The 143,269-nt window shown below is 40.3% G+C and overlaps 5 protein-coding genes and 5 non-coding genes across 15 annotated transcripts; 6 read left to right on the top strand and 4 right to left on the bottom strand.

Moving 5' to 3' along the window:
• Nucleotides 1-2,308: 2,308 nt before the first annotated feature.
• On the bottom strand, nt 2,309-22,362 carry prkcdb (protein kinase C, delta b). Its single transcript, XM_015009445.2, has 17 exons — nt 22,193-22,362; nt 10,456-10,586; nt 10,095-10,367; nt 8,259-8,424; nt 7,511-7,542; nt 7,307-7,392; nt 6,958-7,087; nt 6,752-6,852; nt 6,584-6,659; nt 6,289-6,434; nt 6,032-6,205; nt 5,206-5,297; nt 5,055-5,117; nt 4,821-4,959; nt 4,454-4,642; nt 4,234-4,362; nt 2,309-3,588 (listed from the first exon to the last, which is right to left on the bottom strand). Exons 2-17 carry the CDS (start codon nt 10,562-10,564, stop codon nt 3,430-3,432), a joined length of 2,064 nt encoding a protein of 687 aa, XP_014864931.2. The 5' UTR covers nt 10,565-10,586; nt 22,193-22,362; the 3' UTR covers nt 2,309-3,429.
• On the top strand, nt 9,765-9,836 carry trnae-cuc (transfer RNA glutamic acid (anticodon CUC)). Its single transcript has one exon. It is a non-coding gene; the product is annotated as a tRNA-Glu (tRNA).
• A 6,632-nt stretch (nt 22,363-28,994) lies between the features above and the next one.
• Nucleotides 28,995-69,162, bottom strand: fgd5a (FYVE, RhoGEF and PH domain containing 5a). Of its 2 annotated transcripts, none has more exons than XM_088005418.1 (21): nt 68,909-69,162; nt 62,502-65,241; nt 53,759-53,876; nt 50,238-50,296; nt 49,831-49,861; nt 45,706-45,857; nt 44,544-44,700; nt 40,070-40,160; nt 38,863-38,913; nt 38,678-38,736; nt 38,057-38,128; nt 37,907-37,975; nt 34,886-34,969; nt 34,704-34,783; nt 34,147-34,243; nt 33,776-33,913; nt 32,792-32,894; nt 32,578-32,714; nt 31,762-31,863; nt 31,140-31,294; nt 28,995-30,406 (listed from the first exon to the last, which is right to left on the bottom strand). In XM_088005418.1, exons 1-21 carry the CDS (start codon nt 68,916-68,918, stop codon nt 30,370-30,372), a joined length of 4,542 nt encoding a protein of 1,513 aa, XP_087861544.1. In that variant the 5' UTR covers nt 68,919-69,162; the 3' UTR covers nt 28,995-30,369. The 2 variants fall into 2 exon arrangements, with proteins under 2 accessions (XP_087861544.1, XP_087861543.1); XM_088005417.1 differs by having other exon boundaries at nt 31,735-31,863.
• Nucleotides 32,423-32,494, top strand: trnae-cuc (transfer RNA glutamic acid (anticodon CUC)). The gene has a single exon. It is a non-coding gene; the product is annotated as a tRNA-Glu (tRNA).
• Nucleotides 69,163-98,404: 29,242 nt separating the features above from the next.
• On the top strand, nt 98,405-105,081 carry uba3 (ubiquitin-like modifier activating enzyme 3). Of its 4 annotated transcripts, XM_014967302.2 has the most exons (18): nt 98,421-98,470; nt 98,582-98,620; nt 99,694-99,814; nt 99,907-99,987; nt 100,071-100,153; nt 100,236-100,316; nt 100,470-100,513; nt 101,596-101,660; nt 101,767-101,922; nt 102,019-102,121; nt 102,229-102,342; nt 102,625-102,678; nt 103,846-103,882; nt 103,966-104,047; nt 104,133-104,233; nt 104,345-104,408; nt 104,490-104,544; nt 104,646-105,081. In XM_014967302.2, the coding sequence occupies exons 1-18, from the start codon at nt 98,451-98,453 to the stop codon at nt 104,732-104,734; spliced, it is 1,389 nt and encodes a 462-aa protein (XP_014822788.1). In that variant the 5' UTR covers nt 98,421-98,450; the 3' UTR covers nt 104,735-105,081. The 4 variants fall into 4 exon arrangements, with proteins under 4 accessions (XP_014822801.1, XP_014822788.1, XP_014822809.1 ...); XM_014967315.2 differs by lacking the exon at nt 98,582-98,620 and having other exon boundaries at nt 98,405-98,470; XM_014967323.2 differs by lacking the exon at nt 98,421-98,470 and having other exon boundaries at nt 98,496-98,630.
• A 787-nt stretch (nt 105,082-105,868) lies between these two features.
• On the top strand, nt 105,869-117,420 carry tmf1 (TATA element modulatory factor 1). The gene is made up of 17 exons (XM_014967334.2): nt 105,869-106,493; nt 106,577-107,937; nt 109,238-109,341; nt 109,455-109,581; nt 109,682-109,787; nt 110,053-110,195; nt 111,259-111,425; nt 112,415-112,571; nt 113,711-113,803; nt 113,908-114,064; nt 114,163-114,355; nt 115,551-115,620; nt 115,698-115,790; nt 115,876-115,998; nt 116,105-116,263; nt 116,522-116,647; nt 116,741-117,420. Exons 1-17 carry the CDS (start codon nt 106,358-106,360, stop codon nt 116,879-116,881), a joined length of 3,456 nt encoding a protein of 1,151 aa, XP_014822820.2. The 5' UTR covers nt 105,869-106,357; the 3' UTR covers nt 116,882-117,420.
• On the top strand, nt 115,263-115,335 carry trnar-acg (transfer RNA arginine (anticodon ACG)). The gene has a single exon. It is a non-coding gene; the product is annotated as a tRNA-Arg (tRNA).
• A 256-nt stretch (nt 117,421-117,676) lies between the features above and the next one.
• eogt (EGF domain-specific O-linked N-acetylglucosamine (GlcNAc) transferase) lies at nt 117,677-137,088 on the top strand. 2 transcript variants are annotated; one of them, XM_014967349.2, is made up of 16 exons: nt 117,677-117,745; nt 119,230-119,489; nt 120,193-120,293; nt 120,431-120,539; nt 120,792-120,886; nt 120,961-121,065; nt 124,856-124,962; nt 125,210-125,313; nt 125,871-125,963; nt 128,599-128,670; nt 129,648-129,734; nt 131,832-131,900; nt 132,136-132,197; nt 133,107-133,226; nt 133,553-133,655; nt 135,158-137,088. In XM_014967349.2, exons 2-16 carry the CDS (start codon nt 119,283-119,285, stop codon nt 135,302-135,304), a joined length of 1,581 nt encoding a protein of 526 aa, XP_014822835.2. In that variant the 5' UTR covers nt 117,677-117,745; nt 119,230-119,282; the 3' UTR covers nt 135,305-137,088. The 2 variants fall into 2 exon arrangements, with proteins under 2 accessions (XP_014822835.2, XP_087861551.1); XM_088005425.1 differs by lacking the exon at nt 117,677-117,745 and having other exon boundaries at nt 118,236-119,489.
• trnae-cuc (transfer RNA glutamic acid (anticodon CUC)) lies at nt 122,970-123,041 on the bottom strand. The gene has a single exon. It is a non-coding gene; the product is annotated as a tRNA-Glu (tRNA).
• On the bottom strand, nt 123,555-123,627 carry trnar-acg (transfer RNA arginine (anticodon ACG)). Its single transcript has one exon. It is a non-coding gene; the product is annotated as a tRNA-Arg (tRNA).
• Nucleotides 137,089-143,269: the final 6,181 nt, after the last annotated feature.

Consider the following 143,269-nt stretch of genomic DNA (forward strand, 5'->3'; position numbering starts at 1 on the left):
CTGCGCATGTTCCGCCGCCTATATGCCTCTGAGCCTGGCTTCATCATCATCCCGACTTCCATCTTCACACACACATACACACACACACACAATAAAACATCTGACAAGCAGAGCGGAGACGGAAAATTATAACAAGCACACAAAATGAAAGAAAGACCCCGACATTTCCCGCTGACATTAATTTACAGTAACAGAAATGGTCGTCAGGGGGGGATTTATTTTTTTTTAATCCCCAGCGGAATCTGGACTTATAGTTGATGGTTCAGCTGAAATTAACTGCTCACATACAGGCTAATCAGCCCACTTTCGATAAGTGTCGTATTGTTCCCATCAAAAGCAACACACTTCGAGATAAAGAAGTCGACGGAATGTTGTTAAAGATGAACGAGTTGCTTTGTTTCCCTTCCTTGTTCGATTTTCTAATTGGGAGGGGGGGGGAGGGGGGAGCATGTGATATAAAGATGAGGATGAGTTAGTACTTTTAATTAAATCACATCACAGCACTACACATTGTGATACCGAACAACACGCTGCACATGGATGGCAAGTCGTATTTTGTTTTTTGTTGTTTTTTTGTTGTTTTTTTCGGAATAGAGGGCGGGAGAAACTGCTGGAAATATGCGTTGACAGTGTGAGTGCAACGCTCAAAGTCCGTCCATTTATCATTACAAACGCGCTTCCTCAACCAAATAAGTGCATTTTCTCCTCTGTGAAACCCGCTCCTGTAGAACCGCGGAGCTGAAACACATTTTGTAGCTCACTCGAACGGTTAGTAAAAAGGCTTCTGCTGAAAAATAATCCTCCACAATAGACCAACCCTTCGTGTGTTATGACAAAAGGAAGAGAAAGAAAAAAGAGAACCCAGCCGATATGAATACACTCGGGTGGAATCAACCATAAAAATAAAACAAAGTGTCTCGCGAAGATAGTGGAAGAGCAATGAATTCATCAAAGGGGAAGGAATTTATTTCCTAATTTATTTATTTATTCAACAAAAGTAAAGGTGCTGCTGCTGTTGCGAAGCATTTTGGGAAAAAGGCGACACCAAATGAGAAGCTGCGTTTTTTGAGAGTAAACACATCATGCATCTTTGTTTTTGACTGTGCCATTTCCTAATAAGGATTATCCATCACAATTGTACTTCAACTTTAACGCTAAGGAAGGTTTAAACCATATGTTTGCGGGGAGAAATGTCTTTTAAAAATGAACACTGAGGTTTATGTACGCGCAGACTTCTGGTTTTGTTGGACATCCCGCGGGAAACGGTGAGACACCGCCGGGTCCAGACTGAGAGGATGTGGACAGGTCACACACGAGGCGTGCGCGACGCGAGCACGTTTCTTCCTCGTCTCCTCACCGACCAGGGAGCTGCAGGTCAGTTTGTGACCGCTAGATGGCAGCCTCGTTTTTTGTGTGTTGAGTTGTGCTCGCAGGTTCCAAATCATCAGATTAGCGCTATGGAAAACATTTGAGCTGCGTTTGTCGAACTGCTTCTTCTTCTTCTTCTTCTTTTTTTTGTTTGTTTGAAGGAGAACAAAGAACTGAAACAGAATCAGATTGAACAGAGCGAGAAATTACAGAGAATTGTTCTTTTTTTTAATTACATTTTATCACACTGTAAAAGGTTAAACGTGATCCCATTCGTTTTATAGCATTTTCTTTAGAACTACCTTACAGCATGTAGAAACACATAGATGTTTGTCACATATTTCTAAACCTAAACCTCAACACGGGGTAAGTCCCATTTAATTTCTCTATGTAAAAATAACAAGACTAATACAATGGCTATCAAAGGTTTACAAGATAAATCATGTTTATTCTTCATGTAATATGACATGTACCCTGTACAATTCAGTTGAAAAACAAACAAAACTGTTTCTAAAACAAGTAAATACGCAATAACCTGTTTGTATAAGTTTTCTCCCCATCAAACTAAAATTTCCATCATCAAGTGAGCCGACAGATTAATTCCTAGACATTCCAAAGCTAATTTCCTTTCATAAAGTTGTGGATTTGGATGACAGCTTGGACTCCTAGGGATTATGAATGACAAAATCCCTTTTCATCTTCAACTTTTTAGCAAACGATATACTGTTTTGGGTCAAAACTGACTGGTGTGACTATCGACCTCAGTTCAAAGGAAAGCTGAATTTTACAAACTGCTTCCTCAAATACAAAATGTTTTCAGTTAAACATAAGTAAATCTCATAAGGGCAGATTTACTTTAGGCTCAGATTTCAGTGTCTCGTTTAACACACCTCACATCCAAAGCTAATCAAAGTGCAATGTGGACAGTAGACAATGAATGTTCAATTTGCAAGTATATTTATTCAGAATCATTTGTAAAAGATGGACATTTCAAAAGGACTCCATTAAAATCAAGCAGTTAACAGCTAAACACATGATTTATTTATACAGAGTTGCATCATTTCCCTGTTAAATCCCAGTATTTAAATATTGTAACATACATATGACATATCAAAGATCTGTTCTCACACAGAAATGCCACTTCTCTTATAAAACAAAATTTTTCATTGCATACAGATGTACAGGTGTAATATGAAACGCACACCGCGCGTTCTTCAACCGAGTTCCACGAGAACCCGGAGAACTTCCCTATACTCTCCTTTATTTTGATATACAGCATGGTATTTTATTTTATGCTCATTTTACATAAAGAGAGAATAAAATATTAAAAACGGAACAAAACACAAAGGAATAACAGGAAAGTAATGACAGTTCATGGCATAAACACTTCAGTTCAGATCAAATTTAAACCGTCGACACCGTTACAGTACATTTCATCCCAAATGGGTTAAACCAGCTGCATCAACAAAAACAGTAGTGGCAACCTGTAGCACCATTTTGCATCTTAAAAAAAAAAAAAAAAAAAAAAAAAAAAAAGCATCTCCATACAAAAGTCCTTATAATCTCTATCTGGGTGCAAAAAGTGCTGCAATGAATATGCTCTCCGCGTACATTCAACTCCCGTAGTTTACATGTGCAATGTCAGGTTTATACAGTGTTACAGTTTCATAAAATCAAAGTGTGAATCTTGTGCCTGCGAATTAAAGAGTTGTGATACAGTGAATGAAGAAAACACGACTTAACAAATGAAGACTAAACTCGTAATTGATTTGTATCCCTTAGTATAAACAAAACGCGACACTGGTCCACGAATCCAACTCGCATTCCTGAAGCTTCGCGCTCTGCTGGAAACCTGCGTCGACTGACGGAGGAGATGAGATAAATGCACTCTTCCAGCAAATGTTGTTTTATCTCCTGATGTATCAGAGGAACCATAAAGCTTACAAGCAGGCTCAAAAGTCACTTGACCCCTACACCACATGAAGATAAACAGAATAACATGAGAGCCTACATCCGTGTCCCGAGCTAAAACTTTAGTTTCTGTGAGTTTTTTTTTTCCTTCTATTTTCTTATCAGTTGTTCCATTTTGGGGTTGATGAAGGAAAAGCCTCTAAAAGCAGACTGGTCCATGGTTGCAAGGAGCTTTTTGTCACAGTTAGTGAGGCGGGCTTTCTCGCTGAGGAAGTCCCGATCAAAGTTGCTGTAGTCGCTGGGAGATTTCTGTGGACACAAAGGAACAAAAAGAAAAAAAGAAAAAAAAAAGAGCTCCATGAGTTTCACAACAGCCGGTAATCGGGACAGATGTAGACACAGCTGCAACACAATTAATGAAGTTCAGTAATTCAATTCAACAAGTAAAACCGTTTATGTAGATCCACTCCTACGTGGTATGTTTCAATTAAGTTTATCAAAATAAACTAAAGTAACTTGAGAGATTAAAAAGAAATTATATTGTAAGTTATTTTAATTCTAGAAATGTCTTGGTCAGTGTTCCTTAGCAATTGGCCTGTGGTGTCCAGGAAGCCTATGCTGCTTTAATTAACCCATGAACAATTGATGCTTTTCCATTTTTTTTGCTTTGATTTGTCTGCACACATTTTTTTCCTTCCAATCAACTTTTCATTAACATGCTTGCAGAATTACAGACTTCTTTAGTCATGGCCTTTTGTGGCCTACCTTTCTTTTGGAGACTCTGCTGGACAACAGTGAGAATGAACAATCTTGCCAAGATTTTGTAACCCATACCGTATCTATTTTGTATTGAAAATACTTCTTTATTGGTCTTGCTACAATATTCCAGTTTCTAAGGAACACATTTTCCCCCTATCTCCTGTTTTACTGTGTACTTCTAATATACTCCCATACCACTTTGGGCTTGTACGGCGGCTCCACTTGTCTCTTCTCCAGTGCCGACCAGTTGATTAATTGAAAGAACTTGTGGGCTCTGATGTCGCCGACCATACCCAACCTGCGACTTGGCTCTCGCACAAACAACTGAAAGAGAGACAGGAGGAAATACAGCTGTATTGCAAACGACAGGAATGTGGTGTGTGCGATCCTGCTCTTGACACTACTGATTATTCACCAGCTCAAGCAGGCTCCTTGATTCATTGGTGAGCCACTTAGGGTAGTTGGGGGTATCTATCCGGATGGACTCAAATAGCTCGTCCTCACTGTCACCGTGGAACGGCGACTGACCAATCAGCATCTCGTAGACTAGCACACCAAATGACCACCAGTCTACTGAGAAGGTGTACTTTTGTCCAACCAGGATCTATGAAAGAAGAGACAAATGGAATTGGCGTTGGGTCTCATGCAGGTGCAATACTCGTAAAGGCCACCAGGAGGCGCACACACGCATTTATTCATGTAATAATTCAAATAAAAGAACAGTAAGGTTTGACATTTAAATTAAGTCACAGAAGATATTTGATGAGGAGACTTGGACTGACCTCGGGTGCGATGTAGTCCGGCGTTCCACAGAATGTTCCGGCTTTGTTCTCTGCGGAGATGTTCTCTTTGCACATGCCAAAATCTGCTATTTTGATGTGTCCATCACTGTCCAGCATAACATTATCCAGCTTCAAATCTCTGTAGACAAAAAGAGACACATGCACATCCAATGAAACAGTTTTTCAATCTGCCACGCTGCAGGTTGATGGGAATGCATCGGAGCAGAGTCCTACCTGTAGATGATTCCTTGTCCGTGAAGGAACTGAAGCCCTACAACGATCTCAGCAGCGTAGAATCTATGGGGGAAAATTCAAACCGTTTCACGTCGATCGAGACGGCATTGCATCTGCGAACCTCTGCGTCACAGGTTGGGTGCGTACTCACGTGGCTCTGGTGAGATCGAAGCGGCCCTTCTCCTGAATGTGAAACATCAAGTCGCCTCCGTTGAGGAACTCCATTACGAAGAAGAGGTGCTCCTGTGAAAACAAGATATAACTGTCAGCTCACAAATGGGACGTGAAGAGCACAAGTGGAGGACGTGGGGGCGGACGTTCAGATAACACAGGCTGGGTTTGTGTGGCGTTATCTAACGGACAGCTGGGAACTGTCGTTCTCAGCACTGAAGCTTTGGGTTGGGTTTGGTTTTCTCAAGCAGAGAAAACCAAACAAGAACGGATGATATGAAGTTGTGTTAATCTACTTAGTACCATGTAAATAGAGGAGTAGATAGCTTAACCTGTTGAGGAAATAGAGCAAGTAGGACTGCAACAAGTGCAGAGCGGCGCGTACGCATGTGGAAAGGATCTTTTCAGTCGTACACCACAGATGATTTGCACTTGACTCACCCTGGCGTTACAACAAGCGCCAAGACGGAGCGGGAAGACGTTAAGCAAAAGCTAAAAAAAAATGGGGGAAGTTTCACTGCTTACTTAGTTGGTGGTCTAAAAACAAAAACAGTAAATTCTTAACTAAAATAATATGCTGCCTCTGGCTTTAATTAAAGTAAATTTTTAGGCCCCAACTGAACTCTAATTTATTCCTCATTAGAGTTTACTGTGATGCAAGTAGAGAAACCTGCTTTACTAACAGAGATGTGCAATGCCATGCAACAGTATCAGCCTACATGCACAAGCTTCAGGGAATTGTGTGTGTTAGACCAGAATAAAGTAGTGCAAAATTGTGAAGTGGAAGGCAGCAGGGGTGTTTTTACTTTGGTCTGGAACGTCGAGTAGAGATGAGTGAGGAAAGGATTGTTCCACGCAAGGCTCAGGACTCTTTTCTCCACCATGGTGCACTCGACGTCGTCATCCATGAGCACCACATCCTTCTTCAGGGCTTTCACGGCAAAGTACTGACCCGTCCCCTTCAGCTCTGCCAGCATCACCTGGAGGTGCGGGACGTTCAGAGGTTTAATAAATATGTTATCCCAGGATGAGGTTGTTTAAGGACGGACACAGCAGGGCATACCTTGCCAAAGCTGCCTTTCCCCAGAACCTTATGGAGTACAAAGTTGTCCAATTTGAGATGGAGGAGCTGGGAGGTCGGGGCTGGGGTTGGGTCTTGGGCCGGGGTCGTGGCAGGTGCCGGCCTCACGCTCTTGGGTTTTTCGCCAGCTAAAAATAAACATTTGGGCACTTTGAGTGCATGACTATGTATGTATGTAGATACCCATGCATATTCTGATCAAAGCATTCCAATTCAAGATTTCAAAGAATAAAACAAACAACACAAGGAAGATGAAAGTCGGTGTTTAACTCTTTACCTTTAGGATCTGCAATTGAACTCCTGTCTTCATAAATCCCAATTTCTGGCTCATCTTCTTCCTGGGTGTCGTTTTTCTGCAGTGAAATTTTTTAAAATTATTATTTTGGGTAAAGCATCAGCACGGATTTTAAAAACAATTGAGTACAAAGCTCAACTCTCCACCCACCGTGGCAAACTGGGACAGAACTTCTGCGAACAATTTCTGGTCGACTCCACACAGATTGGCCACTTTCTCCTGGCAGTAACTGTGGACGTTCATGTTGCACGCTAGACGGAGGACGAAGCGTGAGGTAGAAATGAGGATGTTAGCACCGCGGCAGAGTTTGAAGACAGATGTATGCAAATGAAAACAAGGCGTTTTGTGGTATTCACCGTCGCATTTCAGGCCTTGTCTCACGAGACCCCACAGGAGACTGCCGCAGTGGTCACAGAATGTGGGGCTCTTGTAGTTGTAGAACTTGAAGCGATGCGGCATGTTAACGTTGAAACGTTCCCTCTGGAACTGCGTGAACAGAGATCAGAACGCGTCAGATGGCTGTAGGTAAAAGGTTAAAGTTAAACGCTCGTATTTTTATTGATGTGACGAATAGTGCAGATGAAGAATTTTCAATTCATTGCTGAAACCACAACATGGAAAAAAAAGGAAAATATTGATAAGAGTCTCGCCGTCGTTACCAGATCTGATGCTGACATTTTGCTGCAAAACATTAACTCGGCTCACCATGGTCTCAACACTATTTGCTGCTGTCCCAGTGCAGTTGTAGATGATTTTCTCGAAGCACTTCTTGTGGATGGCTGCATTGCATTCTGGGACAAACGACATGTAATGTTAAAGTTAGGATGTGAAGAAAAAAAGTCTGGGTTACAAATGTCCAGAGGTTTAAAAATGTGCAAACATGAGGACATCAGCTTAGAAGCCACTTACGTTTGCACTTGTACCCCTGCTTGTTGAGACCCCTGTATGAAAGAGAAAAAAATATATATAAACATTTTAATATCTATGGACTGAAGTGCTTGAAATGACTGTCGCACTAGGATTTGTTTGACATATTGAAAAGTGTCTGTATGGAAAGGTCTCCAGATGCGACAGACCCAATAATGTGTGTGTTCGGTGGTAAAACTGAAGATAAGGGATAATAAAACTGAAAGTAGGTAAATAAAAGTCACTGTTAAAACACAGGCTGAAAAAAACAGATTTCCTGTTGCTGTTTTCTAAACGGATAGAAAATGTCTGTAGATTGGACAGATGGAGGAGGAGCTTGACTCACAGATTGGTGAAGCTCCATAAATGCAAGTTTAATATATATATATATATATATATATATATATATATATATATATATATATATATATATATATATATATATATATCCCAATCCTTAGTAATGATCCTGGTCTCCAGCTGTGCAGAATTAATAGAGAAAAAAAAAAACCCTGCATGCTACAGTTTTTCATAAATCTTTTCCCAAAAATACCAGGAAAGCATTTAGAACTTTCCCTCCACTTCATAGTTATGTGTGACTTTGTGCTGGTCGATGAAATTAAATCCCAATAAACTATACTGAGGTTTGTGAGCATGATTTGATTAAGTAAATGCATGAAGGTCAAACAATCACAGTCAGATGTTGTTGAAGTTGCAGCTGGTCTGCAACAGAGACTGGAGATGGTCTCACCAGAGGAATTCTTTGCAGACGGAGCAGAAGGTGGGCTGGCGGAAGAACGTGGCAATAAACTCATGGTTTTTGATGCCGTGAATCTTTTGTTGCTTAACGGCTCCTCTCCTTCTGTTGAGAGTCATAACGCCTTCTGCAGGAGGAGGAGTCTTAATCGATGGCTTGCCTGCCACAGATGGAAACATCAATTTATACATTAAATCCCAAGATTAACGCGTTCATTTTGTCAACCAGAACTGTTATGAATCCTTCCTTGCCCAACATCCAGAGCAGTGGTCAAGTTATTTCACCTTTCTTTAAGCTTTTACTGTCTCACGGTTGTTGCATCTTTCTAACGTGGGCATGACCTTGTAAATACTGAGCTGGGTTTGGAGGCTAAACGCAGACAAATACTCCTCTAAATGAGCTGCTCAGAGTCAGTACAGTGGGGGTCTTTCAGAGGAGACGGCGCAGAAGGTGTGGGAGAAGTAAACAAAGCAGACAAAAGCTGTGGAAGAGAAGAAGGGAAGGTGGGAGGAGGGCAGGGGCTGACATAGGAACAATCTGAAAGAGAAGCAGCCTTACAGATGTCCTCTGGAAGAACAGAGTGACAAACAGAGATATAATCTAACTTTCTCTCTGTTTGAAGAGAGAGACTGAAAAAGCAGGAAGAAAAAACCCACTGAGCTGTTTAAGTATACGTAAACAAACACCGGGCTGATTTTTGGGGCACCCAGTGGAGTGGGTGGGTGGACACTGATGGAGTGTGGGGCTCATTCCTAAAACAGGTCCAAACACTTAATTCTACTCCTACAATACAAAACCAATTTAAAGACATCTAGTTCTCAATATTTTGCATTCTTAATGCATTAATTTTTTTATTTTGGCACCATCCTTTCAACTTGATGATTTTGATTTCTATGGGAAGTTTATACACCACTGATCTACAGCATCAAAAGCTTTTAGTTAAACCATAAAATAAAGGTTACAGACGGAGATTTGATGTAGGAATGGTATAGACTTATATTTTTTTAAAATTGATGTTCTATTTAAAACTGATCAAAGAACCAGCAACCCATGTTTTCCTCTTATGTGTTATTATGCGTAGAATGACAAAAAAAAATTAATAATTTGCATTAGGAACGCCGGCCTAAAATGCAGGCAATTAAAGGTAATATAGCATAGAAAAATTACGCATCATCCACCAACTTTAAAAGGATTAATATAAGAATGTGGAAAATCAAGAGTAATATGATTTTTATTTAAGCCAACAAGAATCTAACTAAAAAAAAATCTGTTTTTTGGACATATAGCTTTATATAGCTAAATGTAAATCCCTCACAGATAATGGATTTAAGTCCCATATATCCCTGAATACCATGTGTTTTAAAAAAAAAGTGAAATAAGGCAGTCTATTTGGCAGCACTTCCCCCAGTAGAGGTCAACATACAACACAAGACACTAGTGGATCCATGACCACAGGGTTTATGGGTGGGTGTAAAGTTACTGCAGCCCTCACACAGTCAGTCCCTGGTGGTCTAGTGGTTAGGATTCGGCGCTCTCACCGCCGCGGCCCGGGTTCGATTCCCGGTCAGGGAACAGTTTCTTTTGTTGTTTTTAAACCCTGTAGCCTAAAATAAACGTCACTCGAAAATCTCTTGTATTCTCTCCTGTTTAAAATGTATTGTGACAAACTAAGAAACTTGTGTGATCTGAGCGTCTTGGGACTTTATAAGAAGCCCATGAACACAGGCATGCAGAACACAGGAAATTTTATAAACAAATCAAAAGTTACTACAAAGGTCAAATCAGGCCAATGTAGAGTTTTTTTTTTTTTTTTTTTTTTTTTTTTTTTACCTATATCCGAGTCCTCCAGGAAATGCTGCAAGGAGATCTGAACTCTCCCCGAAGGATAAAGGTCCACCCAGAATTCAGTTTGGCTTTTGTTTTTCAAAGCCTTGCAGCGCTCCATCAGAGCAGACAGTCCCAAAGTGACCTTAGCCAGAGGCTCCTCGGAGCTCTTCAAGAGGATCACTTCAATGACACGACCGTCATAGATATGAGCGTCAAAAGTGGACTTCCACTGAAGATACATGGTGGGCTTCTTTTGAACCAAGGTCTTTCCTCGCTCTGTGGAAAAACAGGAAAATCATAGGAAAGTCACACATGAGTAGAGATACTCAAAACTACAATTGCATGAACGTACATTTGGACATACCTGTACTGACAGATTCTTTAATCCTGACGGCACAAGTCGGCGTGCCGTCCATGGGGGGGAGAATGCCCATCTCATAACCCTGCAGGGTAAATCGTAGAAAGGGTGCCATGGTGACCGCTCACCCCGGACTCCTGGAGAAACAACAAACCGCCAATCAGGGCATGTCTTTATCCAACAGTGAAGCTCAAAATCATTCATACTCCAGGCAGATTTAACATTACAGTGGACCCTCAGTAAGTATCTGAAAACACTAATAGTGTCCTATTTTAATAGTTCAAACACCAAGCACACCTTAATATGCTTTAGTACACAAACTGGAAACCGTCTTGGCATTTTCGCAGAAGCTAACATCCACGGTATTCCTTATTTCTGCCAATAAGTGGCAAGAAAAATGAATGGCCACTTTGTAAACACCAGCCCATGGCATGTCAAGGGGCTTTCCGCCTAGGCAGCTTCACAAGCTGCATTTTCTCTCATTTAAATGGGCTCTTAAAAAATGTCATAAAAAAAAAATATTTCTTGGGCGTTCCAAAACTCAGGGCCCTGGGCCACTGGTCCTGAAAACTCCTTCTAAATTTGATGAAAGCTTACAAAAAGGTCAAAGCTCGCAGGTTTCATCTGAGAAAAATATATTAAATCAACGTTGTAGAACCAGTTATAGTACGAGACATGAGAAATATACTGAGACACTGTCTGTAAGGTCACATTATTTTTCTAATTAAGCCACCATTCATCCTTCATAAGATGATAATGTTCCCTTGTTTTCATGCTACATTTATCACCAATCGACTGAACCAGTACATTCTGTCATGAACGTACACGCCTCCCTCAGACTAAAAAGTAATCCAGGTGCCATTTTAAGCCCTCGGCTGAACAGAGTTCTTGTTTTGCTCCACTGAGGTGAACAAAGTATTTAGTTGAACATTTTCTTTACTGCCTTTTAAATAGCTTTGAGAGGTGATGGAAATTCCCACTTTGACAGGTTCTACTGTTAACCACAATCGTCAGTAAAAAGAAAAACTCAAATCCAGCCACAATGTACACATCTCAAGCAGCAGTGTGTCTTTTTTATAATGTGTGGTGAATGAATAATAGTAACAACAAAGACTTTGTAAAATCTAGGGCAGGTTTCTTACAGAAGCTGGCTAATTATCTGTAAGTTCAGTGAAACAACCGTGACGTGTCAACAGCGGTCTCCAAGGCGTTCATTAAGTCTTAACCTCCTCAAAAAACAAAACAAAATAAAAGGTCCAGCATTACTCAGCAGCCAAACTATGCAGTACTGCTGCACACAGGCTTTAAGCACGTGAAATATTCAGTTTATTGTTAGATAAGTAAGATGCTGATATAAAGTGGTTCAGAACTTGTCATGTCTCTTTTTGTAGGCTAGAAAATTACTTGCATACTTTCCAATTCTCCACAAACAGAAATATGCTTTCGTAGCAATTAGTGCCTTTGACACAAAATACGTGTTGTCAAAAATCATCCCCAGCCTCAGACCACTTACATCTGCATATGTGCCTTGTTTTAGGCAGAGGGAATGGAAAAACTGAGTAAATTTAATTGCAAAAAGGAGTGGGTAGAGGAAAGGCCAAACGAGAAGAAAAATAAATAAATAAACAAATCACTGGAGGGTACATTAGGGCACATAAAAAAAAATCTGTTAAGTCAGCAAAAAAGACCCTAAAGACGCACTGAAAATATGCAGCGATACTTCATAAAATTAGGTCACAGCATCTTGGAAAAATAAAACACCTGATATCATAGGTCGACAGAAAATGCTGGTAAGGGTGTCGAGATTAAAAAGAAATCTTGTCACATGAGCTTTTGAGAAGTTTCCTCAAAATAATTTGCTATGAGTAAAAGTTGTCAAAGTGAAAACAGTGGTTTTAGGGTAACAAAGATTGCTAATAGGCAATCTTTAGTATCCACATTTTCTAGATTGTTCATATGGCAACATTTTTGTTGCCCTACAGAAAAAAAAATGCTGTCAGAGAGAGAAGACAAATGTTTTTGCCCACGGTGGGAATACCATGATGAGCTAACCATTAGCTGCCACCAACTACAAGCTACTTCACTGTTTTACAGGCAATCTGAAACCTTTTGCTGTAAATCTACAATATACTTGGATCAAACCTGAACCTGATAATGCAGAAAGATTCCTTAAAACCGCGTTAATTTATGATACCTTCGTTTCATACATGAAGACATTTTGTAAGCGTTTTACAAACACCTTAAAGAAACAATTCCTATATGAAGCTGTTCTGAATTATACTACACCAATTACAGATTTACCAAAAAATCTTGTTAAAACCTCAACAATGTTTATCATCTTTGTTAGCTTGATGCGTCATTATACCTCTGGAAGAAAATAGAATAACTATAAAAATATTATTACAGAATAATTCATATATAAATTTCAAGAACTGACATTGTTTTAGCATCATTTCTTTTAAATGGGCAAAACTCAGAATGTTCTTCTTATTGGCACAGAAATCAATTAGTAACAAGGCTGTACTTTTCCATGACAGGGACCGCATTAAAGAAAACAACTGTGGAGCCAGAAGTACGTAACTGTGTACAATAGGTAGATTAAAATCAAAGTCATGCACAGAGGATGCATCATAAACAAGTCCTGTAATTCACAGGGCTTGAGTTGTTGAAAAATGACCCGTAGGAGGAAGAAGAGATCAAGCAGGTCTAACAGGCTTGGGAGCTCCCGGTGAGCTAGCACGGCATCAGCAGAGCTTATCTTCGTTTTAGAAATCAAAATAAATAGGCTGTTAAATGACCACTAGACTTGCTGATGTTTGTAAGATAAACAGTTTAGTTACACTGCATCAATCTGGCAGAATAGAGTAATTTTCCCCAGGCTGTTACATAATTGATCACCGGTATGAAAATATCTTCCAGGTGCACGCTGTGAGTCAGACAATTGCTGAAAATCATGCCGTCATCGCTTGGCTACTGGAACATTACAATTATTTTTTTTTTGTTTAATCTCTGAAGTGTGAGCTGCACCTTTAATGTTTTGACAGGATGCTCACAGGTTTTAGTGAGTCAGCGTGAGTCAGTGGGTCAGTGAAACTGTCCTACTTCAACACAGTCATTCGTAATATTGTCAATATTACCTGAACTTTTTCCTCCAACTACATGTGGAAAAACAAGATGGTTACTGCAGTTATTGAAGCTTGTTGACTCAACACAAAGGTATCTGAGCACCAACGAAAAAAAAAAAAAACAATCTACATCTTGCATGTCTTCCTTGCAGAGGTCTGACAAAGTGCATTCTGGTTTATTGTGACGGATTAATGAGCAACTAAACTGCAACAGAGCATTGATAAACACAAATGTCGAAACATACGTGTGAAAACTTGCTGTGGTTGAAGGCATGTGTTACATTTTGCATTTGATTAATTTATTTTTACTCTTTAGGTTAAAGGTGGGGGCCACACTACGCTCTGGTGGAAAATCTGCAGCAGTAGGGGCCCAAAAACGTGTCGGTGTGAGAGGAAGTGAAGAGGGGAACCGATCCGACACAAGTCGCAGTGAGACAAGTTTGAATCTTTTTTGGGCAGAGCTGGACCCAGTCGGGGAGTGTGAACTAAACTATAAATGTGCAAAGCTGACAACCAATGAAAAGGAGAGGCTGAAATGTGCCTCAGGGTCCAGCTAACTTTTTATTATTATTATTATTATTATTATTATTTGTAACCATAAGTGCACAATAGCAGTGGATATAAAACCAACAAACAGAAAGGGCAGAAATTCTCAGATGTTCAAGATAAAACCAGTAAATTAACGCCACTGTTGAAATAAATCAAACAGTTCACACATTGAATGTAAAGTTAACGGGACTTAAAACAACAAATTTAGATTTCTAATTTAAATATTTGCCATGCAGGATATTTATCATAAATCCACTGTTTTGAGTGACCCACCCAAAACATGACGTCGTTTGTTCACTGGGTTTCCCACACCAGTGTATTACAGGCCTGGTGGGCCACCAGGCTTTACTTGCCTCCCCACCAGGCTGAGTGTTGTTTATTTTGAAAAGGGTTTTTTTTTTTTTTTTTGATTGGATTAAGCTAGGTTTATAGATGACGCATTTAACTGGGCTGTCCCTGCGCCTGCATGTTGGCCTCACACAGTAATATTTCCAAATTATGATGCCTCCTCGTGTACCTCCAAATTATTGTTAAATAAAATGTATTTGGTAGTGAATTTATTTGATAGTGACAGAAAAGTGGGTAATGAGAGAAAGGGGAAGACATGCGGCAAAGGTCAACAGACCAGGAATCAAACCTGTGACAGCTGCGTCAAGGACTAAGGCAGGGGTCCCCAAACTTTTTCCTGTGAGGGCCACATAGCTGTTCCTTTCTCTGGTCAGGGGCCGGTCTCAGTTTTTGGAGAAAGAAACCTTAGAAAATTCTAAGAGGAGGCTGTTCTGTCTTTGAAACTGTCGAGCGGGGGGGGGGGGGGGGTGTGTGACTGGGACTGACTAGTATATATTCCATTGAGGGAAAGTTAGTTTCACATCTGCTCAAGCCCCCTGGTGGGTTGAAGAAAAATCCACATATAAACCGGAAAATACAATATATGAAAAAAACACTGAATGCTCTCTGGTATGAGGAGGCGGGCCGGATCTGGCATTGTTCAGGGGGCCGGACCAAATGACGTGGCGGGCCGGATCCGGCCCGCGGGCCGTAGTTTGGGGACCCCTGGACTAAGGCCTCCTTATGTGGCCTATGCTTAACCCCTGCACTGCCACAGCAACCCGAATGTTTAACTTTTTTAACACAAAATCACAGTGAGCTGCTAGTGGACTGCCCTAGCGCTGCTACCAGTTAGCAGGTCTTCTGGGGCAAAACCCTGGAATATTAAAGTCCAAACTCAAGCAACCTTGCACTCACCAATAAATGCTCTGAGCTTTCACTTTGTTTGTTAAATGCATTATATTTTATTCTGCATCTCTTTCACTTTATAGGGGAGTGGAACAAGAATAACACGTTGGAAGTCTGAGGATACCTTTTGTTATTGCCAAGCAGTTGTTCGTTTGTTCCTGTAAACTCTCTCCATCTTGAGATGAGCGTAGTTTTAAGTGTGCGTTCCAAAGTACTTTAGTTGTGAAGCAGAAACCAGCCTGTTAGTGTGAACACCTAGCTAAATCTGTGATGACTACATGTAAAACTGTTGATTTTTAAATTCTGATTCAGATAGATTATCAAGAAATGAAATTTCTCTAACAACTTCAACATGACATTTATTTCTGTGCCATAAATATACTTAAATCTCACTTTGTTTAATAAAAGTGTACTAAAACCCCACTACATTTAAAAATATGTATCACTCCTGCTGCAACCAGACAGCAGCCACTACTTCACCCTAACTGGTTTTTCTGCAGGAAAGCTGTGAAATGCAACTCTGCTGTTTTAAGAAAACTTCAAGAATATCCAAACGGCACAAACTCTAAAATGAACATCGCTTCATCAGTTGTTGCTAAAACTACATCTGACAACACATACAGCCAGAATCTTCAATAAACTGACATTTTGCTCTGTTTTATACCAACTTGTTTCAATCAACTTGCTGCATATTTGATCGTGGCTCCAGGTAATTGTGTTTTGACAAAAAAAAAAAAAAAATTTGTGTGAATTCTCCTTTGTCTGTTTTTCCTATTAAAACATGTTTTGACATGAACATATTGAAAATGTAATGAGAAGTGTCTCAGCTGTGTTGTGTGCATCCTTCTTCCCAACACCAAGAGGTGTTCACCAAGGCAAAGCAGGTCACATGACCAACCTGAAGTAACTCTCACCATCTCTTTCACTTTCAATTGTGAAAATGTTTTCAAACCATTAAACACGGCTATTATTGTGAGAGAAAACACAGTTTTGTTCTATTTTTTTAAATGTGCATATAGAGTTTTACAAGCCTTGACCACCAAAATAGGCTGTGATTGTTAAAAATTCACTCTCTGATGCACGTCTGACAAAAATCCCAGTCGACAGCCAATATCAGGACTGGGGTTTTGCCAGGGACATAGATCAGATTAAAATGTCTTGATTGGGACATCTCTTAACTTTAACATCTACCACATTTCCAGTACAAACAACTTTGCTTTTCTCCTTGTCTAACAAAGGATAAAATATGTCAGGATGTTGCAAAGATTGGACAACATTGAGAATGAAAACTGTGAAAAAAGAAACCTTTGAAGGCAATAAAAGTAAGTTATAAAGCATAAGATGTACTTTAAATAAAAACATACAATACATCAAATGTTTTTTTTGTTTTTTGTTTTAAAAGTACCTGAAACTCACTGAAAGAGGACAGCTGTAACTGAAATCGAAAACATTTTTTTAATTTCTTTTATCACATGTTTCGGATGTTGAAGATGCCAGGAAGGTTCAGCAAGTTCCCCATACGTATAGCAGGAAATATCTGAGATTCGGTAAAATGAAATGCTTTCTCTGATTGCACCTTCCCGCACAAGCAAACCCGTCTTTCCACATTGTGTTCCTTCTTCAGGCTGCCAAAAATAAATTAAAGACAGAGCAATGGTGCACACTGTTAAACAGGGTTCACGACAGAAGCAGACCAGCCTGTTTGAAGGCTGACAAGAGAACCACAGCTGAATGCATTAACCCAACGCCTCACATGAGTCAGCACAAACACTGATCATTTGGCGTCGCCAGTAGTGGCTGTTATCTGTTACTTCATCACTCAAATGAACAAGTTTTTATGCTGTATATTGATTTTATTTCCAGACAAGCTTTAAACAGGGCGATGCCATTCATGCAGAGGGGGAACGTTACAGATCACACACAGAAAGCGGGAGGAGAGTGTAAAAAATTTTACTTGTTAAATTATTTTCTGACTATTTGGTGCGCAGCAGTTACTGCTATTACTTGCAGAAAACATCAAGAGTTTTTACAATTAAATGACTTTATATGTACAAATAACGTGTCAGATGTTTGGAACGGAATAAAAAGTGGCACAATTAGGTTGACTGCTGATGTGCAGGTTTATATTTATGTGCAAATTTCTTTAAGAAAAATTGGAAATAACATTTTTTTCCAAAAGTCACAAACTTATTAATCTTTTTTTTTTTTAAGATGTCATTGCTGGGGATGAAAAAAATGATTTAATATTCTAATGTTTTCTGAGCCTGCCAGATCTACAACTAGAGGTAAACACTGAAAGTGTAATTTCTTGTCCCTAAGCTAAAACAGATTTTATTTTTTTTATTTTTTTGTAGATGTGGCCAAGAGTTCAGTACAACTGGACATAGTGTGGACACATGGACAGAGGCTGGACAGCAGAGACATTAGCCAAGCAGAGCTTAGCATAAAAGAAAAAAAAAACTTTTGCTTACAGCTGGAAGAACACACCTGCTTTGTTTTTGTTTTGTTGTTGACCGTCGCCTTGGCAACGTGCCCAAGTTTACCTGGACGTACTTGCAATGCAAGCAGGTAACCTTCTTCCGTTTATGAAGCAAACCCTCGGGTCAGCTGTGAAACCTGAAGGTCGATCTTCTGACGAATGAGCACAAACTTCATGCTTTCATGAACGTATTGGAGATCACCGCCAACAGCCAGGGAAAGATTACGTTCCCATGACGAACTGGCAGGTGGACATTAAGCTGAATTCAAATACATTTTCACACTAATAAATAAATATCTAAAGATGCAAATAAGACCAATGGCAATGAAAATAAGAGGATTTCTTGACCAAAAGCTTAACCAGGCCAAACTCAGAGAATGAGGTCACAATCTGAAAATTAATACATTTGGTCTTTAGAATAGAAACAGGGTGCATTTTTTTGTTAATTTTTTAAAATTCAAGGACTTTGAAGTGAGGATCAATTAAGAAGTTAACATTCTACCTGCTGCAAGTCACTAAATTAGATGAATTGTTCAGTCGTCTGCATGGTAGCTGGGTGGTTAGCTCCATAGAGGCAGACACTTATTTAAATATGCAGTACCAGCAGAGGGAGGGTATATTTTTTTAAGCCATTTTTGATTTACCAAACTTTCAAATCAAGCAGCAACTATTTATGTGTTTTGTTCTCAGAATTTGTTTCACACAGGAAGACCGTTTACAGCCTCCTACTCCATTTCCAATCAACAGCTTCTGTCTAAATGACCACCAATAGCAAACATGACAATGTTTTAACGTTTTATGAGACAATGTTCACATAAACCACAACAACGTCTATTAGATCAGAGTTGGTTTTGTTTGAGTTGTATCTCCTCTCAGAGTTGCCATTAGCATGAGGATTCATAATAAATGAAGATGCCAGGCTAGGTTTATACCACGAATCATAACCATTTAACAGAAACTCACTTCAAAAATTCAGAACAGTCGCTAGAAGGGATTTCTATGCTTTTCCAGTGACATGATTTTCCTTTTTTTCATTCCTGGTCATGTAAGTAAAGCCTTTTTACAAACATTTACTTCATTCTCAAATCTTTCTGAGATATTGTGTCGTATTAATGTCTGTCTTGCAAGTCTAATTATGTGCATAAACAGGAACTAAACAAAACAGTTTTTAGTTAAATTTAGTAGTGACTGGCACGAAGGCCGTCGTTTTCCCCCTAACAAAAGGTTAATATCCAAACTGCACCAGACCACACACAGATAAACAGTGATCAGGTTATATTGGGATGCAAAACATCAGATGAGGAGATGCGTCTCTTGACAAACGGGGTCAAGAGGTTGCATCTCCTCCCCGTTGCTCTCCTGCTTCTCCCACCGACTTCTGAAATCGCGTCAGACCCGCTGCACAAACGAGGAAAGGATCCTGCCTCCATGTGAGAGACTGAACATCCGCATTTGCTTTGCGTACATTAAACGGGGGGTATCCATTTCTGCCTCGCGCACAGTTCACAAAGGCTTAGTTAAGCCTGACAAAACAGCCTCTCTGAGCCAGAGGAGTCAAACAGGATGCCAGGCTGTGAGGAGGAGCGGCTGCTTGGGACAAAGAGACGAGCAGTGACAAAAGCACAAAGGCATGTGATGGGCAAAGCCATCAGCGCCAAGAACTGATTCTACAAATAATTGAAACACAAGTACGTGTTTGCCTTTGCGTGCAATTAAGAGCAGATGTCTGATTAACAAGGTTTAATAGAATATTGGCACATTGCTTAGTTCTTGTATTGTCGTTATGCTTCGAAATGCTGAATGATTTTTCTCAGGTATTAGGGAAGTGCTAGCTTTAAAATCCAAAAGTAAATGAGTTTTACACCATTATCTATGTTTAGCCTTCAAAACATGCCTCTAAGCTTTATTAGAAACACTTAAAGTTTGTGCTTTAAAAGAAATGTGATACTTTTTATTTTACATGTGTTTAATGAACGGGGGGGGGCAGATTTTTGACAACTTGTGATATTACCGATCAGATTTGATAGTGTGAAAAAACAAGTTGATCCTGACCTCTGGCTGACTCACTGATGCATGTGTACAATTATTTTAAAGAGATAAAGATCAGATGCATGACTGGAGATATCCAAGTAATTCCAGAATAAATTTTTTTTTAAATGTGACCTCTATAAATGAACATGTTTTCTTTTGCGGTTCTTTGAAAAGAACAAAACAAAAAAATGGGAAGAAATCAGAGAAAACCTCCATTTGTGCATTTCTACTTTAACAACACTAACAGCTAGATATGATGTGTAATTTTTCTCAAATGTAGCAGGACATGAGAGGAAAAAACATAATTTGTAACAGTAACAAGCAACAGAAGCGCGTTAGTGTGGCTCAGTAACACCAGTTATAGTTGAGGAGCTTGATCCCAGCCTGCATGTTGAAATGACCTTAGGCAAGATACTAAACCCCAATATGCCTCTAAGGCATTCAGAGGCTCTGCACCTGTTCTCACTGCCCATCATCAGAATGGCCTGTAAGAATAGGTCTGTGCAGGTGTAATGCAGTCCCATCTCTAATTGAGGTGATTTCATTGTATTTGTACAAATACAAAACTCAGCTTTATTTTTTAAAGACGTGACTACGCTCAGTGGTTCTTGTTAAATAGTTCAACATCCATGCGACCACAGCCTGTCCTGTTTGCATGCGCCACCATCATGTGGTCGGTACAGAAAAAGGCAGCTCCTCTCTGAGCAGATGTCTCTGCTGTACCCTCCAAGCAGACCACAATGCCCCCAAGCCCATATTGACACAGCAGTAACTGTGGGCGGATAATGTTACCTGTGCTGCAAAGCTGCGCCGCCTCGACAAAAAAAAAACAAACCCACAACTGCAGACTGGGTGACTCAAAACTTTTGCAACCAGTGGAGGGAACATTTCAAAACATGGTCATGTGCTCAGAGTCAGCGTGGGTCCGGTGAATCGGAAGATGCTGAGGTTTCAGAAGGTCAAACGAAGACGGTTCCTTTAAAGCCTCGCATTTTCACTTTACAGATGACTAAACGCGGCTTTTGTTGATGGGATGTGTGTGCCTTTAAGGCAGGCAGCTTTGATATCTCATAATTATAGACTTTAGTCTCAGCTGTGCACAACATAAACAGACCCATTCCCAGGTTGAAGCCACGGTTGTTTTTCAGGTCTAGAATAAGGTAGGATAAAAATCAACAGGATCGGGAGAAGGAAAAAAACAACATAATAATGATAGACATAATAGTCCTTGAGATGAGGCTTTCTACCCAAACTTAACTTCATTTTAAAAATAGTCGACATTTTAAAAGTTATTGAACAAGACACGGGCTGACTATCAGAGTCAAGTTTGAACTTTTAGGCTTTAAATATTTAAACACATTTAAGGGAGAAAGTATGAGGATGAGGTACAAGCAATAACTCTCACCCACCTGTTCCTGCACACTGCCCATCAGCTGACTGGAAAAAAAAAAAGACTGCTACTCGTTTCACTCCCTTGCAAGCAGAAAATAAATAAACAATTATTTGGAATACTTTCCTGCAGTGCTGGTGTGAGAAATAAAACACATCTTGACCATCCTGGTTAAATAAAAAAATATTATTATTATTATTATTATTAAGAAATGCTGTGCTTATTTTTATAGAGCAGAAAATGCATATCTGGTTTTATGTGTCATAATAATAACACAGCTCAGCAAAATATACGTAATAATAAATTATATGATTTCAGTAGTGGTGGTAATGCTACTGTTCTGTTTAAGTCCTTCCTCCATGTTATGTTTGTTTTTTGTAAATACTGATTATTTTTACCCAAATGAAAGAGGTCGAGGGTATAAACCCCTCAATCTAAAGAGTTTATATATATATATATATATATATATATATATATATATATATATATATATATATATATATATTTTTTTTTTAATCAAAATAGTCATTTTTTAAGGGACTTTATTTTATGAGTTTCTATGTTTCAACTCGAGTTTTTTATGTGAAACAGACTAAAACGGACAGCGCCACCAGGAGAAACGACATCTCGCCACAGAAATGTTTGACTTTGTGTCGATGTCACGTGATTTATTACAGTCTCCACACGAAAGTTAACGAACCAGCACAACGAGAAGAACTGAGGGAGAAATTGTGCTCTTCTTGCCACGTTTTGTTTCGCTGTGAAGCAGAGAAAAAACAAAAAACTGTCCCACATATACACAGGAAAGCTGAAACCCGCTTTACAACAAGGAAGCAAGCACAGGTGGATACTGGACTGCTGTCCCGATAATCAAAACACCGACTTTTAAGTTCTACTAAAGACGGGGAGGGGAGGAAAAGTTCAGTAACTCACCTTTCTCTTCTCGAACTGTAGACCGACTTTCTTGGTCTTGAACTTCTACCAAATTGAGACTTTTAATGAACGCTCTTCCCGAAATTCCCCGACTTATTTAGCCTGCCTATGAGGAAGTGCCTCAAGTCGCTGCTGTTCTTTCAGGATCCTTAGCGGTTCTGACTGCCAGCTCGTGCCGCGGCTCATTAGGAAGGAGCGCGCGGCGTGTGACGTCAGCCAGGTGAATTCCCGAGACTCGAGACGCGCTGGTGACCACAAGCAATGCATAGAAGGTCCGAGGCGGCGAAACAAGTTCCCAGTTCGCTTGTCCTTGACATGTGCTGGTCGTTTTCTGTCACACCTTGGTGGGTTTGAGGTACTGTATGGAGTCACCTGCCACAAGATGTTTAATGCCATTCCTGTACAACATTTTGATAACCAATAAGTTATTAGTCATCTATTCATATTCTCAAGTAAGCAAATTAAGTTGTACAACAGAAATACATTATATTTACCTTGATGAATTTCAGAGCCACAGGAAGTCACAATATTTAAATAATATTTTTAGAAAAAGGTATATTGTTTTTTACTATCTCCAAAATTAAAGCACAGTGAACCATTCCTGTTCAACTAAAATCAATTTTTCACTTATTTGCTTATTTTCTTCATCGAGCAATTCAATCATAAAAAACAAAAATAAAGCTTTGAAAGCTGACATACTTAAGCACAATATGATGTGGCACTATGGCCTGGTTACATTACAAACCAGGCACCAGGGGATGATTAGGAAGACTGTAGTGCATATTAATGCATATTATGGTACATTTGATGTCTGAGCTATTAAAACAGGCAGCTATAAGGGTTCTAGAAGGGTTCTCATGCATTTCCTGGTTTTGTCTACTTGCGGATGGTTGTGGTTCCTGACTCCCACAAACACCAGGGGTCCACTGTTAACCTTCTAATCAAAACAATCTACTAAATAGTGCTTCAGGTAAGTGGGTCCAAAATAAGTTGTTTATGAGAACAAAATGTATTTATGAGCAGGTAAAACCTTGCTCATTTTCATATAAGCCATGCAAAAACAACATGTATGCAAAGTGACACATTCTTTGTGTGTTAACAATGCGACAAATCTAAAATCACGGAAAAGCAAAACCTATTTGTCATAGCTGTATTCAGGTCATCCTGCAACATGTAGATTCATCTCTCCTCCAACACACCTGAATGCAGGAAGTATGTGACGTGTTGTTTACATACTGTAAACGTACATGCAAACGTTTAACATGCAGAGTGCAAACACTGTGTTGTTGACATGCAAAAAATAATAAAAAAAGGTAAAAAAATATCTGTTTACCCCCTCTATACAAATCCATACAAATGAAGCAATCAGTGTCTAAATGAATCAAAGCTCAATGTGAAGTATAAAAAAAAAAAAAAAAAAAAGCCCTTCTAGGACTGTATTGCTACAAAGGAAACAAAATGTTTTTATTCTCAGAATTGGATCCATTTATAACATCATGGTTTTAAGATACTTTATTGTGTCAAAGCTTGAGTTTGATACAACACAAGAACTTTGAAACCCACAACCAGATTGAGAATTTATGTTTTTATTTTTTTTATCTTTCCATTAAAAAAAAAAAAAAAAAAAAGTAGTAATTGGAGTGTGACCGGCAGGCAAAAGAAAATCCGCTGACGTCTCTTTGTCCTCAGCTTAATGAATGACTTAGTATTTCCTGATTAGTCCGTTGCACCTTAACACAAAGTGGCTCGATCACGTGTAGCTAAATGACCAGGGGCAGAAAATAGAACGGTCATCCTAAGCTCCAAAAGACCTATTTAAGGTTTCAAAAGAAGAAAAAAACAAATGACGTACCAGGTGTAGAAATGAGGGCCGAAAGATTAACACAACAAAACCCTGGCATTACTCATCAGGTCACTGCCGTCACAAACCGTTGGAAAAAAAGGGAGCTTAAAATAGCAACACATCAAATCTTTTTCAGTCAAATTTGACCCCAGGTGACTGTCTTTTTTTTTTTTTTCTTCTTCTTCTTCCTCTAATTCCTCACGGTCCTTGTGTCTGCCAAAATCCTTTGCAACTGGAAGAAGAAACCCAAAAGTAATTCAAGAGGAAGTACTTCTGCTTTCACTTCTTTGAAATGTTTCTATCTTTACCAGTGACTTCATGTTTTCGCACTGGGAGCCATAAAAAGAATATTCCATTGTGTAAAGATTATCCATCAGTGTTAATTAGTCACTTCTGCCACCACTCCCACCAGGAAAACCTGCTTCTTGCCTCCCCAATGCACATCCAGTGGATACGTCACACGCCTCCCTGTGTTCAGTCAAACCTTTCTTGCTCTTGCTCAATGTGAACTATGCTTGCTTTAGCTGAAAAAACCCCCAATAAACGTTTCGTGATTACCTGCTGAATGAAGAAATACGGGTTATGTGTAGCTTATATAACACCTGAGCATTGCTGTAAATAGAAAAAAAGAAACTATCCTTTGCATCTTGAGGGCTTAAAATAGAAACCCATTGTTGGCAGTGGGAATTCCACTCTGAGGTTGTACCTGTTGGTACACTTCAAGTGGAAAAAACTCTTGAATCGTTTTTACATCGCTTGCAAAAGTATCCATATCCCTTCAACCTCTTCGCTTTTACTCAAGTTAACCCCACAAACTTCAGTGTAGGATTTTATACAGTGCACCGTCAGAAAATACTAGATTGGTGAGTGAAAGATAAAAATCAACCCCTTCACAAATAATCAGAAAGCATGCTGGCATGCATTTGCATTCAGTCTGCTCTGAGCAAAATGCAGTGCAATCAGCTGGCTTTGGAAGTCACTTAATCAGTCAGTTTTATCCACTTGGGTGTAATTAAATACGACGGAAGTGTTTACAAATGCTAAATCCAATCATTCTAACTGAGGTTGAGCCAATTTGCAAAGAAGGAGACATGAATATTTTGAATCTCTTGTCTGTGCAGAGTTGGCACAGACACACCTAAAAAGAGCTGTAATTGCAACTATAGGTGGTTTTTATGAAGAATTGACATGGGGGTAAAATAGTTTTAATTTTTCCATAATAAATCTAGAAAAATCATGTAGAATTTCCTTGTACTTCACTAGTGAGCACTGTTTTGTGTTTGTGCTTTGTAACATAAAAAAAGAGAAAATAAAATAAAAATAAAAAGCTCCATCTGGTGACAATCATTATGTAGTTTTGGAGCAAACAACAATGAACGAGGAACAAACAGAGAGGAAGGAAGGATGAAAAACAAACCATGAAAAAGGAGGGAAATGGTGGTCTTCATCTAGACATGCCACCTATTAAATCTGTTTTTTTATGATGGCACTAAGTCGGTGATACACTCAGCCAGCTGATTTTTTGGCAATCGTGAAAATTGCCGCACTGACACAAAATCCCATATCTAGTAGCACATCCAGGGTGTTTGTGTCGTCCTCTGGAACTGGAGCGGGACTTTTTGGCCGCTCATGAGATGCCGTCACTCATATTTACAGTTGCCTGCCTCGTGTAACAAGCTCTGAAAGTCATCCTCATGTGCATGCAAATAATGTCAGAAATAAGCAGGAATCATTTCCCCTTCAGAGAGTCTCCAAAACTTTTCAGATTGTGGTATAGCATCCTGTGGGTGCGTTGCTAATTCTCCAGTGATATCACTCAGAAAGCAGAGTAGAACGGGGATTTTCCACGTGAAGCACACTTAAATAGTTATCATGCTTTCACCATTATGATAAGCGGTGAGCTCTTATAGTTCAACCTGATGATACTCAGGTTTGTTGCGTGTGCTTTTGCCTCTGTGAGAGAAATGCAGAGAGGCAGTGCAGAGAGAGACACCCGTGTTAAATTTCCGACTCACTATTAGCCTCTTGGATATGGATTAGTTTGCTTCCATCGGCACACAAGGAGACGCTGTCCTTCTGCTATTTTTAGAGGTCCTTTGCTCACAATATGCTGAGGCTATGAAACTGAAAGCTGCAGGTCTCCGGGCTACTAATGGAAAAGTTTTGTGTGTGTGTGTGTGTGTGTGTGCGTGTGTGTGTGTGTGTGTGTGTGTGTGTGTGCGTGTGTGTGTGCGTGTGTGTGCGTGTGTGTGTGTGTGTGTGTGTGTGTGTGTGTGTGTGTGCGTGCGTGTGTTTGTTTGTAATAATACCTTGTGGGGACCATTCTCCTGACACATACCATGTTGTGGGGACCCGCTGCTCCTTGTGGGGACCGAAGCCTGGTCAGTCAGAAAAGCAAACGTGTGTGTGTGTGCGAGTGTGTGTGTGTGTGCGTGCGTGCGTGCGTGCGTGTGTGTGTGTGCAAGAGACAGACAGAGAGAGAAAGAGAGAGAGAGAGAGAGAGAGAGAGAGAGAGAGAGAAACCGTGGAGTTTAAAGTAGATGAAAAGTTTTGCCTGCTGCCCCTGCCATCCCACCCTACTTTCTTTCTTTTGTTCCTTTAAGTATTGGGTCACTGACCCTCCTGGGATCATGGAGCTGAATCTTTTCTGTTCAGCCCACTGTCTCACTATCATATGTATTTATCCTCTCGTCTTGGCTAAATTCAAATCTGTGTGCGATGGCAGTGACCTCAGCTGCTTCTCTCTTATTTTCAGTCTGAGGAATGTCTCAGATGTATCGATAAGATGCTCCGAATGCTGGTTTTATTCAGTGTGCCTTCAGTAAACTTGCCAATCAGAGGCCTTTGAGGCCTTTGCACCAAATGTTTTTGTGATGTTTCCTCGTCTTTAAATATTCATGCAACGACTTCACGCTGCTGTAGAAACGACCGATTAGCATAACTGAAATAGCTTTCTTCTTCTTAATTGTGTTTTTTGGCAACATTACATCTGCATCACAGTGAACAGTCGTCATCTGTTTGCTTGTAAGACACATCAGTTCTATTTCCATAAAATTTACATGTCTTCAAGACTTAAGTAAGGCCGGTGAAAGTGAAAGTATTTCCAGCCCTGGCTGCCAAGGACCTGCAGATTTTCTAACTGAATTCATATCTGGGAAACATCTTGTTTTTCTTCTGTTGGATAGAATTACTTTAAGCTTGTTTACATTACATTTGCATTCAACTTCCAGGTCACTTAAGTCAAACAAAATCAGACTGAATATGAACTAAATATTTTTATGTGTCTTAAGTAGCTTTTTAGGGGGCCAAAAACAAGTGGCTCCTGGTGAAACATTTTGCTTTACAAACACAGTAACTTGTAAAAGTATTCACACCCCACAAACTTTTACACATTGCATCGCATTACAACCAGGAAAACTCAATCTGTTTCACTGAAAAGTTAAATGACAAACACAGTGCAAGCTAATGAGTAACCAAGAAGTAGAGGGGAAATAATACTTAAAAAAATAAATAGTGTAGGTATTCAGGTTCGTTTAATCTGATACATACAGTCTAATCAATGGCCCACATGCAAAACACCAAGAGTGGAGGGAAAACAAAGCTGCGCTTCACCCTGACTGCATTGGGAGGGTGTGTGTTTCATCCAGTGTGTGTGTACTGGATGAAACTAAATACAGAAACGTCCCGGAAGAAAACCAGGAAGATGCTGCAGAAGCCTTGAGACTGGGACGGAGAGTCACCTTTCAGCAGGACAGCAGCACTCAACATTCAGAGCAAAACTACAACGGTTTGGTTCAGATCAAAGCGTACAAACATGTAACATTCAGCCTGAGTCAAAGGTCAGATGTTAGATGTTCAACAGTGGCAATGGAAAGGATACATCACAACAAACGATGGCTCTACAAAGTATTGACTTACTTGAAGTTAGTTTACATTACATTTGTGTGCCTTCAGTAACACAAATGTAATGTAAATTGGAATTGAATCCATTCCAATTTTTTCAGTTTCATTAGCAAACATTTTTGAAACAATGTATAATTTTTGTTCACTTCATAGTAATGAAATACTTTGCATTGGTCTCTTAGATAAAATGCCACTAAAATACAACACCATTTGCAGCTGTTGTATTGTTAAGGCAATATGTAAAAAAAGCCATGAGGTACGATCACATTGCCAAGGAACTGCGCTTTATGCAGGAGAAAAGTTATGGCTTTGAATCTGTTGGGTAAAGAAAACATTAATGAAACAAATACATCCTAATATTTAACATTTGTTGTGCCAACTGTTGCTCCGCCAAAATAAGACACGCAGACTTGTTTCACGTGTGCTAAGCCCTCTGAGTTGCCGTAGTTTTAACAGTTACCCTACAAGGAAACGGGTTTGAATGTCGGCTGGGCAAGTTTGTCAGGTTATAATTTCTCCCCAGGCCATTCAAAATGTATTCGGTTTATTGGCTACTCAAAGGTACCCTTCTGTGTATTTCCATTTCCTGTGTAAAACAATAACCACTTCCTGTTAAAAAAGAATGATGGTTTGTAGGTTTATGAAGCACTGTTTGCGTTAAGTGCTGATATTCTTCAGATTGTTTTAAGGCCTGTTTGGTATTTAGCCTCTCAGATTAGCCGTTAGCTTCAGGACCAACCGATCTGAATTTATCCCTAATGAAGATGCTACAATGTTATACTGCAGGTAATGACTGCCTATGACCTGAACAAGAAACCAATTCAGATATCCATGAACGGATGATGCAAACCTGCCCCCTGCTGGTGAAAGATAAACTTACCTCACCTGTGGTTGCCTATTCAAGACTCACACCGGCATTTATTTATCATCAACGGGGTAAATGCCGCTTCTTTAAATGTGCATCCTGTTAGAGAGACGTGATGCTATTATACACAACTTCATCATATTTCACCAAAGCAACAAATCTCTTCACGCTGCATAAAACTCAACGCCGTACACCTTTAAAAGTTGTTTATTTCATAATGCTCTATGTACACAAACATTTACAATGCCCTATATGACGGAAATACAATCCATTATAAGACTATTGATGTAAGCAAATGGGTAGAAAAACTGAAAAAAACAAACATGTTTTAAAGATAAAGCTGTGAGACGGGTTGAAGTGTTACAGATAACTGCTACTAAATCCATTAATGATGAAAGATGCGAATGTCTGTGTTAGTTACAGCAGATGAAATAAATCCAGGGTTCTTTCTTCTGATGAAGGCAGATCACTTTACTCCAGCCGATAATACTTTACAAAGAAAAATGTTTCAATTTAAAAAAAAAGTCACAATACTATATTCTTGTGTGTTTGAATTTCAGTAACTGATAAAAAAAGGAAAGAAAAAAACATGTTTTCATACAGTACTGTGATAATATAAAAGATAAGGAATACATTTGATTTCAGGCACATTCAATAATAATAACAATAATAATAATAATAATTAGAGCAAATGTAACTGCATTCAACTGAGTTGGCACTTCAGAACAATCAGATTTTGTTACCATGTAGAAACTTACAAAACGAAGTTCAAAGCATAGTTCATAATAAAATTTGTTGACATACTATTGATATGGGGCATTCTGAGGGTCATGTTTTTTTTTGTTTTTTTTACAATGAATTCAGTAAAACTTCACATGAAACACAATGTTTTCATAGAGTGAGGGACAACACCTTACTCAGAGTATCATATGACATCAACTTTATACAAATAAATCCGATATTTCACTGTAATATTCGGCATATTTATATTCATAACCAGAAGTAAAATGGCGGTAAATGGTTCCTCGTTTACAAAGTGTGGATGTTGCTGTGCAGCTGCTTTTTACTTTTTGCTGGTCCAGTCTAATGCTTTTTTTTTTATTATCATAATTTTTTTTACTTTGAAATAAGCAATGTTTTCTCCTGCAGAGAGGTGAAAACCTGTGGATGTTTTTAGATATTAAAATACAAAGAAGTAATCTAAAAAAAAAAAAAAAGTTGGTAGATCTGTACAGTCAGCTTTGTTGTAAAAAGTTGAAACATAGAAGAAAATAGCTTCTGTTTCAGGCTTCTTCTTCTTTCTTCTGAAAAGAAAAAGGCTCCCATGTTTTTTTTTCCACTTTGTTTTGCCTGAAGAGTTTATAATTCATCATGCAAAAACTCATCTTCTTCACAGACTGACAAGTTCAGTTCCTTGCCACCGGGGGGCAGACTTCTCAGGAATCCAGTGATTTTGTTTTTCTTCCATTTGACGTCAGACGAGTTGAATCTTTCTTGGTCAGTAGGTAGTTTTGTTGTGCTAGCAGCTGCACACAGCAGGGTGTGTTAGTCCAAGGCAAGCAGGTGCTATAAAACTGTGGCCTCCTCGATGGCGTTGACCCATCTGAAACACACAAATTAAACATTTAGCATTTTTAAAAACAGTCTTCCTGTTAGTTTGGATTGTACTATTTGGTTTTTAAATATGTTACGTAGCCAGTTTTGGCTCTGCAGCTGAGTTTGAGAATGGGAAGGGTAAAGGTAATATTAACATGTTAAAATGGACAAGCCAGACAAGTCAGACTTGAATCTGATAGAGAACATCTGTGCAGGGAGCTAAAGATTAGGGTGATGGCAAAGAGGATTTCCCACCTCAAAGACTTCCAGCTCTTTATCAAAGATCGGTCATAAAATACCAAACGGTAAACATGCAAAAAAGCTGGTGGGTAATTACGGAGAGCTTGATAGTCGGAGTGCAAATAAAGATTTTTCGTTGGTTGTTGAGTGGGGGGGGGGTGAGTAATTATTCATTTTAAAGTTGACATTTTTAAAGAGAATGTAATTAAAATATACAAATAGCTTCTTCTTTCTTTTTTTTTTTACACATTTTTTTGTATGGTTTTGTTATCTTTTGAAAGAAGTCCGCCTCATTTCCAACCAGAAACTAAACCTTGATTATAAACAAAAACAAATATCCACATGTAAATCTGTATAACTTTAAATCAACTTTTTTCATCTAAATATTTATTTTAATCAACAAAAAAGCGACGTGGCTTCAGGGTCATGTACTTGAAACGACTGCAAGTAAATGTATCAACAGAAACGAGCCCCTCCACGCCTCAGACGGCGGCGCCGACCTGCGAGCGGTGTGCTGGTCGTCGGCTCTGAAGGTGTAGTAGAGAGTTTTCTTGTGATACAGCTGGAACACGTTGCTGCTTTCTTCTCCGTCTGGCTTCTCCGTCAGCTTGACGGTGAAGCCCTGCAGAGGTAGACTTTCCGAAGCCACTTTATCCTGAAGCAAAAAAGAAAAAAACAAGGAAAAACACAGTTAAAAACCATCAGACGTGGTGCAAAAATCACAAGGATTGGGAGTGGTGAGCAGTGCTGCTGGTAAGAGCTGGAAGAAAACAGCAGGTGTTTTATTTTTTCCAAGAAGAGCAAAGCGGTGCAACAAAAACAGCCTGTGCATTCGTGAGGAGAAAGAGTGAGAGAGAGAGAGAAAGAGAGAGAGCACAGAGAATCCCCTCCATTAGTAATCCAGCGATTTACCGGTGAGACCGACAGAGCTTGAAGAAAGGTTGAAAAATGGCCCCCCGACATCAAGAGGAGGGAGGAATAGATGTTGCAAAGAAAGAGCATGCCTTCTTGATTGAGCCAGAATGGATTTGCATAATGACAATGGGATGGTGGGAGTGTTCTGGGGCTGGTGCGGGAGACTCTGTGCCCCCTCACCTCACGGGTTGTGAAGGTGTAGAGCACCTTATCTTTGAGGAGGAACCACAGCCTCTTCCACTTCCTTTTGCTCTTCTTCCGGCGCTGCAGGCTGCCGCTCATGGTGGAGCCATCCACACTGAGTGACGCCTGGCGACGACGACGGGGCCGCGACAGAGAAATGACACAAACATTAAAGTGAAACACTAGAAATGGGCGATTTATGCAGGATGGTTTTACGTTAGGGGAGTCCAAAGTGCGGCCCAGGGTAGTTTTTGTATTGAGCCTACATAAAGGAACTGATGAACATCGAGACTTTTCTGCATGAAACATTCAATGCCAAAATGATATCTTAAATAGACTATTTTAGCTGCTAAACAAGTGTTTTTTTTTTTTAATTAACTGTGTTAATGTAAGTAGAGCCACAAATCTCCAGCCACTTTTTACTCAGATTTAATCACACCTAATAATTAAAACGCACCAGTTAAGGGTTTTCACAGATCTCATTTTTGTTGCCAGGACTAAACTAAAAATGATACTGTGACCAACAAGTTAGGAAACAAAACAACTTTGAAGCCTTTTGTCAAACATTTCATTAAAATATCACATTTGAAATAAGACAGGGAGCTAACATGAACCCAGCTGGCAGCTGCTCAGCTCAGCTGTCATGGACATTCCAGGCGTCAGAGGAGGAACTCAACTCCAGAGCTCCCTGGTGGTCTAGTGGTTAGGATTCGGCGCTCTCACCGCCGCGGCCCGGGTTCGATTCCCGGTCAGGGAACATTCTCTATTTTCTGATTATCTAACAAGTTGCATACAGTGGCAAACAATGAAGTGGACAAACAACAGTGATCTCTATCCCACCTGGCTGAGGTTGGAGTTGCTCTTCCTGGACTTCCACAGACTGGGAGGCTGCAGGCTTTGGAAGACAGCGGAGAGCGGCCGACTGGCCCGATGAGTCCGAGGGCTTGAGTTTCCACACGCTCCCGATATGCTGCCGCCTGCAGACGTGCACAACATTTAACGTCCCGCTGACTCCGTTCTCAGCTATGATCCTTAAAAAAAAACAAGGGGTCACCTCTTTTCCTGAGCTCAGCGTAGCAGTGGTCACACACTTTGGCCATTCTGTCCTTCAGGTACTTCAGAGGGTATCTGTTCCTGGAACAAGCTCGACACACCACCTGCTCAAACACATGGAACGGATCAGCGTGCTTTATGTGAGATGCTCAGGACACATAGAAATAACTGCAAACCTACACAGCTCATTATCAAAACATTAATAATCTCCTACATAGGCTGAGCTCAAACAGTAGCATCAATAGAAATGAGCCATCAATGTTGTGGTTCATTTCCACAGCACTGATGCATCTCTTGAAATAAGCTGTAAGCAGATTTGCACGCCAACAAAGCACTACAATAGAAAGTATGTCTCACTAGAATACACACTTCAATGCTCTTACTGTCTGAGCAGTTTATTAAAGCCTGTATCTCTACTGTGAACCTCTTTCAATGTTTTTTGAACTAGAATACGATACTGAAACTCGCTAAAAAGTTAATTCCTGCCAGTTTTGAGGAGAAATTAGGGCCAAAACGTCGGATCGATATGCTGTCACATGTTGTAATTTTAGCTATTATATCACTATTGTGTTTAGAAGGAGAATCGATTTTCTATGTTATCTTTATATCATGTTTTATTGACGCATGCTAATGTTAGCATACAGCAGCTACTCCGCTGGAGCAGTGGTGGTTCATCATCTATTATAAAATTATAAAAGAACTGAGTGCAACAATTGTAAGCGACAACAGAGCTTTTAGCCAATAAAGACTGAAATGCTAACGTGGCTCCATGTCACTTTAATGTTAGCATGTGCTAACATGGACATGGCTGTTTGTTTTTAAGAGATTGTGGATCGTAGGAGCTCAGCTGAGAAGTAGCGTGGGTGACGTCATCAGCCTCAGCAGAGAAAAAGCAGTATTTGACGTTTGTCTTTCATATAACTAGCATAAAAACTCGTCCTTTCTTTCTTTTTTATGAAGATCTTTAGAGTGCGGTGGACCGTACCTTTCCACAAGCATTGCAGTAGTGTCGTCTGAGCGTGAGGCTGAAATCTGTGGTGCAGTTCATGCACATCATCACCTGGGAAACTGGCACGAGCACAGGCGCGGCTTCACCGAGAGCCATCCACAGTTTCTCACGGGCCTGTCGGAACAGCGTTGGAATGATCCTCACGTGCTACAGCTAAAAACGCTCCAGTCAACAGAACTCCTTTAGCTAATTCCAGTAGACAGATAACAACTCAGAGATGAATTACAGTTTGTTTTTTTTGCCACTATATTTAGGGTCTTTCATCTGCAATAGTTAACTGAACATTTTGAGGTTAATGCATGTTTGTAAAACAGGAAACGATTTTATTTCATAATTTCCTACTTTACCTCACTGCATGGACCACCAAAGGTGCAGAGTCCTGCAGCGTGATCCGCGATGGCTCGACTCAGAGTGTGAAACCAATCCTCTCGCTCTCCTACAGAACTGAGAAGACAAAAAAAACCCATAAAAATCCGTAATTTAGGTTTCCGACTTTCAGCGGAAGGCTAAACATGTTGCAGCACAGTTTCTCTGTTTTATCCTTTTGCATTTTATGGAGAATGCTGAACTTGGAAATGCTGGCAACCTTTTGAAAATCTCCGTTGTGCAGAAAGGTCCTATCCTCAGAGACTTCTGTTTACAGACGCTAGCCAAGCTAACTTTACTAGTTGCTAAAATAAGATCTGAAAACCGCGGTATCTGACACTATTTCGTTTTTGCCTTGAAGCACAAATACAGGGTGACTGCTTCCTCACACACACACGGCTCTCTGCTCTCAACATAAATAATCGATGGCCGCTTGCAGTAGGAATACTAACAGAAAATAAATAAATATTTGGAATCCTTATATCTCTAAAAGAGAAATAAAAATAAACCAAAACCTGCAGCTGCTGGCGTCGCTCACCTGGCAGAGAGAGTGATCGTGACGTCGGACACCTCGATCCGAAGGCAGTTGAGCACGTTGTCCACTACGGGTTTACTCACCTGTGTGCGCACAGCAGAAATACGAAACGGGGAGAACAGTGAGCAAGTGTGTGTGTGAGGAAAGCATAAATGAAAATGAGTCATCAGACAAAATGTGCTCACCTTCATCCCTGACAGGGACAGTGTGTTTTTGAGTCTGTATTTTCCATCTTGTTGTGGGTAGGTGTACAGCATAATATCATTCATCTGTTTGGGAGAGAGAAAAAGAGAAAATTGGAGGAATGAAATTGAGATCATTCTAACTGGATAAATGGGAAGCCCAAGATTTACCAATGATAACATATGTAACGCATGTAATACCTCCCTCCGACACAAGGTGGTGGTGCAGCTCTGCTTCAAGAGAGTCTCTATTTAAAGTGCTTGTTCCGTTTTTTTTGTTGCTGCAGTATTTATGAGCAGTCAGTGTCTTACCTGCGGTGGTCAGCAATCCGAGTTTAGAACTATAAGAGGAATTTCTAAAAGCAGGAATCCCTTCATGATTCACGGCTTTCTACTGACTTTTCATATTTTAAATGGAATGACAATACAAGTAAATAATTTTTTTTTTCTTCTCAATTTTGGGTGTTTTCTTTTCAGTGGTACTTTAAATGTCCCATTCCCATGCCTGCACACAGCAGAACTTTAAAGCAAATGTTTGTTTGGATACGGGAATAAAGAGTTCTAATAAGCCCAACACGCCATTGTTTTATGAAAGGTATTTCATAACACAGACAAAAGAAATGACATCATTGGTCACACCTAATGTGTGCTCTAAACATCCGCTGGGGCCCGAGGGGCAGCATCCAGGAATTCTCCGCCCTGCTCTGGATCCCCCACCACCCAGAGGCTTGTCAAGCTACAGAGGAGCAGGACTGGGTGGAGCCTGCGCCACCTTCACCACAACAACACAAAAACAGTCCCACTAAACACTTTTTTTTGTTTGCTTGTTTGTTTTGTTTCTTTTTTAGCTAGGTGGCTGGAGACAAAACAGTGCATGGCAGCCAAGCCGGAGCGACCTTTGGGCTGCGGCCACCGGGAGTTTTTGGGAGCTCCACCCTGCGCTGCTCGTGTACTGAAAGATTCCTTCCACAGAGACGCCAACGGGAGCTGAGCAAACAGACTTTCCAGGGCTGACCCATGAGTACGCGACCCCCTTTGCGCATCATATTTCATTTTTCAGCTGTCCACTTGCCTTCCTCCTTCCTTCTGTTAATTCCTTGCTCAATCTAAGGGTGTTTTCACACCTGAAGGTCCAGCAGGCTCTGCTCAATTGGGGACCAAAAATGCAACGTTTGTTACAATTCCAGCTGGAATGGTTAGCTTTCACACTGGGTCGAACGATATGAACTAATTGCTTCCTGTTTCCTCCCTCACCTGTGGTGGCGCTGCTCCAAGAACTTACTGAGGAAAACAACATAAAAACCTCTGAAGAAGACATGAGCGCAATTTCCTTCTTCCCAAAATGTAAACAAAAGTGGACCAGCGTCAGATTTTTAGTGGTTGTAGTTTCTGTTTTGTCGTCTCGGGCCATTTCTCACGTTTGTTTTGGTAGTATTTACCCAGAATGCACTGTGTTATGGTCTGCTTCCTGTTTTTGGAGGAGTCTCCGGTCCGCTTCCATCCACGTTTGCAATCGAACTGCGCCATACTTTACTTGAACCAAACTAAGACATAGGTTCATACCTCTGCAAACAGAACCGGACTTTCTAGGCAAACACACTAGAATTCGATTAAAGTGGACTTAACGGGCTGGTGTGAACACACCCTAAGCTGGTTTTATTTCTTTTCTCGGCCAAGGATTGGTTGCACCTTTTGTGTGTCTCTGAGCAGACTGATAGCTTTTCATTTTCACAGTTTGGACTCTCCATTGCTAAAAGCCCCCAAAATACCAACCAACCCTCTGGTGACAGCAGACATTAGGGGGTGGATATTGCTTTACAGTAAACGTGTTTAGCTGCAGGTGGAAGAAGACAATGGAGGACGTGTTGGCACAGAACGAGAAAAGACAAATTAATCCACGGAGCATCTTTATGTTTTAGTTGGATTAACCAAGAGGAGCCCAAACCCTAAACGCTGCTCCTGCGGATGTCTCGCCGAAGCATATTTCATAACATGAGACAGCGCTGATTGCACATGGAACAATAGAGTGGGCTTCTCCATTTCACATTATGTGTTTGTGTAACACCCCCACCCCTCCTCTGCCACCTCCTCCCCACATTCTACAGGGTGTCTGGCCTTCACTTCGCTGTCAGTCCCCCTCCCAATACACAGGAAGCCGGCATCCAGTGACCCACACCAAACATCCTGTAAGGAAGCGGGGCCCTTGAAAACAAGTCCTGAGAGGGGTGGAGAGGAGACAAGTGGAGAGGGAGGACCTTGCTGGACGGGTGTGGTGCTTAGTGGAGGTCCAGCAGCCTTGGCCTCGCGCCCCTCCGCCCTCACAAGCTCACCTACCTCCACCCAACATTCCTTGACACAGATAAAGCCAGCAGCCGATTTCACTCGCGACTCGGTGATTCAGCAGGTGCCTTAAACAAGGAGTCCCTAAACAGACTCATTAGGTCCTGAGATTTTCTACAGAAATGTGTCCTGATCATGAAAGTGATTATTGTAAGGTCTTCATGTACAATAATTTCTGTATTTATTTACAGTTTTAATAAATCAATGACACATTTAAATACTTTTTTTAACCAATTTTTCATTTATTGTATTTTGGCACTCTTCACTCTCCATACATATCTTTTTTTTTTTTCATGGAAAATATTGAGGATATTGTCACAAAATAAGATATTTTAAGTTTGTAGAATACATCATGATGCCTGTTTCAAATGTGAAGAAATGTGAAGAGTGTGTATTAACATCTATTTGTAAGACTTTTACCAGATTCCTCTGGTCTGGGCTTTGACTGGACCATTCTCACACACAAATACTCTTCAATCCAAAGCATTTCATTGGAGCTCTGGCTGGTGAAAAACTATGAGCAAATGTGAGTTGATCTGTAAAATCTCAACTAGACTCCCTGACACCTGAGGCTGTAATGAGACAACGTGAAACAGTCGAAGGGGTACGAATACTCTAAAAGTTTCTCAATAAGCCTATTTTCATGATGTGGGGGTAAAAGTTCAGCGGATGGAGCTGCATTACCAGAAACAGATGCCGCGGCTGCCTGCTCTTCCTCGAGACCTTCATGAGCGTCCCCTCTTTGACGAATATCTGCTAAGGACAAGAACCGTTAAAAGCTTTTATTCAGATCAAAACAGCTGATTTGCTGCCGTGCAGCTTCGTGACTCTCACCCTTCCGGGCTTCAGAAGGTCCCTCTTCCCCTTCACGCTGTACTCTATGTGGACCAGACGCAGCAGGTTCTCCTGCGGGAGATCAAAGGAAACACAGAGGACGATCACAGACCGACAACACACGGACAGTTTATGTCTGAACGAACGTGTGGGAGGCGGAAAGGGAGGCGATAACTTTGTGTCTCCCCCCCCCCCCGCCTCTCAGACTGTGTGTGTCCGTATCAGTGGGTGTGCGAGGAGGAGGAGGAGGAGGAGGATGAAGAGCAGTGTGATAAACAGAGGAGGGAACCTAAAGAGACACGGGGGAGTCTGACAGTGAAAGACCTGAAGGACATTGAGGAAGTGTTGGTCAATTATCTCCACCAAGTCTTGAAGTTTAAAAAGAACCATAAGTCATGTCCAGCATTACACTGCCTCCTTTGTTGTATCACATAAACTTTCCTCAGTTAATCACCACGTAGGGATCGACCTCTTTTTGTCTCTGGCATGCCATCATTCAGAAGACAGATTCACATGGAGGAACCACTCTTTGAGGCAGGACTTAAAGACCTTTGGAGACTAAAGCTAGAGCCGCAGCAGTGAATGGGAGCGCACACTATGAACCCAGGTTTAGAAACTCACCCCTTGTTTCAGGTCGTCGTTGGCCTGGTCTGCCACCTCAGACACGATCACCAGTGCAGCTGCAACAGAAAACAGAAAACGAATTAAAAGCGTTCGATGGGGCGACACTGTGTGTTGGTGCCAACGCATGCTGATTGTGAGCTTCAGATCACTAATGGAAACACGCCAGGAGACGACTGAATTACCCTGAGTGTCCTCGTATTCTTTGGAGTCAGGAGAGAGGTTGTTCAGGTAATCTGGAGACAGCAGATTAAGAATGAAAGACGTGAGCGTCAAATCAAAAGGAACACATCTACTGATAAATTATGCCAACTTCTGAAGCACTTTTTCAAGTCTAAAGTATTGACTCCCGTTATTATAATTGTAGATGTTTATTTGCAGCATTACAGATTACTCAGTTACTAGTGAAAACTTTTCTGACTTTATTTTTTGTAGCTGACTTTTTCACCACGGTGCAGCGAGAAATTACTAATTTGTTTTGTTTCTTAATTTTATATCAGAACAGATTTCAACATCAAGCAACAACAACCTGAACAAAAGATTTATGATTTTCCAATACTAATTCCACTCATTAATGAAATCAGAAGGGATTAAAACCAGATTAGCTCTTGTATGTAAAGAAATGATATAAAAGTTGCTAAAATTTTAAATAGAAACTGAGAGATGATACATTTGTATGAACTTAAAGTGTAGTCCAGACTACTTGGTTTGCTTTTGAAAACATTCAGGCTCTTGGGTTTACAGGAAAAGCTTCTCGAAAGCTGAGGGTCACAATAAGGAAAAGCTGCCTCACCAAACATTTTAGTTCTCATTCTAGATATTAAAATAAGATTTTTTCCATAAGACGCAACGGGTTTGGAGGGATGCAGGACAGACGTAAATCTAGATGATAAAGTGGGCTAAGACTACTAGAGTGAAATTTTTCTCATATCACGACATTTTAGCAGCAACGCACTTATTTGCAGGCACTTGGACAATGCACAGTTGGCTCCACCAGAGATCGCACAGTTCATCAATAGTCAAGTCTGTCATTCGAAAGTGCTGGATCTATGGTTCTTCTGCAAAATCTTCCATTACACTTTCCCCAAAACGAAGCGATTTTAATGGGATTTATTATTTAATGGAAACGACGGATTACAAAATGAAGTTTTTCCAACATCAGCGTAATATTGAAAACATTTTGCTTACGTTTGTAATAAAAGCGCAGATAGTGACAATTTCTAAACTTGGACTCTTTCCAAACCGGACTGTAAAAAGCGATGCAAATGTGTGTAACCTTTCTTCCTATGTTTTCGCATTACGAAGCTAACTTCCTCAAGCGCTGAGAACGACTTTATTTTCTGTGACGTCTTCCTCTTAGTTTTTAAAATCTGAGCGTCTCTGTGTCGTTACCTGTGAGTAGCATTCGATACTGAAGAACTCTCACGATGACCTGGAGCAGCTGGTGTTTCATTGGGACCTCCGGTTCTTCTGGACTTTTAGTCTGCACACACACACACACACACCCCCCCACACACACACACACACACACACACACACACACACACACACACACACACACACCTATTACATTTTCAACACATTAAAAAGCACATTCCAGCATATTCCACATCTCAAATTTGAAGAAAAAGAAGAACCAGTCGTGCCGTATCCAGTCCGCAAAAGAAACGCTGAAATAATTTCAATATCTTCTTGTCCAACCAAAGCTACACCTGTGCTACCACCGGGAAAAGCCACGTCCCTGTGTCTTCCACACGCGGGTCGCCGCTTTAACTCAAGTGTCGTGAGACAAGGTCGTCGTCGACCAAGAGGGAAATGTTCGTCAGGGTGACCTTGAGGCACACAAAAAAAACCCGGAGAGCGGCCCTATTCTTCTGCTCTATGGAGTCGTTTGCAGGTGAGAAAGGACAGAGAAAGGGGGGGAACTATCAAAGAGAGCACTGGAAAATCAATCAGGATCTAATTGTCTGTGACAGGTATTTATGCCCTGAGAGGTTGAGGAGCGGCAGGGGTTCTTGGGTGCAAACACACGACCACACGCACACACACAACCTCTCACACGACCACACGCACACACACCATCTTTTCTAATCCAATGAAGTCCTATCCTTCATTAGACAGGCACAGATAGCACCCTGCGGGAAAACAGCATGTTCGTCTTTATTTACACTGCACACACACACACACGCACACACACAAATATAAAACGTGTCAATGATACGTTCACACTTTGGCACAAAGCTTGAGCTGGTGATGAGATGATGTGAAAAGAACGAAGGTGCTAACCCTAAAAAAAAAAAACAGTTTTTTTTTTCTCTAAAGAAAGCCCAGAGTTGTAGCCCGGATCCACCTAGCAGATCAGCTCCCCGTTATCAAGCCTGCTTGTTTTCAGAACATCCGCTCGCCTCCAGCGTCACTTGCAAATTGTCATCCAATTGACACTTGTTCAGAGGAAGTGTCGTTCCAGAGATGGTAATTAGCTTGTGGTTTGTTTGGGTGAGCAAACCAAACGGAGGGGAGAAGAAGGAGCAGGACGCCTTGCGATGGTAGATAAACACACACACACGCGCGCATACACACACACACGCACGCAGCTGATCTAATTGGGGAGTTGTAAAGGAGGCTGCTTCTCTAATTAGCTTCTGTCTGCCTCATTGCCCAGCTGCCTTTACAAGGTATTCGCTCCATCCCTCTCTCCTTCCTTCCATGGCTCTGTGTCCACCTGCTGCACAGCCTCATCGGACACACACACACACGCACACACACACAAAGAAAGCAAAGGGACGCTTCGGCGTGAACGAAAATCCAGGCGGAGGAGTCTGGGAAAAGTGATTTCAGGAACCCAGTTTGAGGGAATCAACACAGTGTGCGTGTGGCTACGGCCAGGCAGAAACAACATACGGGCACAAACACGCTTCACACGTAGGAGACACACATGGATCGAACGCGGCTCTGGTCGGTGTTTGTGGATGGCGCGGGTAAACAAGCAACTGGCTGTTAAAGGGGGAATGGGGGGCGAGGGGTGGGAGTGGTGGGCTGTAATCCGGTAAGGGTTGAGCTCTGATCCGATCGGGGGACTGCAGCTACTTCATCACTGTCATCACCACATCCACAATGAAATTACTACCACTTACACCGCGGGACTTTAGCTTGCAGCGGGAAAAAGGTGAGTGCACAAATGAGGTGTTGAAAGAGAGAGAAGGATTGGAGGACTAAAATGCAGCCAGAAAATAACGTTTATCAGAAATGAGCACGTACATGTGGGTGTACTTACTTACGGTATTATGTATTTTCCAGTCACATAGTGCCATTTTATAGCACAATCAAGCAACTATGACACCTTCAGTTGTTCTAAGGTGCAACTTAAAAGAATCTGTAATGCCCTGACGCCTTGAAATTGGGCTTCTGTTTCTTTAAGAAGCTCCTGCTCTCTCTGACATCACTCCTCTATTAAGCCTTTAACGACATTTTAACCAACTTTTCACAGAGAACTAGCTTGTATGACAACCTCAGCAGATGAACAGTTCCACCAAGTGTTTGCTAATTGCTGCTGCAAGTCTGAAGGAGCTGAGTGGTGAAGTCGCAGGGGAGTGTTGCTCTGTGAGGCGGAATAGCTGCAATAGGAGATTAAAAGATTCCTCAATCATGCATGAAAGGAATCAAAGCAAAATGTTTGTAAATGCAGACTGACGCAAAAACTGGGTAATAGAGATGCACCAATGGATCAATCAGGCAATGATTTTATCCAGAAGCAGCTGGTGACGCAGCGGTTCTGCAGAAAACATGTTGGAACATGTCGACGAGACCAAATGGTATTTATCACAATTTCCCTTGTGGGAAGTTATTCGACAACGAAATCTGTAATACAGTGTAGTCCGCTCCTCTTTTTATCTTGTGCATACTGAAATATATGCAGAGCTCTCATGTCTGACTTGAAAATTTCACTGTATACTGTTTTTTGTTTTGTTGCAATTTAATAGAAAACATGCAAACAAAACTACTACTAGTGGCTAGCGACTTCCATGAACACATATTTTCTGAGCTATTTCACTGCCTTTACTCCTCCAATTATAGCCGGGTCAGAAAACCAAAATGACTTCCAAAGCAATGCTTTGACATTCGAGGACGTCCGCCACATTAACACATTAACCGTACCAGTGGAAACTGGGACGATCACCGCCAAGACTGTGATTCCTTTAAGGCAACTGGAGGAACCTAAAGAGCAGCAACGGAGTCTCATTAATGCTTGATATGAAGTTTCTCGGGGCGAGAAGTGGAGTGACGTCGAGCTGAAGGTTTTCAAAGAGGAAACGAGCCGCAGGGCTCCGAGGGGCCGGCGCTGGGAGCTAACGTGTGACTGAGCTAAGTTTTTCCGAGGAGACACAGCTGCCGATGAATATTTATGAGTCGAGACAGTTGGCGTCTTGTCTGTTTGCTTTTCTCAATGAACTAGAAACGCCTGAAAGCATTATGTCAGACACTCACGGCGAATCAACACACAGCAAGGAGCTGGCGATTTTGCATGCATTTTGGCAGAGAGGCTCGGTCGCCTCGGCGCTCAACGCAGACGTAGCCGTAAACGGCACAGATAGTACGAAGGCTGCGCTTTTGTTGGTTGTGTGTTTTATAAATGAGATGACCTGAAATAATGTCTTTGTTTGTTTTTCTTTTGCACATCTGACCTGCTTTGCTTTACTTTCCTATATTTTTTATAAAGTTTTAATTAAACACCTGCAACACAAAAAGTTTACCTTGTTAGAGGAATATCTACAGTGTTTTTAAAAACACCTTTTGGGGTCTTGTAAAGTTATGTGCAGTATCATCTTTATGCCAGACACTGTGAGATTTAGTCCCAAATTTTAACCGTTTTCCTAAACTGGTCAAAGTATTTGCTTGTGACAAACGTAAACAGAATTTCTTGAGGATATTTTCTCATCAATTTATGTTTTTTGTGACTCTTCCATCAAGGCCAGACTTGTGTTGACTATTAGCTGTAGGGCTGAAACGATTAATCAGATTAATCCTGATGAATTGACCAGTGAAACTTTTATGAACTAATTTATGTATTGATGTTAAGTCAAGTATATAAAGAGCTGAGCTTTTCATATTTTGAGGTTAGGAGTCATTTTTTAGCTGCTACAAATGGCGATACAATGTTTATTTTCTTATTTGAAAAATCATTTGTTGATCTTTTAATGTATTTCTAATAATGTATGAAAAAAGGGCTTAAATGAAAAATCTGCAGGAAATATCAGTTTAAAAAAAAATTGATTAATTGATCAATCATCAAAAATAATCCAATCAAAATCATCATTGGAGCGTAAATCTTCCCACCTGAGCAATATATCTCTGCAGCCCCTCCAGAGTTAGGCTTCTGATTGTTGTTTCCACAGTGGACATTCAGTATTGATTAAATGACAAAACACGTACTTGCTTCAGGCTGTAATGATATTAGGGTTAGCTCTAGGTAACCCCTCACTCGTATCCCACAGTCCTGGTGTCAATTATGAAAGAGGAAATTAAAGTCAGACAAAGAATGAGGATCCACTGCCGAGTGAATATAAAATATGTGAGCATGACGGCAGAAAGGTCAGCTCCACGAGCCGCAGCGGGTCACAGAGGCTGCAGAAATGCCGTTACGATCCCAGGGGCCGCCTGGGGACTAAAAAAAAAAAAGTGATTCAATAGCTGCTGAAAGGTTTCCAGTACAGCATCACTGCACTGGAAACACACCCACAATGCTTCATGGTCTTTCCCGAGAATGGGAATGTTAGCCTTTCGTCTAAAAATCCTTTAAGGAGACGATTCAAATCCTCAAGCGCAGTAATAGAGGCACCACAACAGCCTGGGAGTTAAAAAGTCTCACCTCAAATTTACTGACTATGCTGGAGAAAGCTGGGCAGCTTCTGCAGCTCTGCTCCAGTAAGGACATGCTGCGGTCGTACTCAGAGATGTACGTGTCAAACACTCTGAATTCGTCCCGGCGAGACAGGATCACGTCCACCATCTTCTGGTTCTCCTCCCTTTTGAGGTAAAGATTAAAAAGTAAATCAAGTGCATTTAGGATTCAATGCAGAGCATCGATGTGTTTCACAGAGCTGGTAGATTCAAAAAAGTGACATTTCTTTTTAATGCCAGGCAAGCTTTCTGCAAAACTAAATAATGTTTAAACTTGTAAATAAGTGTCTGTAAAGGTGTCTAATGACGTTGTTTTAACTCAATGGGGGCCTAATGAGAGCCAATATGTTGTGTCACTTAGATCAGAAGTTGATGTTTTATATTCAAAAACTGATCAATTGTGTTATAAGGAGTGAGCTCTGGTTTTTATCTAAACAACATGGTACTCATAGAAGTACTGCTTCAGTCAAAGTAGCATTTAAAATGTAACACCAGCTGCTAATGCCCACTTATTAGTCCGTTAGTGATTGAGTGAGTGAACGAATACACTACTGGATTAACCTTTCGTTAAAGAAATAAAAGCCCTGTTTGGTCCGCTTTAATCGAACTCTGGTTCATTTAGGGGAGGTGTGAATGCGCAATTGATTTCTGATACGGACCAAAAATCGAACTCTGGTCCGACTAAAAACCTGGGATCGCTCTGAAAGCAGGAAGCGGACTATAGCGTAGGGCATTCTGGGTAAATACAATGAAAGTGTCTTGCTTAGGGGGGAGAAATGTCTCATGGTAATTTTTCCAAAGACAAATGAGAAAGCCTACAACCGCCAAAATTCGTGTTTACATTTCCTGAAGAAGGAAGTTGAGCTCTCGTCTTCTTCAGAAGATTTCCTGTTTTTTCCTTCTGTGGTTCTTGGTGCAGCGCCACCAACAAATAAGGAAGTAAACAGGTTTTTTTTTAAAAATGGTTTGTTTTGTTTGACACTGTACAGTGTAAAAACGATCTGCAGCAGCTGAAAATGTAACAGATGTGGCCATTCTGCTCCCTAATGGAACCGAGTCTACGGGACTATCAGCTGTGAAAACGGCCTAAATCTCAAACCGTAGGGATCACAGAACATCCCGCTTCTTACCAACTGCTAATGCGCTCCTCCAGCTCCTCCAAGATGCTGCTGTGGAGGGAGTAAACCTGTGGGAGCACCCCTAGTATCTCCCCCAGCCGCTGCTCATCCAGCACTGGCTGCCCTTCCTCGTTCGCTGCCTCACTCACCGCTGACCTAAAGTCCTGTGTGAGCGAGAGACGGAGAGAGAGAAAGAGAGAGAGAGAGAAAGAGAGAGAGAGAGAAAGAGAGAGAGAGAGAAAGAGAGAGAGAGAGAGAGAGAGAGAGAGAGAGAGAGGAAAACAGGATTTGTGAGGAGAGATTTTTCAAGAAGACAATGCGGTTGGGACCCGTAATGCAAAAACAAGGAATAAAGGAAGTGCTTGTGAGGAGGATGGAAGGAGGAAGGGAGGACAGGAGAAATGAAAGGTGCAGAGGAACGGGGGAATGAAGAGAGAAAAAAAATGGAAGGAAGGTCAGATCCTCTTAAACATCCTTCCTGACACCCTCCCTTCATATCATCCCCTCACTTTGGGCTCCGTCCAGGCATTCAGGAAAGGTGGCCCCCGCTTGCACGGCACACCAGGTGTTGCTGCATAATGACCTAACTAAATGATACAATGCCGGTTTGTACTAAACCCGCCGCTTTTCATATATCTGCAGACAAGAGCCCAAGAATTTGCTGATATGCAGCTAATTTGGCTCTCCTGAAGTGTATTCAGTGCACATAAAGAATGCACAACTGGCATTAATAGCAGCGGCGTGAGTAACTAAAGGGGCTCATTTGATGAGTTATGGCAGGAGGGAGAGGAAAGAAAAAAAAAACCAGGAGAGAGGATATTTATCTTCTCAGCAAATTAGCTCAAAAAGAAACAGAAAGCAGGTAATTTATTAAGAGGCGTTGGCGTGATGTGAGAAATATTAGCCCCCTCTTCGACCGACACTGCTGTGCAGCGAGCTGATGCTACTTCGTCCAAAGAGCTACATGTTGTGCCTCTAATAAGGCACGCATGTCAAACTCGGGGCCCGCGGGCCAGTTGTGGCCCGCGGTAGCTGTTAATGTGGACCTCTAGACCAGGGGTCTGCAACCTTTACAGTAAAAAAAACAAAAAAAACACATTTTTATCCTCAATCTGGCTAAATAAAATGTATTACCTGACCTTTTGAAAAAAGACATTTGTGATGAAGATTCACTACAGAAAATTTACTGTATTTTTAATATAGTAGATATTTTACTCCTACTTTTAGGTTTTAATAAAGAGAAACATAAAATGTTTTCAAAAAGTTTAAATCTACAGTTTTTGTTATTAGACGTTGATATCTGTACATCATTTCCAGTCTAACAACTAAAATAGATTTAGATACAAATTATATTTTTAAGAATTTAAATGCAATTGTTTCATAAAAAAAAGTAAACTAAAAAATAGTTCAAACATGCAATTATATCTTTTAAAACAGTTATTTTGTTATAATTTTTAGAAAAGCTCGATACAAGAAGGCCAGATAAGTATAACTATAACAGCTGTGTGCTTAGATATTATTTTGTCAGTCAAATCATATACGTTTTTATTTGCAGAGTGCCAAATTGTGTGTGTCATTGTGAAAAGATGTTAAATATTTAAAAATGTACAAATCAAAGGCAGAGAAAGATGCAAGATTTCAAAGTTTCACAGGATATTCTGCCACAATGTGAGGACATTCGTGATCTTGAAAATGAGTTTGCACCCCTGCTCTAGGTATGGGGCTCATCAATTTCAGTTTCGTGTAAACCCAAGACACAGAACAATCGCCGATGTCCCGATCCGCATGCGAGATACCGTCAAGAATCTGAGAGCACGATCAATCAGACGCGAGTTCCCCTTAATCACGTCGGCCGATTGAAAGAGCAGCCATGTTTCTGCCTGACTCCGTCTTCCACGTTGCGCGGCTTCGACTCTGTTATGGTAACTGAAGCTTTCGGTTGAGCAGTCAGTCAGTCAGTCAGTTACAGCGGGCTGCTTGCTGCCTCTTTCGGGCCAAAGGGGTCGCGGATTAGCACAGAAACGGCCCGAGCTTCGTGTGCTGAAGCCGTTACGGGGGGAGAAGTTGTTTAGAAGAGGAGCGCGGCCTCCCTTCCTATGTGGAGACAGGCTCTGGAAATTCTTTGTATTCTTGTTATTCCTTATCAAACAATGGAACAATAGCTCATGTGTGCTTCTCACTTAACGCTGCACCTTGTTTTTTTCCCAGACGGTGTGTTTGTACATGCCGTGCCGCCTCTGTGTGTACCGCCACCTCACCCCCGACCCCCGCCGCCTTGGCTGAATTACCCACTTTCAGTTTAATGACGACCATCGAACAGCAGCTAATAGCCTAAAAGATCACAGTCTGAAGATTGACAAGCAATAACAACCTGATGCATAATCAAATATGTGAATCACCGACAGAGTGAACGTCCCCTTTAGCATATCTGGAGACACCCTTACCTCTTTATTCCTGTCTTTTTTTCTATATATATATGTTTTAAGGGTTTTTGATTCATGGTTCTTCAAGATTTCTGGGAGTTTTTATTGAATACTGGCTGTTTGTTTCACATTAAAAAGTATATTTATATATCTGATAGATAGGTCATAAAAATAAACAGTATCCCAAACTTTTGAACCCCCATTAAATCGCTTTAATCCATCATCTAAAATTGGAAAGGGCAACAGCTGCAGCAAATACAAACATACCAAGTCATGGCCGACCATCTGAACTAAAGACTGAGCAAGATGAATAATAATAGTAAAACTAAAAACACTTGTGTATTGTGGAGGAGCTGCAGATATCAATAACTCAGGTGGGGAAATCAGTTAATTTATGATGAACAACAATGAAAGTGGTGGCATCAGGGAAACTGGTGAGAATATAGCCATAACTACAAATTAAAAGATCTAGATCAGAGCATATTTCAGTATTAGAATGGTCTAGTCAAAGTCCAGACCCAAACCCAGCTGGAAATCTGAATTTAGAATTGCTGTTCACAAAGCCTGACCTGTTTAGAAAAGAGAAGAGTGAAAAAAAATGTTATCTGAAAAACCCAAAGTACAGGGGGACTGAAAACAAAGGCAAGCCACACTTTTCAGAAACTAATTAGCAAAAATAAAAAAACGTGCTTTCACTGAAAAGTTATGATTAACAGACTCCTGTTTTAAATGTGAACAGGTCCAACAGGTATGAGTATCTTTGTAAACCACTTTAAAATTATCTGTACCTGTTGCTTGTTTCCCAGGCAACACAAAAAAATCAACCTTGGCTCCAGACTTTTGAACAATATTATTGTAATTCATATAAATAAAGCTCAAATGTAAACTTTGTCCATCAATATTCACATGAAGATGTAGCTTCTGGTTCTGTCTGTGCTTCAGCAGCAGGCAGCAGCTAATTTGTAAGTTTGGCTATTAGGTTGAAGCTACAGGTTTCTGGCCATCAGATGGGCCTGTTGTTGTTGTTGTTGTAAATATTTATATTACGTCATGTTTAAAGGTATTAAATTTAATAAATCGCTGCAGTGAAGTCACAGGAAGTGTCATGAAACACAAATGTCACTGTTTTCTTGTAAATATGCAGTTATTTGATGTTGTTTTGACAGGAAGTGAATGAGAGGATGGAAAAAAAGAAATATGGCGTGTATGTGTGTGTGGTCTACGTACTAAAATCCCCCTCCAGTCTCAAAAACAATAACAAAAAAATCCCAAAGTTCTCTATTCAACTGGCCGCATAATGACGAGAAAGATCAACTTTCTTTTAGTGACATTTTTACTTGGAGGGATTTTTACCTTATTCACAAAAGAAACACACAAAACAGATTTGTGGTATGGGGGTGTTGCGTCATCCTACAACTGACCACAACATGACAACTTTGTCAAGACCAGGAAGTAAACCTGGCTGCAACAACACTGATAAACTCAAAACCGAACATTACCAAAGGGAGGTGGGATGAGGAGGAGACAGAGACTGGATGTGACACACACACACACACACACACGCACACACACAGACAGACGCACACACACGCACACACAGACGCACACACACGCACACACACAGGATAAGATCCAATGAGCAGATCTTTAAGAAATCTTTAAGCAGGACAGATTTGAGGTCCATTTGACCCACAGGCAGAGAAGATTTCCTTACCTCCTGAATGTGCTTGAGGGAGCTAACATGTCTGCAAAAACAAGAACATAACAAGATTATGTAAAAACTGTAAAAAGAAACCCTTAAAAAAATTTGATACTTTAATTTTTACTACAAATTTAGCCAAATTATTTGCTAAATTAAGGCTCTTAAAGAGAAAAGAAAAATACAAAACCTCGCAGAAGTGTTCATACTAAATTAATCTCTTTACAGTTTTTGACTTAATTGCATCAGTAAGGAATAATGACATTTGTAGGCTGTGATGTAAAAAAACAAAACAGGTAGTATGATTTTGGAAAGTTACTCCAGAAATTATGATGAATTAACACCGAAGCGTCAAACAAACAAGAAAAACAACCAAGACGAACTGATTTTATTGGGCTTACACACAAAAACTAGCCACTTACATTCTCTCTGAGTCAACAAGCTCTTTGGCAACGTAGAACGCTCTTGAACGCCCATCAATCTGCGGGACAGGAAGGGAAAATGGTGGGAGATTAATGAAAACAGTTCATATTTAAAGGCTTTTTGTGGGGCCCTCTCGAACATTAATAGCGCCTGCTACAGCGCTGCTAAGCAGGCTGACGAAACACCGAATTGACTTTTTTTAAGATTCATGCTGTCAACATAAGACTGATTATTTCATTACTCTGCAGCACCGACTCGAAAGCCTTCTCAAATTGAACATGTTTAAATTCAGATGCATTATTTATGAGAGGCTGTATGAAAAACTGCCCCATTGATTTAGAGGCTAATTGCTGCGTCTCAGAACATGAGAGCAAAAGCAAAACATTGAAGCTTTTATGGGTTTTACCAAGGTGACCAATGTGTGTGTGTGTGTGTGTGTGTGTGTTCAGAGTCAAATTTGCTCGTTTAAAGGGACACTGATCTTTTTATAGTAAAATCAAGGGCGCCCTTCCTTCTGAACATTTTCTTTTTTTGTTCGATTTATTGTAACTTTGCTTTGAAGAGTAAGAAAACAAGGAAATGCGCGTCACATGATCAGACCCGGGGGTTGTTATTGTTGTGACAGCAACAGGATGGGAGAGTCCGTCTTTGAGCTACTGTAAAAGGTCTGCTCTTCGTTGTACAAACACAGATGGGGGGGATTTCAAGGACCATCAAATCTGTTAAAGCATTACAGGTTGGAGAATAAGCTCTGACACGAGGCTGAAGAGGAATGAAGGGTTCAGCCACAAGGTGCTCATCTAATGGTGTCAAAATGAAAATCCCATCTATGGGTCTATTAAACACGATTATGAATGCAGGCTGTAATGAGTCAGGTGGCTTCACCGGGCCTGCAGTGAACGTACAGGGTTCCATTACCCACTCTGCAGGGGCTGCTATGAGATTCTCAAAGAGTGATGACCTTGGATGAAAATCACCACGGTTTCGCAGTATCGAAACAAAGCTTTTAAAACAAAAACGTGTGGAGTTTGAACGTACTGAAATGACTTAATTTAAAACTAATACTGCAAAAGTATTACAGTGAGAGCGTCTACTTCTGCTACTTGGGCAACAACATAGATTAGCAGCTAAATTTAGGAGTAGTTTACAAGTGAACATGAAATTGGCACGAGTCAATCTGGAAAACGTTGCAAAGGTGGTGGGGTTGGGAAAATATTCTGTGGACCCAGGAGACGACAGTGAAACTTTCTGAGAAGGTGAGCGTCATGTAATATCTGTTGTACAATTAAAAACATTTTATGGTGGATATGACCGTAGACATAAGAGTAGACCCCGCATTGGCCGCTCCGGCGCAGGAAATACGGCGGCCATCTTGGAGCGGTATACCCTCCTACTTTGCTCAATCAAAACAGCAGAAGATGCCTCAGCACTGAGGGATATTGTTGTTCGGATCTATGGATTATTGATATGAGGGCTCCACAGACAACATTTCACAAGTAAGATGGACATATTATTGTGTATATATTGTGATTAGAATATTACTTTACTGTATTTATGTCCACCGGCGAGATACCAGCTAATATTAGCTACAGTGCTTGGTGTAATACGGGTTCAGCCCCGCTATGAAGGCTAACTGAGCTTCCGTAAATCTAAAAAAATTAATTATTCTCTAACATTGACTTAGATTATCTGACACAAGGGCCATATTAGAAATGAAACAATATAGCACATATTATAAAACTTATATTATGTGTTACAACATTCACCAGCAAAGTTTACACAGGTGGTAAAGACTATTATTTATATTCTTTCACTCTGTCAAAAGTAAGATACATCCTAATTTTTCAGTTTTTGTTTTGAAAGTTTCCTAAAGACATGATGTGAAGAAGAAGAGAGAGATATCTATAAAGAGAGATGGATTCACTGCAGCACGGATGAATCTCACATCGGATTTTAGACTCGTCGGCTGAAAAACATAAACATAAACACACACACACACATATATATATATATATATATATATATATATATATATATATATATATATATATATATATATATATATTATTCACTATTAATCATTATTTATTTGTGCCATTATTAATCTTTATTTATTAGTGTTTGTATAGTTATATAACTATATATTGATATTACTAAATAATTTATTAAATAAATTATGAACGGCTGTGTGCTTTGTAATATGCTCATCATACATCAATATCAGAATATTATGATAATATTATATGATATTATATGATCGATTAAATGCGCTGATACGTCATTGTGCCTGCTAAACACATAAGCAGATTGGAGTGGTGTACCGCTCCAAGATGGCCGCCCTAAATCTCGTCAGCGACAATAGGCGAGAGCGGTCCATGAGGCGTCTATCCTTATGTCTATGGATATGACCCTCTGCAAGTGACGTCACTGTCTTCGCAACTCAAAACAACCTATGCGCTCACAAACGCCTGTCATAAAACACACATCTGATGGCCTAAAATGGCTTTTTTTTTTGTTGATTTCGCAGTAAAAATGGTCAATGGGTGCTGCACGGTCGACTGCACAAATAGATAAGGGTGAAAAACAAACTTGTCATTTTATTGTAAAACTTTTGATGAGGAGAGATGCGGCGGTGTTCTATCAGATAGCCATACGCTGTCAGAATATCATACATGCAGTCAGTACGCATGCCCGCGCATGCGGATTAAGAAGTCAGACCGTCAGCACAGTCGTCAGTTCAGCATACGCAACAAGTTATGACGAAAATAAGTCATTAAATTGTCTATAATATCACATAATATGATAACTAGATAAATATACATGCGTTGTCGTGGTTTCAAAGTGTATTTAAAGCAGGTCTGGCTGCCGCTGCAGTCAACTACAACACACGCCCGTGTAAAACTCATTAACCTACTTAACCGCTAAGTCAGGATGCCATACAGCTGTTAATAACAAAGTGTATGATGATCTACGTCATGATTCTATGTTGATGATTTAATAAAATCATATGGTAATGACAGCATATACATGTCTGAGCTAAGCGTATGACTATCTGACAACGTATGCTGATCTGACAGAACACCGGCTTAAACCGGCTGCTCCGGTTTAAGAGGAGACGCTATTTAAGACATAGTGACAAATCATGTGGTGTGAATTCTTTTTACACATAGGGAGCCAAAATCAATCAGGGCATCTCAAGAAATGTTTTATTTAGTTAAGGAATTAGTTGCACACACACTAATTAAAACACTGCCTGTATCTGAGCTGGGAACATCAGCTTTATTTACCTTTTAGTAAATAAAGTTGATTAAAGATAATAAATTGAAAGTTTTATTTTATGTTTGGTTGTGAACATTTGTATCAGTTCAGTCCTTCCTCCTAGAATACAAATGAGAAATACATATTTTTCCAACATATATAAAAATTGTGCGTTCCGTAGTTAAAGTAAAATAAATTGTAACTGACCCCATGTCTATTATACACCTTTTTTTCTTCTTTTTTTCTGGATCTTACCACTCACCTGTCGGTCATAACTTTGCTCCAAGGCTCCGTCTTCCTCCTCTGAGGTACGACCGTGGTCTTCATCAGCTGACAGCCCGGCAGAGACCGGGTTCATGGGAAAAGGTTCCGTGTAGGCACTGCACAGGACATAAAAAGACACATTTAATAGCAAAACCTATTATCATTATAACAGCTTCTATAGAACAGGATCACTGTATTAGCAATACGGCACGATGCTTTTTGGGGTTTTTTCTGTCGGGAATGCAAAGTAGCATAAAGCACACTCAATCTCAGACTCAGATTTACAATGAAAGGCCACTCACTGCATTCCCAAAGGGCACATTCAGACGCAGTGCTCAATTCCCAGTCCCTTATAAATGTATGTTTTTCTGCTTCCTTTGAGTGTCCCTAAGCATTTCAGTTTTCATAAAGAGTCCCTGGGTGCTTAAGAGTGTAATAATCCCTTTCCTGATTAGGTCCTGAGGAGATGGCGAAGTTGCTAGAAATCCTTTTGTGCGCTGCAGGAGCCGAGGGGATATGCTGCAGACGATTTCTTGTGTAATCCCTTCTAAATGCAACCTGCACTAATTAGCGATGCCCTCTGGCCCATTATGACCCTTTAAGTATGTCTGACAGGTTCACGTCATCACAAAACTGTAAATACGACAGGCGTAGGTCGATGGCTCTAATGTCGATACAGAGCTGCTGCAAAATGAGGAGAAGTCCAATGCAGTGCCTCACTGAAAACATAATTTGTTATTGACTAGTGAGGAATAGGCTATACCTCCAGGAGACTAAAGGTTATAGGAGTTATCTTTTAGACTCAGTTTCCTTTCAGACATACCCATACTTCACGAGGATCTCTCTGTAGTTCAAGTTCTCTCTTTCTCTCTCTCACACATCCAAGCCACCACCTATAACAGCCTTATTGGGCGGGCCGGTGGAAGCACCTACAGCCCATTACTCACGGTTGACCTCAGAGTGGTCGGGTCGGCGTAGCCGGGGCTCCCGGGTTTGGCTCAGAAGGAAAAAAAAGAACTGCGGGGAATTGCTCTTTTTTAAAGTCGTTCTGCCGCTCTGATTTATTGCGCTATCTATAAAACGACCGAGAGCAACTCCACCGAGGACTTTCACCTTCACCTTTTCGTCTTCAACCTACAATAGCACTCAGTCTTCAATTATTCAGAGGAACGTTTCACACAAAAGAAAAATTGTAATCAGATAAAAGGAAAGAAATGATTGGGTTTGCAATATATGTTAAGCTTAGCAAATTAGACCAAACAAATTAAACCGAAAACTTGGACAACTATGAGAAACATTAGATATGAGCTCAGAGAATAAGACTATTAAAGCAAAGTTATTATCCCAGCTGGCTGTGTTGGAAACACGACAAAGTTAAATCTAGTGTGTCAAATTTAAAGGCGGGCACAATAACGGTGGAAAAAGAGAGACACACTCACCAGCCTCCGGTAAATTTGATGGCGCTTGTAATACAAGATTCAATAAAGTAAACACTCCGTATCAAAATATATATTAGAAGAAGTCTTTTTCCACTTTTAATGGCACCATTACGAGAAAAAAAGACTAAAGGTGCTGGTTCATTAGATTGCTAACCATAGAAGAATGGGATACTAATGGGGGATTTGGAACATGTGCTCGAGTGTTCGCTGTCTTTAGTGAGGAAGGTTATTTGTTTACTGATGTGGAGGTGGCGTCTGTACAAAATAATAATACATTTTCTTTATGATTGCTGCAGTGATACATGTGGTCTGTTTGGGATAGATGAAGGATAATTTTTCAACTGCATGATGAGTTGGGATTTGGGGTCACGGATCCAAATTCCAACTTTTGTGTGCTGCAAGTGACTTGAGTATTTTTAAATGTCAGATCTTGTCATATTTCAGAGCTAGAAAATCAAATAAATTGTCACAGGACTAAACATAAATTGATCAAATCAAACAGAAAACTGTTCTTGACATAAAAAGACATATGATGACTGAGCATATAGCTAAAACTTGAGTGAAAACAGAGTGACCATTAAGAAAGTAAACTTAATTTCAGCCCCAATGAAAGTATCAACCCAAGACAACATAACACAAGGTAGTTCATGCCTTGTGTTTTTATTTTCATATATCTTCAAGTCTGTTAATGTTAGCAAATTGCACTATCAAATTAATCAACTGTTCTTTCCAAACATTGCTCCTGCATGCCTCACTCATGGTAATTAGCTGCAACATTTACTTGCTTTTTCTCGGTATCTGAGCAAAATGAGTGATAGGTTGAATAACAATATTTTGCTTACTTTTCCTTTCACCATTAGTTCTAAGTCACTTTTTTATTAAACTAAATGGCATATAGTGATAAAACCTAACAGTAGAGAGTCTTATGGAGTTTAAGTGATGTGATGTGATAGATGGTGTCCTTAAAGTCATTGCTGTGGTGCAGCTATACCTGGACTGATTATGAGCAGAAAAGCACTGCTTCCATTCACTGCCACAACATTTTAAACAAGCACTGCATGGAGTGCTGGTGCATTAGAGTAGCAATGCTGGCCAGAACCAGAACAGAAATTACACCTACCTGGGTTATCCATGAATTATATATTTATACATATATAAAAAGAAAATATAGCAAATTAATGGTATACTGACCTCCTCACAATTTCAACCACTGAAAGAAGAAACAAAGAAAAAAAGAACAGCCAATAATTTAAAGAAACTGGCTAGAGAAATTGCTGCTGCACAGCTCGATGGTGCACAGCAGGCTTACAGTAACACCTGACAGTACTATAATTAAAAGTCTAATCACAGGAATGGAATTTTGTCAGCAACTCCCAATACTGATTATTTTAAAACTGGCTTGATCGTGACACCATTAGGTACTTGAATCGAATCCCATCACAAACTCAGAAATTTCAAGGCAGAGAGTTTTGATTAAAGTTTTGAATAAAATCAGCTTGCAGCTGGAACGCGGTGAAATTGGGTGTAATGTCATTTCCAAGTTGTGATTACCAAAGCAGAGAGAACCAAAGTGCTCTTTAAATATTCAGCTACTGCAAAACTGCTTTCACTGACGGAGGCTGTACAGTACAATCAGCGTGATTGATATAATGACATCAAAGCTGTCAGAGGTGCACTTAAACACTTTTTATTGAGTCTCTGATGCAGTTTAAACATGATACAACATAACGGATGGCATCTTTGGGGATTGGAAAAAAACAAAAATCCAGCTTCCCCTCTTGGAATTTCAATTTCAGGAGGGACATTACAGAACGCAGTAATGGTCTCTAGGGTTCTTTATGTTTAAGTGTCTTTTTAAAGAATATAGGTTAGCTTTTTAAGCAATTTTAAAAAGCTAACCGTACGTGTTTTCAAGCAGAAGTATACCTTAAAAAGATTGTTTGTGAGATAAAGCTTAATCTAAACGGTCACAAGCCACGTTTGAGCCATCCGTTGTTACAGACAATTAATAGCAAGGCTAAAAGGATGCAAATAGTTGCATTGCTATATTACATTCTGACGAACCTGAGGGTACATGTAAACTAGTTCGTAGGGTCAGATACTCGTCTGGCATATCCAGACCAGAGGATTGTTTGCTGTAGCTTCAGTCCTGCACTGTGTGGTTTGGCAAATCATAGCAGACATGAACTCACTCTTTAGCAACAATACATCTAGCACCCATAAATCTGTTAGATTGTTCCTGAAGAGAGACTGCAACAGTTATTGGTAATCTCAAGTAACAGCGACAGCAGACTTGACATTCCTGACTGGACCACACCTCATTCTGTTGTTCCAAGGGAAAGCAAAGCCCTCACCCCGCAACAGAGGTAAGCCCATTCCTCCCGTTTCATCCTACCTGTCATGCCGTTTCTGCGCCTCTCTACCTCCCACCAGCACCTCACCCTTATCCCGCATTTCCTGTAAACAGGCTGGTGGGAAACTCCTGGGCTGGATACTTCCTCCCTTGGGATGACCTGTTAACGACCTCAGAGCAACTGGCACCGGTCCTGGCGAACCAGGGACACGCCTTGCCCACTGCCTCGCTGCACCGCGCACCACCCAGAACAACAATGTACTTAAGATGGCTCCCTCATCACTACTAATGCAAAAAAAACAGTGGGTGGAGGTGCCGTTTTAAAGGCCATGCCAGGGCTTTGTCATCATTCTGAAGAGGTTTTTTGCTGAACTGGAAGAGTGATGTACAACTCTGCTACACATTAGCAAGACCCCATTATATGTGCTAAAATAAAACAGTGTCTCAGCTGCACAAAATCCTGAACTTTCTTTGCTAAAATTGGCTGGTTTCCTGCGCCCATTTGTAGCCGTTTGGCTTTTTCAATGGGACTGGTTTGCTGAGACAGCATCCTCAGCTGGACCATCATCTGGTTGATAAAACAGCACAGAGATGTAACTCCAGCCGCTCGCACGTATGCACATATAATAAGCAACCCACACACCTACAAAAAAAAACAACACACCTTGATTGGGATTGGGTTAAATCGCAGCGTCTGTTTTGCATTCATCCTACACTGCAGTGCGCCGCTAATGAACATGTTTCTTTGCTTAGTTTGAATGTGTGTGCTAATGTGGTGTCTTAATGCTGGCGTGCATTAATCACACCACAAGAAACAGAGCAGCCATGGTGGAGAGCAGCTTTGTAAGCTCGCCTGCTTGCACGTCTGTGGCTGCAGGCGTTTGTTGAGAAACTCCCCGAGGCTATCCGCTCGTTTTCCCTCACAAAAATCAACTTGTTTCTCCAAGGAGCTTTGACCGTGCTGTGTTGAATGTGTTCTTAATAAATCACTGTCATCGTCATCTCCGTGTTCTGGGACTGCGGCAGTGTCAGGATTTCGAAGGCTTTCACGCGATATGTGCTCACAAAGGGAGAGAAATGCCTCTCTGTGAGTAAACTCTCGCACAAATACATATTCTATCGACCTAAATAAAAAATCCGCCCTGAGGGAACTCAGAGTGACCCTGGTAACCGGAACCTCAGTGGTGGGAATGCGGCTAAAGAAAAAGCAGGAAGACTGATATGTTTTTGGCATCTTTGTGGCTGATGTGGGATCTGAAGCACAAAGCGAAGCGCACTGATACCATCACTAGGACACAAAGCATCTGCAGTGGTCAGGTATAGAGCTCTTTAGAAATGCTATAAGAGTGCCTCTAAAACATATTAACACCCTGTGGGGCAGAGGCGCCAAACTCATTTTGGGTTACATCAAGATCATGAATGTTCTCTAGAGCCATTTGTTCAAGAAAGTATATGAAACCAAATATTAGTACATAACTGCCTCTGAACCCGAACATTTGAAATATTGAACACTTGTTCACATTAATCAGTCTCAGGATTTCACGGTTATCATAAAAGTAAGAAAGTTAGCAGTCACTTAAGCCCAATGTTTTTGACCCTTTTTGCAAAAGCGCATATACATTAGTGAAAAAACAGTGGGTACCGCCATTGTCTAAAATGACAGTGGTTAGGTAAGTTAGGAACGGAGACGGTTAACATTACGAAGGTGGAAGAAAGCAGAGTTTGTGATGTCAGTATGAGCTGTGAAAGGGAGGATGCTGGATGACACAAAGACTCTTGACCTGTGGTGAGAGGAGGACAGTGGATAAAGAAAATTTGCTGGATTTGCAGATTGTGGACTTTGTGCCAATAAGAAGTATTTCAGTTTTATATGGATTAAGTTTAAGAAGATTATGAGAGGCATGAGGAGGGATAAATATGTGGTAGCACTGGATGTAATCTTCATAGCAATAGAAATTGATACATTTTCTGAATTTACTGCCAAGAGTGAGAAGGTAAATATTGAAGAAGAGTGGCACCAGGACACAGCCCTGGGGCATGCCACTCACTGACTGCGGATACTTGGGATTGGAAAGGCTTTAGCTGAACAAGGTGAGAGCCATCAGAGATATATGATGATGGGAACCAGGATAAAGCTGTGCTGTTTATTCCAAGAGAAGCTGAACAGCTAAGCAGAAGTCCAATGCCGCCAAGAGATCTTTGGTGATTTTGACCAGTGTGGTCTCTGTGCTGTGACAGGGCTGAAAACCAGACTGAAATTGTTCAAACAAGTTGTTGTCACAGAGCTAATTATACATTTGGTGAGCTACAAGTTTTTCTAAAGCTTTGGACAGAAATGGGAGATCGTAAATTGCTCTGAAATCATTAAGATCAGTGGGTTCCTAGCCAGGTTTCATAACCGTTTGTGTAATTACTGATGTTTTAAATAGTTCAGGAAGGTGAGGGAAGAATGGATGATCAGTCAGTAATGAGGTAGGAGTGATGGGAGAGAAAGTTTAACAAGCTTTGTTGGTGGAGGTCTAATGTATAGGTGGAAGACTTAAATGTATGGATGACTGAGGATATTTTATTGATGGATGGCAAACTGAAGATAAAAAGTGTTTAGCACCCTTTTATGATGTCTCTAAGTGAAATTAGATTTTTTCGAGAACATCAGTGCACAAACAACACCTTAAAGAAATAAGAGACACAGCAGATGGGTTTGGAATAAAGTTGTGAAGAGGTTTAAAACAGAATTAAAGAGACTCATAGTAACTCTGGAGGAGCTGCAGAGATCCACAGCTCAGGTAGAGGAATCTGGTGGCACGTCAAATATTAGCCATGCACTTCATATCATGGAACAGGCTAAGAATAAAGTTCCTATTGAAATAAAACCATAAATATACCAATTCAAAGATTTTCCAGATTTCCCAAAAGCCATGCAGGGGAGAGGGCTTTTTTTTTGTTTTTTGTTTTGTTTTTTTGGAAGAAGGTGCTCTGGTCAGTTGAAACTAAAATCAAACTTTCTGGCTCATGTGCAAACTTGTTCATATTCATCATATTGTTAAAATGTCCCATTCAAAGTTCAAGCCTAAATCTAATGGATATAATCTGTGACATGACTACAAATGCAAAAACTGCATTGGTCAAACTCAGGCTGCATTCTGGAGTGACTGTAGTGCAGTCGGGATGTTTTTGTACCGTCTCAATATGGTGATTCCCCACTTCATCACACACTGCAGTAAACCCTGCAGACCCACAAGAAGACAGTGACAGAGAAACAACAAGGAGAAAGCCATTTTAATAAAAAAAAAAAACCCTCTTAAACACAAGTGGCTGACATAGTAGAGGAATTACACCTGAACTGCTTCTTTTGTCTTTCCTTTGTTCACGCAAGACAATCCACTATTCCACTTTATCATTTACAAACCTTGTTTTCATATTGATCTGCCTTTTTCTATTAACACTTTTCCCTCCTTTGGTGCTCTCACGTTTTCGCTTATCCTCCACCACTTCGACGTGTGAAAGAACCCCCTTCGCCCATTTTGTCACTTTTAATTGCATCCATAATGACTTTCCCTAATGTGCAGAAGCTGCACTCGCTGAGCTACCTCATTGCCAGTACCTGTTCTACTACATCAGTCTTGCATGGAAAAAGCACCACCAGATGTGACCTCAAAATCAAATAATAATAATAATAATAATAATAATAATAAAAACAGGGATACGTTTTCTCAGAAGAGCTGTTGGTCTTTTTGAAGCCAGTGATGCCTGACCGGGCAGGCTGCTTGTTTCTCAGATACGTTAACAAATATCACCTGGTTGAGTACAGTGGGATCCCTCTTACTGGAAAGTATCCTAACATAAAGTGTGAGGATGTTAGCTGTTCAAGGATTTTGACTGTATAATGTGCATTGAAATAGGATTGTATCTGGATTTTTTTGGCCACATTTAATGTTTTAGATCATCAGACAAAACTTTATATTATGTAAAGATAACTTTACATAATATAAAGTTATCTTTATATTTCAAATTCATTTGAAAAGGGGAAAATATGCTATCAAAATGGGCTTAGGTGAAAAGTAATCATTAGGGTGGGTAAACCATGAATTAACTACGATTAAACACAGCCTCAACTATAATACACTAGACTCTTTACTGCCAAAACTGTATAATCAAGAAATCACCTAAATAGCTGTTATCTACTCTATGTCAGATAACATAGAGTAGGCCGAAAGAGCAATACGTCATTTCCCAGTGTAAAAAAAAGTGAACGAACAAATGAGATAAACACAAATCTCCAGTATCTATCTGGAAAGAGTTGCAATCCCACTTTTAATCTCCTAAGACTTAGAGAGAGCCATTTAGGGCATTTTTTTCTGTTTTCTCCACAAATAGAAAAATGGTTTATGTTCCCACGAGTCGGGGCCAAAATTATTCTGAATTATCATGCACATTCTATAGAGCGCTATAGAACAATAGTGCTCTTTGAAGCATTATAGAGGAACCTAGAGCAATAACTAGAGCAGGGTAGAGCCGTCCATGCCTCTGGTCAGGTGTGCGTTCATGAATTAACAAGAAAGAAAAAGTGCATCTGTAGGAAAGTTTAAATCCCAAAACCCTCGCTGACCAAAGAGAGTACATATCCCAACACTTTTGAGAAAATATTCTGTCAACTAATGAGACTGGTAACATGGTGGTGGTAGTTTAGTAGTCTGGGGCTGCTTTGCTAACTGAGAACCTGGAAATTTGGCTGATTTAGAAAAAGGCTTGCCAAACATTCTGTGAAAGATCTGTGAGATCAAAATGTGATTTTGTTCATTAATTAGGGCACCTGATACTAGAAGCATCTGTAGTCAAAATTATTTGAGCTTTCTCATAATATTACACCAAACATTGCTATAAATAAGGTTGAAATAAACATTTTTGGATTTGTTGAGGTGAAATCAAAGAAAATACTTTGTTCCTACCTTTCAGAGTCTGCTTTCAATGTCTGAGGCTTGCTGTCAATCCCAGGAAAACTGTTCATATCCACATAACCATCATTTTCATTGGACACCACTGTGGTGCGGTTTGGATTTTCAAAAAATTCTGTGACTGTGTGGGATCTGGTGGGTCTTCCTGGGATCTGGATGTTCTCATAGTCAGAGCTCATGGCTGGAATATTTTCATAGTCTGAGGTGTCCGCACTGGGGAATGAGATGGAGCGAGGTTTAGTCATTGGAAGTGGCATGATGGAGCGGCGAGAGCGCTCCTCAAAGGATTCTACTCTGGACACGCCCTTGCCATCAGCTTTGAGGTCTCCTTTCCTCCTGTGGGGATCTTTGCAGAGAATTAGAGAGGATGGCAGGTTTGATGGATGTTGCTGGAGGTTCACCATGGCAGACTGAAGCTGAGGTGAGCTGCCATTGCTTCGACGATCAAGCTCTATGACTCTCACGCCGTGATGGCTGGACTCGGAGGAGGATCGCGAAGAGCGGACACTTCCGTCACTGAAACCCTTTGGGTCGGTCTTCCTCTTGAACTTGAACGCTAGAAAACGCTTAAACGAGGACTTCTTCTTCTTGGGCATTTCACTCAGTTCATGCTGGATCAGGAGGGATGGTGAGCTCTTAGTGACAGGTCTCTTGGTGATTGGAACCAGCTCAAAGGGTGGAGGTATGTCCGCTAAAGAAGTTGGCGTGGAAACACCACTTGATGACTGATGGCTACGCTGAGAGAAGCTCCCAGAGGAAGTTATGACGCATGGCAGGGACAAAGTGTCATCCTTTCTCTTTATTCTGATCTCATTCTGAAGTGATTGGTCATTCTCCGTTGAAGTGAAAAAGGATAATCCTGGACCATCGGCAGACCGAGAAGAGAGCAAGAAGCGACGAGACTTTGTAGATGGTGTTATGGAATTAACTGCTGGCTGCTCCGAGGGGCTGAGAGGTTCACTGCTCTTATCCTCCGGTACGGTGCAGTAGTCATGAGTCTCTGTCCCTGTTTCCTCTGGTACAGTTTCTGGTACGTAATTTGAGACTTTTCCAGAGTAAGACCTTGATCGCGTGACAATGGTTTTTCGATCAAGAGGCATGAAGTTCTCCCCTTCTGATTCAAACCCAACCTCTACATATATGTGCTCATCACTGTCTGAATCTGTGTCTTCATAGTAAGGCACAATGTGGCAGTCTAGTTCTTCAATGTCTTCTTCAAAGGCTTCAGTGGTGTGAGCAAACACCACCCTATTGGTGAGCTCTGGGGTGCAGCCCAGGTCTAGGTCTGCTGGCACTGTGATGTTGCACAACCTGAGGCGAGGCTGACAGCTTTTTCTCTGGCCGCGCAAAGCCTGCTCTCGCTGAGCAGTCCTCTCTTTTGCACTCTTAACTCGGATATGCTTCTTTTCCACCTCCTCTTCCTCATCCTCTTCACCTATCTCGACGTAATCTTCCGATGATACGCATTCAGATTGCTCAGCTTTATCATCTTTTAGGCAGATTGAATCATCAATGTCCGCATATTCATCAGCTGACTCGATGTCTTTGTCTTTGTGTTGAAAAGATTGCTCCGTGGCATCTTCATTGTGAAGCTGTTCTGAGTTGGCTTGCTCGTCTTCGAGCTTGTCCACGTCATCTGATGACACGTAGTAAGGTTCCTGGTTACAGGCATCCTGGGTTTGAGATTCATTTGCTGATGAAAATTTATCTTCCTCTCCAGGGTTCCACTCAGGATCAGCCGTGCTACTCGTATCTTCTGGAACCGCTTCTATGACGGAATAAGGCCCAAACACATCTTCTGTGCTGGACGTGAATCGAAAACAACCAGAGGGGTCCTTCGTGGCTCGCTCTGGCTGCCAGACTTCTGTGTCCCCAGTTTCAGCTGTGTCACACGACTCACACGTATCGCTGGCATCATCAGTGGGGCCGATCAAATCATACGGATACTCCTCAGTAACAGTTGGAAGCATGCTGAATCCATATGCAAATCTGCCATTTTCCAACTCTGCCTCATTTGGGAAAAAGCTACCTGGCAGCTCAATGCTTGTTTCGTGAAGTCCAGAATCATCGTTCTCACCATCAACACTGGACGACTGTGTTTGCTCAAGATGTGACTCCACCTCTTGTTCATATAAGTGCTCTGTAGAGTCACAACCCGTTTCCGTCTTCTCTACCTCTTCATACTCTGGCTCCGCTGGAGGATGCAATGACATTACTGTACTCTCATCATCAGTGTGGTCACTATCTTCAGGCTGAACGGAATCACTGTCGGTGGTTTCTTCCTCTGCGATGTCAATCAAATCGTCTGCCTTAATCGTGTCATCGGAGGCTATGCTGTCCACATCGCCATCTTTATCAAACACTTCTGCTCCTCCATCTGTTCCTGCCACGGTTTCTTCCTCTGCCGTGTCCTCTTTGTCGCTCCCTCCTGAGCTGTTGTCACTAACCCCACCCTCTACTTCTTGTCTCTCCTCTTTATTGTGGTTCTCCTCAGTCACTTCAAGGAGATCTCCCGCCTCCCCATCAGCGTGAGGCAGCTCTCCGTTGCTGAGCCTGTGCTGATGGTGGGTGTCTCCCTGTAGGTGAGACTGAGAGAGAGGCCTGGGTTTGGGGGCCACAGGAGGTTTCAAGCCATGGACAGGGGGCCATGACTTTGATGTTAACTTTGACTGCACCTTGATAGTGAGGTGACTGCGGACCCTTGGTCGAGGGACTTGCAGTGGATTTTGAAACTCTGTGTGAAGAGAATGAGAGAAAATTCAAAGTTAGCGTGACACAAATCATGTTTTTACAACTTTTTGTGATTTTATATGTCTTTTACAAGAATATTATGTGCCTCATAGTTTTATATCTAATGCATCAATTTTACAGACATTCATAAGTAGTTTATGTCTTCCCTGCAGCAACAAATATCACAGCAGTTAATACCAATATTATTTTACTAATGTAATGCTTAACCTTTCTCACATCTGAATTGGGTGGTTAATTTTACAAAGGCTAATTTAAAAAAAAAAAACTGTAAATAAATGTATGCAGTGTGTCACCAATGATCTGTGTTCAACACATGCTGAAAACAAAACATGTATTGTTTGCAGTCATAGTAATTGATATAAAAACAACTAGCAAAAAAAAAAAATCAATAAAACACCATTCATTGAAACTGCTGAACGATTTTTCAGTTTTAAATCACCTTGCTTATTTTCCATGTGGACAGTCACCACCTTCTGTGTAAATACCCACTGAAATTTAAAGACAATTTAATGGTTGAACAGCTTCACCAAAACCATGACCACGCTTTTTTAAGATTAGAGTTGTTTTAAGATTTCGCTTGTCTCCATCACCCAACAATAACTACAGCCCCTCCTCGGACCGGTCATTATAGTTTCAGCACTCCGGACCAATGAACAGAACCTCATTTCATAAATCTTGAGCTGACCCTTTAAAGAAAGCCATGTCCAGTGCAGATGTCAGCGACCAACAGAAAGCTCCAAGGCACGTTATCAGCAGGAAAAACAACAGAGCTGTGGGGTACTTAGAGGAGGAACAATATCACCGCTGTATGGGAAGTGGCACAAGTGGTTTGGGGATTTGTGGTAGGATGGCACACAAACTAGGATCCAAACTTTTCTAACTACAACATCAACAAAATTACTTATGTCTTCGGAAAAAGCCTCATAAGCTACAATTACAAGAGGCTTAAGGGTATACTCCAGATTTTTATGATGCTCTGTTTCCATCAGTAACAGTTCCCTTGCTTGCAGTACAACGTCATGTCATTTTGGTGGGAATGGTGGGAGGCTAACAGCTAGTGGGAGTGGGCAATCTGAGCTGCTTTAATCATTTTCAAAATAGTCAGACAAAAGGATGTTCATACCCTTAGGATGTTCATAAATGTTAGCATTTAATTAATCATTTACAGCATTACTAGAGACTGCTGTTTGTTGTTGTTTTCTTCACTGAACAACATTAGTGTCTCTACATAAAGTGGCTGACTGTAGGTCTGCTAGAAAAGTTCCCAAAAACTAAGATACCAAGAAAAACAAGTACAATTTTTAATAGTACAATTTTTTTCTGTAAAAGAGTGGTATGGCTCACTGCCCTGGGGGCCATTTTGTCAGGGGGCGGTACAGGCACCCAACAAATATTTTTAGATTAAATTGCTCTTTTACTTTCTAACGAAATGTGAACTGAATTTGATAATTTCTAGTTCAAAATATAAAACTTGAACATGCATAGTTTACAATGAACAGGCCAAACTCAGATTGAGACTATTATATATTTCCAGGATGGCATTCATTCAACTACTGTCACTGATCACAATGATAGCAAGTCTTACTTCTCCACAGATAAACTAACAGCTTATCTGTTGGTTGATCGAAAAAACTCAACCAACAAGATTTTAGGGTGTAACACTGACCTTGTTAAAACATCTCGTCAAACTGTAGATGATTTCAGTTAACATAAACTTGTTCAGCTTCAGTTACTTGTAATTTTCTATAGTCCCATGTAAATCCAAAATCAGCTAAAACAGCAAAGTCTGTCTGATTAGCTGTTAACCTAACACCACTCAGAGAATTAAATCAGTTTTCACTGTGATATGATGTTCACAAACTACAGGTAATGGAGCTATCTCTTATCATTTCGCATTGACTCACCTCAACAAGTCTGTCTGAAAACAACCTCATCCTGACTTTCTCTTTAAAACTTAACATTGTCGGTGTTGAACATTGCCGATAAAAATTTAGACTTGTCATGAAACACACCCATTCTTAACAAAGTGTGTACACCCCTGGTCGCTTCCTGTTATTTAGTACCTGTCCTGACGCACATCCTATTAAACCCTGTGTGCCCTCTGCTTATTCCTTAGTATTTCTTGCTCCTTCTGTCTGCAAGCGTTTCTTGTCATTCTTTTTACTTAAGACACGTTGCTTTTGGTTTCAAACGTTAAATCAGGACCAGTTGAACTTTTGTGAAGAAATCCAGACAGGATTTCTCTGGGTGGGAAGGACATTAACAGTGAAGCCCCCCAATCACTCCACCACAAAACCTCTCGAGGAGTTCACATTTTCACAGCACAAATGGACTTCCTTCTCCCCATTCTTCAACGATTCTCACGCACAACCACATGCTTTTTTTTTTTTTTCCCCCCCTCTGGAAAGGACTCTTTGAGTGCGCCAAAGAACAATAAAACAGAGAGAGAAAAAAAACACGGGTCCCAGTCTGACAAAGCACCCAACTGCGAACAACAGGATATGAATTATGCAACAAGAATTCAATTAAAATAAACGCTTTGCAAAACAAAAGGAAGAGACAGACACTGGAACCTTGACTCTGTCAGACGTCCAGGATGTGATTTCACACCGTGCTTCGATTCTGAATGTCAAACCGTAACCACCTGCCTAAAATCTGATTTGACGAAAGCTTTGGATTCTTCAGTGTTATAAGAAAAGGAAAAGTCGGTCCAAGGCATAGGCGATATGAGCAGCTGATTGAGGCATTCATACCAGCAGGGGGCTCTCAAGAATGAATTGTTACAGCATAAAGTTTTGCAAATCATGATTATTTTTAATTGCCCTGCTTAGAATCTGAATTTTTGAGCCACATTTCCTTAAAAACTACCAAAATCTTTTTAAACGTTTAAGAAAAAAACAAAACAAAACAAAAAAAAGCAGGTTTCCCCATTTACTCTCAGAACCTAAACAGTTTACTTAGTATATCATCTACAGTTGAACAATTATATTTATAATGCTGTAAAATGCACAAATGTTCACATTTGGACAATGTTAAAGAGATAAACGGTCCCAAGTCAGCTTCAGGTCGGCTATATAAAACCAATTCTGTTTGAGAAATAATCTACAGCTTCTCGGACTTGAAAGCAGAACCAGCACTTCCAAACACACACGCACACACACACACACACTCCCATTCAGATCCGCCACGGTTTTATTTCTCAGACAGGGATTAATAAATCCAATCTAAACACAAATCCTTGTACATCCCTTCCATTTCTTCTCATAACTTCCAAAGATATGGACACTATTGAGTCCTCTTCCAAGGATTTCAGTTATTCCAGGATATTAAAACACACGTACACACAAACTGCATACAGCGTACGCCGTTCACCATCATCCTACTACAATGTTTACACGAGAAAACACATATATTCCGTAGATAAAAATTAAATGAAACTAGTAAAATAATTTATTTTTCTATTAGGCGCAATGTCTCCTTTAACCCACCTCAAAATCGTTTAATATTGACGTTTATTGGGGAAAAACATAGAAAAAATTACTTTCATAACTTAACATCAAACCTTCTCGTGTGTCGTCGGTGTCAAACTCAGACATAAAGCACTAAAAGTTTATTCTCCGGTGCAACAACGTTATAGATTTACGACCAACCTGCGTTCATTGTGGGACATCATCATCCACGGAAACCGACGGCTGCCCTCATTTTTCTCCGCTCAGATAACGGAGCCCTCCCGCAAAAACCGCAAACTTAATCCAGATGCATTGCGAGCATTGAGAGGAATTAAAGTTTTGAGAGTAGAAACATCCTTCTCGGCGGCGAAAGATCTGGTATAAGGTGTTTTCTCGTCTCACAGCGGGTAGCGGAGCTCTCTCTCTCTCTCTCTCTCTCTCTCTCTCTCTCCCCACGCGAGATGTTCCAGCGCACTGGTGCGCTCCTGTGTGGAAACGGGAGGTGCTGCTGTGCGCTTCCTGTGGCTGGACCTCAGCGCGACGAGGAGAGATGGAGCGCGAACCACTCACTCACTTCAGACCACACCATTACAGCTCACCTACTCTGGAAGCATATATATATATATATAACAGCACTTGGCTGTTTGTTTCTTTTCTTGCTGTTCTTCTGAGCGATTTATTGTACGAGTCATTTTAATTTGATTTTCCGACAGGAATGTACTATATCTAGCATGTACAAAATTCTCAAACAACAGGCACCTATTTGGCATTTTCCAAATTTTCAACACGCCTCACTTAATTAGACAGAATCAGCAATATGACTGTTGTTACTGTGACATTTACTATTAATTTATTCCCTTACACATGGTTACTGGTGTGGGACCACTGTCACTTTGAACTCAACCTTAAATGTGTTAAAATACATTATTTTTTTAAAATGCACAGCTCAACAAAAACAAGTGATGTATTTCTTCTGCTCTAACTTAGCTTAATCTTTTAGACTAACTGTAATTAGATACGATAGTAAATATTTGTCAGCTCATATCTCATTAAGCAAACACACCTTGAAAACATCTGCACAATTGGATGCAACAGTTCACAAACAGCTGGATCATCACAGGTGCTTTCTGTTTATCAGTCCGTCATCGTCCTAAAACCAAATGGAAGAACGAATCGGGTAATGCACAGAATCGCTAATCAATCATCTGCAGGCGCTAGTTTGCACAAACAGGTTTCATGGATGTGAAGGATTCTTTTGTAAAACACAGCAGATAAAATTCTGCCCAACATGCATCCTCACTGTTTTGTCTGGTTTTGTTCTCCATGTTAAAAAGAAATGAACATCTCTTTAAAAACCTTGCCTCAGTTGCAATGACCGCGTCACGTTTAGGAAGCTATCCACATGGCTAGCATGTTAGCATTGCTATCACCAAACTAGCTAAATTTGGATACAACCCCCAAATACTTGCATCGAAAGAAGGAATTCAGCTAGCACTGAGTATTTTATCTACCAACTAACTGGATGTTTGTTTTATGTCTATGATTTTAATGCCAAACAAAATCAATTCTCAGTTTCCAGTTGGATTTTGTTTTGTCGCATGACACATGTCTTTGAATAGTGTAACGTAATTTAGCAACAACACAGTCAGCTCGAGGGCAACAAATCCACTAAATATGAAGGATTTGGGCGATAAGCACTAACCTCTAAGCCACAATTTATGTGCAGCTCATTGTTTGATGGCCAGCTTTAGGTCTGCTTTTGCACGTAAACAGAATCCTATTTTCTTAAGTGACAGCTGTCTGAGTTTGTGGAACATGTCTGACGTCCTGAAACACAAAGGATAACTATATGAGACCTGTGCAGTTGCATAAGCTGCTCAGCTGACCTTGATCCCTGTAATGACTGGACATCGACATATTTTAGATGCTGCTTTCTTAGAGGGTTAGAAATCAAGCAGATGGTTTTTCTCACAGCCGTCCTCACAAGGTTTTGCTCGTGGACCATTTCCTGAACAGAAACGGTGCATTGAAAGGTTTCTAAAAGCAGTTTCCAAAAACAGTTTCTCCAGGACAGCAGAAAGCATTTGGTGCTGGCCCGGCTTCCTGACCAAGCATCTGTTGTAAGGCTGAATGAATGCAACTCTTGAAAAAAAAAAAAAAAAAGAGAGAAAAAAAAACCTCTCTCCATAACAGGAAACTGCTCTCCCTGTTTCCTGCACAACAGGCAGCACTTCCTTAGCAACAAATGAGAAATACCGGTATCAGAGCCGGACGAAGATTGTTTGGGGCCCTAAACAAAATCTGATTGGTGGGGCCTTCCAACTACCATGATACACCACAGCTCTATCAACACTACGTTTATATTCTATGTTTAAATGTTCATTCATAATGCTATCAACTATTATAAGAATCTACATTTCTCAACCTCCATTTTCATCTTTCAGATTATTTATCAAGATAATTATTGGGAGGGCCAAATTTTATGTTCTTATGTTAATGTCACTTGATGTAATTTGTCCTTCCGAATCTTCTATGTGATCATTCAATGTCTGACGAGTAAAGCTTAAAAAAACATATTAAATAAGATTATGCTTTACTAAAACAAACAAACAAACAAACAAACAAACAAGATTTACCAGCTGCTGAAGCTGACCAACATTCACCAGCTACTTTACTATAGGTTCAATTTCCTTTTAACACAGATAGTCAACCGAGCAACAGATTGGAGGTTAGGGTTAGGGGAATATTTTCTTGACAGTTGAGACCCCTTAGTCTCAACTGAGCATTATTGGAACACCACAGCCTAGCTTATTGAGAGATGATTGCACTCCAGCAGTCTGTAGAGTGACCAGATCTGATACCAGTAGGCACCAATTAAGAACGTATAAGATTTGCGTCATTCACATTCAGCTGATAAAAACTGCAACAACAACAAGTGAATAGAGGACATTTGTGGGGGACGAGCCTCAGTAACCACTGTAAGCAAATAAATCAATAGTATATGTCACAGTAACAACAGTCTTATTGCTGATTCTGTCTAATTAAGTGAGGCGTGTTGAAAACTTGGAAAGTGCCAAACAGGTGCCACTTGTTTTGAGAATTTTGTACATGCTAGATATAGTGCATTCCTCTCTGAAAATCAGATTAAAATGAGTCACACCACAAATTGTTCAAAAGAAAAGTAAGAAAAAACAAATAGCTTAGTGCAGAAAAGTCAGAGAATGGTCAATGGCCAAATAAAGTGACTGGTTAACATTTTAAACATTGTCTTGGTTTGGTGTTGTAACCACTGACTGACTGACGCTCCTTAGTGTTTGAGTGTTTGACGAACCTCTTGGTTTGGAAAAATCTCGAGGCCTCAAGGATGAAGCGACCTCACTCAATAAAAGCCACAGCTGTATAGTCCTATTGGGGTGCTTAATTTGACAGCCTTCAGCACTGCTTAAACGCCCACTTGTCGGGCAGAGACCGTCTCACCTCCCTTCTCCTTCTCTTCTGCACACTTGAAGGTCAAACAATGCAGGAGAGACGTAGTGGAGATGAGGCAGATAGTGATAGAGCACAGAAACACATTAAAGAGAATCTGAATCGCCACGGGGCTCCGGACCTGACTGCTGCAGCGGCATACAGACCCATTTGTTACACGCAGCAAAATTCCCATTCCAGATGGTTTGGTGCAGGAAGGACTTGGCTTTGAGGCACCTATAAAGTGCAGACAGACTCCGAGAGGTGATTAGAGAGAGCTCATGTCCTCTCATTAAAGACTAAATGTTTTGGTGCTTGTAATTATAGTCCTTGTCAATTATTTAAAGAGGGCATTAAATGTGAAGTTGCTTCTGTTAAAGATGTGACTGCTACATTTAAACGGTGTGTATAAGGTGCTGACTAATGCATGCGTCGTCATGCACAAAAGCAGTTTTATTGCCGTTTGTGTGATTGTTCTTTCTACTTCTTAAATGTAAAGGCTGTAACAGCTATAAAGTGTTGAGACTGTCATATTTTTGTATTGCAGTAGCAGCACATTTTTAGCTGCCATAAAGTAACCCTTTGTTTTTGTATTGATTGACTAAAGATAGCTCAGTTTCGGTTGTTTGGCAGTTCCAAATCTACTGCTCTCTGGAGTATATCGCGCACAATTGATACACATGACCTTTTTTTTTGCTTTCATTTAAACAAAATATGTTTTGCTTGTGCTGGGTGTGCAAACAGAACCTGTCAAGAGTATTGTGCGATGTAGCCGGAGAACAGAATAGCTGCAGGAGTAAATATCCCTCCAGATGTGGTACAGGCGGTCAAAACATGTTTTTTTGGATAGAGGACACGAGTTTCCTGGACAGCCTGTAGCTGTGAGCTGTGCTCTGTCACCCCACCTGGAACGCAGCTTGGCTGGAAGGGAAAGGGGGCCTGGAGATATTAGGAAAAACATGCGGTAGTAGCAGGGAACAAACCGGCGTTATCTCCCCTCCGCTCTGCTCTGCTCTGCACACACACACACACACACACGCACACACAAAACACCAAACAGGAAAGGGACCGGGAAAGCGGTCAGCAACTTGTTCCCAGAGCTGGTAAAAACCACAACACCTGCTTTAGCTGTGGAAGTCGAAGTAGATCTGCTGGGTGAATTTAATATGGTTTGAGACTAATTTTTGTGTGTGGTGAACCTAGGATGAATCTGATTACTAGAAAGCTCATGTTGACATGGGCGGTGGGTCATGGAGCGCAAAATTTCTAGCTGTTCTTCTGAGGACTATGTGTCAATGCCTGCACCTCTGGTGGTGGTGTTTGGGGGAGTGTTGGGATTGTTGCCTTCCGGGTGTTCCTGGACTGGTGGGTGAGCTGGCAGCCATGGTGGTGGGGCGTAAATGGACGGGGGAGGGAGTCCATCAGCGCATTAGGGTGGACAACTGGGGATGGGCTGAGGGATTGGTGCATTTGCTAGTTCCTGTGGTTCTTGCTGGTTTGTGAGGTCCCTGTGTCCTGGGCGACTATCTGGATGCTGACTGTGCATAGCTCTTATGCGTTCTCCTGGATTGCCTCAACCTTCCGGTGACTTATGCAGAAGCCTTTCTTGTCAGGGAACTCTGGGGGTCCCTTGCTGTGGTCTCTGCTGTACTTGTGTGAGTGGGGTTGGGATGGGCCAGGGAACAACTGAGGAGTTCATTCCTAGGAGGGGTTTCAAGTTGCTGCCTCAGCACCCATACCTTTCCTCCTTCACATAAGCAACAATATCTTTTTGGGGCCTGGGCTATAACACCTTGGTTGCATGGGAGGAATTTATGGCAAGGCCAGAACCTTCCAGGTCTAGAGGCTACCTGGCTCCTGCTATTCTTGCATGCTGAGTGTGTTGTTTAAGCCCTTCTTAACATTCTAACTTCCTCTCAATTTCAGATGACAAATTAGCATACACATCTACAGCACACACACTTGCATAATCAAGAAGGGCAAAGGTCTTACTGGCACTGATTCACATTTCATTGTGCAATCTGTCAACCTTGACGGCAGAGGCAACCATGATTTAATTAAGTCAAACATACATCAGGTGTCCTTTGTGAGCAAAAAATGCCATGGCGCAGATGTAGGTATCTAGTTTCTTCGTATGGCATGTCTGGAAGGTTAAGGAAGAACATTTGGAAACAAATAAATTAAATGAACTTGTTTTGGTGGCCTTACTTGGTTGGTTGGATGTTCTCTTTGAGCAGCGGTTGCCCTGTCTACCTGGACCTAGACAAGGATTTATGATTGTCAGAGTCGAAGTCTTCCTTGACCAAAAATCTCAATTTAGGCATAGAAACAAGGCACTTCAAACATGAAAGAATACTAGCAACAAAAGAGCAACATTACCAGATGTAGTTCGAAAGCAGCATCCTCCTGCTACTCCCCTGGTGATGCACAGCTTGTAAGATGAGCTTGATGTGTCCTGAAACTCTTAGATGTATCCCTTGTCCAATACACTTGAATCAAATGACTAAATTGCCACCTCAGCATAAAACCCTGTCCTACACTATCCCCAAGGACTAAAGTTTAACACACCTGATAGTGATCAGAGCCTATTCACGCATAATAATGACCCAATTAAACATAAGACCTAAATCCAATCAAAAATAGGTTTTTTCCGATGCTATCCCTACGATCTGAATGAGCTGGAAGGTGGTTCTATAAAATATCCATGGGGTTGAATATAAATGCAGGCAGCATTTTTATTTTTGATTGCCATGTTGCAGTTGTAAAGTAACAAAATGAGAACAAATTCAGTGAATATTTTTGTCAGACACAATCCAGCATTTGACCACATCTATCTGTGCCTGCACATTAGTGTTAGATACAAATTACATACATTTTTCATAATGTTCAGTTTTTGAAGATTGACAATGTGACACAAACGAAAACACTGAGGTACCGTGTAACGGTGGCAGCTCAATCGATTCATCCAAAGCTGTAAAACAATCAGGCAAGGGTTTTCTACCTTTTACAGTGACCTTAAACACCTTTGTGATTGGACGGCAAAGCATATGACCGTTGCAATAGATCGAAGCATTATTGACATGTCACATTGATTCCCAGCTGTGCTCAGACCTGCAGGGACACCTGTGTTACTCCTCAAGAAATGCAAGTCTTCACTCCAAGCTTTAGGTTCTCATTAAGAACCTTTGCAGGCGACGAGGTAGCGTGACAGCAAAACTGTATTAAAATGTCAGAGAAGTGAATGGTGTGGAGATCATTTTAGGACTAATAGAGTTTGGTAAAATCCCGCTGTCAGCAGCGTATACCAGATCCCCATCTAGCGCTTCTGTATGTTCCATAGCTTCCCGTTTAAAATGTTGACAGCAGAAATCAGCACTTTAGAAACATTTCCCCCCTCCCAACCCTGAGGGGTTTGTGCAAATCAAACCATCATATATCATTGTTGTCACATGAATAATAAATGTGCAATATATCAAATCATTTGATAATGTGTGTGAGTCATACATGTGGAACATCTTGCCTGCTATAGATGGCGGCACTTGTTTATTTTCAATAGAGTGTTATTGCGCTTTGGTAAAATTTACTGGCTATGGCACAAAAGCTGTCAAGAATATGGTTAATTAGCCCCGGACTCAGAAAGTAGGCCAGCCGCTGTTTGCAGATGAATATGTTATTGTTTCTGTTCTAATAAAGCAGAGACAACTAACCAATGCATAAGGTACAAACAGTAACCTGCTTATAAAAAAAAATAACACAAGTAGTTATGTCAAGAAGAACCATAATTTACCCTTGTGATCCTTTTAATTGCAGGAGAATGATGAGATTTTGCAGCATTTTTACTTCATTTCTTTTTTTTTTTTTTTTTTAATTCCTAAAAAGTACACAAGCTAACTTTTTTTAAATCATTTTTAATAAACCTAAACACGCGTTCTGGCAATTCCCAGCCCGGAAACTCTTGTTTTGTGCATATGCAGATGCGAGCTGAACGTATATCTGCAAATAAGTGGACCCAGAAAGTGTGCGTGTGTGTGTGTGTGTGTGTGTGTGTGTTTGAACATGTTTGGAAAGAAAACAATGGGGTCTTGGAAGAAAAAAAAAATCCCTCAAGCTAAAATTTACTCTTCCTGTGAGTGTTTTCACATTTCCTAGCTGAAGGAGCCTGGAAGGTTGCAGATACTCTTGTAAGTGGAACGCATGTCGTCAGGGATCTTGTGCAAGTCTAATTAAAAATATGCACATGATTTGACGCATGGAAGCAAGAGTCATTTGGGAAAATATGGGCAATTTAAACCAAAATAACTTAGATTTGTCTGAATGTGTGTCTTTTGTTGCACAACATAGACAGCGAGGGCACTAAGGGGGGGAAATAGACACCCTTATCAATGTGTTGGATCCCCAATGGCCGTCTGTGGCCAGACAGAGCCTTATATGACATTCAATAGGACATCCTTTCATTTGCTGCACTATTTATTTATTTATGTCACTCCCAACTCCTCCCCACTCTTTTTCTTTTTAAATATGACAAAATCATCCTAACATAAAACTCCTAAAATTTTGGTTTGATTGTGCAACCATAAGTTGACCTCATCTGGAAATCTGTTTTTTTTTAATTATTTTTTTTATTTTTATTTTTTTATTATAAAACTTTCTGGAAGCACCCTGAACATATATGAACAACATAACAACGGTTATGTTGTTTTTCTCCAAATGTCAGGTTTGCAAAATAAAACATAGTCCCCAGAGGACTATTGCACAAACTGTCTAATGGGAATGCGACGCTCGACCCAATAATAACAACCAAACATAACTCAAACCTCTGATAATTTTTATAGCAAGCAATGACAGGTACATGAATAGTATGTTTTATAAGAACAATGACGCTTGGCACATGTATTACAAATGAGATAACATATCAGGGGGGGTTTTCCAATTTCTTCTACAATGCATTCTTCATGATATTACCAACGTTTGCAGATATGCGTGACTGGCGCGATATCGACCTGCATGCATGCAAGCGTTCGCTCTGTGCCCCAGATAGCAGGGACGGCAAGCGTGGAAAACACAGATGGCCGCTCCTTTTTGCTTCTTCCGCCAGACCTGTGTGACCTTTTTACACAGAGATAACAGGGCGGTCTCTTATCCCCAACACCCCCCTGCCCACTCACGCCCCCCCCTCTTCCTAAGAACAGCCAGGGCTGGCAGCTCAGACGGAGGACTTCCTCTGTTCGAGCTGTCTGATGGAACAATATCAACAGCGAGTGCCACAGCCTTCCTCCTGTGTCTCCAGTGGGCTTTTGTTTTGGAATTATTAGCTTCTTTCTAATCATGACGGATCTCTGACAGACAGGAAATGAGAGATCTATATTAACGCAAGGTCTCTGAGAGGGAGGGAGACGAATTTAAAAACCTATTTTCATTCAGCTATTTCCCACTTACATGTTATCGCTGATTCTTTTTTTTTTTTTTTTTTTTTTTACATATTAAAAATGAATAACAATCGCAGAAATTTGTCCGATGTTGATTAAAGTGATGGTTTAGGATTTCTGAAGTGAGTTTCTATTAAAAGGTTATAAGCAGTTCATAGCTCATCGTCAGTAGATAACTCCCATTATGTCTTGATTATAAATTCACATTAGTTCGTTCTAGTGGCTCAAGCTAGAATGAACCAGCTTGAGCCACTGGCCAGTTCGTTCCAATAGAACAAATAGACTGTTTACGGTCCAATAGAAACCGTGAATAAACGGCTTCCTACGTAGACCGGGTCCTTCGAAGGATGCAGCCCCTGAATTCAAACACAGCTAAAATCAAGGTAGAAGGTGGTGCGCACCCATAAGTCTTCCTGTGTGAAACAAATTCTGAGAACAAAAAACTGTAAAGACGTTACAGTCATATCAGCGTCATGATGTAAAAGAAAAGTTGTGTAAAACAAAAACCTGTGAAATAATGTTCACTGAAACTTCAATCAATTTGTATTTTAAATAAAGTAGAAGATAGTGCACCAGGAATGATCTTCCTGCCTGAAACATGTGGAATGTGGAATGGAATAAGAATTTCTTCCAGGCAGGCTAGATATAGGAAAGCAGTTGAAAAAACAAAAATTATTATGAGTCTAAGCAAACTATCATATATATATTTTTTTTACTGTAGCTCGCTTTTCTCTCTTACAGGGAAGGTTTTAAATGTTCTTGTGTCAGGATGTGTTTTAAGCAGGAAGATCACTGGTGTTGGACCGCCTCCAGGCTCCATTGTCTGTCAATACAAACGTCATCACAAACGGTGTACAGTTCATATAATAGCACTTCCATAATCCACTATGAAATTCTGAGACTGGATATGTTTCTTAAGTTGATGGTATTCTTCAGGTGATCTGCCCCAAACATTTTTTTGTGTGTGTGAATTCAGTGTTTGTTATTGTGTCATCTCTTCCTCTCCGTTATCTTCTCCTCAAGTCATTGACTGCTCTTGTGATTTTTCCTGCAGCAGGACAATCATTTCCCCGGAGAGCATTGACGAACCGTTCTGTCAACCATCCTGTGTTTCTCTTTTTATCTCTTTCTCATGAGGCACACCCAGGGGACACAGGTGGCCAAGCTGGCCTGTCCCTCTGCTCACAGATTCTGCTGAGCTGTTTGCAGTCGAGGGCTCTTGTGGATTCTTGTGCGCTGTGTGCCTCAGGGGGTGGGGGGCTCGGTTGTGAGATTGGGAGGGTGGAGGGGTGCTAATGTGCTACACATACAAACTGGTGGGATTTTTTTTTACAACATCAGCGGGGGCAAAGTCCGGTCAATTATCATTTGCGGAGACTGTGGAACCACTACCCTGTGGAAATATGCTTCAGCATGTAAACCTGATCATGTGGAAAATGAAAGACAAAATCTTCCCATACTTAGATTAATGGCTCTAATGGAAGAGGCTTTGACCCAGATATCCTAAAAACAATTTAGTTTTATGTTTTTTGAATCAAGAGCTTGAAACTATTAAATATTATCCATTAAATTATTGTTATATCATGATTCAATCTTAACAAATTATTTGGTGGGGAAAATTCAGTTGAACCAATCAAATAAAGTGAAATCAAACTCTAGATTTTGGTTTACTACTAATTATACTTTCAGTCTTTGTGTGTTTGCCAACAGAAAATAATGAGACTAGCATTGTTTTATGAATACAGCCGTTTAAAAACATAATGATACTCCATTGAATATTCAGTTCTTTAAAAAGGAGGTAAAAGAGAAGATTATCTTGGTGTTGCTTCAGCCCAGTTCTTAATGGATTTACTAAAGGTACTTCCTTTCTTTAGTTTTTCAGATCCTTTTGCTCTGGAATCAGCTTCCACCTTTGGTTTGGATCAATTGGACACACTTTAAGATTTTAAAACATGACTTAACATGTATCTCTGTGTTCTGCCCTTTAATTTGTTGTAAAATAGGTTTTTAGTCTCAGTCTACCAAGTCTTTTATTTTGAAGGTCACCATGGGCATGTGACAGGAAGTCAGCCATTTTCTTTAGTTTTCTCTCAGCCACACATGAGGAAGTTCATCTATTGTGATCTGCTTTCCGTTTATGCCATCGACCTCATCGCCTGTAAGTTTTAATATTCTTTAGTTTTAATATTCTAATATTTTAATATAGTAGATTTTATTTAATGACATATTGCTGAAGAATGTTTATAGTAAATGTAAAATTTGATTTCTGCGTGATGTCTATGGGTTCATGTTAATTTATTTCAAACATGTCATGCTAATTTTCTGTGTTTTAACTTTTTCTAATGATGCTAAATTAAAAGTAGCTATTTTATTTCCATCCTACAGTTTTACTCCATGGTTCGCCTAGGTGGGACCCATGTGGGGTAAAGGAGGGCTGATATATGGGTCCCATATGGGTTTGTCCACGGGTTCCACGATGGCCCCACATGGGTTTGCCCAAGTAGGGCCACAGCCCACATGGGCCCTAAATGGACAAACCCATATGGGCCACCACCATATAGGGCCCATGTAGGGCCCATGTGGGTTGTGGCCCTACATGAGCTAACCCATGTGGGGCCATTGTGGAATCCGCGGACAAACCCATATGGGACCCATATGGTCTGCCCTCGTTTTCCCCACATGGGGCCCACCTAGGCATGCTGGCAGGGGGAAGATACGTCCTGACTCAAATATTTGTTCAACTGGGGTTAGGCTTGCTGCAAAATTGTGTTAGACACACACAACTAAAGCAGAATACTTTGACAGAGCTTTTATTATTTGTTTCGCAAATTTTATCGAACTGTTTGTGTAGTACATTTCTTGTTTTGCAGATGTTACCCTTTGATATATAAATTTTTTTATATCATATTTTTATGTATTTGTTTTGCAAATCTTATTCCTTATTAACTTTTTATCCTTTCTGAACATGCTTAATTGCCTTATTTCAAAAGCTGTGTTTTATATTGTGTTCGATCAGCACTTGAATTTTGCTTGTGTCTGAAAGGTTATTTCTGAAAAATGCTGAATTGACCTGGATTGAATTACATTGTGGCTTAAAACACAATAAGCGCGCATTTGTAATAATAAAAAGCCTTTAAATCCATCCAGAAATCATGTTTGTGACCTTGAATATGATTACTGAAGCATTTCGTGGCTCATGAGAAAAAGACGGGTAGGAGATGAAATATGCCAGCGAGACAGGGTCGCTCTCCGGGGTGCATAAACGAATCAGGGAACACTCGAAAATAACATTATCTATAAAGAACATCAGCCCCAGGTGACTGATGTAATTCTTTACGTTGCATCAGCTGATGGTGTGTATCCATGGCAACATGGGAGTCAAAAAGGCCATCCTTGATAAAACCCCACCTCAATCAATTGTTACTGTCATCGCAACACGTTGACAGCATGATGTCGGTGGAGGGATATTGTTCTGTCATTATTCGGAGCGATGAGAATCCCTCTCGCTCCCTCTCCTGGGACCCACTCCGCCGCTCACCCCTCATTGACCCAGTGACCGGGGTGTGTTATGCCCACAGTCGTTTTCTCATCTGTGTTGCAAGGCTTTTCAGTTCAGCTCTCCAGCAGCAGTGCAATAACCACGATTTAACAGTCAGGTGGTGGAGCCCATTTAGGTCTAAGTAGGCAATAAAGATATATTACTTTGGCAAAGGTGGCCTTTTAAGCATAAAGTGTACAGAGGTTGAAACATTTGGTCATATATTGGGTGTCTGTGTGTCTATTTGTTCAGACGAGGTTAAATGGCTCCTGGTGCTGATGAGATCACAGCCACAAAAACAGGTCAGATATTATGGGGTATTTATCATTTTCCCTTTGAGACCTAGCCACACAATCGAAATACCATTAAGCTGCAAAACATGTCATACTGTAACCAAGAAAAATCAAATCATCTAGTTCATGAAATTTTTGGCAGTTCCAGTGAGAATTTTACATACACTTATCATGGGCATGAATTTCACATGGATTTTTAAATTTCCAAGATACATCAATCAGTCAACTTTATTTGTATAGCGTATTTCAGCAGCAAGGCGGTTCAAGGTGCTTTACATAATAAAAGTACAAAATTGCAAAGTTATAAAGAAAACACAATTCAGTCAACAATTGAACAAACATTACATTTTGATAAGTGCCATCACCACAATCATAAACATCAAATATGTTGGTCAATGTTTCATTTATTCAATTACCTAACATGATTCCAGATTTTAAGCATAGTTCAGAAACTTTCAATACAGTTGAGATTGGGGCTTTGGGAAGATTATACCAGAGGCCTGGCTTGTCCATCCCAAAACAATTTTTGATGCACGATTGGAATAATCTTACAAAATCCCAACTGTGTCCAACTGTTTCAACTATTTGAGCTAAAATGTTCCACTCACATGAACTAAATTTGGTTTAGAAACAAATATGGAACCAACAAGGCCCAAATCTGCCATGAACTGGAAGAATATTACTGTTAATGTCTACACCCGAGAACCTTGAAAGAAGCAACTAATGCTAAAAAATCGATATCTTTAAGCTACACTGACATTTGCAAGTGCCCACGTGAAGAAGCAAAACACCTTAGTGGCAAGAAGATGTTTGAAGAAGTCAACGTGATGCTTTGAGTATGTAAAACATGACTATGTAAAACCAGAATCAATCTCTTTGACTAATAAATCTGATTCTGAGAGATCTCTAAATGGAAGTGCAGTTCAAAGCGGGAAACCATGAAGCCGAACACACCCTGTATGCCACACTGCTTTAACGTCTCAACTATTTGTGGTACGTATTTGATGCATGAATGTACATCGGTCAAAACTGTTTGTAGTTGTTTCCATGGCCGTGTTATAGACAGCACAAAGAGTAAAGTGATAAAAACATTCAGACAGCACAAGGTTCAGTACTCTTTTTCATTGCGTCAGACGTAAGTCCCTGCTGTGAGAAACTTTTCACCTTCAAACAGTATAGACATTTTATGAGCTCCATTACAAAGTTTGTGCTAACTCAGACATAAAATGGCTATTAAATATCTTCCTTTGGGAAAATCTCACGATTGGATTCCAGATCTCCCTATAATAATTTGCCACACAAACGGCAAATTGCCAGGACATAGGGACATAGGGCTATGTCCCATGTCATAGGGACATGCCATTTACGTCATAACTGGCTCACTATATTTAATTTATTAACGACTTGAAGGCAACCAAACTGTGATGACAAACTGTTGCGATTAAAAACAAAAGTATTAGACATGAAGGACTGTATTTGCAGATCAAAGTTCAACTGGGATGTGTCGATGTACAGCGCTGTGACAAGGAAGGACAGAGTGTTTTCTTTTTTTTCTTTCTGAACTCACTGAATCTATTTCCAAATGCAGCCTGCTCAGGTAATCCTGCATCGTTGGTGGTGAAGGCAAATGAATCTGTTCACACAGAATTAAACTTTCTATTTCATTCTGAGACATTTTCTCTTTTGGGATTGTTTTCATGATTAGCTTACTATGGGGGTTGCACACTGAGGAAACTGCCTGTAGGTGGGCTAACGGTGAAGGCTATGGACGTAATTATGAAGCATATTATTGACAAATTTATAAAGACGTTTTTTAAAGTTCAATGTTAAAGTTTCTCCTTGAACTCCAAGATAACTGTGCAGCACAAAAAACAACCGCAAAAATTATATAAACAAAAAAAATTTGTGTTCCTCTTTGTCAAGGCCAAAGAGAGCCAGTGCAAGAAGGCTGAAAAGCCGCATGTGGCTCTAGAGTTGCGGGTTGCCGACCCCCGAACTGGGAACAACTGAAATCTTTGCACTCACTTTCGGTTAAGACCATCAAAAACCAGGCAGTGGCCACACTTTGCTGCATTTTCATTCAAAAAGAGACAGAGTTTGATTTAAGTTCTCTTTGCCTTCGTCTCGACCTGCGGAGGACAAAGACTGTCTCAATCTAATCTCCGATGTGCATCTATTACTTTCCACGAAAGAGCAACAAGAATTGTTGCAAGGGCAGAGCTGAGCACTAACATCATTATGGTAATGATTGCCAGCAGCGGCATCGTGCGCGTGGCTCTGAAAAGGTGATTCCCGACGATTAATCAAAATACACATGCAGGCTTTTGTGCCATCGACTTTCACTCTTGGCAGACAAGTGGCTGGTGGATATAGTTGACGCCTTTAAAACAATTTAATCACCGTGATTCATGGGTTGGCGTGTCATTAAAATCGGCATGCCGCAGCTCGCAAACATGCGGTTTACATTGTGTCAGCAGATGTAATTAGTCACAATCACAATTTTTCATGTCTCTTACTCCTTAAATGGCTCACCGTATTTGATTTATTAACGACTCGGAGGCAACCAAACTGTGATGACAAACTGTTGTGATAAAAAGTAAAAGTATTAGACATGTTTGCAGAATTTTCAGATCAAATTTTCCCTGCAGGTAGATACTGACGACACATCGGTAGGAACGAAAACTTCCTGTGGAGTGTGGCTCCTTTTAGAACCTGAAAAAGTTGATTGAAATTGAACAAAACACAAAGCAGTATCATGATAAAAAATTGCCTAAATTCAACTTTGTACTTGAATTGAGCAAGCCATTATTCGCGGATCCACTCATTTTGTTTGAAATATTTCATAAACAAGCTCTGAACTGTACAGCGTACATTGGCCTACATGGGATTTTATGGCATTTCTTCTTACTTTGGAGGGTTTGTGAGCTCAGTGGGAAAATGTGGGCTAAGTTTTCACTCAAAACAAAGGCAAAGCAATAAATATGTAAGTTACGAAATAAGGAATGCAGTGAATGAAGTTAGAACGCAGGAAAGGAGTCCATGTTGATTTCTGGCCCTGTTTCTGCCTGTGTTTTAATTCATGTTCTAAAAATCTTAAATCAGCATTTTGAACCCAGGAGACGACGAGCTGTCAACACGCGTTACACTAAGGAGGCCAGTCCTCACTCGGAGGCAGGTCTTAAATTGGAGGCAGGTCCTGACCCAGATGCCGGTCCTGATCCGAAGGCCGGTCCTGACCTGGAGGCCGGTCCTGACTCGGATGCTGGTGTTCTGTGTATCTGTACTACCCTTAAATCTGTCCTACCTTGTGGTAATGCGTGTGCTGCTTACATACTGCTTACTCAGCACATTTCTTGTAACTACGTCCTACCTGTTATGGTAAGTTTTATTTAATTTATTTTATACCTGGCTTTCATTAAGCTGCTCTATTACGTCATTTTTTAGGTAAGGTAAGGCAATTTTATTTATATAGCACATTTTCAGCAACAAGGCAATTCAAAGTGCTTTACATGAGTTAAAAGGAAATACAAACAAAATAACAAACCAAAGGAAAAAAAAAGATGAAAGAAAACTAATCTAATGTTGTTCTAAAGTATGTAAACCTGGTGCTCCTGTTCAGGGTTGCTAAGTATCTAATTCCATTTCTAAATAGTGAGTACTCGACAGTTTCTGATAGAGTGACTGATCTAATTCCTTTTCTGGGTTAAAGTGAGTACTCCACATTTCTAAGTTTGTTCCAAATCCTTTTCTGGGTTAAAAGTAATATAAACTAAGCAGTGACTGTTCCTGTTAAGTATTTCTGGATTCCATGTTTGTAGTTATTCTAATTCTAATTCTGATTCCATTCCTGGGCTGTATAATATTGATCTAAATAGTGCGTACTCCACAATTTCTGATATTACTAATAAACTAAAATAATCCTTTTCTGGGTTAAATAGGGAGTACTCCACCGTTTCTAAAACAAAAAAGTGGAATGAACGCAGTAGGGCAGGTGGCAACATTCAGACAATACAAAGGGGCAAAACAAAGACCCGAATGAAGGCGGTGACGTCAAAGGGCCACGAAGGAACGTTACTGAGCGTCCTGGCAGAGTCTGAAAAAAGTATTGTTTATCTAGGAATGTCCTTCGGAGCTTTCAGCTTCGCAACTCCATGGATACAGGAGGGGGTGAGGAGGGAAGAGCGTTGTGTTTACATATCTTCGAGGAGATTAGAGATATGCAGCCCTTCCAAGGCCACATGGGGAAAATAAATTCAGAAACAGAATGTCTTAGATCAGGAAGATTATAAATTTCAGTCTTCCCTAAAGTCTCTCCGATACATCTCAGTTCCCAATCATCCAAATTAGTTTGGTTGTTCTACTGAGCCAAAACTAGCAACTTCTAGTTCTACTTCTAGTTTGAGTTTTAGAGTCCTAGTCTCTGTCCACACCCACAGTCTGAGTGTTCGCTAGTTCAGCCAAATCCGTCACAAATTTGTCGATAAGCCAGGAATCCAAAGGCTCCAAACAGTAGAAATCCTGTTATCCTGTTATCATGAAGTTTACATGACAGCAACTTGTAAATATATTTATAAATGGCTTTAGTTTGCCGTCTGCAATGTCGTTACTATAAACAAGTCATTGTTTGGTGATTAATCAGGACAAAATACGTTGCTTTGTGGCCATTTGTTCTCTATACTTTAAAATATTTTAGTTTAATTACACTTTATTATTAAACTTTGCTAAATAGATGTTGGTAGCGATGCTATGTAGGACTGAAGCTGTGTAATAGCCATGTAACATTAGTGTACATGAATCATATCCTATCATTTCAGGTGCACAGTGATCTGCACAGTTCAGTGGACACATTGTGGCTGCGCTGCATTTAATAAAGTCTGTCATACAGCGTATTAATGCGCAAAAAAGAGTTACGGTTATCTGTAATTGTCTGTGTTAAATTTAATTCCAATAAAACCCTGTTTCCCCTGTCTGATACTGTTTTATTCTTACAAACTCCTCTGTATTTAAAATATTTTTAAAAGGTAGGATATTCTAATAAAAGCATTAGTGAATACATTTATAGCTTTTCATTTTAAATGGGTAGCATATTGTGGTTTTGTTGTGTATATACATTTTTCCAATGCTAAGCTAAGCATAACTCCTAAGCTTCCACTTCAGTTCCGTCACTCAAATAATGTTATCCAATGTATTTAACATTAACGCAACCCGCTATAGTTTTCTGTTTGTAAACATGATGGTAGCAGTTTGGGACGCATAGCACTGACAGATAAATTTAGCTATCTATCCGTGCTACGGCAGGAAAATCTGACGAGGTAGCACTGATAGTCAGAACATCGGTCCTCGCTCGGAGGGCTGTCCTGACTCGGAGGACTGTCCTGACTCGGAGGACGGTCCTGACTCGGAGGCAGGTCCTCACTCGGAGGACGGTCGTGACTCGGAGGACGGTCCTCACTCGGAGGACGGTCCTCACTCGGAGGACGGTCGTGACTCGGAGGACTGTCCTCACTCGGAGGACGGTCCTGACTCCTCTGAGTGTCCCAAACTCAGAGGCCAAACTAAGACGGGACAAAACTCAACATTTGTTCCTCTCTTAGAGGGTTCCTGAGTCTGAGCATCGTCTAAATTATCTCCACAACAGAAAGCATGTTGAATGTTCTTCCATGCCTTTCTGAGACAGTCTTGTGGAAGATTAATTTTCCTAGGATGTGCCAGGGTCCTTTTGAAACACTGTATAACCTTGTAAATAACTATTGGGTTGTCACTTTTCATCATCTTAAACAGTAATTCTCTAACTAAATCATCTTTGCCTGAGAGAAGTTGAAAGATATCTCCACAGAGTTTTCTTTCCATCTTGTCAAAAAAGACAAAATCTATGCCCTTTACTTCTTCCCAGAGTTTAGTAGCAAGCTTTTTCTGGACATGTACGGTGTGCTTCATTTTGTAAACAGCATATCTAGATCTATGACTGGACTTATAAATCAATCGCCAAAGAATTTTTTCTACCATATTTCTTCTGTCCTCTTCGGTTCCACGTTTGAAACCCATCTCTTTCGCGTCCCTCAAAAATTGTTCAGGGTCCATGCCTACCTGAGTATAATCCTCACTCAGGCAGTTTTCATCTGAGTACAAGTCCTCACTAGGAAAAAAAGTCTTTCTGATCTTTCGTTTTATAGATGTAAACATTTGTTTGAATTTTTCCACAATAACTTTATGTCCTCCTGGGTAATCAAGAAGTCCAATTAAATGCAGTCCAGAAGCAAAGTGGAAAGCATCTCTGGTGAGGCTTTGGAAAATCCGTTCACTCAGCTCTTCTGACACCTCTGAGAGAAAATCCACATTTAATTCTCTTGTTTCTCTCAAAAGTAAGATCAAAACTTCATGGTGTTCTTCCAAAACTGTTTCTCTGACAAGATGCAGAGTTGGTCTGTCTGCAGATTTTTCAATCACTTTCCAAAGAAGTTCGCTGAAAAAGTTTGTTTCCTGTAATCCGGGGTTGTTTGACCAGGATGGACTTTGTTGGAGAACCTTTTTTTCATGTTTTTCCAAAAAAAAAAGTGAGCTGTGAGCTTTCGTTACTCATCTGTGTTGAGCTGAGCTAAAATGTACAAATGATTTCTGTGTGAACTGACCGGAGAATTAACTGATCAGTTGGTGATGTCATGGACTCTATGACATCACAAAGTCATCCTTAGCAGGGCCTCATGACACAGACATCATTTAAAGTCATGCTGATGACATCATTGTCAGCAGCATGGCAACTGTTGCTAGGGGTAATAATAGCACAGTCAGCATGAAAAAAATAGACTCTGTGGGCAGTAAATACATTATTCCCACAAGTCTGAACTGGAAGTGATCTGGACAGCTTCGCCAGAACAGGGGGGGCCAGGGAACCATTGGCCCCCCCACTTTACCGCCCGACACATTTTTATTTGTTATTTGGGTTCTATCTCCTACCAGGCATAGCAGGGCAAGTCTCAATGGGACCGCTACATCCAACCAGTTACTCAACAAATCCACTGGTTTAACCCAGAAGGGTTTGACCGATTTGCAGTACCATATTCAGTGCATCGGCGTATTTTGATGGGGGCAAAATGAATCGTAGAAACAAAAAAAACCAAAAAAAAACGAGTCGAAGGAATAGTAATATTACTCAAATAAAAGAAAAAGGTACAGTGCTGTGAAAAAGTAAAAAATTTTTTAAAAGTTACTCAAGGGAATTTAACCAGATCTACCCAAATTTGAACATAGGCAACATCATCAGTAGCCTACAGGCTACTTGTTAACAAGCTCGAGGTGCTGTGTTGTTATCAGCTAGTAATCTTTTAGCTAACATTAGCTGCATCCAACAGCATTTGAACTCAGTTGGTTAGTTTTGTTGAAAAACTGTGCAAAGTTCTTTGCGTCTTGCTGGTTTGCTGCCATAAATCTAATATCATTACATTTTATTTTCAGCCCCTTAATTCTATTTACAACTTACATTGCTGATAATCTCATAATCTAAAGAGCTTGAAAACGTATTATTAGAAAAACAAATAACAGTGAAACTTACAAATGTCCAGAAAGAGAAATAGGAAACACTCCATGAAAGACGCAAACAGGCTGCAGACAATCAATTACTTAAAGTCAACAGGAAAATTCAACACCAGCAAATAAACTTAACATTGCTGCAAATGCTATCACAGTACAGATACCACCTCTGTTTTTTTAAAGATATGTGACTTTTATTATTTCTTGCTTCATTGGCAGCTTTCTCTTTTGTTTGTCTTTCCACTACAGTTTTTTTTCCACAGAAAAGGACATTTGAGCAAAAAATATCTAATAGTGTTAGCGATACACAACCATGTGGAAATTTTTTTTAGCACAGAATTAATATTCAATACTTTATAAATTTGTAATCACCCAGGTGTTGAAAAGGAAATGGCTTGTTTCGTCAAAATGCGTTTCTCCGTCCTCACATTTAAAAATGAAATTGCGAACCAGAAACCTTCCCTATGACTCTATCTTGAGAGTTGGGAGATAAAATTTGTAGTTGAGTGTCTGAGCAGGCAGGGCTGCCTTCCCCTGGAAGAATATATCTTGTTTGTCTTGATGTAAGCATGGAAACTTTCCAGAGATATGTGTCTATATAGCTGATTTCTTCTGAATGAGTCTAAACCCACAGTAGCCCCGCTCCCACCCTCAAGTAATGTTTTTATTGCTTTCCCTGACACCACATGGTAGGATTTTTTTTGTCAGTAACAGTGCTACCATGGGAACAATATAACCAAAGCAAATATATGATTTTTATGAAAAAGGTTGAAGAAAACCCTGTAGCCACGGCTGAGATAAAGACCTGCATTATCATGCAGAAATCAAGTCAACCGCGAGACTCGTTATTCCTCGTTATGTCATCATTTGTGTACAATGAAGCTGTTGATGCCGGCTTAAAAGTGGTAAAACAAAATAAATCTAATTTATGGAGATTTTTTTTTTGTAAGGACGGCTTTCGAGACGAGATGTGCAGCCGTCATTTTTTATTAGCACGATGAGTTTTGGTCAAATCATGACAAGAATAAAGTGGAAATTTGTTTGCTCTTATGGATGCTTTAGTCCTGATTGAGTTGAATTGATTTCCTATCGAAGAGCCTGCAAACTAAATCCTCATGTTGACAGCAGTGATTGAACACTTACATATACGGTGCATTTGGCTTATGTTACAGCTTAAAGTGCACACTGATGTGCTTTTCTTTCTTTTGGGGGGGAAAAAGATGGAGCTACTCTGTTTCTCCTTGTGGACTTTATTTTTTTTATGATTAATGTTGTATGCTGTACATTTGGTAAAGCAGCTTAAGTTCATGTTCAGTTCCAGTGTAGTACACGCTGTCATCATGGCCAGGAAGTGATTGAAGGCTTTTAATAAATCATGAGAAACATTCTCTTCGTGTGGCTGAGCAATAATTTGACATACAACTTCAATGGTCAGAAGATGGATGGGCAAGTTGTTTTTCTAATCCACATAGGCTGTAAAATGTTCAATCAATTCACAATTCTTCTAATCAGAATGGGCATAGCTCATTTAAGCTGTTTAGATTTGGTCCTCAAAGATGCGCATTAAGGGAGACCATGGAGATTATTTTTTCTATGGCCTATCACCAGGGAAAAAATAAATGTCCTGGGTAAACCAATGGGAACTCCAACTGTGAGTATGACCATAAAACAACAGAGCCGATTAGCTGAGAACACAGTGATGTTACCAAGTCATCTTCAAGGCAACTTTTAAGTTGTCCCCTTGTACTGTGAAGGTGGGAAACACTTATATACTCCACAACTGAAATATAAATGTGTCCCTATAAAACACAATTCTAATAATGGCAAAGAAAAAAATTCACAATCCTTTTCTTTTCTATGTTCGTTCCGAAAGAACTACCCCATTACCTGCTTCCAAACACCACCGACTTCATCTTGTGCTCTTCCTGGTTGTTTGATTGCACATCCAATGTCAAGTGACAGACACAGACGCAGGCCAGAAAAAGCCCCGTCCATGTGGATCAAAGAATTTGTGTGAACAATCAACCTGGAAGGATGCTGCTATGGGTGAACAAACAAATCCGTGTGTCGGAGGAAATGTTGGTATCTGGTGTATAAACATCATATGTTGAATAATGGGACAGATCCAAAACTTCATTTGTGTTGGTGCTCTTTGGATAAGTGAGACATTGGTAGCTGTTGTGCCGTTTGTGAATGGGACAGTGGCTAAAATCCACTTGTTGCTGTTTTTGATTATGCTGAGAAACTAATTATTATTATTACAGCTTTATAAATAAAGCTGCTGTAAAAACATGCAAACATTTTTAATTGGGTTACATTTTAAGCAAAAATGTAAGTAATGTAACTTTACTGAATGTTTTGTAGTTTTTCCTTGCATAAAAAAACTACAAACTGGCTCTTGATTAACCGTTAAGCATTCCTGATTTAGTAATAATTTCTTAAAACACAGTCCAACAATATAATACACACTTTTTCTCTGAAAACCATTGCTAAAATGTTTAATTGTCACTAATTGCCTAAGAGTTTTGAGTTCTACCTTCCTTAGCATTAGCACCGTAGCTAAGCTAGCTAAAGCTGGATACAAGCTTAAAAACAGTGGAGTATTCATGTGGGTCAGGGACCACAACTGCCTGCAAATTTTATTTTAATAAATTAAACACCAAATATAACAATGTCATTAGATAAAATCTAATCACGTTTGAACCTTGAATTTACAAATAAATTAATCCAACTTTTTAAAATTATAAAGTTGAAAACCCCCTGAAGTCTCTTTGTCACAGTACAAAAGGGGGCAGCTAACGGGAACCAGTTCTGCCATGGATGCATTTTTGTACAATTGTTAAATTGGTTGTTAAAAGCAATAAAAAGACTTGAACAGAACTTTGGTCTTTAAAATAGTGTGTGGCACTAATGGCAGTCATTTCTCCCCCGCTGGGCCTAAAAATAGCCTAATTCTAGGAGCAGTCATGTTAAGGTCGACTGTCGGAAACGCTGTCATAAAATGCAAATAACATCACCGACTATCCAGCTGAGGCCCCGCCTCAGGCTGTTTGCTAAGTGTCTGCAATGACATTTAACTCAGTATGTATGGGTGAAACTGAAGAATTTCATTCTATACACCTGTGTGCACAAGAGCTATGTCTGCAAAGTGGAGTGGAAACTAGCAGAAGACATGTGGCTGTTCCAATGAGCTTACGGATGTAGGTAGTTTGTTGCCAGCTTCTTTTGCAAGAATTAAACCCATATTTACCACCTGGACTCTTTATATGTTTTTAAAATATTACTTACTTGTATTCCTGCCTTGTGTTTACTTGTGATGCTTACTCCAAACGAGACGGCAGCTGTTTGAAAGAGCAAGCGGTCTCAAGACCCTGCTGCAGGAATGGTTCTGAAACTTAATTTCAAATCGAGCGTTATAGTAATTTTATGCCAACATTTATGATCACTAGTAGAACAATTATCCCATTCCACAGAGAGATATGAACTTTATGGCTCAGTATAATCTAATTTTCTACTTCATTATTAATCAGCTCCTTGGCAGCTGTTGCAGCGAAAGGAAATGAATTCAAAAATGAACAGCTTTGTTTGTTGTGTTCTCACAAATCCTGAGCACAGAAAAGATTTATGGCACCTAAACACCCACTCTGCGGAAACAATAAAACACCGACAGGCGAAAGTGGAACTATGTGTCTTACAATATCTGTCAGCAGAATATATCAGGTAGCAGGGAAACTATTTCGAACAGACGTGAACAAAAAACCCCCTCCATCGCTGTTGTTTGGAGATGTTTCTTAATGAAGTCACCAGTCAATCAACTGACTGCTAACAAGTCACTGCCTTCTGTTAAAGACTTTGTTTTCAAGCGATTGCATCGTCACAGCTGACATGCGACAACTTTGGTCGGGAACGTTTGCATTAAGTTATGCTTTAAAATGAGCGTGCAATTAGCTTAGACGCTAATAAATGCTGCCTTGAGGTGCATATTGTAACAGGAGGAATTTGTCTGGAGAAGATTTAACGGAATCGATGCCAACGTGACAAATAACCAGGCACGCTGAACCACGGGTGAAATGTTTCAGCTTTCAGAAACATGAGTGACATGAAACATGAAGAGAAAACATCATTCTCTTCTGTGCAGCCTGCAGATGATCTAGCAAATTCCTAACAATGAGACCTGAAAACCTTTGGATTTTAAGTATACACTTCATGTTTCCTGCATCTCACAGGCACACAAAGACCAAGAGAGCTGCTGTTTCAAAAGGAAAAAAAAAAACAGCGAATCCTCACTAGAGGAGGTGTAATGAGAGAGAGATTGGGTGCTATCTCATCTGCTGGAGCTCGACGTGCCAACGCTTCCTCCTGGAACAGCATTACACCGTCCTCAGAGAGCACAAACAGGAGCTGCTCTCTTTATTTCAGAGTGTTTTGTTTCCCAGGTTAGAGTCTGGAGCAGGCAGGTGTTTTAAAATTGGTTTTAATCCTGTTCTTGGTTCGCTGAAGCATCCGCCAGCCTGAAGTACAGAAATGTAACGCAGCACACACGTCCAACAGTTCTTCAACGTGTCTGTGCTTTACATTACATTAAGCTGTACTTTCAAGTCTACCACAAATAAGCTATACTTTTAACAAGTATCAGACTACAAGAACTGATCAACACAAAACAATACACTACACTCATAAACAAGTTAGTAGTCAGAAATTTTAATTAGGATTTTATTTTAGTTTTGTTGCTACACAGTATATTATGGTGAGCTGGGGAAAACACTGAGCTCAACAGCAGCTGGCAAGTTCCTTGTATCTCTGAGAGGCTATCTCATGCATCTGTCTTAACATAGTTTTTTGTTTGTTTGTTTGTTTAAATAAATACAGTACTGCAATGCAAGAACCTTACAAGTAGTAGCCTGTACCGTTTATCAATTGCTTCTTCTTCTACTCACACTTGCACAGGGAAAAGACGTAAGACAAAAAGACAGCAAACCAAGACAACCAAGACCAGGACCTTCTTCTTCCTGGAAGGCAACAGAGCTTATAACTGCCCCACTATGCAGTTATGTGTAATGTAATTTAAAAAAATATATTTCTAGTACAACTCCAAAGCAGCACATGGATACACTGGTTTGAAGGCCAGAGGAAAAAGGTCATTACTCTGTTTTCCTCTGTGTTCGCCTTACAAACATAAACTGTTGATTAGCTGTGAAGTGAAAGACAGAAAAAAATGCATACTTTCCAAAAACTTTTTTTTTTTATTTGAAAACTATGCCATGCATTTGTCTTCGTCCCATCCGAGTCAGCGCTTTTACAGGACTTTTCGCTGCGGTTACAGGTGCAGATATTGTTAGGTATGCGTCTACAGGCGCTGCACAACTACATCACAAACTGAAATATTTGTCTTTGCAAAAAGCTTCAGGCTTAGTCAGACTGGACAGAAAAGTGTCTGTGAACATCAAATTGTGCTCATCTTTATTTGGTTTTGCACCAAATCGTCAACAATTTTATGATAATTGTGACATGCCTAATGATGTCACAACTGAAATGAAAAATAAAACTTCAGATCCTGCGGAAAACAAATGCAACAAACACAGCTGGAGCAGCTGGAGTCACTAACACTTCATTAGTTGAACCTTTTTTTTTTGTCAGAATCTTCATTCAGTGGAAGAATTGATCACTGACAAACGGACAGTCGACCCCGCTTGCCTAATGTCGGCTATTTAAACCTCCAGATTCACTCCTCAGTAATGTTCTTGGTGGAGAGGAAGGATATACCCCACTTCCTAAATAAAGCTCCACCCCGAACCAGGCTGCGAAGAGGAAAAAGGTGAACATAAAATAAAGAGCCAAGGAGGTGTTAGCTGTTGAACCACAGGACAGGACCTGAACATGGTAGTCTAATAATAAATCAGTCGTTTGTATGAAATGCATGATATTTGGGTGATAAACATGAAATTTGCAAATGGATTTTGTACCTTTTACCAAGTATTTTGATGTAGATATTGGATAGTGGTTAAAAAATGTAGCTACATATTTTATTTTTACGTCAAAAATGATCAGAGATGCTCCCAAAGACACCTTGAACCTGCAGGATCGGGCTTGGAACCCACTGGCACCTGCATGCAGTTCTTGTGTACGAATTCTAATTACTTTGTGAGCAGTGGCGATAAATCACAAGGGTCTTAATCAAAGCACCACAACAGAGAGAGAGTAATCATCAATCACTTAGAACAGCGCAACACAACATTGGAGCCATAGCTTCTCCTCGTCTTCTGGTCGCCGAGCACCAAACATGAGCCGCATCGCCGTGACACATCGTGATTAGTCCAATCAGCAACACTTTAAAATCCTGACAGAAACCCATCAAAAGGCAAATGGATTGGCAAGACATGCGAGGCCGTAAAGCTGGCGAACTCCTGATTCTGCATGTCGATGATGTAAAAGACTTTCCAGTTCTCTGTTTTCTTGCAAAAAAAGAAAAAAGGAGCAAAAGCAGCTCTTCTTCTCCGAGGTCCTACTTCCACTGACAAGGTGCCTTTCTTTTGATGGCATGCCATGATCCAGTAATGGTCATTTCAAGTCAGGACTCTTCAATCTCAGCATGCGGGTTAACAGGAATTGGCGGTGATGGATGGCGGAGAGGTGGGTCACCTCAAAGGCACAGTGGTGACATTCAGAATGTCTCAGTTTAAGATCGGGAGAGTGACAGATGGTATTTAAACTGAATCTATATATATATAAAAAAGAAAACCATGTCAACACAGGAAAAATATTGCCCTGCTGTACAAGAAGGGCATCTTCTGCTAAAAGGCTCAAAATATGTTTTAAGGAAACAAATTCATACGTTTTGTAAAATCTTACCCTTCCATCCATCCACTATCATACATACTCACTCAGTTTAGAGTGACCTGTTAACCTTACATTTGGACTGGAGGAGGAAAGCGGAGTACCTGGAGAAAACCCACGAATGCACAGGGAACAACATGCAAATTCAATACCAGGCTGGAATTGTTGCCCCTACTTCATTATTATTCCTTATTATAATCTGGCTATTTTGATCAAATCCCATCACTTTGTTGCGTTTAACACGAGAGCGCAGCTGCGGGTGAGACGGAAGGAGACCGAGGCCCAGTCAGAGAGCTGATACGACGGGCAGTCATCTATGAAGGACACAGCAGTTATTTTTTAGTGATCAAATTTCAGATGCCATCACTTGGAACATCTCATTAATAATCAGCACGGTGGGGAAAAAAAAATTCAAATCATAGAATCCATGAAGAAAAAGAAGAAGAAGAAGAAGAAGAAGAAGAAGAAGAAGAAAACTCTTTTGGTTCTGCTGCTGTTTTCCAGTGTAAATTACTCCACCAGGTATCGGCGCATACATTAGCACATTCCCAGTGACCTCTGGTGAAAGGTACCAACTCCACGTTTCCGTTAATAATAGAGGAGGCGTGGCACGACGGATTAATTACGTTCGTGCACCCGCGAGCACCTCCTTTAAATGTGCCGAGCCGTGTCCGGGCTTTTTATTAATCATTCCGTAATGAGAGATTAAACACACAGATTCATTAACAAACTGTGGACACATTAAATCAGGCAGCTCCTTGAGGGAGACGTCCTCGCCGTTAAGTCTGTAAACATGGGAACGGGTTCCCGGCACGAGCAGCGAGTCAGAGAGAAGGTAGGAATAATAATAATAATAATAATAATAATAATAATAATAATAATAATTTAATAACATAAGGAAGATTGCTCTGAAAGAGTCTAAGCCAATGAGAATGGGTTGAATAATTAATTCCTGACACTAGTCTATGAAATGCTAGTTATAAAGTATAATCCACGTGTCAACCCTTTGTTGTACTCGATTTAAAATGACATAAAACGAGATTGAATGATAACATTTTTACAGTTGGACACGCAGTGTATGTAAGAAAAACAATTCTCAACTAAATGTCTGAACCGAGATCAAGACAAAAGGCAAGGAATGTTTACTATTAGCTCAGTTTGAAGCATATGAGTGGTGGCATTATGCTGTGGGGGAAGTTTTTTAGTTTTTTTTTTTTTTTTTTTTAACAGGGAAAGAGAAACTGATCAGACTTAATTGGAAAATTGATACAGTTCAACCCTGGTAAAAAACCTGTTAGTGTTTATCTTCCAACAGGACAATGACCCTAAACATGCAGCCAAAACGTGTGTGGGTCCATTTCACAAAGTCCTAGTAAAATACATTGAATTTTGTTGTTACAAAGTGACAGAAGTGAAAAAGGACACTAACATTAGGCTGCATCTTGTTCTGTTTTTTTTTGTGTGTGTGTGTGTGTTTTTGCTATTCTTCTAACGACCAATATTAATTATGTCTATCATTTGCAAATGAGTGAAAACTCCTAAGAGGTTTCAGTAATTAATTTAACTTTTTATGTTTGCTTTTCAGATGTCCTTGGCTAATTGTTTTCCAGCTAATTGCTTGCTCCAGAATGGCTTTTGATGTTTTGGATGGATTTCCTTCCAATGTTCTTTTATCAGAATTGTATTTTGTCGCCATGGAGCTGCCTGTAAAAGTTGCAATACTTTTACAGGCAGCAACGAGCTCAGAGTCTGTGTGGGAGGACACACTGCCAGACATGTGGCTCCAGAAACTGCTGCCATATTAAGTCAAAAATGTATAATAAAAAGTGCTGCATGTGTTTACAGAGCCACACCAAATTGGTTAATAGTATTCTGTGAAATGCTCAGAACACACTAGATGTGTCTGGATCCGACGCTCAACTGCTTTTTGTAGATGTTTAAGATTATTATTAATTTTGTACAAAAATAATTAAATAGGAGAAGTTAAAGGAGCAAGTTTACAATGCTTGATTACTATGTTTTAACTCGGTTTTGTCTATACTTGCGGATTTGCAAAGCAACCACAGGTCTCTGGAGTTTTTTCAGAATCAAATATTTGGTTTGTCAAGAAAAAAAAATGTCAGAACTGTGTTCTCTCCTACTTTAAAACAATCCTTCGCCTTCACAAAAAAATAAAATAAATAAAACAGACAAAAAACATTTTTGGCTCTTTCTTACTGCTATTCTGTCATTTGTTTAGGAAATCTTGACGTAGACATCTACCTTTTATGAGATAAGAGCTCTTAATTTCAGATAAATATGAGATTAATTGAGTTCTGCCAAGAGTGCTGTTTTTTAACCACATTTCTTTATTATCTTATCCGCAGCTGCTGCCATAGAGTGAACATTGCCACCTGTCGGACAATATTTGCAATTGCATTTTTGGATTGGACTTGTGATGCTTTCAAGATATTGGGAATTTTTATATCAACTCAATCAATGCAGATACAGCCACATTGTCTTTTCTATATCGACATGCTACAGTTGCCTAACACTATATCTTAGCTTACAAATAATTTCAAAAGCACTTAAAATATACGTTTATTGTAATATATATTTATTATTCCTTATTTGGATGAGTGTTTACTACTACCGGCTTTTACACCTGAAGTTACCAAAATATGGCGGAGATGGACGAGCCGTAAGTAGCCGCCGAGGAAACAAGACAGAAACCCCGAGAAAGATGCTATCTGATCACATTAACCTATGGAAGAACAGTGTGAATCAACCTTCTTTTATTCTCTCTTTTTAGGGAGAAGAAAAGAAGGAGAGTAGTGGAGCTGACTGAGAAGTTAGTGAAGGTTTGAGGTTTCCAAGGCTCCGGGTTTAGACAGGAAGAAGGCGAACGTTAGCTAGACGAGGAAGCTAACCTGGGCTGTAAACAAAATAAACAAGTAGCCTCTTCAGGGACATTTACCGTGGCTAGTCGGTCGTAAATAACTAGCTTGTCTGAACAGTGAATTTTTTTTTTCACTTTTTTGACTTATTTGTAGAAATAATATGTTCACTGTTGACATAATAGCTATTTATGCAAGACTAATCACCGATTTTATCTACCCAGGAGCTGTTGAGAGAGGAAACATGAGTCGAAGTGTCAGAAACGCCTGTCTCAAAAAGTAATAAAATAATAAGAGCTAAGACAGGGCAAACACAGAAAAAGGGGAATATGCAGTGCCTTGCAATGGTATTCATAGTTGTCAATCTTTTCACAATTGTCATGTTTCAACCACTAATTTCAAAGTATTTTTGTTGGAATGACAGGCTGACACAAAGTCGTGCAGTAATTGAGAAGCGGTTGCTGACCTTGCCCAGTCTATCAGTTCAGTCTTACTTTGCAGTAATCTCTTTATTTTTCGCATTATGAGCTGACCAGTCCTCTGTGAGATATCTAAATCTTTTTTTTAAAAGTTTTATAACCTAATTCTGCTTTAAAGTTTCCACTGTCATCCCCTAAAGTCTGCAGTGTGTCTTTTGTTCTTTATTTTGGCGTAGTAACCTCTAAGAGGTTGAATAGAGATGCATACCTTCCCCTTTAGACTTTATTTATTCATAAATTAGAAATCTTTGCATGCCTTTCCTCTTTAGATGAATGCACTACTTCATGTTGGTCTATCTCATCAAATACTTAGAAGAATGTGGTTGCTATCTGACAAAATATAAAAAAATAAACCTTAAGAGTATGAAAACTTTTTCAAGGTACTACATATACACAGCAGGCCTAATAAGTCTTAGGCAGAGCGCCCACTTCACCTAATGTAGATAGTCTGAGTCTATGTTTGTGTGTGATTTCTTTTGCAACATTGCATTGCAAGTCTTTGGGATGTATGGCGCAAGGTGATTTCTAAATGTGCCTATCGTCTCCAGGATGATTGTTGACGGAGTCTGTGGAGGCAGCTGTGAGTGGGAAGGTCGATGGAATCACGTCAAAAAGTTTCTCGAGCGATCAGGGCCGTTCACGCATCCCGACTTTGAGCCCAGCGCAGAGGTAGCGATCTCAACGCAGCGTTTGTGTTTCTCCCGACCTAACGTGTTCCATCCTTCTTCAGCGGTTTGACCTCTGTGTATTCTTCACCGCAGTGCTTGCAGTTTTTGATAGACACCTGTAAAATCCTGGTCATCGGTGCTGGTGGGCTGGGATGTGAGCTGCTGAAAGACCTGGTAAACTCACCGCTTTTTGAAAATGTACTCAGCATGACTTTCTGTTTCAGTAAAATCAATTCTTACCAACTCTTACCATTCAGGCTTTATCAGGTTTCCGGAACATTGATGTAGTTGATATGGACACGATAGATGTTTCCAACCTGAATCGTCAGTTCCTTTTCAGGTTAGTGTAATTATTGCATTGTTGACATTTTAGCGCTTTGGAAAAAAAAAAAAAAAGCCAAAATGTTACATTTTTTCACCAGATCAAAAGACGTAGGTCGGCCCAAGGCGGATGTTGCAGCGGATTTTATCAACAACCGAATACCAGGGTGCCGCGTAGTACCGTATCCTTTTTGGAAATTTTCTTTGCAAGAAGGAAGAATCAAGTCTTAATTTTAGAAAGCGCAATTTAAGCGTCCGACCACAACAATAATTCTAAGGGAGTGAAAGCAAATTAGCGTTTTAAAAAATGGTCTTCTCCTTAACGGTTTCTTCAGGCATTTTAAGAAAATTCAAGACTTAGATGAAACGTTCTACAGACGTAAGTATCTTTAATGTGCTCTCCTGTCATCTCTTCACATCCACTCAAGTAATAATTTTCCTGACGAGCAACGCCGTCGTTGAGTAGCATAATACAGCACTTTGCGGTGGAGTGAGCTACCATAATAACACTCTCACAATGAGTTATATAATAACTGCTTTTACAGAAAGCTGCTCATTAGTGAGAAGCAACATTCAAGGTTCTGTACAGAGAAAAATTACAAAATGTATTATTACAGCACCAAAAAAACAACAGGCTCGTGGAAAAAATCGTGAGGTAATCATAATAATGCACATATTTTATTATCTAGTTAAGTAGAGAATGCAGACAAAAAATAACAAGGTAATTTGCTACAACAATAAAGTACCGAGAGCAGTAATTAAACCAAAACTGTAAATACGTTCTCAAGTGGCATAGTTTAACTTCACCTGGTTCAAATTCTGCAAACAAAAAAAAAGCATCTTATTCAGCACCGTCTGCTATCCAATTATTAATTAGTTAATCCAAAAAATAATCAATGTAAAGTGAAGATCAGAAAGGTCTGAGCTTTTAATCATGTAGATGATGGTTGTATTTTTTTAGCATGTTTTGCCACCATCACTAAAGAAATTCTCTGTTTTTGGCAATGAAATGTTTATTTTGTTCTTTAAAAAAAAGGAATTGAATCCTTTGTATCTTTTTAAAAGGCTTAAGTGTTTAAATAAAAAATCTGCAGAATGTGCCTTTTTTTTCTTTTTTTTTTTAATCCAAGTAATCGCCCGAATAATCGATAGACTAATCATTTACTAAACTAGTCGTTAGTGGCAGCCTTCAGCAGGATAGCGAGAACCAGCCGATAGGAATTTGCATTTGACTCCTGCAGGAATCAGTCAACAGTTGAAGGTCAATGAGAAGTGGAAAGACATTTTGATCAAAACATATTTTGATCAACCTAAATGGTAAATAAGCCATGAAAATGATTTATTTACTGGATTTATTGTGTATGATCCTAATTTTGGATCCTTTATGTTTGTCTCACAGTTCTTTTCATTTTCACCGTTTCCTACTTCGTACCTGATTTATTGACACCTGTCTTCATGCAGAATTCCACATTATCGTCTGTGGGCTCGACTCCATCGTTGCCAGGAGGTGGATGAATGGCATGCTGGTAAGTATGTTTCTTCATGTGTATTTAAAACAATGATTTTTTTTTAGTTGTCAGGAGCATGTTTAAGCATTTCTGTTTGTCTTTTTTTGTTTTTTTTTATGTGAAGCTATCTTTGCTCGTGTATGAGGATGGCGAAGTGGATCAGACCTCAGTCATCCCACTTGTTGATGGCGGGACCGAAGGCTTTAAAGGCAACGCCAGGGTCATTCTCCCAGGCTTGACAGCCTGCGTTGACTGCACACTTGAACTTTATCCTCCCCAGGTAATTAAGCACACCTTTTTGGAAGAGTTATATCGGCTGGACCCGACTTGGGTGCCTCACCGAATCAAACAAATTAACGTCCACTTGTTCTTGTAGATCAACTTCCCTATGTGCACAATAGCGACAATGCCTCGTTTGCCGGAACATTGCGTCGAATATGTACGGATACTGCAGTGGCCGAAGGAGATGCCGTTTGGAGGTAAACGACGGAGTCGGATTACTTTTACTTGCAGCTTTTTTTTTTTGTTTTTTTTTTAATATTGTCTTTGTAACGTTTAGCTCAGTTCCTCGGCTGTTCTGTTTCAGACGGCGTAGCTTTGGATGGAGATGACCCAGAGCACATCCAGTGGGTGTTCCAGAGATCTCTGGAGAGGTCGGCAGAGTTCAACATAACAGGAGTCACTTACAGGCTTACACAGGGTGAGCATAAAACCGCACGTCTGCTGCCAGCTGACCGCTGCTCCTCTGGGGAATAAGTCAAGATGTATAAAACTGAAACGTCACTACCTTGCTTTGTAAACTTTTGTTGCAGTTTCTGTCTGTTATATTTAGAGAGTAAAAAAATTTTACGGAGACATGTTTTTATGATTTATATTTTTCCAGGCTGGTATTTCATTGACCCGAACCTTTGTCTGGTTTTTATTTCTTTTGATTAAGTAATGACGGGGTAAGCAAAGAAGATTTTCCCTTTGAATTTTGCAGGTGTTGTCAAACGGATCATTCCAGCTGTAGCTTCTACGAATGCTGTCATTGCTGGTAAGTAGTTTAGATTTCAGACGCATTCATCAGCATTTTCTTGGTGGATTCAGACGTGTGTTTTGCAAAGACTTTGAGATTTCCAAAGGTCTTCCAACATCTGGAAGTCTCACGTGTTTCATGACTATTTCACCCTCAAAAGAACGAAACAGTAACTTTGCTGTACTTACTGTTGTCTGATATGATTCTCTCTCAAAACCAGACATTTGTTATTGCTACTTAGGAAACAGTTTCCTTCAAAGTAGTCTCTGTTGTTTCTCCATTTTCAGTTTAGAAAATGGCTAACTTTGAGTCGGCTTCGCTTCAACATCCACACTGAAAAGTGTTCTTGTCAAGGCTCCCGTTTGTGGGGTCCACTCACTGATCAAAAAAATAAATATAATTTTAAATCAGCTGGTCACTGGTGGTGTGGACAGTCAAGTTGAAAATTGACAATTTAATGTCACAAACTGATTAATCGAAGTGTCTCTAGTTTAGGCTCGACAGTTATCCAGTAAAGACTTATGGTGTTATTCTACAACGTGTTTTATAAAAAATAGTTAAACACATGTGCCTGTGTTGACCCTTTTAAAAGGGGACAATTACAAGAGAACAACTGATCAGACGAAACCAGTGCGCCTTTCCTTGTTCTTGTATTGTTTGTAAAGAAGAGCAGAACACATAAAAATCACAATTATTCTCATTTAAACAAATCAAGCTGCTAGATCCCGAACAGAACATATTGCTTACTGCCGTTAGCGAAACAGAAACAGAGCTAAGTAGCTCTTCGCACATCACATAAGATAAGATAACTAATACGCGATGCAAAACAAACTAAATACATACAAACTCACACACACAGGGCTAGCATTCATCCATATCATTCTCCAAAGATTAATCTCTTACCTTATGAAAGGGGACAATTACAAGAGAACAAATGATCAGACGAAACCTGTGCGCCTTTACTTGTTTTTGTATTGTTTGTAAAAAGCTCACGAGTCCCCCTAGTGGACTCTTGACTATGGCGCCAATGCACTGCTCTGTCAGACAAAGGACTATATTTCTTGCACACACCTAATCAAACTAAATTAAGATAATCAAACAATTGGATCTAATATTAAAATGATCAAATTAATATCATACCCTGCAACACCTGTGCTTCTTTGTTGTTCTCTTTTTGTGGTGCAGCTGCTTGTGCAACAGAGGTTTTCAAGTTAGCAACCAGGTAAGGCGTAAATCTTTTTCGCAGACATGTCTATAGATGTGTTCACCAACTCTCACCATTCCTCATATGTTCCATTTTTGCAGCGCCTACGTACCTCTTAGCAATTACATGGTATTCAATGATGTGGACGGCTTATACACTTACACTTTTGAGGCGGAACGGAAGGTTTGTCCCCTCTTGTTTCATATTTATCTCTAGATTTCAGACGTTTCGATTGGTTTAGATGAACGTGTGACTCTTCCTGATGCAGGAAAACTGCTCAGCCTGCAGCCAGATACCTCAGGATCTGCGCTTTACTCCTTCTTCCACCCTCCAGGAGGTTCTGAACTATCTGACTGAGAGCGCCTCCCTGTAGGTTTCCTTGATTCTCCATGTTTTCTTATTAATTGTTTTGCTAGGTTTTTTTTTTTTTTCATTGCTAATTTATACGTTGGATTTTTAACAACTCTGCATTTTTTTAAGGCAAATGAAATCACCTGCTGTAACAGCAACTGTTGAAGGAAAGAGCAAAACTTTATACCTACAGGTAACTCCGTTAACTTTTTAGTTCTTTTTTTTTGTCTTGTTACATAAGTACAAGCTTATATCAAGGTATTTTCTTTCACAGTCGGTTGCTTCAATCGAACAGCGGACACGGCCAAACCTTTCCAAAAGCTTGAGAGGTGAGGTGCTTTATCGTACGTGTCAGCATAGACTTGTCATTTTGAATGTTTTACTTCACTTTTGTTACCAACATGATTTTTTATTTATTTATTTTTTTCAGAGCTGGGCCTGACGGACGGACAAGAACTGGCCGTGGCCGACGTCACCACACCCCAAACCATGTTGTTCCGACTCTGCTTTACCTCATAAAACTTCTTCAAGCACTTTGACTGCCAGGACTGTTTACTGCATTTTCAATCAGGTTCTACTTGGATGTGACCAGTTCCACTGGTAAAGTGTACGTGTTGACAGACGTGAACGTTTTGCACTGAAAAGCCAAATTGTAGTCCACATCTTGTCATGTTTTAGTGATGATTTACAAATCTTAAGGTTTTTTTGTTAATATTTTACGCTCGGTACCTTGTAGTTTGTACAAACTGTACTCTTTATAAGAATATTTTCTGCTCATTCTGATTTTACTTATTTATTAAAACTTTTTTTAGTCAGCGCTGCCACTGAAGCTGTGTGTTTGAACTGGAATTAAAATGTTTTTCTTATTGACTGTGTTGCTTCATGTACAAACATATTAACATTTATTTTCACAGTGAGCACTATAAAAACTATAAAATATAAAAAAAGAGCTGTTGGAGTACTTTAACAGTCATTCGTTATATACAGACCTTGGAGAAGTTTTTATAAGTCTGACTTTTTTTTTTTTTTTTTTTAAGTCAAAAATGCTTGGAATTTTATGTGTTGGACCAACACAAAGCAGTGTATAATAATGAAGTAAAAAGACACTATTGTATGCAATTTCTTTCCTTTTTTTTTTTGTTCAAATCTGAAAACTGGAACAATTTTCTTTAGGGGTATCAGAGAGCCGAACAGAAATGCACGCCATGCTTTTCAAATTGCTTGTAAAAGAATAATTCGCCATTATGTGCCACTTTGCGTTGTCTATTGCCTAAATTCCTTTAAAATACATTGCAGTTTGTGGGTTTAATGTCAAAATGTCGCAACGCCGTGAAATTTTTAGATCGAATTGCCAACAATGTGCATTTGTTTTGTTTTGTTTCTTACCGTGTCAAGGTAAGTGGCTTTCATGTTGCCTTCGCGTACCTCGGATATTACAAAATTACTCTCCTGGAGCAATAACTTGTCGTATTTGATTCATGCTTTAAAGTAAAGACGATTCATATTTACAACAGTTCACACGTGACATTTGAAAGAGCGGAAGACACCTTAAATTTTCCCTGCCTTTATTCTTTCTCACAAGTACGATTTGGACATTTGGAGAGGTACGCGAATGCAACATGACAACCAAACCGGATCGTGACGTCATTGTGCTACGTGGAAAGGAAGTAGCGAACATGCTAGCGTTAGCCGAGCTTCAAGTCCAGTGCGACCAAAACAAACGATGACGCCCGTGAAAAAGAGCCGAAAAAGGCGAAAATTAACCACCGGAGTTGATTTCGCTTGACAGCTGGCGTTGACTTTTGGGTTATTTAGCAGCTAAAGGTCTTTGCTGGGGACTCACTTGTAGGGAACCCCTCATTTTAGGTGCGAATTTAGCAGTTTTTCTAGCTGAAACTACTTGACCATAATGTACAGCAGCAATGTTATGTTTTTTCGATAACGTCAACCTCTAATTTCATCAGGTTCCTCTATGTTATCTGCCTGCGAAGCTTTAGAGAACGGAAGTAAACTTGACTTTTGTAAAGAGGTTAACGATAAATAAGGAAAATGATGCGAATTATCGTCAGTACTTGGTGACGTCGAAAACCCCCTTTGAAGTCATTAAGCCGAGTTAACTAACAAGCTAGCTGCGTTATCAGAATGAGTTGGTTCAACGCGTCTCACCTGTCCAGCTTCGCTAAACAAGCTTTAACGACAGCGCAGAAGTCGATTGACCGAGTTCTGGACATCAAAGAAGAAGACCAATGGGGTGACACGGTTGTAATGCCTTATGACGGTAAGCAAGTGGTATCAGAAACCGTATGTATTTATCATGCAAGTCCCTAAAGTCTTAAAGGATCAATGTAATATCTGTTTTAGACACAACATCCCCTGGGAAGGTTTCCGTGAGTGGAGGATGGGGTATGACTCAGTGGGAAGCCCCCGCTGAAGAAAAGGCCACCACTCCTCCTCTCAACTCCGAGGCCATTACGACGCCCGTCACTCGCACAGTTGTGGATGAATCCGAAAACTTTTTCAGTGCCTTTCTGTCACCAGGAGATGTTCCAGTGACCAAAGCGAAAGTTGTGTCTGTACCCCCTGCAAAGTCTCAAAGACGAACTCAAGAGACGGAGAAGAAAAGCCAAGGAGCTTTGCTGCAGATCCAAAGTGAGGATGGGTTTGTAGAGCCAACAGAACCTACAGAACAGAGCGTTGAGAGTCAAACAGTGGCCGACGGCCAGACGGATGAGGCCAAGTCCTCAACAGCAGCGCCTTATTCTGATGCCATCCTCCTCCAGCCAGTTCCTCCAGTTACCTCCCCTGGTGACCACCCTTTCAGTCCTGACTGTGTGAAAACGGATGCTGAGTCGGTTCCATCAGAATCCAAAACGGAGCCGGAACCAGAAGATCCACCCGAACAACAGGCAGAGACGGATTCCCCAAACTCCTCTGAGTCTCCTCCTCCTTCTGAAGCTAAAAGCTCTCCCCTGGCGGATCCCACAACCCCCACGTCCACCAAGGAAGTTCTCCCGGGTCAAAAAGACTCCAAACCAGAGGACCGTCAGAACGACACGCCCTCTCCTCCGGTCAGTGCTTTCTCCTCAGGAACTTCCACCACAAGTGACATTGAAGTGCTCGACCACGAGAGCGTGCAGAGCGAAAGCTCGGCCAGCTCCAGGCAAGAAACCAGCGAGAGCAAAACCGGGCTTCACCTGATGCAGGGCTCCTTCCAGCTCCTCACTGCCTCCACCTGCGGGGATTTCGCTCGACTGGAAGACTACCACAAACTCACGGAGAGCTGCGGCTCCTCCTCGGACGCGTTCGAGCGCATCGATTCGTTCAGCGTGCAGTCGCTGGACAGCCGAAGTGTCAGCGAGGTGAACTCGGACGACGAGATCCCCGGCAGCCGGACTCTGGCCTCCGTCACGGCGGGACCCGCTCCCCCGACGGAGACGTGTCCGAAGCAGGAGGACGGAGCGGAGGAGAACGCTGGTGAGGAGAACGACGGCAAGGAGGAAGGATACGCCGAGACGGGACGAGTCGCCGAGTCGCTGGACGAGATGGAGGAGAGCGGACGGAGCGCGACTCCTGTAAACAGCGAGCAGCCAGACGAGTTGTGCGCTGGTGTTGATGACGACGCGATGTTTGGTTCTACCTGCAGCGCAGAAGAAAATATCACTCCACCAATCACAGAAGAGATGAAAAGTGTCTCACCTGCCCAGATACTGGAGCTGCAAAAGGTACCCGAGTACTAAAGATGTGTACAAAGCACGAACATTCAAATGGGACTGAGTTGCCATTCCACAATCAATTATCATCAATCATTATCGCAATAGTATACATGCAATAATTCATTTAGCCAAATTCTGCATCTGTTGGCTTAGAATGTTAGCTAATATTGTTCATAGCTAACATTTATTCATTCATTCATAGCAAGTCAATGTCAGATGTTGTGCTCTGCATGACAGTAAGTGGTGAATTTAATTAACTTGTTTCCGTGGGAACGGACAGATTCATCCAGCAACTATCTTTGCTGGCTGATAAATTGTGCCAGAAATCATTGCGATAAATGATGTTGTTTTGAGACCGTTTTCAAGTGATATAATGGTAATGGCATGACAGTGCAAGCCCACTCTCTCAAAGATCAATAAACTTAAATTTCTAATGAACATTCTACAACATCCAAAATCAACAACCAAAACGACAAATAAAATGGCTGCTGACGTCTGTACAAAACACTGCCCTTCAGAAAAGGGGCTAGTTGAGACCAATGTACCAAACTGAAAAATTTTGTCATCCACAGAAATAAAGAGACACGGGAGAAACAATACTGCAAATGGAAATGATCGAGCTTGTTCTAATTTATTATATAACTTATTGCGACACACTTAAACATCAAGACATACAAAGTATGTATGCGACTTCTAGAGGTCTCAAATATGTGATTCTCTGCGCACAAGAAAATAACTGCTAGAGAAGATATAGATGATGTAAATATATTAATAAAAATCATCTTTGTACTTTGCAAGGTTAATGTTTACGATTTTTGCCAATCACACTTGCTGAAACGGCTGTACCCGACCTACCAAATTTAGGTGTTTTCAATTACTTTCTTTTAGATTGAGTTTTATTTCTTTTTAATCCATTGTGTGGATCTACTGTTCTTCAAATCTACAGGCTGCATTGTATTAGGAAAACATACGATATGCAATAATGTTGGTGGACCAAACAATGGCAACATTCTCTTACTGTGGGTTTATATATTCTAGATAATGACAACTTTAACAATCTTAATATTACTTCAAATCAGAAGAAACCTGTTGGTATAATTAAAATATAATTCTAAACCTAAATCTGGAAGGGATGTGAATAAATTGGGGCTTAATCGTACCATTCGATTGACAGAACGCGTTATTCTTCATTGAGAGTCTCAATATTTTGGGAGCCAAACCATTTCACGACCCTGTATTTGTTTCTAGAGGACTCCAAAGCGCCATTCACATGCTGATGTTTCACAAAATATTTATGGATGTATTTCAGGTTATCGACGATCTGTCAAGCCGCCTTGAGAAGAGAGAGTCTCAGCTGCTGGCTGTTAGCAAAGACAAGGCCAGGCTGGAGGAGGAGTGTGACAATTTAAAAGAGTGAGTTTGTCTCCCTTATGTACGCACCAAGACGTACACGTTCAATGCTATTGTAAAATTATACTTTGTACTGATAATAAAGTAAGCTTATGCATTGTCCGTTCGTCTGTCAGTGAAGTGATAAGCCTGAAGGAAGAGAGCTCCACTGTGCAGTCCCTGAAAGACGAGTTCACTCAGCGCATAGCGGACGCAGAAAGAAAGGCTCAGCTGGCCTGCAAGGAGAGAGACATCGCCAAGAAGGTGATTATAATATAAGGGTTTGTTGACACAGACATCAAAGTTACTCTGGCAAAGATTGTAATTTTTCTTTTTTTTTTGCTGCTGCTTTTGTATTTTACAGGAGATCAAAGGCTTGCGAGAAGAGCTTAGTACAAGACTGAACTCGAGTGATACAATGGAGCTCATCCGAGAGAAGGAGGAGCAGATCAGAGGTCTGCTGGAAGAGGGTGAGAGTCATTACTGTTCAAGCACGCCGGTCCCAGTTCACCTTCTTGAACCAACCAAACGCCTGGTTTAGCAACCAGCAAAGGAAATATGTGTGTTTTGGTCACAACCAAAAAAAAAAATACAAAATGCCAAATTGCCCTGTCATATTACATTGAGAGAACATGTGGAAAATGAAAGCGAACCATCAGGTCAAGTATCTTCTACCAGAAATACTACCAGAAGAGTGATTTCTCTTTTTCGATGGTTTATTTCTCTCGCTGTTAGGTGAAAAACTGTCGAAACAGCAGCTGCAACACAGTAACATCATCAAGAAACTGCGTGTGAAGGAAAAAGAGTGTGACAGCAGGATTACGAAGCAGCAAAAGAAAATCAAGGAGCAAGAGGAGGAGCTTAGGCATCTGCAGCAGGTGAGTGTCAAGTACATGTCAGAACGATTTGCTAATTTGCTCTTATGTGATTATGCTGAGCACGCTCCTATTTTTAAAGATGGTGCTTTTTGTTCATGCTGGTTAGAAACGGCTCATGTTTCAGGTTAAACAATAGATCATGTGTTCTGCGGAAAATTATGGCACGGTGAGCTTCAGGTGTTTTCAAGATTTGGAAAGGGATTCATTTCTGGACAAAGTCCTTGAGAGTGCTTGATATTCAAACTGCACAGTTTATTAATAAAGTGCAATCTAACGGTTTAAATTTGGAAACCATAATTTACAATTGAAACCAGATATTTTCATACACCTAATAAAAAGACACAATTTTTTCCCCCTTACTGTTTGAAGGTAAATTAGACTAAACTTTTCTTGTTTTAGCTTTGTTAGAATTACCAAAATTATTTCTATTTGCTAAAAGCCAGAAAACTTATTGTGGACAATTTTTAGATATTTTTGGTGACTTTCTTTGTATATTGTGTTTTTAGCAGTTAATTTGAGGATGAAGATCATTTACCTTTGTTTCAATGTAATGAAAATGAAATATTTTTCATTACATTGAAACAATATTGCATTGTTTCAATGTAATGAATATTTATTATTTCTAACGGCTCAATTACTTATTGATCAGCTTATATTTTGTACATTAAACAACATTTTTGAAATTGGTGTTTTGTTCTCAGACCAATCAAGTGACAGACTTACCAAAACAGAAAACGTTGCTATATTTCAGCTTACTTCATCCCTGCTAAAGAAACTAGAATTTCACAACCAAAAAAAAATATTAACAGTTGTAAATCATATAATAACGAATTGAAGCTTTCTGGTTTTCACTTCATTTGTAATGTTTCTGTCCCTTAAGCTTGGTGGTGAAAAAGTTTGAAAATTGACCTCAAATGCTCAAAAAGTGCTTAAATTCTTCACAGGTTTCAGGAAAAACACAAGAAACCTGGAACCTGTTAGCAGAATCACAAGTTTTCCTTTTAATTTGTTATTCGGCACTTTGTTCTGAGCGTTAGCTCGATTCCTGATTCTCTGGTTGCAGGTTCTGGATGGGAAAGAGGAGGTGGAGAAGCAGCACAGAGAGAACATCAAGAAGCTGAACAGTGTGGTGGAGCAGCAGGAGAAGGAGCTGAGCAGGCTGCAGACGGATGACGAGGAACTGCAGGAGAAAAACAGGAGCCTCCAAGCTGCCCTGGACAGCGCTTATAAGTAAATATTTAAATTTTCATTATTGACACTGAATATTTGGAGCGCTAGCTCATAAGACGATTTCAATGAGTTTGACCATCATTCAGTTTGATCCTAGAAAATGTTTTTTTTTTTTCTTTTTGGTTCTCCATGTAGTTCAGGTATTAGTCCTAAATAGTAAAGATCAGTTCATTACTCAGATGATGGCAGCCATATGCTCGAAGTATCAAAATTAATTTTGGTTTTGTATTTTTTAATTCTTGAAAAATAAGTACAGGTAAGATCTTAAAAACTGCAGAAGATCTCTGTGGGTCCTCCTTCTAGCAATTGCAGTTTTATTTTACTAATTTAATGCATTTGGTAAATAATAGAACCAGTACTCCAGAAATATTAGAATTAGGATGCTGTGAAAGTAAAAAGAATGCATGACAAAAACAGAAACACTTGAAAACTACTTCTAAAAAACCGTATCAATTACCTGGAATTACGAAAAAATTTATTTTCCAGTGGTAAAGGTTTACAGAAGCCTGCAAGGCTTTACGTCAGTCAATAGTTCATTTGGATCAATAAAACAAACTCTTTAGCTCAATTTCTCTTGCTAGCAGTACTAAAGAGCACCACTACCTGGTGTGGTTCATAATATTAGACAAGAATGAGTAATTATAACTTTCATTTGAAGTCAGTATTAGTAATTTAGAAACAGTTCTTGACCTAAAAAATAGTTTTTAACCCACGTTGTGTGGGGAGTCTACAAGTTAGCCGTAGTTGGCTCAGCCTTTTATGTCCTTTATATTTATCAGTGTCCATAGTTTATCTGAACCGTTTTTTTTTCTTCTTTTTTTTGTGCAACATGTTGGGAAAAAAATCACTTATTGAGCAACAAGAGCATGGTGAAAGGAATTTTTGAATTAGAAAAAAAAAAAAAAAAGCTAATGTTTACTTTCAAATGCTGCAGTCCAGCGGCATGGCAGCAATATTTTGATATGCTTCCTGTTCCTCTCTGTTTCCAGGGAGCTGGCAGAGCTTCACAAGGCTCACGCTAGCAGAGCGAGCGAGGCCGAAGAGGCGGCTCTAAGCAGGGAAATCCAGGCCAAGGAGCAGCTGAGTTTAGCTCTTGAGAAGGCTCAGGAGGAGGCCAGGATCCAGCAGGAGGCCCTTGCCAACCAGGTACCACAACCCAGCACGGCAAATCCTTCTCAGCCGAACATGCAGCTATAGTTTCCAGTCACTTTTGGGATGTTTTTGGCACATCGTGTCATGGGTAAGCATAAAAACAAGTCTTCAAACAGCTTTTAAGAACATTTGACAGATGACTTTAAAGCAGCAAAATGGATTAAGTCGTTTAACATTTTCCTAGTGAACTTTGCTTCCTACAGTGCTGTAAGCTACAGATTGCGTTAGCATAAATATGCAGTCGCTATTTAATTATACAGCTGCAGCGTCATGTAACAGAAACAGAAAAGCCGATCAGAGAAGATGGGAATATTTGTTTGTTGTTCTGTCCCATAAAATCCCAATAACTTTGTAGTTGTCATGTGACAGGATGCAAAAAGTCAAGCAGTGTGAATACTTCTGCAAGAAACTATATGTAGCAATTTCTTTTAGTCATTTTTCCACTTTGCCTCTGTTACACCATCCCATGTCCAAAGTGGGGAATTTGGACTTTTTGTGTCCCCCAACTTGTAGTTCAAGAGTGATACAAATTTGTTTATTAAACTTTTCATTTTAAGAAAATTTTTACAACAGAAAATGTTAAGTGCAACACAAAATATTTGTCTTTTATAATAAGTAGAATTATGTCCGTTCAGAGACTTTTACTGAAAAGTCGACCCATATCAGCTTTCATTTAATTTATTCAATTTGGCTAAAAAATATAGCAAAATGTTTTGACAGAAAGTCGTGTTTTTATAACTGGGAATAAATTTTGTTGAAGCGAGTCTAAAAGAGTTTGGAAACTAGATACCTTTCATTTAACACATCAAATGTGCAAAATCATTTTTACGTTTTGTGAATAAGGGTACTTTAGTTGCTTAATTTTTATTTTTTGTTTTTTTTTCTTAGCTCGCAAGTACTGTTAACACCACAAAAAGTTTGCTGTACTCCATAAGCCATGTTGACTCAAACATGCGTTTTTTGTTTAAACGCACTTACTGGCGTTTGATGTCACATTCATTCTCATGGATCAGCAGCTTAAAGACAATAATAGTTTCTCTGTCTTTTGCTGCCCTGCTTTTGTAAATATGCAAATAGTGGAGAACCTGTTCCAGAGCAGCGTGACTGAACTGTTTGTCATCTCCTGTTTGCAGGTGGCTGACCTGAGGATAGCTTTGCAGAGATCGGAGCAACAGCAGGCCAGGAAAGAAGATTATTTGAGGGAAGAGATCAGTGAGCTTCAGCAGGTAAGAAAATGTTAATAATTTTTTTTTCCTATGGAGCAAGACATTCCATCATGACTGGAACAGGTTTTGTCTAATCCACTCCACGTGATCTCAATGTGTTTCAGAGACTGCAGGAGGCAGAGACCAGGAACCAGGAGCTCAGCCAGAGCGTCACCTCAGCAACGCGGCCTCTGCTGCGACAAATCGAGAACCTACAAGCCTCGCTGGGCGGACAAACCGCGTCCTGGGAGAAACTAGAGAAGAACATCTCCGACAGGCTAGGTGAGACTCGAGAGCGCGTCAAGTCGCGGTTTGTAAAACGGTCGGCCAAACGCAGAGGTGTCCATGAAGCCTGACTCTCTTTCTGGCCGTCTGAACAGCGGATGCCCAGACTCAGCTGGCTGTCGCCGTGGAGAAGGAGCGATCGGCGGCAGAGGAACTGTTATCCATCAAGTCCCAGCTGGCTTCGTTGGAATCCCAGAATTCTTTGCTCCGGCAGGAAAAAGCCAGAGTCTTGGCTCAGCTGGAGGCGGAGAAAAGCAAGAGGGAGAAACTGGAGGACGAGAGCAGCAGGTAATGTCAATTATCAGAGAATAGCAAGGTTTGAACACAGATTTTCATATAATGTAAAGTTTGTAGCTCTGAGCTGTCAGATTGTTTTTGATTTTCCTAAGTTTTCTCAAGATGTGTGGAGCTGGCAAAAAAATAGACCACAAAAACCACTTTTCTCTGGTGTTTGTACTATAGTTCTTTCTGTCTTACATTTGTCAAAATCATATGAACAATAAAGAAATGATCATATTTTTGTAAAAGTAGAAAAACTAGCCTCTTTACTGCTTTACATTAAAGCATCTAGATAATTTTCTGTGTTTTAGTTTAAATTTATTCTATAAATACCATTAAATCATGGTATTTTTACGCAAAGGTTAGTAAAACAGTATCTCTCACCAGCTCAACCCTACTTTTAATTTAGCAGTAACTCTCCTTCTGAGATCTGCCTTAGTGATGTTCCAAGTCTGTTAAAACAAAACCATTCATGGAAATAACTTTTTGTTTTTTATTCAATTAAGTCTATATGTCCAGCATCATTTTTCTTACATTGCAAATACATGTCTCTGTTGTTCTGTGGCCATAGTCTGACGGTCCACTCAGGTCTACTACTCACAGTTTAATGGCTGTTTAAGGACTTGCAAACAACTAATGTGTTTTCAGATGTTTTATCCTTAACCACAGGGAAAGATGAAGACGAGCGGTTATGAAAGAAGAATGAATAAATGAACATGAACATGCAAACTGCTAGAAGTTTGAAAAATACACAGAGCTTCCTGGATGTGCCACGATGTTTTTGAGGGTTTCAGGAAACCACAGTTCTTTTGTTATGCGTGCTGTGTGTGAGTTGGTCCTGCTGGAAGCCCCTCCCCCTCCGGCAGCCTGAGCCTCGTGGCTTTTATCTTCCGTGTGGAGGTGGGGCTGTTCAACCGGGCCAGTGGCGCAATGGATAACGCGTCTGACTACGGATCAGAAGATTCTAGGTTCGACTCCTGGCTGGCTCGATCCTTTTAGTCGACAGTTTCGACTATATTTGGGCCTCCATGAAATAAAATGAACAGAATGCTATGAAACGGGTAATAAAGACGTGCAAAACTGCGTGTCTTAGAGTGAAGGTTGTGAAGAAGTATTGTTGTGTGCCACTGTATCAAACAGAAGTAGTTTGATCTCGAAAGAGCATTTGAAATGGTTTATGATCATTTTAAATATCTTTACCTAGGGAGCATGCAGAGCTGACAAATCTGAAAGGAGAACACAGTCGGATGCTAGAAGAGGCCAAGAAAGAAAAGGTAAGGCAGGAAGTTTTCCTACTTGTTCTGTGTTACAAAAAACAGATCCTCATGCGTCTCTTTGCTTCTTTAACCAGCTACTGCTGACCAACCAGCTAGAGATGGAAAAGATGAAGGTAGAGCAAGAGAAGAAGAAATGCTATCTCGCACAAGAAGCACTAAAGGAAAAGGTGCATAAGAATTTTTCTTATTTGACACAAAGCATTTTCATTTTATTTCAGTTCATCCAAATTTACTCATTTCTTCCTCAACCAGGAGCGTAAAGCTGTAACACACTCTATTGGAGAACCACCAGCGGCTTCCACGCCGTCCTTGTCCCGCTCCAGCTCCGTCAGCGGGATGGAAAACGCTGGGCTGCACACCTCTGTTCTGTCGCAGGTGCGTCCTGTTTTTGATCAGATTTATTTACAGAAATTGAGCCGTTTTTAGCGTTATTTGAGAATGGATTCTGAATGTTTTTATGCTTCGTTTTAATCATCCTCAGGATGACTGTTTGGACCACTCAATGGGAGCAATGACCATGTCGATGTCGATGAGCGGAACCAACCTGTACGAGGCAGCCAGGCTGTCTGGAGGCTCCAGCATCATAGAGAACCTCCAGTCCCAGCTTAAACTGAGAGAAGGAGAGATAGCTCAGTTGCAGGTAATACAGAAAATAAAAACAAACAACACGAGTCATTTTTGATCAGGTGTAAAAAAAAAAAAAAAAAAGAAGAAAAAAGTCTTCAGTCAGTGGTTTCTTGAAATTCGTTGCAATACATACTGCTACTGGAGATCTTTCCTGCCCACAGCCATCACCGTCTAAAATAACTCTTTAATTAAAAGAGTTGCAACAGCATTTGATTTCCCTTTGGCATCGATAACGTATTCTTGAACTGAAGTTAGCTTAATTTTGTTGTAGCTCGAGATCGCCAGTTTGGAGAGAAGCCGCTCAGTGATGGCAGAGGAGCTGGTTCGGCTCACGAATCAAAACGATGAGCTGCAGGAGAAAGTGAAGGACATCCCAAAGTTGAAAATTCAACTCAAGGTGCGGACAACAAACGATTAATTCATTGTTGAGTATGCATTCCTTACCATGGCTTCAAATGGCAAACGATGCATCTGTGTCTGTGGATTTCAGGATCTGGAGCAGAGACACAACACCATCCTGCAGATGTACGGAGAAAAGGCTGAGGAAGCGGAGGAACTGAGACTGGACCTAGAAGATGTCAAAAATATGTACAAAACTCAGATTGATGAGTTACTAAAGAATCAGAAATAAAGTAGTTTCACCTGCTTTCCCCTCCTTGTAACTCAGTTGTTCTTGTTTGCCACAGATGCACTCAAATAACAGCAAAGAGGAAAACGTCTAACTTAATAACTGTGATTATTATTATTTTTTAATCTTATCCACCATTTTCTTTCCGTTACGAGCTTTATCGAAGTGAGGACAGATGTGTGGAGTAATGTTGCTGAATAACTATGAAGGATGCTCACGGTTGTTGATTAACGCATTGATTTGAAATCTGTGGAACATCGCTGACAATAAAACCTTAGGCGTAGTGTTGTAGAGTTTTTCCACTGTATGACGGGGTAAAGGATTTGTTTGCACTGTACAAATTCTGTCATAATTTGTCCATGCACATTCAGGAAGGTTTAAGAAGTTTATATTATTGTATAGAGAAATGTTGGTATACTTAATGTTGTATAAATCACAACGCACGGTGTAGATCCGAAGATAATCTCAGAGGTGCTGATGGTTTAATTTTAAGATGTATAATTATGTAAATGAATAAACATTTATTTGGGTGGTGGAAAGAATGTCCCTGTTCATTTTAATATTGACTTCTATGTGAAATCTCAAAATTTTCCCCGCACTAAAAAAAAAAACATAACCATTGTTTAAGACATTGTAAATTGTGTTTAAAACGTCTTAATAGAACAAAATCTGTTAATTTCGCTGTATCCATGCAAATGCTTCTTATTTTGCTTTTTCCTATTAAAAGAACTTCCAAACGTAAAAGCGTGGCGCCATCTGGTGGCCACTTGGTCACAGTACACCCTGTTAACGTGGAAGGTTTCCGGTGTTATGGCGACCACCGGCATCATCGCTGCTTCAGTCAGAGACAGCAGGCTGTGCATTTAGGTAAAGCGGTTCCTAACCAACGCATTGTTAGATTTATTGAGATAACCAGTGGTGGTTATTACTTGTGGTTGTAGTTGTGACTGTGTCATAGAAATATATCTCATCTTTTCTGTCTTCTTGCGTTGCATTCACGGCACGGCAAAACTTCACATTATAAGGGTCTTCTCGCTTTGTTATGAACCAGAGCTAGATGTTAGCTATTTCGACGTTTTTATTTGAGCTTGTTAAACGTATCTGCTGCTTCCCGACGAAGAAATCACTTAAGTTATGCCTTATTGTCGCTACATCTGTGTTGTGAATATTTATTTATATTTACAATGTTTTACTGAATGCTCTGTGCGGTTCGCAAAGTTTTAAGTTAATTTTATTCAATATTACCAGTCGAAGTAAAGCTAGCTACAAGTAACATAAAAGGTAGGCGTTGAAAATAAAGTCGTGTTTCTCTCTGCATTCACTGCAGAAGAAAATGACAGTAAGACGACACATTTTTCACTTCTGTAAGATAGGCACAGTGCCTGGGAATGAATATACTTAATTTCGTCGTGTTATGGACGGAAACGTCAATGTGTTTTATTTTAGTTTCATTTAAAAAAATATGCAAAACGACTAGAAAGAAGCAGGTAAGAACTGAACAGAAAATTTGGCGTGGTTTTCAAATAAACCTCCTGAGCCCTGACTTAGAAGTTTGTAGAATCACCGTTTGCTCCATTTGCAGCACCAAGTCCTTTGGGGTTACGTCTTTACCAGTTTTCTACAATTACATAGTCAAAATTCACATTTATTTTGTTTGCAAAATCAGCACAGTCACATTGGTAAATAAGAAGCATGTAATCTTGGTGTGTAAAGCTGGCTATATTAATTTTTTTTTTATATTTTACAATACTGGAGTAAACGTACTGTATTATCTTTCACTACTGGCTTCCTTAGTGTTACTGAACCATGTAAGCTTTTTCCACCCATTGTTTTAAAATATGCAGTATAAACAGTTTCTTATTTTCCCCTTCCTTCAGATATGAAACTGATTCATAGCTATTGTGGGGAAATACAATGAGCTTGCTGCTCTACCAAAGGTTGCACTATAATTTCGAAGACATCAGTCATTGACTTTGGAAGGGAAACACTTCATTGGCTCAAGGCTGTAAAAGCACCAACAAAGTCTGGACTTTTAACCAACTAGATTGGATCGTAAAAAATGACTTTTGTGTCACTGTGGCTTCTGACTTTCCCCCTTCTGCTCCAGCACCAGGAATCGTAGCTCCTTTGGACCCTTAAGTCTTTGTTGTGGTTGCTCAGACAAGAGTCGGAAAAAGGTCAGCGTTATTTCCTGCAACAACAGGACCTGTCCTTGCGCAGAGATCAGATCCGCCTGGAGCCACGTTCCCACACGCTTGCCTGTGCCCACATGCTCCTGCTCTGTGATGTGTTACTCTCCCTAACCGAGATCATAAGGTGCAAGTCTGAGTGTGTCTTTCCTATTCTCACAGAGCGAGCTGTGAACACAGGCAGCCGTTTCATATGTCTGCCTGTCCTTCTGACTATGCTGCTCTTGGTAGCGCTGGGCATAGTTTTCCTTCCCCCCGCCGCGGTCAACATTGTGACGGCTGAGGTCACCGACCACAACCCGGCCTCACCCCTGCTGAACTACAGCAGGATCTCCTTGCCGCCGGAGCACATACCCTATTTTCTCAGCAACAACAAGAAGGTCGCCAAGTTATGCCGCCAGGACCCACTCTGCCCTTTTAAAGTAAGATATGGTCTTCTGTTTTTCAGGCTCTGGCACATCAAGAACATTTTTTTATTTGTGTTTGTGTGGCATTCTACGTTTTGCCCAGTGCTGTGAAAAAATGTGTTCTTCTTTAACAGATTTCCTCTGTTTTTGGCTTCTTTGTCTCACCTAAATGTTTCAGATTATCAGTCGAGCTTTAATTAATTTAATACAGATTTTATATTCAGTTAAGTTTACCCACAGTTTTATTTGCCGTCGTCATTTTGGCGATTTATTTTACAGTAAATAAGGATTTATTTTGTATGATGAATGAATTATGTTTTTCCACAGTGTTTCAAATGTAACATCTTTCCAAATGTTAAATTAAGTAACGCTGTGCATTTATCCCATTTGTTTGGGATTTGATATTAATATACACTTTGTGTATATTATTTATCATCATGTTTAGTTTGAGTTTTATGTAACACATTTCCTATTCTATTCTATTCTGTTTTCACTTAGGGACAGTTTCCTTGTGCTACCATATAGATTAGCTAATTACCTACCTTCATGTTTTCACCTCATATTTTTCTTGTTCTGTAGTTTAAAATTAATTCACAGGATGATCTGCTGTATTTCACCAGCAAATTTCCTGAAACTTCTTTTCGTTTAATCTCTCTTTGGTGGAGTGATGGATAGATAGAGCCTCTGTAGAGTAAACACTTTGTTTCCTTTGTAACAGGATGCTTTGCGGAATCCGTCGCTCTGTTGGGGCTACGAGAAAAACTGCGACGCAGAGAAACGCTTCAGCTATCCTGTCTGCACCAAGGTTAACTCCGGATGGTAACTGTTCCCAAGATCTCATTCACCAAATCGCATTTGATTCCTCAGTAGAATTGTTATTTTAAGCTCAGCATGTTCCTCACGCACATTGCTGGCTGCGCTTTCCCCCTCATCTGCCTAAATCTTGAATGTGTCAGGGCCCGTTCGCTGGACGCAGCCCAGGAGCTTTTCTGGAAGCAGGCTGATTTTGGTTACGTCAAGGAGCGACTCTCTGAACTCAAAACACTCTGCAAGGCCGGCGAGCCGGTACGTCCGCTCATTTCCTCAGTTCTCACGAGCTTTCTGAGTCAACAGGAAAAAACAGCGAGTCCAAAGAAAACAGACTCACTGTTCAACAAAAATGTAAAGACAATCGGGCAGGAGTATTTTTTGCTGTCGCTAAATAAGTCAGATGGACAAGGGTTACCTTGAGAGACGATCCTCCCTCCCAAACTCTGATAGATGCTTCGTGAAAGTCAATTAAACGTGATTCATTTTCATGGCGCTTTATTTCCCCAGGGAGACTCGTCATTAAAATGCAGCAGTCACGCAAGGTTCTGCAGGGCAACGAATCTGTACCTGGACTTGCGAAATCCACGCAGAAGTCACGAGAGGTCGGTGGCGTTTAGAAACCGTTTCCCTTCCCCTAATAAAAGTGACCCGAATCTCGACCGTCTTCGCTGTCCAGGTATGACGAGGACTTTATCCGTACGGGGGAGATTGGTGGGCACTGCAAACTGAACAAGCAAGCGCTGGCAGCTGAAGGAGATCACAAGAGTCCTCTGCAGTCCTGGTGAGCGCCAGTCCGTTCACACACGCAAAGCAAACATTTCCTGTAGCGCTTTGGTCTGTAGAAATGAGCTTGCAGTGTTTTTTTTGTTTTTTTGTTTTTTTTAAAGTGATAAATGTGCAGATCCCGAATAAGCCTTGAATTAAAACTTTTACACATTATTCTTTAATTAAAGAAAAATGTACACTTGACAAATGAATATAGAAGGAATCACAGTAGAAAAAACAATAACAATTCCTTTAGCAGCTTTCTGCTTTTTTCAGTCAAACATACAAACGGTGTTTACGAGAATGGAGTCGGTTTCACTGCGTCTTAAAAACTTAGAATCATATTTTATCGGTGCAAAACTTCAAAGTTTTATACAAATGAAGACCTGAAAAATACAATTTACCTTTATATTAATATCCCTTCACTCTGGTGCCCTTAATAAAACCTAATTATTCAATGGAGGCCATTGGTGTGTAAAATAATCCCAGTTTAAATCCAGATGTCCCATAAATCCATGATGGAACAGTTTGGCACAACTGCAGACTTACCAAGACGGGCCGGCCAGCCAGGGCTTTAATCAGAGAAGCAGCTAAGAGGCTCACACCGAGATCAACGGCTCAGGTAGCAACTGGACCAACAGGAGGTCAGTCGGGCAACTACACAAATCGTGTCTTCACCCGGTCTGACCACACTTGGTCAGATCAAAAGGTTCGGTCTGTAGACGTGCAGAGCTGCTAGAGACGTACAAAAACATCTGCAGGAAAAGGGGGCTGAATACAAATTAAACCCCCACGTATTGGATTTTTCATTCACATTACAACAATGTATTATTTTTTTTCCTTCCAGCTTCTAATTACGTTGCTAGGTCACAAAAATCCCCAATAAAAAACAGACGTTTGTGGTTCCCGTGTGGAAAAATGTGAAGAAAATCAAGTAATATTAATACTTTTTTCAGCAGACAGAGTGTCGTGGAAAAAAAAGGATTTCGAGTCACAACTGCAAAGTGCACAAAGACCTTTTAGTGCAATCTTTGTGCAACCTATAAGATCGATTTTTGACAATTGTTTTTCTCTTCAGCTGCCAAATATGAAATGAGGTCCTGAGGGCTCAACACAGTTCCTCTGTCAGTATGCTCAGACTGCAGGGACATTATGCATATGCTCATCATTTCACTATTTTATAATCAATTGCAGTGCAATGCATCACAGAAATGTCCCTTTTTTATTGCTGCGTGTCAGGTGTCTCCTTTTAACCTCACACATGCATCATCTGCATCATAACATACTGACTTGATACATTTTCTTCCGAGTTATGCTTCTTTTTCTTCTCCTTTAGACAACTGCCATACCTTATTCACCAGAGTACACAAAGTTTCCCTTAGACACTACATTTCATGTTGAATCCGTGTTTGTGGCCTCCGTTCACAACGTCATTATTTATTAGTTATTTTCCCACGAAAGACTGACGACTGAAAGCCATCCAGAATGTCAGACTCTGTGCCCGTTTTTACATCCTACATGTCTTGGGATTTTTCACGTACAGCTCTTTGCAACTTTGTCCTCAAAAAGCGCTTTGTAAATAAATTACATTCATTAATTTGGTTACACAAACACAACCCAGATGGTTGCAGAAATGTTGACTGCACACAGCTGTCCACTGAGGGACCTGGAGAATCCTCCCGAACTAGAATACATAGAATAGATGTCAAAATTTACGACCTGCAGGCTTCAAGGTTGAGCATTTGGGCCAAGAGATGTCCAACCATGAATAGTCTGTGGTTTAACAGTGTGCATGTAGGGAGTTCATGTACATTTTAAACATTTTAACACCATACCCATAATGATCGCTGTGGCCTGAGGAAAGTTTCATAATGTAACTCCTTTTTTTATGTGTTAACACACCCACACATAAAATAACTGTTCCCTGACCGGGAATCGAACCCGGGCCGCGGCGGTGAGAGCGCCGAATCCTAACCACTAGACCACCAGGGACCTGAAAGGGTTTATGTGGTGGCCCATCACACGCTCAGTGCTACTCTAAGGCTTTCATTGATTTTTATTGGTAAAGTGCCTTGAGACATTTGTAGTTGACACTATATATAAATAAACTGAACTGAAGTGAACATAGTGGGAATCCTCAGTGTAACAGAGGCAGTTCTGGATTAAAACAGTTTAGAGAACTTATGAATACAGTCACTACATCCATTATCATGAATTATGAAATAAGTTTTCATAATTTTCAGAATTTCCACAGCATGTAGTTTTCAAATTGTATTTTTTTTTATTTAAAGATGAAAGTAAAATTCTGTAAAAAAAATAAATAAAAAGTCTCTAAAAAATAAGTAAAATAATAGGCAGCAATCCTCTTTCCGTACATTGACTCTTTATAGACACACAGTTTCACTTATCCTATTTATTAGTGTGTCCATAATAAAACTATTTATTTATCATGTAAGAAAGAGGAAGCCAGTAGGAAATCTACACACAAATTAAGAAGAAAAGAATCGAGCCAGCCAGGAGTCGAACCTAGAATCTTCTGATCCGTAGTCAGACGCGTTATCCATTGCGCCACTGGCCCTCATGTTAAAGCTCTGCCTCCACAGAGCATTTAAAGGCCGCGTGACTGAGCATGTGCTTCTCACAGGAGGGGGAGGGGATTTCAGGCACACTGACTCACAGCTCACATAACAAAGGACCTGTGGTTTCCCGAAACCCTAAACACGTTTTAATTTCTGTAAGACTGACTTTTGCTCATGAAATGCCATGTAAAAGTAATTTTATTCTCTCTTTTTTGCTTCCGGCCTGCAAGCCTGTCCTTATATTTTAGACGGTTTAGACATGATGACTATGAAATTATTTTTTTTTAAGTAAACCCTTTATGACTTCTCTTTTGTACAAAGTGCCTGGCAAAAGCATTCATACCTCTTAAACATTTTTTATTTCAATGTGTTTAGTCAGATTCTTTTGAAGTAGGGCACATTTGTGAAGTGAAATGACACTCATTTTCTTACAAGCTAAAAAGTGTGGCAGGAATAATTCTTGCCACAAGAATTGTGGCAAGAAGTGTTGTCCTTGATGGCAAGCCTCTGCTCTTTCTTCCCAATGAAAGATTCAACTTTCACTGCAATTATAGCTGCCAGTGTTATGTGGTGTGTCTCTAATAGCTCTGCACATTTAGAGTGAAATTCTATTCAGTTCTCACAGAATATGTCAGGCTGAGCCATTCTAACACAAGCATGCTTGCAGTATTTTTTAAAATGTACTTTTTTGAGCCTTATATTATTTCTGCTTCACAGAGCACCCTTCCCTTATGATTCCCCCGCTCAGCTCCTTTAGACTAGCCAGCAGCAATTAGCACACACCTGGAGGAACTGCCCCTCTGCTGAGCTCATTATATGAGCTACTTCTCATTGCCATGCTGGTAAAAACGAGACAGCGGACCTATTTCAAGGCATTAAATTAGGAAGTAAAATTTCTTTTATGTCATATTTGATATACATAGCATTTTATAATTATGCTGTAAAATGGTACTATGTGCCTAGAAAATACATATACATGATTGTTCCCCTTTGAACTAAACCATCCCATTGTAGCTCTGGCTCTATTAGTCTTGTCCTTCTGGATCAAGCCTCTACTCAGTCTCAAGTTTTTTGCAGCAGGTTTTCTTTTCTATGTTTAATTTCCACTTATGTGGCCAATATTCCCACAGTGTGATTCTTTTACATATTTGTCTTTTTTTTTCTTTTCACAAATACAACATAAAAAGTGCAGAATGATGATGATCAAAGTTCATAACGTTTTTGTAGGTACGCTGAACTACAGACGTACTCTGAGCTGAACTTCCGTCCCGTGGAAGATGGCCACTGTGACATCATTATAGAAAAACCAACAGTTTTCATGAAGCTTGACGCAGGTGAGTCACTAATTGATTCACATTCAGCTCTAGTTATGTAAACAAGCCAAGTAAAGATGTCTCAGATGTGCGTTTACATTGTGTTGGCAATCATTTGAACTAAATTGACGTGCTTGTTGCCTTCCTTTTTGGAGAGTTCAGAGCATTGTTTATTCGTTGTTTTCTTGCCCAAAAGAACAAAAAAAAAAAAACAGTTTCTTCGTCATTATAAAAACCCTTATAGTGTTTTTTGTTGTTGTTCTAACAGGGGTGAACATGTACCACCACTTCTGTGACTTTGTGAACCTCTACATCTCTCAGCACATTAACAACTCCATGAGCTCGGATATCAACATTGTCATGTGGGACACGGTGAGTACCAGTGGCTTCTCTTTACCATTTCATGAGGGATGAAAGTTTGATTTCAAATGTACACCATTATTTTTAGGGTTAAAAAGCAATTTGTGGCTTTAGTTGGCACAAATGAAGACAATTAAGTCCAGGAATATTGAGCTGGCAATTTGTTCTAAGAAAATCTAAATGGTTTTCATCGTCCGTAGCATGTTAAAGTTAAGCAAAGGGTTTTTGCCCTGGTTAATACGTGTGTTTTTTAGGGTACATGTGTTTTTAGGAATGGCTAGAAGTATAATAGTGTTTAACAATACAAGGTATACAAGAGTAATCAAAAGTCTCAAAATATTTTGGAAACGTAGGGAAGACTGAACCTGGAGAGTGAGTTAATCCCAGCTCAGTATAGGTATGTAAAAATGTGGATTATGGTAAAATCTGTGTAATTTAAGAACTGAAAACTCACTTTGGAAAGTAATTAGATTTTGACCTGTGAAATATGTTTTAACCTTAGAATTTAGATTAATTTTTTTCTGTTTGTTTTAATCATCTGTGCTTATGTTTTTTTTATTTTATTCCAGAGTTATTATGGTTATGGTGATCTGTTCAGTGAAACTTGGCAGGCCTTCACAGACTATGACATCATCCACCTGAAGACGTATGACTCTAAAAGAGTGAGTCTGACCAAGTTTTGGTGCAGATTTGTTCTTTTTTTTTTTTTTTTCAAAAGAAAATATTAAATATTTACTGATTGTGACTGAAAGTTTATAGAGTAGAATTACAATTTGCATTTGAATACATACAGTATTCTTTGTATACCAAAATGTAATCACGCCCCATAAAGTAAATGTGTAATAACTACAGAGTTTATGCAAAAACATACTCCACATTAATCGAAATACAGCAAAACTCTCCAGAACTTTGTAATTATTTTTGCCTTTTTTTTTTTGCATGGAATTTTGCAATATATTTTCCTCATTAAACCTCTTCCAAAATCTACTTACTGAAGAAAAAAACAGATTGGACACACAAACATTTTTATTCTTTAAATAATTTAAATAACTCAGTTTTTGTTGCTCACCATTTCGGTCACGGACCAATTTTTTTATAACTATTTATGCAGAAAATTTTTCAACAATCTCAAAGTTAAGCGTTGGCGTGCAAAATTTGGAAAATGTGGAAATCTGTTGATTTTGTGTGAATTTCCACAACTTAAGAATCACAACAAACTGGAGCGACTGAAAACTATCAGTAATCAGTAATCTTTAAAAGTACAACTAGGAATCAGTAATTAACATTTATATAAATAAATCAGCTGTGTGAAGCTGACACCCCACCCACGTCAAAAAATTCAGCAAATAGTCTGAATGGTTAGTGCTCCGTTTGTGCAGGTTTGTGCCGTTAAAATTTTCGTTTGTGCAGTTTTGGTTTCTGAGATATTAAAAATTATTTTTTAGGTCATCTAGAGTTCACCATCACCCCATATCGCTCCAAAACAAACCAAAGTGGGCTATTTCGTTAGTGCTCCGTTTGTGCAGGTTTGTGCCGTTGAAATTTTCGTTTGTGCAGCTTTCGTCTTTGAGATATTTAAAAGTTATAATTTTGGCCGATGACGTCACCGTCACCCCATCTTGCGCCAAAACAAACCAAAGTGGGCTAGTTCGTTAGTGCTCCGTTTGTGCAGGTTTGTGCCGTTAAAATTTTCGTTTGTGCAGCTTTTGTTTTCGAGATATTAAAAGTTATAATTTTGGCCGATGACGTCACCGTCACCCTATCATGTTCCAAACCAAAGTGGGCTACTTCTTTTAATTCTTCAGATTTTCAGCTGTTGTACAATGTGTACCTTTTGTTTTGAACTTCAATAAAGACTTAGAACAAGAAAAAATGTGTCTCATTTCAAGTAATGTTTCAAGATAGCAATGTTTTCTCACGAACGTAGCGTTCTCTCCACAATAATTGAATCCTGCTAATAAAGGACATGCAGCCCTGACCCTAACGTAATGTGTATAACTTGTTCAACTGTGCTTTGATTTCGGAGGTGGTCTGAACAATTATATTCACATTGTTGACGTACTGTCTGCTGATTATGCAGAAAACGTGTAAAAAATATACATTAGCCTATAACGGTTCAAAAAATAGAAGAAAAAAAATCCACAGCCAATTTGCTAGTTGCTTGAGCAAAGTTTTTGCAGAGTAAAACGGAAATGTGTCATTGGTTCAAAGTTCATCCAAGTAATGTACTTAATATTTAGTAAATATATTTTCAATGCAACGACTTTCATTTCATCCAATTACTTACATTAAATGTGTATGGGCTTCAAGGATTTTGAAAAGCTCCACATGTTTTGCGAACTTTGACATAGTTCTCACACAACTGGGATTGGCTCCACCGACACTGTAGTGAGCCCTCTCCCCCACCACCTCCGATCTTGTTTTGGCGGCAGAGCAAGTGTAATTTTTATTTTAAAATTATAACTTTTAATATCTCGAAAACAAAAGCTGCACAAACGACACTTTTAACTGCACAAACCTGCACAAACGAAGCACTAACGAACTAGCCCACTTTGGTTTGTTTTGGAACATGATGGGGTGACGGTGACGTCATCGGCCAAAATTATAACTTTTAATATCTCGAAAACAAAAGCTGCACAAACGACAGTTTTAACTGCACAAACCTGCACAAACGAAGCACTAACGAACTAGCCCACTTTGGTTTGTTTTGGCGCAAGATGGGGTGACGGTGAACTCTAGATGACCTAAAAAATAATTTTTAATATCTCAAAGACAAAAGCTGCACAAACGAAAAATTCAACGGCACAAACCTGCACAAACGGAGCACTAACGAACTAGCCCACTTTGGTTTGTTTTGGAGCGATATGGGGTGACGGTGACGTCATCGGCCAAAATTATAACTTTTAATATCTCAAAGACGAAAGCTGCACAAACGAAAATTTCAACGGCACAAACCTGCACAAACGGAGCACTAACGAACTAGCTCACTTTGGTTTGTTTTGGAGCGATATGGGGTGATGGTGAACTCTAGATGACCTAAAAAATAATTTTTAAAATCTCAGAAACCAAAACTGCACAAACGAAAATTTTAACGGCACAAACCTGCACAAACGGAGCACTAACCATTCAGACTATTTGCTGAATTTTTTGACGTGGGTGGGGTGTCAGCTTCACACAGCTAAATAAATCATCTAAAAAGAAAGCATTAAAATACTCAAGTTTGCATTGCATGTATTCTAATAACAGTATTAATATTTCTCTGCCATGCCTTATTGATGGATTTCCGAACCCGTACAGGTGTGCTTTAAAGATTCCTTCTTCTCCCTTCTTCCAAGAATGAGATACGGTCTCTTCTACAACACACCTCTAGTAAGTTACCCTTCATGGATATGCAGCTGAAAACTGATACTGACATACGCTACAAAAAGACATTGTTTTTTCTCTCACTCTCTTCATTTTTTTAGGATCACCAGAATTTTCTTTACTTTATTCACAGAGTTGCATCCATGAATGAATTGAGGCCTACTTTTGTTATATTTACGTCTTTTTGTTTGATATTCTGAAAATTCTGTTTTTTTGGGGGCGTTGGGGGTTTACTTACAAATACATCGATAATTTTTTTTTTTTTTTATATTTGCTGTGGCTGCAGTAGAACTTCACATTTTAAATCCAAGTCTTCCAATAATTAATATTGCTGACCACTTGGCGATGTTGTTTGAACAGCCTAGAGCCATTTTACCTCACATTTGCTGTAAATGTACTTTACGCAGTTTGATTTCATGCTGAATATTCTGGGCATTGGACACTTTTATGATTATCATCATTACTATTATTATTATTCATTGGTCTGTCTCCGGCACAAGCACAACAATATTAGGTTCAGTCAGAAACTTGCAATTTGCGTCAAATATTTATGTAATATATTCAAACCATCAGCAGGTTCCGTGTGCTCGGGTTATTTAAATGATAATTCCAAGGAGATCACTATAAAGATGATAGCATATAAATATGTGTTGTCCTGCGGTTCCAGCCTTGAGGTGTGAAATATTGCTAGGTCAGCCTCAAGCTGAAGCTGATTGCCCCTGCAGCATATGTCATGTTTTTATTCATGTGTTCACATTTAGAAATACTCTGCAGGAGAGTGTGCATGAAATTCTAAGACTTGTGTCAAGTGGATGGTCTCATGTGAAATTCATTTCACAGAGACAGGAATGTACGTTGCTAAATGTATTTATGTGGTTAGATGTAAAAGAGCCTTAATTCTAAAGCGATTCAAACTATTGATTTTGAGGATATTAAAAGTGAATGTCATGCGAGTGAACAGGTTTGTCTTCTGCCGATTGCAGGTCACTGATTGCCACACTGAAGGGATGTTTAGAGCGTTTTCTCAGCACGTCCTGCATCGGCTTAACATCCCGCAAAACGGACCAAAGGTAGGCGGGGGCTTTATCTGAAAAAAATAATTTCTTTCTGAGATATGCGTAGGCCCTTTTTCATTAGGGCCTACAATTAAAACAAGCAAAATCTAAAGCAAAGCGTGTAATCTCACCAGTGAACAGGAGCTCCTGTATTGTGCCTTGGGTTATGTTGCTCTACTATTCTTTCTATACCTTCTAATCACCTAATTCTTAATAATTTTGTGAGAACCTAAACCTAAATGGATGCTCTCTAAAATATTTGCATGCCTTCATAGATGATAAATAAAGGTAGACGACTTATTGAAAGAAGAGGGAAACCCAGAAATCCTTCTGCCCAACTCCGTATGTGGCAAGACAATCTCTGGCTTTATGGGGTATAAAGTCTGTCCATTTACCTCTTTGGATTTGGAGGACAAGAAGCTCAACTAAGTGATTTAACTCCTTTAAATTAAGGCTTATTCTAGCCGTCTTGCAGATGAAGCTCACTTGAATTCTCCAGAGTTGTAGATTTCGTCCTTTTGGTCCTGCGATCCCAGCCGCATGCTCTGAAAGCTTGTACGATGTGACTGACAGATCATCATTCTGCACTTTATGACCATAAAGTGTTTTTTTTTTCTTTTTTTTCTTGTTGCAGGACAATGATCTGAAAGGGTCTAATGATGAGTTCACTGACTCTAATCAGCTGTACTGCCAGGAAGGATTAGTACATATGGATCTATGGCCCTATTTGCTTCTAAAACCCAGCGTGCATATTGAGCAGCTCTGAGTTTCCAAGTTTTAAGGAATGATTTCATGAGGATTTCTAATGGAAAATATCTCTATCGCTTGCAATTGAGACCTGAAATGTCTTTTGATCATGTGGGGTCCTGGATTCTGTTGACCTTGTCATTGCTGTGATTAACACATCAGCTCTGCCGTGTTAAAAGAGCAAAGACTTCACAGCTATAGTTACACAGTTGGGGCACAATCCTCTCTTCATCCTCTAATCTGTAACTCTGCAGAACTCAAAAGATCTTTATGGTGTCCAATTTAAAGCGATCAGATCTTTGTGACCAGAAAATCATGTTAACCTCCTCCGTTCTTTGTATCAGCTCATGGGTTATTCATAGCCGTCACCAAAAATATGATAAAAGTCTGTTAAGGGAGACATCGGTCTGTTGCTGATAACAGACCAGGAACTGAAATAAATGACCTCTCTGGTCCAAACCCTTTCTGGACTTTTCATCTTTCATCGCCAGATTAATGGTGTCAAGAAGTTACTCAAACTGTTGCTCGTCTCTTTTAAGCCGTCTTCGTTCTCCTCAACCATCCTCTCTTCTTATCTCCCCTTATCGTAATTGCTGTACTGTGTTTTCGCTTTCCCCTCAGTCAAAGGTGAGATTAAGAATTTCTGAAAAAGTCCATCCATCCATCCATAGGCTGGTGCCTGTCCCTATCAGTCATTGGGTGAGAGGAAAAGAAGCTGAACCAAGTGATGTAACTCCCTGCTCTAACTAAGGCAGAGTCTGTCCACCTTAGAGATGAAGCTCACTTGACTTCTCCAGTCGTAGACTTCGTCCTTTTGCTCCTGCGATCCCAACTGCATGCTCTGAAAGCACATGCATTGTGTCGAATCCTTTGGTCAGCTTGTCCATGCGATTGACAGATCATCATTTCTTGTTGCACTGAAATTAAAGCAATGTTTTCTTCCACGAAATGGGCGATCAAAGGTGTCCACACTTTTGCAACCAGATTTTTTAAAAAAGTATTTCTTCCTTTTTTACCTTTAACAGATTTGTTTTGTTTTCAGGTGTACATAGAATCATATTATATTATGATTATATATTATATAAACTTGGAATTTTACCACCTTTGAGAGCCACGTAATATTAGTGCATAAGGTCTACCTGTTCATCATGAACAAAAGGTGGCAGTATAGACTAAAGAAACAAAAGGACTCACTGGAGACTGCTCTCTGCATTTAGAGATGACTCCTAGAGCGCTTCCAGAAAGCAGACCCTGCTTACTCTGTTTAAAATCAGACATGAGAACTTTGAATTATCAACTACTTTCCCATCAGCCCATCTTTTCTGGCCTTAGCTGATGGGTTATTGGTTTCGTCTCTGTTTTCAGGCGGGGCGTGTTCGTGTCACCCTGCTGGCGCGCAGCACAGAATACAGACGGATCCGAAACCAAGTGGAAGTGAGTTCACCACCGCCTTCCGTCTTCCTTTTTATCTCTGTTGCTCCTATTTCTCTTCATTGTCTTTTTGCTTCTCTCTCTGCCCTTTACTTAAACAACTCTTCCACTCTGTCATTGATTTGCTGCCCAACTCCATTAAGTGGCTGTTTAAAATCTCACTTGTGATAAAACAGTACAAAAAGGCTTGTGATTTATGTTGCGGCCGTTTGCTCACATCCTTCTCTTGCTCTCGCAGCTGGTCAGTGCCCTCAAGACTGTTCCCCTGCTGGAGGTCAGTGTGGTGGACTACAAATACAAGTGAGTTTCTGAGCGCTGCTTGGCGTTGCTTTGTTTGACTGTAGCTGAAAGTTTCCCGCTGTAGACCAGCGGCCCTCAAACGGCGGCTCGCGGTCAACATCCAGAATAAGACATACATTTAGTTTTGTTTTAGTAAGCATTTCAATGATTAAATCCCTGAGTTCTTTGAGTCACCTTGAAATTGCACTTTTCACCCTTTTTAGGCTTTTATATTCATTTTTAAAACATTGTTTAAACCCCCTCCTCATATCCGTTGTCAGTTTTTTGCAGACGTTTCTTGTCTAAGTATGTAAATTTGGATATTTAACGTCTTGAAATCGGGGCTCTGTCTCTTTAAGAAACTCTTGATCTCTCCGAAACTCCGCCTTCAGGAAAAACGGCGCTCCTCTATTAACCCTGAGAAGTAGCTCATATAATGAGCTCAGCTGATGTGCAGTTCCATCGGTTGTTTGCTAATTGCTGCTGGCTAGTCTGAAGGAGCTGAGTGGGCGGGTTATAGAGGAGGGGTGATCTGTAACACAGAAGCTTCAAAGCTTGGAAACTGCAGCTCTGAGGTGGAGCTGCGTCTCGAAGGCGGAGCTAGGTCCACCCAGGCGTTTTGCACAGCCGAATGGTTGGAGATGAAAAGATTCCTCAAATATGCATGAAAGTATATTTTTGATGAGGAAATTACATTCTAACATAATGTCAAGTTCAAAATACTCAATTTCACATAATAACGCTCTTTTAAAATGACATTGTGTCTCCATATGTTTATTGTTTTGAGTGAAAAGAAACTTCTGAACATGAGAGTGTTTCAAATGAACCTTTGGCTATTTGAAAAGTGTCTTTGTGGACCGTCAAGGTGTGAGTAGACGTTGTTCCTGACGTTGAGGTGGACATTTGTGGAAATCCTTGTGCGTCTTTCAGGGATGTTCCTTTCCTGGAGCAGCTGAGACTCACCCATAACTCGGACATCTTCATCGGGATGCACGGCGCCGGACTCACGCACCTCCTCTTCCTCCCTGACTGGGCTGTCATCTTCGAGCTGTGAGCGACGTTTCTGTTCCGATTTTACCGCCTGTGTGAGTGAATGTCAGTCGGGCTTCCGGTTCGGCAGCATCCTCTTCCAACCGCTCGGTGTTTGACTGTGAAGTAGCGCCTAATTAATCAGCCGCTCATCACACCTGGCGAGCCTAGGCAGACAAAGTGTGTGTGTTTGGATGTGTGTGGTAGCTTAAGTGGCTTTTTTTTATAATCATGCATGGCACGAGGGAGTGAAGCATGATGGGCGATGAAGAATAGAAGACTGAGGGAAAGAGAGAGGCGTGGCGGAGAGAACAAGAGCTGAGTGTAGGCGTCTGTCTCTTTTTCAGATATAACTGTCAGGATGAGAGCTGCTATCGAGATTTGGCTCGCCTGCGGGGGATTCGATATGTGACTTGGCAGAAAATGGACAAAGTTCTCCCCCAGGACAAGGTAGGGGAAACTCCGGCACGAGCTGCTGCACTTCGACTTCATTTCCCCCTACATCGCACGTCGATGCGACTTTACAGTGTCTCTTAAAAGTATACCTCTTGGAACAACTGCAAACTTCAATCTGTTTTATTGGGATTCTGTGAAGTAGGCCAACACAAAGAAGTGCATAATTGGTGAAGTTGTGAATGATGCATTGTTTTTTTTTTAAATGCTTAGCAAGTCATCTGAAAAATGGGGTGTGTGTGTTTGATTGAACTGCTGAGTCAAAGTTCTTTCCAACCACATTTAGCTGTAATTGAAGCTGCGAATGTTGTTTTTTTTGGTAGAAAGTGGAACTTTACACACCTTTCTGTAGCAGTGGAAAACTGAAAACTAGACAACTGATCATTTCTTGTAACTCTTTCACTAAGACTAGATTTCGCAGGTAAGCCCAACCTTATTCATGCCCCTGGCAAGTTTAGATTTAAGGTTATATTAGTTCAACCTGTAGGTTTTTGATAGGAAATAAAAAAGCCTCTCTCAAAAGATGTTAAAACTATTTTGACAGATTATATACTTAAAAGATGCCGTTTCAATTTACATTTCAATAAAAAATGTTGAAAATAATTTATATTCTTCTCAATAGCCAGTGGAACAGTCGAGCCTTTGTGGTAAGTGATGAGCAGCTTTTTCTTGTTTCCACTGGTATTTTGACAATTTATCTTTGATGATGGGTTCACAGTTTTTTAATCTTTAGCTCCCTCCACAGATTTAAGTTGTGTTTCTGGCTGGGCCTTTGAAAGAAGTTAACATTAAAATTCAAAGATTATTTTAAAATTAAATCGGTAACACTTTATTTGACGGGGTGTGCATGAGACTGACATGACACTGTCATATGCATGACATGTTATAAACAGTTATAAACATGTTATGAACATGAAGGAGTCTTCATGAATGTTTGCGACTGGTGTCATGAAGTGTCATTTGGCAAATAATGACACTTTTAATGCAAAGTTGACAATTTTAATGAACTTTTGATGCAAGTTTTAATGCAACTTTGCATTAAAAGTGTCGTTGTTTACTGAATGACTCTTCATGACAACAGTCGCAAACATTCATGAAGACTCCTTCATGTTCATAACAGATGTTATGTCATGTTTATGACCGTGTCATGTCACCCCGTCAAGTAAAGTGTTACCATTAAATCTTACAATGAATATGAATTCATGCCACACTTTTCAGATTTTTACTAGTCAAAAATCTTATTCCTCCCGACTCACAGTTCTTTGTGTTGGTAAAATCCCAGGAAAGTACATTGAATTTTGTGGTTTTAGGCTTAAAAACCAACAACAAAAAACCTCAAAATCTAAGAACAGGTTTGCAAAATATTATAGTAGTAGTGTACGTTTACAGTTCCAGCACACTAAACTTTTTTTGGCAGGTTGAAAACACAAACCCCCGCCCTGCTGTACTCTTCTATTAAACTTTTCTTTTGCTCCACGTCTTCTCTCATCCTCTACTAGGGCCATCATCCGACACTTGGGGACCATCCTAAGTTTACCAACTACTCCTTTGATGTGGAGGAGTTTATGCGCATCGTGCTGGAGGCGGCTGATTATGTCACCCGGCATCCCAAATGGCAGCGCGGCATCCGTCACGATGAACTCTGAAGCGTCTGACGCCTGCAGCGGAGGCCTTTACTTGAATTTCAAGCAGAGCGTGTTTTAAGGCCGTTGCTAAAAGTTACCTCACCGACCGGCAAAATCTCAGTCGCCACAGTGTTTCGTTCGCCGCCTCCAGTCTGCTGCTCCGACGGATCCGGATGAAAGAAAGAAGAACGGCGACAGCTCCGGTTTTTGAGTAGCTTCCTCTAGCCTTGTTAGTGTCGGATCAGTGAAAGGCTGCGTGGAGCTGAAGCAGCTGGAGAGCGATCAGACGTCCCCCCCATGTTTCTTCATTACTTCCGCAGCATCCACTTCATTCCACGTCGTCAAAGTCGGTAAATGAGCAGCTGTTTCGGCACGCCTACACGTGCGTCGTCCCGTCCGCTTCCATCAGCGTCACGTTGACGGGAGCCTCTCGAGGGCCGCTGACAATCATGGTACAGTTTTTGCGAGCGCAGCCGGCAGAAACCAGCCGAATGTCAAGGATAGTCGCAACACATGGAGTGAAACACTTCCCAAGTTACTTTTAAGTTTTCACTGCGCCACTAAAGCGTAAAAATACATACATTGTAATCTCAGATCAATTTTACGAAACACTATAGGTTTGTTTTTACATGCGGAGCCTTGTGAAAGAGTTCAACACCCCGAAATATTTCCACATTTTGTCACATTACAGCCACTTTCCACTGTATTTGACTTGTTTTTGTACTTGATAGAACTCAAAGTAGCGCATAGTTGTGAAGTGGACTAAACCGATTCTAAATATTGTCTAAATTTTGTTAGAGGTGACAATCTGATGCCCCTAAATACAAACCAGTGCACCCAATTTTCCTGCAGAGGCCCACGGCTCATGTGGAAGAACTTGTTGAATGGTGCATCCCACCAGAGAGGCGGTTCTACAAAGTATGAATTTGGGGGCCCATATACAAATGCAGACCACACTTCTCAGATTTTATTTGTAAAAAAAACAAAAAAACAAACCCATAAAGGCAGTTCTTCATTTTGGTTCCACTTTACAGTAATGAGCTACTTTATGCTAGTTTGTGACATGAACTCCCAGAAACTCGGACGTGAATGTGTAAAAATTTTAAGAGGTTTGTTTTCATTTGAAAGGCGCAACATGTGTGTGACATCCCAGTCTTCATTCATATTTTACTCTCGTTGTTTGGGTCCAGTTTCATGCAGCAACTGCGTCTTACTAAGTACACATGATTCAAATATTCTCATCGCTACGGTAACTCTAAAAGGTAAAGACAGACCAGGCAGCCTGGAGGGTAATTCTTTTTAAGTATCAGTGTTAATGTTTGAGTTTTGTAGTTAGTATTATTAAAGCAAATTCAATTATGTGTCACTAAAGTATAAAGTATTTTATACAGATTTGTGAGATTTTGTTTGTTTAACTTTGATTGTTACACATTTGTTTACATTTTTGTTTTAACTTTTATCACAATCATGGTTGAAGCTTTAGTCGTACATTTGATGCTGGTTGTTTTATGTTTTTAAACACCTTTCAGTCTCCAGATAGTGACATTATGAAGAGTCTGCTACGATCTGTAAGTTTTTCAACGCCCTTAGAGTGTTAATTGACATCATATATGATGATAATTAAGTTGAGGAAGAAGAAGAAAAAAAGAAGTACAACATGTGTGCAGTGTAATACAAAACAGAGTACTTTCATCTGTAGGCACAGTTTTGTTTTTTATTTATCAATGGTATTCCTGAACTAGCAGACAGTTTTGAATTCAAAAGCAGTGTGCTATTTTTGAAATAAATAATTCTTTTAAAATGCTGATGTGTGTGTGTGTGCTGTTGATGTTTTTGCGCAGATTAGGTGTAACATCAGAGATTTAATTCTTCTCAATTTAATCAGTCATCTTCTGAAGTCTGACCTTGCCGTGGAGGAACCGGAGCGTCCGTCTGTTCGGTTCCTGCTGATGCCATGCGGCTCTTCGCTACTGATTCCTTTAGTTTAGAGAGCCGGGTTGTAAAAAGAGGAAAAGAGCTCTTTCTTTGTTTTGATTGTCACCATTATATATATATATATATATATATATATATATATATATATATATATATATATATATATCTGAATAACCTCAAAAATCTGCTTGATTTAGAAATGGCATGTCAACGCCACATGAGGGCAGTGTAACACCACGCATGAGGCGAGACGTCAAGCCTGCGCTCTGGATTCGCTCCTGGCTGCTGGTGCAACGGAGGCGCCAGGAAATAAATAATTTACAGATACAACTGAGCAGGTAGTGTTTGATGAGTTGCATTTTCTTACTGTATAACAATTTCTTTTCTTTCTTTTTTTTTTTTTTTGTTTCTTGTTTTGCAGCGGACAGCGGAGCTCCTGTGCACTATTGACAGGGCGCCTAGCCCGTCTGGTTTGGACACCATTTCTGGCTCTGCTCAGGTTGACCTCGCATAAATGAAATACAGCTTCTTGAAGAAAAACACAAGAACCCAAGTATGTGTATGCTCAGTAACCCTGTCTGAGTGGATGATGCAACGCAAAAACCGACTACGGTCATATCTGCTCATAAAGGTGTGAGGGGGTTTGGCTTTTCTGCTCCTGAGAGCTCATGCTCGTCTCTAGCGTCAGATGCAGAATGTGCACACAAGTTAGTGATGTTGCTCCAACACGTTTTCATCTGAACAAACAGGAGTCACATTCTCTGCCTGAAGCCTCGGCTCGACGTTCTATAGATACTTACTTTTTATGGTTGTTGCATTTAGTCGTGTTGTAGATAAGGTCTTAAACAGATAAGCAGAAAATTTTCCTGCAACTCAAAACCAGTTTGGTTGTCAAACCTCTTGCCTTATTTTCCCACTGACATTGTTTTGATTGCCTAAAAGTGACCTTAGAGTTGTCTGTTTTTGCAATTTTCCAACACGACGATATAACGTCTCGTTGTTGAACTCTGTGGTTGAACGTTTGCTCCCGCATCTCTAACCTTTGTAGGCGTCAAGCTGTTCTTTTCATTTCAGTGAAGTAAAGAGAATGGCTTCCTACGTCTTAAAAAAGGAGACCTTTTATTGACACACTGCAGTGCACTTTAATGTAAATGTTTTCTCACTAAAAAACATGTTCAATGGCACAAAAAGCACTATAATAATGCACCAACTACTTTCCAGTTTAAAATGTTCCAAAAATATTGGAATTTGTTTGTTAAAAATGTATCATTGCGAGATCAGACTCACCGAAAAAACACACTTCTGTTTGTTTTCATGTATTGGTATGTATTCACACACTTAGTAAAAAAAAAACGCATTTCAAATCTGTTAAACTGAGATTTACAAAGGCACATTAGGTGGCGAATTTCTGTTTTTCCCTTGAGTAGCACACAACTAATATCTGATCAACATTTACAGAACACCAACGGGGATGATAGGTCATATGTTTACATACAGGGAATGAGCGGCAACACCAGATCCTTACAGTGGTGTGGGACGTTTTAACTTGAATTAAGAGCGAAGGGATAAAGGCTCTGCTTAACCCTAGGAAATGGGATTCAGCCTAAATCTATTACAATCCACTCATCTTACTGTGCCCACTTTCCCATTCATCCACAGAGCAGATCAACAGGGAGGTTAATGCAGGAATATTGATCTTGGAGGGGAAAGTATTCTTGAAGTTAAAAGTCGATTTTTTTTTTTTATCTTTCTGTCCGATGAGTTCCTCCTACGGGGTGAGAGAGGATTATTCAAGAATAGGTCCCATAACTCCACATCACACGACTCGGCGAGACAAACGTCAGGCTGCATAATGCGAGCTTTTATGACAACACCTAGACGCAGCTCCGTCCAGAGCTTGAAGCGCCTGAAAAGACTGATCTTCATTTTGGTCAAACCGGTAAAAAGAAAAAAGAACCACATATGTAAACGGGGGAAGTGTAAAAAGAGTGGGCTAAATTTTGCACCGCTCATCTGCGTCCAGAAAAAGTGTTTGATGCAGTTTTTTCACTGATGCTATCTGGGCCATTTGATGAAGAGGAGATGAGATAAGTGCTGTGGGCTGTTGCCTCCATTAGCTGCCTGGCTTTAAGATAAAAGCAACCCCTGATCCCCACTGGGACGTACATGCTCTGTTCTGCAGATTCAGATTCAGCAGGAACTTTATTTCCTTCCTCCTCCTTTTCTTCTACAGCTGTTTGCTTGTTTGGGAATCTTTGCAAAAGAGAGAAAGAAAGAAAAACGCGTGAAGAAAAGCCCCGGGACAGTCTGTAGCTGTCCGTGGTGTTGAAACTGGGCCACCCTTTCGCTTAAAAGCTCGCTACCTGAATTTCGCAACTAGGTCTTACAAAGTGCCTCACTTCTAGCAAACCTACATCAGTGCCTCATCTACTCTCAGTTCAAAGCCAGACGGATCGATTCGCTATAGATCCGAGCAAAGATTAATCTGCTGAAAACAACACCGCTGCACTTTTTCTTTCTGTTCGCAGGTGGCACACTTGGTCCAAAAGGTGTTCTTAGGAACTAAAACAGCGTCGTTACCCCCTACACCTCATCCAGGTGTATGTTGCATGCCTCTAATTGCGTTGATTAGCTGCCGACGCTCTCGTTTACTCCTCTCCCCCCAGAAAAATCCCCCAAAAGTACCTTTGACAGAAGCGGTACTGGCAGCGGGAGCGCAAGGGAGACATCCAAAAGTATCGGATACCCCTCACCTCGGGTCGTTAGTGGACATCGATCTCTTCTAAGCCTTAATGACTGCAAATACAGCGCAGAACAATCAATCGCCATCAACACGCTGGAATATTCTGGGATGGGATAATTGATAGGTTGTCTCCCGGCGCGCAATGGAGAGGCTGCGGTGATTAAATTCTGTTTAACGTCTCGGTGGTGGTCCGTGTGCGCGCCTCTTTGTTTGTGGGTGTGCGGTTCAGGCTCAGAGATGGGGGTCTGTGGTGGAAGGGAGTAGGCTTACATCATCCCGCATCTCCAAGTGTTGGAACATGACGCCGGGCCGGCTATTGTTGGACGAGCGATGAGGCACCTGAGCGGCTCAGCTGTCCATCTGTCAGGAACGCACTCCCCCTTCCTCGGCTCACACACGCGTACCTTCACACACACATATAACGAGGTGCCGACGAGTGACTGGTCACACACACATGGTCTCCTTGTGTTTGTGTAATAAATAAATAAAAAAACTGCCTTAAGGTGGAACTGTTAATATTAAAAAGAAAACATTTGGATGGCTAATTCATGCCATTTTCAGTTGGTATTATGTCACCTTTATTAGGTATAGATAGAGACCAAAGAATGTAATAAATGTTTTGTCTTCATTAAGGTAAAAGTGAGTAGGAATTATTCGTAGCAATATAAATAGGTCAGTTATTTATCAATAAACAATTAGTTCATTAAACTAGAAGTGATTGGATGTTAGGTTTTTTTCATGGTTCCCGGTGCATCATGAAGTAATTTGTGACTCAACAAGTGTAGACTCTGATTAGGTAGCTTCCTCTGTCAGTTTAGGTCAAAAGTCAGAACTCGGATCTGGGAATGATGTCACACTCAAACAAAGCATGTTGTAGTTGCAGTTTGGTAAACCACAAGGATTTACCGAAGCCGTGGCTGCTAGGTAACCTTCCCAGTCTCCTCTCCCACAGTTCAGTGGGCCTCCTCGTTGAATTTCAGTCTGGAAACTCTTCCGACTACAAATAGAATGTATCAAAAGCTTTTTCCCTCCTACCATCACAATCGTAAACATGTGGAATCACTGGGATTAAACTGAAACTTTGGGCTTTAGTCATGAATGACTGATATTGAGTTTTTCAGTAACAAATGCTGCTGCGTGGTTTGGGGTGAAACATAGGATGAACATGTGGAAAAGGCCCTCATGCCTCCATGCTAAGTATGGTTGAGGATCTGTCATGCTGTGGTCTTGTTGCTCTTCCAGAAACAATGGGACCTGTCATAATGGACTACCGTAAATACAAGGAAATTTGAAATTAAAAACTTGTGCTCTTTACCAGAAAACTAACAGTGGGTCATCAATAGATGTTTTTCATACACATTTTCTATCCACAAAAATTAAAAACAAATTAATTTCAATCCACTTATCTTAACTGCAGTAGTGCCAGCTGCACCCTTTGACTTTCATGGGCAAGGCTTTGTGGTTTATATATTTTATTTGCATTTACTTATTTTACAACGGTCCACTTATTTGCATATGCATTTAGTAATATTGTTGTGGCTTGTAATTTTGTAGTACTTTACTTATATACTAAGACGTTTCATTAAATGAATTTCGTCACATCTGGACTTCCATAGGATTTTTTTTTTTTTTTTTTTTTTTTTTTAGGAACCCTGGGATAAAACAAACATTATTCGGCAAAGATTGGCTCTTTAACATCTAAAGCGCTTTGATCTGCTCCGTCTCTACTCGGACCTGCTGGAGTCCAGGCTGCTGTGTGAACTACGTGACATCAGTGAGGGAGCAGAAGAAGAAGCGGGGTGCGCAGCGGAGCCGGGTGAACTGGGCGGGCGCTGTTGCACGTGTTCTGAATCGGGGAGGTCGGGCTCGCATCGCGTTCCTCATGTCCAATCGATCCCCGCTCGGGAGGAGCGACGGGAGAGCATCAGGAGTATCACTCCTGCATCCCTGAATCCCTTCACTCTCATCAGCATCTCTCTCGGGCGACCGCGGCGCATCTCCGTGTCAGACTCGGGCAGCGGCTTGGAGGGAGGAAGAGGAGGAGGGGGTAAGAGGAACTTGTTTGGAGCCGGAGCTCGCCTTCGGGAGGGACGGAATTAACGCACTTCTTGGAGACTTTTTTTCTCTCTCCCCCCTCTCCAGTCTGATCTTGAGATGGGACTCGATGAGATCATGGCAGCCCGGAGCCGGTCGCTATTGCTCACCTGTGCCGTTTCTCCGGCGCAGCAGTAAAGCGCTCTCTTCGCACTATTTTGTGTGGGATCTGGACAAAGAGGATCAGAAGGATTGACTGAAGTCTGGAAGTTGAAGCGGAAAAGTGACAAAAGTGCTCCACTTCTCTCTCTCTCTCTTTCTCTTTCTCTCACTTGGATCCTGTACAGTTGGCACTGATCATGTCTTCGAGATTGTAGATCCGGGTAAGATGGCATTTCCCCCCCGCCCCCCAGCTACTCTCACCCCCTAACCACCCATCTCTTTCCACAGCGCCCTGTCAAATAGGATCATGACACAAGGATGGAGTAAGCGATGATAAGAAATTACTTTATGATGTCACTTTAGAGTTATTCGCTCTTGAATCGTGATCTTACACGCGTGGACCGCACCATGAGTTGAGTGAAACACCGACCCGGCTTCCTCCCGGTGTCTGTGGCGCAAACTACGGCAGATGTGAGGTGAGATTGATGCGGCGTTTCATGACTGGGAGAGGGTTAAAGGAGCGGCCGGAGAGCGATCTCAGCTGACCGGGCAATTTTCTTAAAAAAATGTTCTTAAAAAAAAAGACAAAGAAAAAAACCCGACTTTGCGTGGATTGTGACGTACTATAGATTAGTGGGAGCGGGAAATCCATGGAGCTTAGACAGATTTTAAGGCATGAAAATGACACCTATGAACAAAACAAAAATAAAAAATAAATCAGGAGTTACCGGCTTCTCCGAGCAGATCGTGCGCACTGAGGCGGAGTGAGACGAGAGGTGTGGTGCAGGAACTCTATTGAGCGCAAACAGAAGCGACGCTCTCTCTCTCTTTCTCTCTCTCTCTCTCTCTCTCTCTCTCTCTCATTCCCTCCCCCTCTCTCTTTCTCTGTCTCTCATCTATCTCTCCCCCCTTCACTCACACACTCCTACACACTTAAGCGAGAAGCGAAAATTACTTGCTGCATGTTAATGGACGCAGTAATGAGACCCAACCCCTATCGTGTTGTAATTGTTAGTCGTCCTTGTTTCCCCTTCTTCCCTCCCCGTCCTCCCCCTCTCATATCTCTTTGGCTCTGCAATTTGTACTGTATTTGAGACGCCGTAATTATTTCC

Source organism: Poecilia mexicana, unplaced genomic scaffold, assembly GCF_051168715.1.
Source record: "Poecilia mexicana isolate PSO_F unplaced genomic scaffold, ASM5116871v1 scaffold_5, whole genome shotgun sequence".
Lineage (NCBI taxonomy): Eukaryota > Metazoa > Chordata > Actinopteri > Cyprinodontiformes > Poeciliidae > Poecilia > Poecilia mexicana.

Coding starts and splice junctions, on each gene's coding strand:
- prkcdb (XM_015009445.2), bottom strand. CDS start 10,564: ATGGCACCCTTTCTACGATTTACCCTGCAGGGTTATGAGATGGGCATT. Junction 6,660..6,751: donor TTCTGTCCCAGTTTGCCACG/GTGGGTGGAGAG, acceptor ATTTCACTGCAG/AAAAACGACACCCAGGAAGA. Junction 4,363..4,453: donor CAAGGAGCCTGCTTGAGCTG/GTGAATAATCAG, acceptor TCTCTCTTTCAG/TTGTTTGTGCGAGAGCCAAG.
- uba3 (XM_014967296.2), top strand. CDS start 98,830: ATGTTCACTGTTGACATAATAGCTATTTATGCAAGACTAATCACCGAT. Junction 99,988..100,070: donor GTGAGCTGCTGAAAGACCTG/GTAAACTCACCG, acceptor CTTACCATTCAG/GCTTTATCAGGTTTCCGGAA. Junction 102,343..102,624: donor CACTTACAGGCTTACACAGG/GTGAGCATAAAA, acceptor TGAATTTTGCAG/GTGTTGTCAAACGGATCATT.
- eogt (XM_088005425.1), top strand. CDS start 119,148: ATGCTCCTGCTCTGTGATGTGTTACTCTCCCTAACCGAGATCATAAGG. Junction 119,490..120,192: donor ACCCACTCTGCCCTTTTAAA/GTAAGATATGGT, acceptor CCTTTGTAACAG/GATGCTTTGCGGAATCCGTC. Junction 133,656..135,157: donor AAGTTCTCCCCCAGGACAAG/GTAGGGGAAACT, acceptor ATCCTCTACTAG/GGCCATCATCCGACACTTGG.
- fgd5a (XM_088005417.1), bottom strand. Junction 34,244..34,703: donor ACGATCACTCTCTCTGCCAG/GTGAGCGACGCC, acceptor TTGTCTTCTCAG/TTCTGTAGGAGAGCGAGAGG. Junction 32,715..32,791: donor CGCTGAGCTCAGGAAAAGAG/GTGACCCCTTGT, acceptor GCACGTCTGCAG/GCGGCAGCATATCGGGAGCG.
- tmf1 (XM_014967334.2), top strand. CDS start 106,358: ATGAGTTGGTTCAACGCGTCTCACCTGTCCAGCTTCGCTAAACAAGCT. Junction 107,938..109,237: donor AGATACTGGAGCTGCAAAAG/GTACCCGAGTAC, acceptor GATGTATTTCAG/GTTATCGACGATCTGTCAAG. Junction 109,582..109,681: donor AGAGAGACATCGCCAAGAAG/GTGATTATAATA, acceptor TGTATTTTACAG/GAGATCAAAGGCTTGCGAGA.